The sequence below is a fragment of the Topomyia yanbarensis genome, chromosome 3, assembly GCF_030247195.1.
Source record: "Topomyia yanbarensis strain Yona2022 chromosome 3, ASM3024719v1, whole genome shotgun sequence".
NCBI lineage: Eukaryota > Metazoa > Arthropoda > Insecta > Diptera > Culicidae > Topomyia > Topomyia yanbarensis.
This window is the reverse complement of record NC_080672.1, coordinates 297,074,228-297,218,406: the sequence shown is the minus strand read 5'-3', so window position 1 is coordinate 297,218,406 and position 144,179 is coordinate 297,074,228. Positions and strand designations below refer to the sequence as shown.

The window sequence follows — 144,179 nt, the reverse complement described above, 5'->3', positions numbered from 1 at the left end:
CGAATGACCTTATGGTCAAAACCTCTATAATCGAAATAAAAGAGAAAAAAATCACAAACAAAATTTACGGAATTTTCAGGTGAATTTAATAACGTAAACAAATTTATCGTTCTTGTGTGATATTAAACATCGTTAACCCTTTCATGCCCAACTTTTTTCTAGTGCCTGTAGGGTTTCAATACTATTTTACCTTGAAAATGGTTGGACCAAGAAACACGAAAAGCCTATTTTAATAAAGATAGGTGCTTCCATGGCAGTGCTAGAAGCTGGTCAATTTTTACTTTCTAATGCTCAATACAATTCTCCTAGAATAATTACAATAGTCCAATTACGTTGAAAATGTAGCCAACGACAGTCTAAATTGATAAGTTTTATCAGTTTTCATTGCACCATAACGAAGATATATGAAAAAAATCATTTTCCGTCGTCAACGTAAACTGTTCCTGGCAGCACTGCTCCATCGGAATCCAATCAGACTAATTGCAATAACTTCAGTTCTAGAGCTGATCCTTGTTACTTGTCGTACTCAAATTAAAGGCAATAATCACATTAATGAGCCTAACTTGTTTTTGTGAACAAATCTCGCCTCATTCAAAAGTTATAGCTGGTTAAAAACGTTGTTCTCCACAAACAACATGGACATGAATGGGTTAAGAATGCATGCGAAGAATGAACCTTGCTGAAAGGCTTGCTGCAGCTGAGAACACACTGTAGAACCATTCAACGAAATGGATGAATAGAAATAATTTTTGTGGATGTTCCTACATTATCTTTTACGATCATTTTGGATTATTGAAGTTAGAATTTAGAAATTATAATTCAAACGAAACGTGTAAGTGGTTCTTACAATATAAACACAATAAAAATTTTCAGCAAGCGTTTTTTTGTTTATAAAAGTTTTCACCTCTTTTGGAAAAATCTCTAACCCTACGTGCGTGCGGGGCTGGGAATCGAGCCCAGGTGAGCTGCGTACAAGGCAATTGATTTACCAGCTACGCCATGCCCGTCCCCAGTATGCGTCGTTACTTATTTCGACAAGTAATAATTTTTTATATCGCCTCAAACGTCATTTTCTGCGCTGTTGTTTTTTTATCGCTCAAAAAGCTAACTTGCAATTTAAGGAAATAAAGCTGTTTCATTGACAATATGCCTAAGTGCTTTATATACACATAGAATGAACAAGGCATGCAGATCATGTTTTGATTCAATACTCCGCGAATAAAAACTAATTCCTCTCGTATTTTCAAAATAAACAATTACTGGTAAATGGATCTTTGATAATATGGAGCCTTCTATTTACCGATCACGTAATATTAATTCGCATTCAGAATACGACAAAGACATTCCAAAAAGTTCGAATATTGCGATAAGCAAATTGGCTATAGCTACAGTTGAACATTGCATGTCAATTCGCAGATAGATAAAAAAGTTATGAAATTCATAAAATAACTAGAATGATTATTTTAAGTCAAATTAATAAAATAAATAAAATAAATAAATCAAATTAGTTCAGCTCATTAAGTGAAAAATTAGAAAAAATCAAAAAGTTGCAAAATTAATAGAATAAATTAAATTGAGTCAAAATATAATATAATGAATATAATGTATGAACTTAAAAAAATAAACTGAATAAAATGAATGAAACAAGTAAAATAAATAAAAAATTTAAATGCATAAAATAAGTAAAATGCATAAAAAAATAAAATGAATTTTTCAAATAATTAACTAAATTAAATTAACTTAATTGATTTAACAAATTAAATCAATTAATTGAATTCATTTTGAATTAAATTATTTAATTGAATTAATCGAATTAGATAAATTTACGTACTTATATTAATTAACTTGATTAATCAAAAATAATCAAAATAAATAAATAAAATATGAAATGAAATGAAAAAAGTAAAAATTCAAAAATTTTAAAAAGGCAATTAAATGAACAATATGAATAAAATGCATAAAGTGAATAGAATGAACAAAATGAATGATGATGCTGATATAAGAACCCACCATCAGTGCATGGAGTACTCCGGTGGCTGCAGATGCTTTTAACTGCAAGGATAAAATCATGTTATCAAATGACATTTACATTTTCACTGTATAAAGGGCCAAAAGGGAGTGAAGGCATAAACAGAGACATTTATGTGCAATCTAAAGGGGCAGAGAATCTCCTTCCAATGATATGTTTTCTCCATTCGAATAACGCAATTTCCATTACATGTTAAGGCACTGCCTATTGTAGCAAGTTATTTATGATATACATTTTACTCTGCTGCTGAACCCCGCCTTTTGGCGGGTTACGGGAAATCCGTAGCGGAATATTCAAAGCACGATTGTATGTTGTCAATACTACGAAAATCTCTTCGCGACATCCTCACAATATACACTGTTTACTTGCTAAAATCACTACGTTGAATAATTTGGGCGTTGAAAATTGGAAAATTTGAGGAAATTTGATTCAGTCTGTAATGTAACTTCTATTGATAAAAGTCAAGGCAAAGGGATACAGTATGTTTTATTTCATCGTTACTATTATGCGTAGGACAATATGTAAATGTTTTGAAATAATTCATCTGAACATTCCAACTCGGCAACATTTCAGTTCGAATTTCTACATATTAAAGCCCCCCCCCCCCCCCCTCACCCCTCACTACGCCCTATTGCTCAACTATCTCATGAAATTGAGCTAAGGCTTTTGAATAATTCAACCAAACATACCAATGTGGTAATTCTAAAATATATAATGTTATTTTGGAATGCTATATGAATAACTATTGGTACACCCGCAGTGTTGGCTATAAAACTGATTTTTGGCATTTAATTCGATGTATCGAACTTTGAACAGCTATAACTTGGCTTAGAGACATTCTCACACCATACATCCTTCGGCAAAGTTGTTCAGCATATCATGGACTACACTTCTATTTATTTGTTAGCATACTACAGGGAGAATTGTAGTATGTAGATTTTAAAATGCAAAAATGTAGGTTTTCCCATACTAATCTCCATACAAATTTCAAACGCAATGCGCTACGCCGCGGCGCGCCGGGTCAACACCAATCGACCCCAAATTTTGCACAGTTGTTTGGGACCCCAAAAAGAATCAAAAAAGTGCTGTGCTGAAAAAACGATCATTTTGCCCCACCCTAATGCATATTACATAGTCAAAGATGAATCGCTGCACTCACAATGGCAGGTTGATGTATTGATTATAGTATTTAATATATATATATATATATATATATATATATATATATATATATATATATATATATATATATATATATATATATATATATATATATATATATATATATATATATATATATATATATATATATATATATATATATATATATATATATATATATATATATATATATATATATATATATATATATATATATATATATATATATATATATATATATATATATATATATAATATTTTGAATATAATTGAGAAATAATTGTCATAATAATGAAAATAATTTATGGAACACATAATGTCACATCACACATTATGTGTTCCATAAATTATTTTCATTATTAGGAGTGTTACTACCACCTATTGTAGCATGACCACCGCCCATAGCACTGAGCAGTCCCAATTCAACAATTTGATAAAGCATTACTCACTGACCCTAATCAGCAAACAAAATGAACAAAATGTATGATGTAAATAAAATGAAAGAAATGAATTAAATGAATAAAATGAATTAAATGCATTAAATGAATTCAATGAATCAAATGAATTAAACTAATTAAACTAATTAAATTAATTAAATTAATTAAATTAATTAAATTATTTAAATAATAAAATTAATTAAATTAATTAAATTAATTAAATTAATTAAATAATTAAATTAATTAAATTAATTAAATTAATTAAATTAATTAAATGAATTGAATGGATGAAATGAATGAAATGAATTAAATGAATTTAATGAATTAAACGAATGCAACGAATGAAACGAATGAGACGAATGAAATGAAGGGAATGAAAGGAAAGAAGGGAATGAAGGGAATGATGGGAATGAAGGGAATGAAGGGACTGAAGGAAATGAAGGAAATGAAGGGAATGAAGGGAATGAATGGAATGAAGGGAATGAAGGGAATGAGGGAAATGAAGGAAATGAAGGGAATGAAGGGCATGAAGGGAATGAATGAATCGAATGATATGAATGATATAAATGAAATGAAGGGAATGGATGGAATGAATGGAACAAATGGAATGAATGAAATGAATGGAATGAAGAGAATGAGGGGAATGAATGGAATGAACGGAATGAATGAAATGAATAAAATGAAAAAAAAACTGAATGAAGCGCCATAAGTTATTTAATAAAATAATTAGTAATAATAACATTAATTAAAATAATTAAATAAATTAAATGATCTAAATGAATTTAGCAAATTAAATTAATTAATTGAATCAAATGAATTAAATCATTGAATAAAAGGTAAAAAATGAATATATACGTCGACGCTCTTCGCATAGACAGCGGTGCTTCGAACATGGATGCGTACAAGCTGACGGAAACGTGAATGCCTAGGAAACTGGAGACAAATTTTTCCAACAATGTGACAAAAAACTGATTTTTTCGTTTTTAAAGATGGCCGCTTTTTGAGCTTCAAAAAGTTTTTTTTTCATTTGAACCTTAAAGCCATTCAAAGAAACAGAACCGAAACATAAAGAAAGGCACGAAATGTAATGTACCGTGTAATGAGAAACTCTCTCAAACGCGAGTAAAAGGTGAGCAAATCAGAGTGCTGGGGGATTCTTTTCAGACTAAGAGAATTCCTCACTATTAGACACTACCAGTAACTCCACATTGGGGACCTGTATATTTCCAGCGTTTTCTGCTTTCGATTCGCCGTCTTGGGTTGGTAGTGACCCCAAGGTGACAGAAAAATCTTGGTGTTCCCGTGCATGTTCAGGACGGTGATAACGAAATGGCCGGAAGAAGGCTGTTTCTCAAACAGGTGGTTATTCCAAAAACTGATGGTACTGTCCAAACCAGAGAAATCTCCAGGGGATGAAGCACCATACAACCCCATATGCCGGTTGTAAATCCTCGGGAAGATCTTGGAAAAGGTTATAATGAACAGGGTGACGAACTTCACGAAGTGCGTAAACAATCCAGACAGTATGATGATCCCGTATCGGTATTACTCTAGCCAAGGATATCGAATCTTATCAAAAGAGGGGTACGCGAGGTATGAGGATGATGGCAAGAATTAACTCGATGGCCCAGTAGCAACATGATTGGAATAACGCGGATGACGGAAGATGAATCCGCCGACTAATCCCGAATTTGTTTTTGTCGGCAAACAGCAAGCACGGAGAGATGACTTTTATTTATCGTAGTTCCTATCAGGTCACAGCTGCTTCAGGAAGTATCTTCATCGCTTTGGTCACGTGCCTTCACCCTATTGCCCGGGGGTGTAAATAAAGGATGTGCAATGCCGTCGTAGAATAGTCGAGTAGAAACTAATGGAGCTGCATAGAGAATGCAAAGAGATCAGCGAACTAGTGAGCACAGCTGACAGTTCGAATAAGTGCACTTTACCTGTCGGTGTTGAGTAGACTAGATTCAGCACCGGGGACTAGATCGAGTAAGTTGCTTCGAACAGCCGGGTTACCGAAGAGCCAGTAAATTGGAAACCACGTTCTACCCGGGCACATCGGACAAACCTCGGTATTTACCGATTGGCCCATTAAGTAGCCATGGCCCTTAGGGCCTCGGAAAAGGAACAAAAAGAGATCAACGATTTCCAAATGGCTTGTTTTTTATAATCCTTTGAAGCAAGAAAAATGCTCAAAATCTTGTGTAGTAGTCAATTAGATTTATTTAAAGAATGTATTTAAACACTCCATTCAAAAAAACTTTTTCAGAACATGTATTTTTTGAGACGAATATGAATTATTTCGCTTCCCATTTCTTCATCTTTTACTGTTTACTTTATCAGCCAGACTCATAGTAATGAAAGAGAGATGCTGAACAAATATTTCGATTTATTACATTAAGAAAGGCAATATTAAAAGAAACAGTAATCCGTTAATCGAACAAGAGTATTTCAGTCATCGATTTAAAAAATCATATGTTTCAACTTTCCTATCCTCCTCGGTCTATAGACATAAAGGTTCTAGTGGCGATAGAACAGGCAGATTTACTTCGTATTTCTTAGATACATAAACATTTATCTCTGAAACTGCAAATTATTATCAAATGGCATCGCTAATTGCTGTTAAACAATGTAGTTTTCTGAACGATGTCTGTTTTGAAAGGTGCCGGCCTATATTAATAAAACGTATAGAGAATATATTTCAACTGTATTGTGATCATGAAAATACTTATCTTTTTATGATTTCACAATTGACATCAATTTTTGTTTACAAAAATACTGAACAGACGCGCGAGAAAACACTGCTTGTACTGACTTGTCGCGTTCCGCGTTGAAAATCGCACATCGCATCGCGTCACCTCGCTCTCAGTCTGACGTATTCCCGCGGTTTACATAAAGGAGCGGCTGCAGAGGTACAACGCGCGTGCACGCGCGATTGCCCGCTTTCAGCATCGCTTCGCGTTCCGCTCGCACTCTGTCAGGGCCCTAAGCTGTTCCGTGCGAGAACGAGCGTCGTCGTCCGTCCGTTCGAAAGCGGGAAAAACGAAAGCAAAAGTCGTTTTGCTACATTTATTGCTCGGTTTACCGTTCTGTTCTGCTGAAAATTGTACATGTCATATTTCAATATGGGGAGAGCAACACCGTGGGAAAAATAATCTTCCTGCAAGCATCAGTTGTATTGCTAGATGAAGTGCGAAGAGCGATTTTTGCATTCGCTATATACGCGTGGGGTTAGATCGCAATTTGTGGGGCACGTTCAATTGAAATACTGGTGCATCTGGGTAAAATAATAATATTTACCGAAAGGTCTAACTCGCGATTTTTACTATTTTAACAAAAAGTACGCCTTTCTGCGCGGTTAGTTTGCAACAAACGACAAATTGGGAAAACTGATCTGAAAAGCAGAAGATGAAACTGATTAACTGTAAAACTCCTAAAGTTGTGAATTCTCGTTGCAGTTATGAATCGAAAAATCGTACTCGTACCCATTTTCACCTGTTCAGTGCGTGCGAATTATGCACACTAGTAGTGACGTCGCGAACAGAACCAAGAAGAAACGATGGTCGCCAGTGTTTCGTTTTCTAACTATAACGAGAATAGTATAATAAAATAAAACAAACAAATTCCATAGCACTTCAGCGAGCTTGGTTCTGTGTGACAGCTTGTGATTCAGCGCAACTGAGCCAGAAGATTACGTTCGCGCTCTCCCAGATCGTTGGCCAGAACGAGAGCGTCGATGAAAAGGAATTTGAATTTTTCAACAAAGTTATCATTCGTCACGGTCGGATGGTGTCAATAAAATTCCAACTGCTTGCCGGATTTGGGTTTTATCCAACTTGGCGAAAACACCTCTCGGGAATGTTTCGCGGGCGGTCTCAGTTTCCACAGTGTTTTTTGCCGGACTGCAGTCCAACGACCAACGGCTGTCGAACGAAACACACGACATTGGTCTTACTATCAAACGCCAGAATTAAAACACAGAACGATGCCAAACAAACCAATTCACGGAGGCGAATTTAGATTCCTCTTTTATATTGTAGTGTGTTGGGCCTATTTTAGCCATGTTTATAGTATTGGGGCTCTTGATTAGATTTCTCATTTCGCATATACACGAGTACCGTAAAACGAGGTCTCTTTGATGGTCCGGTTAACATAGATCATATGGACCATGTTTAGTAGATTGTACGACTCCTTCTACCAAAATTATTGAAACAAATTAATTCTCCCCTGTAGTTTGGGTGTTTTTAAGAGCAGAATAAATCTTCAAAACCCACTCAGGGAACGGTGTTGAGCAGCCACCCGACCCGCTAAAACAACTACTCTTACACTATAGTCCAACTTACTTAATTTAATCCCTTCTGTAGGGTTAGAAAACGTCTCCTAAACACACTACCAGTTTTCGACCATCCACACAAGGTGGCCATTTCTTTATAGCCGTACGAAAGCGTGGGTCGAGAATTAGTGCTCTTCCCCTATGAGGACAATCTCTTGTGCCATTCGGCACCACAACTTCATGAGCCCTTGGGATCCCCAACTCTTTTATGTTTTTTGGATCCCTTCTCGTGCCACTTAGCACCATTTTCTCAATGAGCCATTCAGCTCTTGACTTGTTCGTGAACTATTCGGTCTAGTCTCCTACGATTGTCCTCGCTAATTCCATAGAAAATTCCTCGGCGAGAGAAGCTCTCCTAAAACGCCAACCAGTCACATGTCAAGCTCAGTCCGGCGATTTCGGTGGAACAAGGTGTCTGGTGCCCCGACGACCCGCGACTGGTGGTGTCTAGTCGCGATATACTCAGTTTGGTCCCCGGCGATCAGTCTAGCGTACGCCAACGAAGTTCTCCCGATCCGATCCTTCTTTTGTTTTCGCTATGTTTCTCTCCTGCTAATCGGTAGGGTGCCATGCTTGGTCCAGCGATTCCGGGTGTAGCGTGGCGTCTGGTTCGCTGGAGTTATGACGACCTAAACCCGGCCCTCTGTAGTGGTCTAAGCGACTAGTCCCCGGCGGTGGATCTAGCATAGTGCAATGGAGAGTTTCCCGTCGGCAATTACTATCCCGAATAACGTTGATAACGTTCCACAAGTTTACGTCGCTTGTCGTTCCACATGTTTACGTCGCTTGTCATTCTGTTGACGACATTATCCGGGTTGAAGTCCGGCCCTCCCGTTGCAGGCATCACTCTGCATGTCGCTTCGAACCTCAGACATTTGAAGACTACATGCTCTGGTATATCCTCGACGTTCTCACACTCCGGGCACAATGGAGACGTTGCGTGTCCGCACCGATGGAGATACTTCCTGAAGCAGCTGTGGCCTGACAGAACATCAGGCATCCCTTCTCCATATTGTACCAGTCCTGCTGCTACCTCTACATCGAATCGATTCTCACTATATTCCTCACTTTTCGAGTGTTTCGGGTGATGCAGAGGGATATCATTTCGGCGATAACACATACTGCCTACAACGATATTGTTTTGTGATATTGCGCTCGCAACTCGCATGGCCATCAGTCGGAACGTCCTATTCAGTTTTTCGCGGTTCCGCTTGGTCTTTAAGCGACGCATCCAGGCTGAATCTCAGTATAGCAGTAACGATGACAAAACACCAGGTAGCAAAGGATTGGCATGATCCTCGCTATTACGCTCGCCGACTTTTCGCAGGCGTAGTCGACATGATTGTTGAAGCTCAACCGGTCGTCGACTATCACTCCCAATTGCTTCGGAGCACATTTCGATGCAATCACATGTTCACGAGGTTGGTGAGGATTATCGAAGTACTCTTCCCGTCTCGAGCCACAAGCCCCTGGCCACCTGCACCGCAAGACAGTGTGGGTGCGGCCGAAATGGTGGCTCCGGTGACGAATGAAGAACTACTCGCAGTGGCTAATTCCCTAGCAATGAACAAAGCTCCAGGGATGGCTGGAATTCCAAACAGCGCTCTCAAGGCAGCGATCATAGTGAACCCAAACATTTACAGGCTGGCTATGCAGAGATGCGTTGACGAGTGCCGCTTCCCCGATAGATGGAAAAGACAGAAATTGGTGCTGTTGTCGAAGCCAGGGAAGCCTCCAGGCGACCCATCGGCGTACAGACCAATCTGTCTGATCAACACGACTGGCAAATTGCAGGAGAGGATCATCCTCAACAGGCTAACCCCGTACTCAGAAGACACGGACGGCCTGTCAAGCAACCAGTTTGGTTTTAGAAAAGGGTAAGCCCACGGTGGTCGCTATCAACTCAGTTAAAAAGACTGCCGAGATAGCGATCCAACGGAAAAGGCGAGGCATTCGATCCTGAGTAGTTACTTCCAGAACCGCGTACTGCTATACGAGACCGATGCCGGTCAGAAAAGGGTTCATATTACCGCCGGAGTCCCGCAGGGCCCTAGGCCCGGTATTATGGAACCTCATGTATGACGGGGTTGTGAGACTAAAGTTCCTTCCTGGGATAAAGATCGTCGGCTTTGCCGATGTAACATTGGAGGTCTATGGGGAGTCAATCCCTGAGGTATAACTAACCGCAGAACACGCGATCAACACGGTGGCGGAATGGATGAGCGCGAGAGGCGTGGATCTCGCTCAGCATAAGACGGAGGCAGTTATCGTCAACAACCGCCAGTCGGCACAACATGCAGTTAGCCATGTGGGAGAAGTCGCGATCACTTCACAGCGGAGTCTGAAGTCTCTCGGAGTCATTATAGACGACGAGCTGACCTTAGGCAGCCATGTCGACTATACGTGCAAGAGAGCGTCGACTGCTGTTGCGGCACTATCGAGGATGATGTCCAACTGCTCAAAGGTGTGCGCCAGTAGACGTAGGCTACTGGCAGGCGTTGCCGTATCTATCCTCAGGTACGGCGGCCCGTCATGGTCAAGAGCACTAAGGGAAACCAGTTACCTACGGAAATTGGAGAGCACCTACCGCGTGATGTGCCTCAGAGTGATATCTGCCTATCGCACGGTATCACACGATGCATCCTGCGTGATAGCGAGCATGATGCCAGTCGGGCTAGTCATCCGGGAAGATGAGGAATGCTTCGAGCTGCGTGGCATTAGAGGAGTCCGCGAGCGCACCAGAGTGGCTTCGGTCGCCAGATGGCAGCGTGAGTGGGATAACTCCTCCAAAGGTAGGTGGACCCACCGGCTGATACCTAACACATCGAGCTGGGTGGGTAGACCCCATGGGGAAGTTCACTTCCATCTGACACAATTCCTGTCAGGCCATGGCTGCTTCCGACAGCACCTTCACAGGTTCGGGCACGCGGAGGTCCCCGTCTGCCCTGACTGCCCAGGTGTTAACGAAACTGCCGAGCACATACTGTTCGTATCTCCTCGTTTCGACGTCGAAAGGAGAGCATGCTTGTCGTCTGTGGCTGGGACACAACCCTTATTCAGCGGATGTGTCAATCGGTGGAGAAATGGAACGCAGTTTTGACTGCAACCACCCAGATTGCCTGCAGGATACAGAGAATCTGGCGCACCGAGTAACAGACGATGGGCACAACTAACTAGTGATTGGTTAGTTGGAGCGGAAAGGGCCGAGCGCGAAAAAGTGAGCGAATGGTCTGTTCATCCTGAGACTGGCAACCGCGTAAGGGGTAAACCCAGCCATCCCGAAGCAAGGCAGAAGAGTGAGTGTATAGGTGTATATGTGGATTGCCTCATGCCAAGATTGGATGATTGTAGCGTAGTATGTTAGGACTTCGCTATTGATACCTCGTGGCGTGGCAGAGGAATGAAGGGTGAGCATCCAAGTCAGCCTCACACGGTATGTTACGGGTGAGCACAAAAGTAAGCCTCACAAGGTACGAAAAAGGTGAGCATACAAATAAGCCTCGCATGGCGTGATAGAGTTGAGCACAAAAGCAAGCCTCATGTGGAGTGTTAGAGAGTGAATCAGGGTGTGACAGAGCGAGCACTCAAGTAAGCCTCATACAGGATGTATGAACGCGTGAGCGAGAGTGAGTGAGTACATCAAGTACAGCATTCCCCCCCAGAAGTAATTTCGAGAGGTAGTCCCTGGGGGGAACAATGGCGGTGCCCAATGAAATTTAGTCGGTATTACCTTGTCATGGTGTCCACCATGAGTGCCCGATACTCCAGTACACCCCGTGTGGTAGCTTGACATCTACTAAGCACGTGTACCCGGTTAGTGCGTAAATTGCATTCTCCATTGTAAAAAAACTTGTTCGTGAAGTGAATCCGCAGAGCCGCTTAGCAGCTGCTGATCTTTTGGTGAGCTACTCTGCAGCTTGGTCCGTTGATCTAGCTCTCGATCGCGTCTATTGACTGTGTCAGCGACCCCTCCACTTCTTCAAGTGTCTCATCCATCACCGTTAATGACACGTCATCCGCGAAACTCACCCATCACCGCTAAAAACTGTTCAACGCATTTTTCGCATCTATCGTGACCACAGCGCAGCATCGATTTTCTCTTCTTTTCTATTTAGATGCCTTCTCGGCATTCTCTAGCACTGTCCGAATTGCCGCTACCCTCGATACTTCTTTGCGAAATCCAAACTGCATTTTAGACAGTCCGCGCTCACCCTCCGTGTGTTAAGTCAGCCTGTTACCCTTCCCGCAGTCGCGCTAGTGCACTGAGTGCACGCTGCTCTGAAAATCTAGCGAAATTGTTTTAGGGTGCCAGCGGGTGCTCGTTCAGTGAGCCATTTGCGAGACTTCCGGAGGGTTAAGGATGATTCTTTCTAGGAGTTTTTCGAGTCTATTCAGCTGACATTTAGACCTATACGGTGGTTTCCTTTGCTTTAGCAGCAGGACCAGTTTCTGTACCTTCATATTTCGGGGAAGTTGCTTTCATCTAAACACTTCTGCAGCACCATTCTGAACATGTCCGGATATGTCAAAATCGCATAGCTTTTAGCGCCACGTTTCGTATTTCATCTTAACCGGGCCTTTTTTTGATTTCAAGCAGCGTCGACGCTTCTGCGAGCTCATCGTTTGTCACTTGCCGATCATCCGTGTTTGCTCCTTCTTCTTCGCCGGTGTCGGTGGCCAGGTAGTCGGATAGTGCTACGGGAAGAGACCCTCAACGATTATCTTCAGCTTACCCGGGCACATTTTGGCTGGCGTCGACGGGCCTCATTTTCGCCATCACGTAACGGTACGCGTCCCCTCACAGATTGGCGTCTACTTCTCGGCGCAGCTCCTTGTGGCAATGTGACTTGCATGCTTGATTTCCTGTTTTAAAACTTTTCGAAGCGTTGCCTTGTACTCTTTTCTATCTGGCTCCGATACTGTTCTCTAAGCCCACCTTTTGCGCGTACTGAGCATCTCGTTCCACAAGTAAGCTGGGCTTCGTTTACAGCATTGTTCCAGTTTTCGCGAATAAAGATGTTACAGACCGTCACCGTACTTCTTGCTAGGTCAGCCTGATCAATGTCCTCGGGCTCGCTGTCAGGCTGAAGTATCTGCACGAAGAGATCTGTGTTGAAGGTTTTTGCCTTCCACTTCCGCTCTCCGTTCATCCTCCTTCCTTCATTCCTCCCTCAAGGTTTCGTTAGCCGATACAGTAGCGAATCGCCTGGTGGTCGCTATGGGTATACTTCTTGCATACTCTCCAGTGCAGGATCGCCGTCTGTGAAGGACAGCAGAACGTGGGGTCGATAATAGACTCCCTCCTGTCTCTCCAAAATGTGCTTACTAAACCTTCATTGCACAAACGTACGCCTATCTTCGCTAGAGCTTCCTGCAGGATACACCCTCTTGTGTTGATTACTCTACTGCCCAACTCAACAGTCCGGAAATCGAAGGCACTACCAATATCAACCGGCTTTCATCCGATCAACTGCTCTACCATTAGGCTGACCTGCTCCATTCCTCACCTTGGAGGTGCATAATAGCTGCACACGGAGACGCCGTTGATTTTAGCTATCACGAAGCCTTCGTATGAACGTTCTACCACTTCGTACTATGCGGTGTCGCAGTTATTCAAATTTATCTGGGTTATCTACATTACCATTGGCCTGCAGGCACCTCTTGTAGGCAAGGCATTTAAAGCCATCCCTCTGATGGTCGTTTCCGTCCGCTGTAGTGCAAAGCAAGCACTTCGGCCTCTGTGTGCAGTCTCTCGCAAGATAGCCCGCCTTCCCGCATTTCCTGCACACCCCGGGTCTATCCGGGGCTTTGCAAGCCCCTGCCAAATGTCCAAAGCCCAAGCACTTGTTTTTTCATAGTAAGTTTTAAAAAGTTTCAAGAGCCTGGCTGTTAATGTACTGGCACTGTGTTGAACTCATGACTCACTTTCGCGCTTAGCCACTAAAAACTATCCGGTACCAGTGCTTATTGCTTTTGGTTCGTTCAAAGTGGTCGCTCAGCTCGTGTTAGGCTCTCGTGCTGTGCTTCATGTACTGCTACTGAGTGCAAACGTTTGAATCCAGTATTTTCACCAGCTGAAGTAAGAGGTTTCTGAAATAGCCGGTCCCGTACTCCAGCAGATTCTTGCACGTCAGACTCTCATCGTTTACAACACCTTGAATTTCGATATCCCTAACGGGTATATAGACATTATAGTCGTGCCTAAAGAGCGAGCCTAGAGCATTGTCATTTTCATGCTTGGAGTTGGCTTTCACGACTCTGAGTTTGTCTGGAAGGACCTTAGCTAGTTCGATTACAGCTGAGAAGCGTTCTGTCAGGTCCTTCGAAATTTTTATTACGACAGCTTTATGACACTCACACCCCATAGACCCTTATCGACTTCTGGTCCGAATTTATGTCGTAGACCAACCCACGGTCTTGAAAGTAGCTTTTCAGAATATTGTATTGGGGTATATCGGAACATCTTCGATCTTTGATATTTCACGCTACGTGCATTTCATTACCCTTTCAAAGAGCTTCCCCGAAGTATCCAGAAGGCATATGGTTGTCATCTGAGACGATAATGCGGGATCCTCTGGCGGTTTCCTTGGTTTGGGGATCAGAAAATAACCTTCTTCTCGGCATCATCAGTGGAAGTCGGGTCTACTATGGGCTCCAGAAGAAACTGCGGTCAAGAAAGATTCACCCCGCACCAAATTCACCATGTACAAAACGCTTATAAGACCGGTGGTTCTCTACGGGCACGAGACTTGGACCATGCTCGAGGAGGACCTGCAAGCGCTAGGAGTTTTCGAGCGACGGGTGCTAAGGACGATCTTTGGCGGTGTGCAGGAGAACGGTGTGTGGCGTGGCGGCGAAGGATGAACCACGAGCTCGCTGCACTCTATGGCGAACCCAGTATCCAAAAGGTGGCCAAAGCTGGAAGGAAGGATACGGTGGGCAGGGCATGTTTCAAGAATGCCGGACAACAATCCTGCAAAGATGGTGTTCGCTAATGATCCGGTTGGTACAAGAAGGCAAGGAGCGCAGAGAGCACGATGGGCGGACCAGGTGGAACGTGATTTGGCGAGTGTTGGGCGTAAACGACGTTAGAGAGCTGCTGCTACAAATCGAGTATTGTGGAGGCAAATTGTTGATTCAGTGTTATCAAGAAATTGATGTTGAACTAAATAAATCAATGAATGAAATGACCATTGCACAGTAGGCAAAAAGTGACTCCCAGGGACGCTTAATTAGTAGTCGCCGTATTTCTAACGAATTTCAGAATTCGATTAGAAATCAAGCGCAACTGGTTTGGTCCACTGCACCACTCATCTGTGGCCAGAGTTGCGGGGGTTTGAGTACCCGGAGTATTTCCAGTATTAGACAAAAAGCGATGCTGTTGCTCTTGTTATTGTTTTTTTATTAACGACACTTTACACCTGAGGTGCGTTCGTCTCATGAGAATCCGACAAAAACTTAGTGAAAGGACTAGGCTAGCGCCGGATCGAAGCTAGCTCCAAAACTCTGGGAATCGTTTTTTGCCTAATACCGGGAAAACTGCGGGATGCGTGACAAACCAGTTGCGTTTGATTTCTAATCGAATTCTGCAACTTTGATACATAAATTATGATGGGATAAAAATTATCACAGGAACCCGGCGCCGACTAATTAAGTGCCTCTGGGGATCGCTTTTTGCACACTGTGCACTAGACTGGTTCTATTTCTGACTATTAGCTCCACCAGGCTCTGCTGATTCCTTTTATGGTACTTAGTAATTGTGCAAATTTTGGTACCGATCGGTTGTGTCTTTTATGAGAAATCCATTTCCAATATACTGAGGACCTTTTTGTTTAGTTAGGTTTTAACCATAAGGTCATTCGCCTACACTGCAGAACTATATTCCTCGCTACTCTTTCTGCCATTCCACAACAAATCGCTTCAATATACATAGTTTAAATACTTCTAGAATCGATGGCGTTTTTATACACCCAAAACAAAAATCTCTTGCAATGATTGCAAGCGACAATCACTTGCAAATAATGTTAGCATCGCTTGCAATTTTGCAGTTAAAACCGCTTGCAATTATTGCATGCATATAAAATCACTTCATCTCTCGCTATACGTACATACGTTTCTTCAACACACTGTCAAAGGATTACCTCCACATTCACATGCCTATGCTGGTTGGTTTAGCAGCGCACGGCGAGTTTTTATTTTCCGTCTACTTTTTATTCATTCCTCACCAACATCATCAAACAGTTTTGTGGTTTATTCATTACACACGAGACGGCATCAAATTGCGGATGTGACAATTGTACGAGTTTTAACATCCTGTCCTTATGTGTAAGGACAGATCAGTGCTTATAGTTAGCGCTATGATGCGCAAGGGCCTGAGTTCAAATCTGGCTGCGGGTTTTACTTTTTTCATTAATCGTGAAACCATCTGTTTATATATGACTTTTATCCACTTATTACTATCTGGTAGTATGGTTGGGTGGATAAAGTATTGTTTAGCGATCTGTTTGTGCGGGGTTCATTTTTCAATGCCAACAGTCTTTTTTTCTAACGCATATTGGTCACCAATACACATACATCGCTAATACATAGGCAAAATTCGGTTTTTCTGTTTCTTGCATTGCATGCAAGGAAGCTTCTTGCAATTTTTGCACATTACCAGAACGCTTGCAATTTTCGCTCGTATTTATTGCATTAATGTAAGCGAATCTTACCGGGTACGTTTTGGGTGTATGATTGCTCAAAAGAGATTATAACTACTGGAGGTCGCCTGTCGCTGTTAACACTGAAAATTTATTATCTCGCTCTTACATATGCTAGGGCCATTAGTTTGACACATATTGCCCCGAATACACATATGTCAAAGTAATCGGATACAATATGCTAGAGCGAGACCCCATGTTTCAGTTTGTGAATACATGGAGACAGTAGCGGTTTGCTCCCTCTAGTAGTTATAATCTCTTTTGATTGCTCCATTGCAACTACACTACTCAACTTGCAATTTATCGATTACTGTTATTTTCTAAAACAGTCAAACTGGTACGCTAATAAAAATCTTCTTTGAATTAGTATCAAATCCCAAAATAAAAATAAATTTTTGATCATGTATACAGATTGTGTAATATAGGCTTAGGTAAAGCTTGGCGTAAAGTAGCCCCAATTTTAGATAAAATGGACACATAATCACCAATTACCAAACAATCTAAAATACGGACAAAAAATACAAACACAAATAAGTGTATTACATTACCAGGTTAATATCACGTAATCTACACTCAAAACAAATATCTCTTGCAATAATCAATGTCAATCAATCGAAAATCCTATTAATCTCTTGCTGTATCTACATACCTTTCTTTAACACAGTGTCAAAGTATTACCACCCCATTCACGTGCCTATGCACGGCGAGTTTTTATTTACCGTCTGCTTTTCATTCATTCCTCACCAATACCATCAAACGCAAAGTTGTGGCTTATTCATTACATACGAGAGAGCTTCGAATTGCGGATGTACTGATTGTACGAGTTTTAACATTCCGCTTTCATGTATAAGAATATAGCAGCGCTTATGGTTTGTGCTATGATGCGCAAGGGCGTGAGTTCAAATCTGGGTGCTTCCTTTACTGTTGTTTTCATTAATCGTTAAGTCATTCAAATGTTTATATATGGCCTGTGTTAAGCCAAAGAGGACCAAGCGCCATTTGGAAGTACCTTCCTAAAATTCGCTATCGCAGCTAATGTAGCACTATAAACACCTACATCAATTTATTTCTGAAAACTCAAAAAGTAATCGATAGCAAATATGTACCCCCTTAAACTTCCTATTGATTATGGTAAATAATTGAAAAATTATTTTTTTCATCAAAAATACCACGAAAAAATTATGGCGCTCAGTTCGCTTTGGCTTAACACAGGTCATATGTCTTTTATCTACTAATAGCTATCTGATGTCATGGTTGGATGGATAAAGTATTGGTTAGTGATCCGTGCGGGGCTCGTTTTTCAATACCACAGCAGTCTTTTTTATTCTACGCAGATTAATCACCTAATACATGGGAAAAATTAGTTTTTTCTGTTTCTTGAATTGCATGCAAGGAAGCTTCTTGCAATTTTTGCACATTACCAGAACGCTTGCAATTTTCGCTCGTATTTATTGGATTAATGTAAGCGAATCTTACCTGGTACGTTTTGGGTGTATGTCTTCTTATCTAATATTTTGATTAGTATATCACACTTTCCCAATTTAAGTTGCAATGCTTTTTGCGTATATATTATATTTCAGTTTCATCGCCTATTACGATTACTTGCAAAAAGTTTCTTAAACCTATATCCATTTTGTTTAATTTCTGTTAAGCCAGTGAATAATACTATGCTTTGCTTTTGTCAAATTATAACGTTAAATTTGAACTAGAAGCTCAAGTATCATTCTTTAATTTTGGCATAAAGTAGCAACCGTGGCGTAAAGTAACCCCCGATGACGATACGGTAAATGGGATTGTCATTCCAGAAAAGAATCTTGCTTAAGAAACATTTCAAACGACCATATACATTATATGCAGTTAACAAAAAATGTTTTCAAACATCAAATAGCAAAAAAATGTGCTTTTCAGCTATAATAAAGATTTCGCGATTTGAATTATTCTTTTAATTTATTTGCTAGTTAAGACAAAACCTCATGATGAATCACCCTGTATTTAAGATTTTTTCACAAATCTTGAGCGTTTTTTCAAAATGACATATCTGCAATGAGTTACTCTCTTTGTTTACTTTCTCTTCTGTTAATAATTCGGTCACTTTAACATTTATCCCTCAACTCTTTGCATAATATGCTAGTTAAAACCACCGTCTTTCTATCTGTACTGTAAAATAAGTGAAAAGTGTTATAGTGACGCCGTAAAAATCGAAAGAGAAAGTAAACAAAGAGAGTAACTCATTGCAGATATGACGTTTTGAAAAAACGCTCAAGAAATATGATTGTTTCAACTGTGTTTCTTGGAAATAAAAATAATTCTGTTTTTTTTTACCGGATAAACCCTACCTCGCAATCGATACATAATAGTCTACTCCCATTCACGACCATCTGCAACATGTGCTCGCGTTTGTCACGATATTCGGCCACCCTTTCCCGCTCATTCCGGTTGAATTGTAACCCGTTCAAAATACAATTCACCTGTTAAGCTACGTCATTCCAACGGAATGATAATCTCACTATGTTTATTAGAAAAGCCTCGTAAAGTTAACGTTTTGGATTAAGTTCGTGTCAACAGTGCATTTCGAGGGGGGCTCTAGTTTATGACTGCTGATGCTGATTTACTTTCGGCAGACTGCTAGCAGCCGGTTGTATTTACGCCAATCATAAAACCGCACGAATTTCGGTTCTCTCTGCTCCTATGGACCGATTCGACCCGCGAGTACAGTAATTGGGTATGGAAATGAGACGTCGTTTGAGATTGAAATGTTTCTGAATAATCGCTACACGCACAAAAGAAAATGCCGACAACTTTTTTCCTCAGATGGGTATTTTTATTGATCGGAAGTTGTAAATTATTTAAATGAATGTATTAATGTTACAGGGAAAGTACTGTTGAAGTTATAAGGTAGCAATCTTGCGTTCAAACGAATCAATATAGAATTTTAACCGAGTGGGTAGGTTCCAAGAAGAAATTGCGAAGAATAATTTCCAACGCGAAAAACTAGAAGTGGTTAATGTCAGGGACATAACCACGGGGTTGACGTAGGACTATTCGTTGAGGTACTATATCGTTGGTTTCGTGCAATAGGGGATTCATAATATTTGAAAATATATTTTCCTAAAACAGTAAAACTGTTTCATGGTTTAAATCATTTATACGGAGTGTTTCTTACATTATAATTGCAATTCACTAAATTAATGCCTATCTAATCTTAGGGTATATTAGTGACAATGGATTAACGTCATTCATTTCCATACGATAGAATCGTCGATTGGAATAAATTCCTTGCTAAAATGGCCAAATTTTATCCAAGACTAAGAATATATATTGAAAACATATTAATAATAAAAAGAACTCAAATGTTATGCAATAAAAAGTGTCATAAATATCAGTAGACTAAAAATTTATTTGATGGACGGTTACTCAATTAAATGTAGGGGAGAGAGGGTAACAATGAAACACATTTTTTCTACAATTTAATTTTGATGATAATACATGTTGTTTGTGTAATCAAAAGTGATACATAGTGCCACTATGTTGTTAACTAATACATATATTTTTTCCAGCTGGTAAAATTCACGGGAAATAACATTTTTTGGATAATAAACAGTCGGTGGTAAAATATATCAGTGTGCCCCATGGGTAGGAACTATGAATCACGATGTCGTCTATAGTGAAACATTCTACTTATAAATTTTATTCTTTTGTTTTGACGAAGAATGATCCTAACGCTTTGAATTAAAGTTATATTGAGGCGAAAATCGTTTGTTTACGAAAGAATCCACTATATCATCGCGTAACATCGAACCACCATATATGCATATTAGCTGCAATCATGAAATAAGAGACAATTTCAACAAAACTTGCCTAAATTTACCAATTTTGCACTATATGAGTAGTATTTACTATGGAAAATCGGAGCCCTTTGACATTTTGAGACAGACCACAAAAACAAAAAAAAATCACATCAATCATGAAATGTGAGAGAATGAGACGCTTCTGTTTAAGCATTATGATTTTATTTTTGATTGATTCCACATTTGGCGACCGTGGCAGGTTCATTGCAGAATTCAAAAAAAAGAGCCGCAAAATCAGAACCGCAGTGAATTTAAGGGAAATCACCTGTTGCGAAAAAAATAGGTAAGTGTGTATGATTGCAGTCACCGTTGAGAGTGTAAAGAAAAAAAATAGCGTCAAAATGTATGTTTTAGAAGCATCCATGAGGCTCGAAGTGCCTTAAGAGACTGCCAATTTCGTTATTTGGTCTCAGAAAAAAAACAAGACAATAAAAAAACTTTATTTTTTCCATTTGTGCTCCTAGGATAGTATACAAAAAATCGTACATCGTCGAAAACATGTCAACCGCGGGAAAGTATTTCCGTGTTCGAACAGCCGTTTCCTCCGACGACGACTCGGATGAAACTACATATGACGAAGTTAACCCCGGGAGGTATGTTCGCGTACCGCATATTCAGCAAACTGAACTGGAAGGAGAGTCGACTGAAGCTTCAGATAAACATCTCGTAGTTGAGCAAGATCCATCGAATCAGTTGCAAGCTAAAATTATTGGGCTAGAAGAGCTAATCAAAAAGTTACAAGGTCGCAGTAATTCTCCAGTGATAAATATTGCTACCAGCTAGGGTTCGTCGCGGTTGCGGTATTTACCGCAACCGCGCGGTATTTACCGCACCCGCACCGCAAAATCTGCGGTGCGGTAAGACACTTTTTCTTGCGGATGCGGTGCGGGAAATGAGCATTTACCGCGCGGTATTACCGCAACCGCACTTAAAAAAATAATTGATAAGTCTGCAGTCTGCATTAAAAAGTGAATTAAAACTTTGACTTTTACCATTTAAGAATGACGAAACTTATTACCTTACAATAGGGAAACATAATAAACATTTGATTGCTCTAATTTCCATGGACTTGACAATGATTGGAAAATATCGGACCTATCGCTACTTGATTTTTTACATTTTGTTTATTCTAATATGATAAAACAATCTGTTACTAAGAAATAAAATCTATAAGCTGTGTCCAATATAATTTGGCATCAGTATTTTTACGTCATATTTTGAACATTTTAAAAAAAAAAATTATATTGTAACGACATATAATTAGCAAGGGACTGGAAGGTAAAGTATTTTTCAAATATTAAGAGCCATAGTACTCAAGGGAGAGCAAGGATTTGAAGTAAGAAAGTTTAGAAAAGCGTGGAGTAGGGTCAATGAACAAGCTTAGAGTTTCCCGGTTACTTAGCTTTTTGTCTTCTGCAGCGCAGGAGTCAGGATCTTTTGGCATTAAATGCGAATCACCTGAGTCTGCGGCATGTCCGGACAAGCGTAAAGTCAATTTAATGACCTATGCTGTTGGAGCCGACTCCATAGGTCATTAAATTGACTTTACGCTTGTCCGGACATGCCGCAGACTCAGGTGATTCGCATTTAATGCCAAAAGATCCTGACTCCTGCGCTGCAGAAGACAAAAAGCTAAGTAACCGGGAAACTCTAAGCTTGTTCATTGACCCTACTCCACGCTTTTCTAAACTTTCTTACTTCAAATCCTTGCTCTTCCTTGAGTACTATGGCTCTTAATATTTGAAAAATACTTCACCTTCCAGTCCCTTGCTAATTATATGTCGTTACAATATAAAAAAGGAAAAAGATTGACTCACTATAAGTCGTTAATAAAAAAAGGACTTTTAAAAATTTACAAGCGAACCTTTTCAAATATATAAAATGCACAATACAATCATTGAAAAACAATTGAATTGCACTATCAAATCCAATTTAAAAATGCATCATTTCTCCCGATTCCTCTTGACAATCGTCGAATTATGAATCGTTTACGATGACATTTTCTCAACTGTGAATTTTGATTAAATTGGAGAACTTTTGATTAATTTGGAGAAGTTAAAAGTTTTCCTATTGATTGCTGCGGAAGAACGTTTTTGTATGTATAATGATGAAATACATGTAGGGTTCGCAGTACCGACCCTATTTGTCGAGAACCGGTACTACGGTACTGAAGCCCTTTTTTAAATTCGAAAAGAGCTTCAAAATGAAATTGAATGCTGAAACTGATGACCTTATTCTCAGATGATTGATTTGTGCTGATCAAAAAACATATTTATTGTTTTTAATTGATTCGGAATGGCATGACTCATTTCAGCAGAAAATATTTTTCGGCATGACTCATTTCAGCAGAAAATATTCCTTCTTTTATTTCGAAATCTAGGCCACTATGAAATCAATAACTGCTAAGCGGTGCGACTTTTATCGACTTTAATAGATGGTAAAAGTAAGAAACACTATTAATAACAGTAAATCAAAGCGAGAATGGCAGTTACTCCGAGCAGGTTGCTCGCTTTTCCTCTCTTGATTTGCTGTAAATTGGTTTCGACCTGCATACCAAGGCTCTTTGCTTTCCTGTAAACTATGGAGTTTTGCTGAATTTTCCTATCACTAATAATCACAAATCGCCCCATTTGGAGTAGCTCACCAAGTTTAAAATTGTTAGCTGCTAAATCGCTGTTCTTTATTTTATAAATAAAGGTTTAAGAGCAAACCAAAGACATGATTTAGACCATAGTCTTATTACGTGCCACCCAGTAAAAAATGGAAACCAATCAGAATGTCGCTAATAAAAAAAATCATAGCAAATTTTTACGTCTCTTACGCTAGATGTGAATATTATGAAATTTAGTACAAGATCGTTAAAATTTAATAATAACAATATAAAGAATTTAAACATTCCGTTCAGTACAACGGGAGCTAGTAATGTTTAACTTATAGAAGGTAATTAATATAATTAAAAGTCATCTTGCAGACCGATATTTTGAAACATGTCCCCCTAGAGAATCCACATATTTTTCATAAAAAAATTGTATGGAACCGAAAATATCGGTACTGGCTTTTCTTCAGTACCGGTATTACGGTACCAAAAATGGATCGGTATTCCCGGGATTTTCGGTACTGGTATTACCGGTACCACAACCCTAAGTACAGCTACATTTCATATGACTTCAGTGCTATGCTAAGATTTACCTTGTTTCGAAAGTATTTATCTCAAAATGTACGGAATTTTATTAATAAAACTTGCAAAGTGTCAACTTTTTTAATTTTTTAATAAATTTTACATTCTGAGGAGTCCGTCAAAGTTAATGTACGTGTAAATAAGAGTAATATTTTATTATATTTGGTTATTCAAAAAAAAATAATAATTTTTCAACATATTTTTCAAAAATACAGAATTTTACCGCATTTACCGCATTACCGCGCGGTGCGGTGCGGTAAATGCAGTGCGGTTGCGGTAAGCGGTGCGGTTTTATTATTTTTTTGCGGTTGCGGTGCGGACTATCCATTTACCGCCCACATCCGCACCGCGACGAACCCTACTACCAGCGATATCGGTAAATCTTCGCATCCCAACGAAGGTATAGTTCAATGGGATAGCATAAAATCTTTCCCAAAAAACGTATCAGCATCCAAGATGTGGGAGGCACGGTCTTGCTTTATCGAGGATTTCGAGATGGCTGCTTTGCTTTCGAACGTTAATAATTCCAAGCGTCGTATCGAACTGCTTGTTCTATCCATGGGTGATGAGCTTAAGAGTATAGTTCGAGCAGCTAAATTACGACCGAGTTCAGAGGATGACAATTGCTATAGAATCTTCGTAAACAACATCGACCAATCGATATCGATTTATGCAGAAGCGTAGAGCGGAAGATTATCACGAATCTGGAAATTCAAAGAAGAGGTTCAATATTGAGTGGGCACAAACAAGGGTGGCAAAAAATCAATACTGAGGCTCGTTTTCCGATTTCGATCAGCTCCAAGAGCAGATATAATCGACTGATTCCTTCAACCCTAAAGTGAGGCTCACTTACTGATGGACTTCCCGCCCATCACTGAACGATAGAAAATAACGATCATAGAGGGATAGAATTAATACATCGCACACGCATCGCTTGTCGTGCCATCAGTAGATGAGTTGTAAATGTATGGCTCAGTGATAGAAAAATGAGCGATGTTATAAGATACTATTTTTGAGCATCTGATGTAGATATGATTCTCATAATGATGGAATTTTATTATAGAATGAGATGTATGTACAATGGATGACGAAAAGAGAAGGGAAATAGATGTTTACCGCCATTTTCAAATTCAAGATGGCGACTTCCAGTTACGCAAAATCGCCAACAATCCTATTAATATGAATATTTTTGGAATGCGGTTGATGAGTACACGACGGAAATCGATGTTTGGTGTCGTTTTGAAATTCAAGATGGCGACTTCCGGTTACGCTAAATCCTTTATAATCCCATCAATATGGGTATTTTTGGAATGCGGTTGATGAGTAGACGACGGAAATCGAAGTTTGGTGTCGTTTTGAAATTGAAGATGGCGACTTCCGGTTACGTAAAATCCTCTATAATCCCATCAATATGGGTATTTTTGGAATGGGGTTGATGAGTACACGACGGAAATCGATGTTTGGTGTCGTTTTGAAATTCAAGATGGCGACTTCCGGTTACGCTAAATCCTCTATAATCCCATCAATATGGGTATTTTTGGAATGCGGTTGATGAGTACACGACGGAAATCGAAGTTTGGTGTCGTTTTGAAATTAAAGATGGCGACTTCCGGTTACGTAAAATCCTCTATAATCCCATCAATATGGGTATTTTTGGAATGGGGTTGATGAGTACACGACGGAAATCGATGTTTGGTGTCGTTTTGAAATTCAAGATGGCGACTTCCGGTTACGCTAAATCTTCTATAATCCCATCAATATGGGTATTTTTGGAATGGGGTTGATGAGTACACGACGGAAATCGAAGTTTGGTGTCGTTTTGAAATTGAAGATGGCGACTTCCGGTTACGTAAAATCCTCTATAATCTCATCAATATGGGTATTTTTGGAATGGGGTTGATGAGTACACGACGGAAATCGATGTTTGGTGTCGTTTTGAAATTCAAGATGGCGACTTCCGGTTACGTAAAATCCTCTATAATCCCATCAATATGGGTATTTTTGGAATGGGGTTGATGAGTACACGACGGAAATCGATGTTTGGTGTCGTTTTGAAATTCAAGATGGCGACTTCCGGTTACGCTAAATCCTCTATAATCCCATCAATATGGGTATTTTTGGAATGCGGTTGATGAGTACACGACGGAAATCGAAGTTTGGTGTCGTTTTGAAATTAAAGATGGCGACTTCCGGTTACGTAAAATCCTCTATAATCCCATCAATATGGGTATTTTTGGAATGGGGTTGATGAGTACACGACGGAAATCGATGTTTGGTGTCGTTTTGAAATTCAAGATGGCGACTTCCGGTTACGCTAAATCTTCTATAATCCCATCAATATGGGTATTTTTGGAATGGGGTTGATGAGTACACGACGGAAATCGAAGTTTGGTGTCGTTTTGAAATTGAAGATGGCGACTTCCGGTTACGTAAAATCCTCTATAATCTCATCAATATGGGTATTTTTGGAATGGGGTTGATGAGTACACGACGGAAATCGATGTTTGGTGTCGTTTTGAAATTCAAGATGGCGACTTCCGGTTACGCTAAATCCTCTATAATCCCATCAATATGGGTATTTTTGGAATGGGGTTGATGAGTACACGACGGAAATCGAAGTTTGGTGTCGTTTTGAAATTGAAGATGGTGACTTCCGGTTACGTAAAATCCTCTATAATCCCATCAATATGGGTATTTTTGGAATGGGGTTGATGAGTACACGACGGAAATCGATGTTTGGTGTCGTTTTGAAATTCAAGATGGCGACTTCCGGTTACGCTAAATCTTCTATAATCCCATCAATATGGGTATTTTTGGAATGGGGTTGATGAGTACACGACGGAAATCTAAGTTTGGTGTCGTTTTGAAATTGAAGATGGCGACTTCCGGTTACGTAAAATCCTCTATAATCCCATCAATATGGGTATTTTTGGAATGAGGTTGATGAGTACACGACGGAAATCGATGTTTGGTGTCGTTTTGAAATTCAAGATGGCGACTTCCGGTTACGTAAAATCGTCAACAACCCCTTCAATATGGGTATTTTCGGAATGCGGTTGAGGAGTACACGACGGAAATCGATGTTTGGTGTCGTTTTGAAATTGAAGATGGCGACTTCCGATTACGCAAAATCCTCTATAATCCCATCAATATGGGTATTTTTGGAATGGGGCTAGTGAGTACACGACGGAAATCGATGTTTGGTGTCGTTTAGAAATTCAAGATGGCGACTTCCGGTTAAGAAAAATGGTCTACAACTCTAAAACAATTTCTTTTGCATAAAAAACTTAAGAATAAAGTAATAAGAAATAATTATGAGACAAGGAACTAAAAGGAAATAAATAAAGAATATGATTTAAGCAAAACCGCAATCTTGAATTTCAAAATGGCGCCCGACAGCGATTTCTGTCGTACACTCATTGACTCCATTTCAAAAATGTTGAGCATTAAGAGTCACTACAGCGAATACTTGTTTTATCAGCCGCTGTGTTTATTTTAGACCGACGAAATGGGGACACAGTTAAACTTCGATATACATCTCGGTTTAAAAATTGTACGTTATATCGAAGCATGCAAAATTCTCACAGAATTGTTATCTATGGTACTTTATTTTGTAGAATTTTGATAACGAGTAACTAATTTTGAAAATCTTACCCACCTAGCAGTGTGAAACAGCTTTTCTCTTAAGAATATTATAGTGGTTCCATGAAAAAGATGTCACAATTACTTTTCTTACTTACAATATTTTTTTTTATTTTGATTATAGAGATTTTAACCTTAAGGTCATTCGCTTCTTCGGGTTTGAAAATTCTCATATTAGAAATTTCTAACCCTATGTGCGGAGTCGAGAATCGAACCCAGGTGCGCTGCTTACAAGACAATCGATTTACCAACTACGCTACGCCCACCCCCAGTTATAAGTTAATCTTTATTGAAAATTTTCTTATTTTGACTCATTTCCTAATAATTAAATCATTAGTCATTATTATTATGTCTGGGTTTGTAAAGTGCTTCTTAATATTCCCACCGCTTGCACCTCATCAAGTAAAAGCAATACATGAACTTATATCATTAGAATGGACTATAAAGATCCACTTGTATCCACGATTCAAAAAATTTTGAAAATATATTTCAGTCCGCTAACCGGTTTCTTAAATACCCCAAACCGGTCGTAAAACGTACACAGTAACTAAAATTATGATCTCTCACGCTTATTAATTTGAAGTGGCACATAATAGGATTCGAAAACACTTTTCGATTCTAGTAACCAGATTCAGGAGTTTCAAAAACCAGCAGTAAAATTTTGATAAAAATCGCTGGATTCCTAGGGTACGTCATTTCATGCGTCACATCATGGCAAAATCAATGCAAAACAGACAAAACAATCATGAGTCCAGCGAACTGAATTCAGGAATATCCGAAATCGGAGTTAAATGTGTCCGCATTACTTTCAATATGATTCGTAGATCATGTGGTTGAAGTAATTTGATGACCCAAATGTTGAGAATGATAAAGATTCTGTAGTCCGAAAAACCGAATTCGGGAGATTCAGGAAGCGATTGTATCTGATATTATTCATTTGAGTTTTCAGTTAGAGTTTACTGATCTTGTATTATTTATTGAGATACGTGGTTGGTTTTAATAAATTACGATCATACGCAAATGAAATTGGAAAAAATCGCTCTTTTAGCTTTCACTGAAGTAACCAATTGCGAACATGCTCATTAGAAGCCAAATTAATACGTTTTAAGATTGTGTGTAACATATTGAATTCTTAAAATATGGAATACATGCGTAATTGATGAGAAATTGGGACCTGAAAAATAAATTATAAAATAAGTACGTTATATCGAGTGACGCTATATCGAGGGTAACATACCCCGATATCGAAAATTACCTGTATTGGACAAATTGGGACACATTTTTTCTATCCTTTTCATTAACCATATAACCTATTCTGATTATTTGGTATACATTTCTCTAAAGGGGGTATTCCAGTGCAAAATTTAAAAAAATGATCTTTTTATTTTTGCATATTTTGCATCTTTAAAACAAGAAAAGAAAGATTCAGAAAAAGGTTTACTTGAATTTAATCTAGTTAGGCTCTTAGAGCTCATAATTTTTTCTATACAGTGTTGGGTAAAACATGTGCAAACATGTACTTTAATGTCATAACTATAATTATAATTAATATTATAACTATTTGTAGTTTTTAAGGAATTGTATGTGTTATTAGCGTCATGATGGCAGAATAACATTTGTTTAAAACTTTTTGTTGTGAAACATAATCTTTTCCGTATGTTTTTGTACTATTTCACAAAAAAACCCAAACGGAAAGGAAAAGTTACACTTGTTTTGTCCAAAGAAAAAATGCACTTCGCATAATTTTTTTCAGTGTGCCGTCGTTAACGAATTTTTTGCCCATATAACGATATGGAATCAAATTAGAACTCTGAAGCACCAATTGTGCAGCTTTACTTTGCTTCGGTTCGGTTCAAGAACGATTAAGTTAACTGACGCGATCTAATAAAGTTCGGTATTTGTTACACATGTTTTACCCAACACTGTATAAGGCTGACAATCGGGTCAGAACGCTGATAAAACCGGGGGTAGACAAAATTTGGGGCTGATAAAATCGGGCCTTCACTGCATCTTGAATTTCAAAATAAATCCGAATCTTAGGTTGCAAAACCGGAAGTCGCCATTTTGAATTTCAAAACGACACCAAACATCGATATCCGTCGTGTACTCATCAACCCCATTCCAAAAATACCCATATTGATGGGGTTGTTGACGATTTTACGTAACCGGAAGTCGCCATCTTGAATTTCAAAACGACACTAACCATTGATTTCCGTCGTGTACTCATCAACCCCATTCCAAAAATACCCATATTGATGGGGTTGTTGACGATTTTACGCAACCGGAAATCGCCATCTTGAATCTCAAAACGACACCAAACATCGATTTCCGTCGTGTACTCATCAACCCCATTCCAAAAATACCCATATTGATGGGGTTGTTGACGATTTTACGTAACCGGAAGTCACCATCTTGAATTTCAAAATGGCCACTAATCATCGATTTCCGTCGTGTACTCATCAACCGCATTCCAAAAATACCCATATTGATGGGGTTGTTGACGATTTTACGCAACCGGAAGTCGCCATCTTGAATTTCAAAACGACACCAAACATCGATTTCCGTCGTGTACTCATCAACCCCATTCCAAAAATACCCATATTGATGGGATTATAGAGGATTTAGCGTAACCGGAAGTCGCCATCTTCAATTTCAAAACGACACCAAACATCGATTTCCGTCGTGTACTCATCAACCGCATTCCAAAAATACCCATATTGATGGGATTATAGAGGATTTAGCGTAACCGGAAGTCGCCATCTTGAATTTCAAAACGACACCAAACATCGATTTCCGTCGTGTACTCATCAACCCCATTCCAAAAATATTCATATTAATAGGATTGTTGGCGATTTTGCGTAACTGGAAGTCGCCATCTTGAATTTGAAAATGGCGGTAAACATCTATTTCCCTTCTCTTTTCGTCATCCATTGTACATACATCTCATTCTCATAAAATTCCATCATTATGAGAATCAGATCTACATCAGATGCTCAAAAATAGTATCTTATAACATCGCTCATCTTTCTATCACTGAGCCATACATTTACAACTCATCTACTGATGGCACGACAAGCGATGCGTGTGCGATGTATTAATTCTATCCCTCTACTATCGTTATTTTCTATCGCTCAGTGATGGGCGTGAAGTCCATCAGTAAGTGAGCCTCATTTTTAGCGATGAGGGAAAAAACCGATTATTGCCACCCTTGGTCCACACATAAGGAACTTTGCGGATATCTCTAACCCTTTGTGGGCTATGGCTACAGCACGAATTTAGAGTTGGGGAGAAGCACAAGAAAAAGCGTTTGAACTTGTCAAAAATAGCATAATACATTCAACAGTTTCTCTAGGATATTTCTGTGAATCTGACAAAACCATTCTATACACAGATGCTTCTCCACACGCGCTAGGATCAGTGCTGGTTCAGGAGAATAAAGACGGCGTACCACGTATTATAAGCAGTGATGTACCAAATCGGGTTTTTATAATTTTGGGGAAAAAACCCAAGGTTTTTTCCCGGTTAAAACGGTTTTTTCGCGGGAAGATTGGGTTTTTTGCAATTTTGTGATATTTTAGTAATTGAACATTAATGTATTGTTATTCAAACATTTTTATTTTATTTATGAGCATTATTGTCATAAAGTTTTGCATGTATATGAATTCTGAATGGTTTTCCTCGATTAAATCATTGCTATAGAGGTGATCCAACATTTATTTACAAATATTGTGGTTAAATAAGTGATAACACTTTTCAACACGTTTTGGGCTAAGTCGATTGCGTTTCTTACTGTGAATCCACCTAAACGTACTAAACATTTTTTCTAGTGTTGCTGATGTAGTTGATGCCGAAAGAATTCGGATTGCGATTTGTGAGAGTTCTGATTACGGTTCATACTAATGACGAATGTCAAGGCCACTCGTTTTCTGCATATTACTCACTTTTACTCTTCACCGAACTAAATAGGTATTTTGTAAATTTTGTTGTGAATACCTACCTCATTTCGCTAAAAGTATACCAACCCCTAAAATGAGTAACAAGCAGAATAAAAGTAGTTTGGGCATCACACGATTATTCTAATTTTCACTAGTCAGAGTAACAATATCTATTGTTCCCACTATTATATGAAACAAGTTGGAATATGGAATGGACCCAAATTAAAGTTGCAGGAACAGAAAATGCTTCGTAAAACTCGTTATAAATATACTAGAATGTGAAAATTGGATTTAAACTTCAAGTTTAAAAATCGGACAGGAGCTTTTCGATTATGTCCTACAGAATTAAAACCGTAAAAAAGTAAATCCGGTTCTTACAAATGCCTTTTCCATATACAACTTTTAATCTTGAACGTAACGTCGTACGGAATTTCCCGTGAGCGAATTATACTGGATGTTCATCCTTGCCGACTTTTTCGGGTGAGAATATTCTAAGCGATTCTCATGCTCAAGGATCTCTATCCGATTTTTACGCTTGATGTTTATATTCGATTTTTATGTGCTAAGATATCTGGAGTGGGTTCTACAAAATATGTTTTATCCTTGCGACTTTTATTTTCGGTCTCTCAAAGGTAAATGCAAGATTCTTTAACCCTCCGGAAGTCGCGCAAATGGTCCACTGAGCGAGCAGCCGCTGGTGCTCTAAGACGATTTCGCTAGATTTTCAGAGCCGCGTGTACTCAGTGCATTAGCGCGACTGCCGAAAGGTTAAAAAAACATCAAATGAACATCATACATTCGATAAAACGAAAAAACCCGTATTTCGTCCGGGTTAAAACGATTTGGGAAAAAACCCGGTTAAAACCCAAAAATAAAAACCCGGGAAGATGGATTTTTTCCCATCGGTACATCACTGATTATAAGCTTTGCCTCTAAGTCTTTAACAGCAACGGAAAGGAAATACGCTCAGAACCAACAAGAAGCATTAAGCGCAGTGTAGGCAGTGGAGCATTTTGCCTACTTCTTGCTGGGATGACGATTCATTTTGCGTACAGATGCCCAAAGAATGTCGTTTATTCTTAGTAGATCTCGTGAAACGTCCAAAAGAGCATTGACAAGAGCGGACGGCTGGGCGTTGCGTCTTAGCCCTTATGACAACGATGTTCAATATATCCGAGGTTGCGAAAATATTGCGGACCATTCATCGAGGTTGTATTGCGGAGAGGATGAGGCTTTTAACGAGAACGTTAGTCCGTGGGAAATATGTAGCTTGGAGCCATATTCAGCCGAATTCTTAACTGAAGAGGAAATACGTGAATCCACCAAGAATTATGAAACACTCCTTCAGGTAATGTCAATACATAGATAATTTATTACTAATGAATAGGTATATATGTTGAAGCTAATCGTATTTAGGCAACCAGTTACCTAAAGTGCCAGTGCCGAGGATTGTAGTCCGCGTAATAGGTGATTTCCCCGGTAGGAATCCAGATTCCATACTAGGGGCATTGTTATATGGAAAATCGTAATCATAACCACATCAACCGAGCACAGCACTTTTTTGGTTCCATTTGGGGTCCCAAACAACTGTGCAAAATTTAGGGTCGATTGGTTTTGATCCGGCGTAGCGCATTGCGTTTGAAATTTGTATAGAAATTAGTATGGCAAAACCTACTTTTTTGCATTTTCAATTTTACAGACTACAATTCTTCCTGCAGTATGCCTAAAATTAGATAAAAGTGTAGTCCATGATATGCTGAACAACTTGGCCCAAGAATGCATGGTGTTAAAATGTCTCTAAAACAAGTTATAACTATTCAAAGTACGATAGATCGAATTAATTGCCAAAAATCATTTTTTTGCCAACACTGCGGGGGTAATCAATGTTATATCATATAGCATACCATAATAACATAATATATTTTAGATTTACCACATTGGTATGTTTGATCGAATTATTCGAAATCCTTAGCTCAATTTCATGGGCGTAGGTTATTGTAGAATAGGGCGTAGTGAGGGGGGGGGGGGGGGGGGTTCAACGTATAGAAATTCAAACTGAAATAACTGAAATATTGTCGAGTTGAAATGTTCAGATGAGTTATTTTAAAACATTTACCCAAATTCCTATGCATAATAGTAACGATGAAACGAAACGAAACGTAGCCTATTGACTTATATAAATGGAAGTAAACTTGCAGACTGAATCAACTGATGTCGAGTTGATATTTCAAAAGATTGCATTGATTATATTTCAGTTCAATACGCACTATGATTCCATAGGATGCTCTTTTCGATGCTGTTCGATCACCTGAAGTAAAAATTGTTGTTGAATTGGGGCTCTGGTGGATTGTTTAAATGTTTTAAAATAATTCATCTGAACATTCCAACTTGACAATATTTCAGTTATTTCAGCTCAAATTTCCATATATAAAAGCCCCCCACCTCTGCCCTCACTACGCCCTATTGCCAAACTACCTACGCCCATAAAATTAAGCTAAGGATTTTAAATAATTCATCCAAACATACCAATGTGGTAAATCTAAAATATATGATGTTATTCTAGTATGCTATATGATATATCATTGGTACCCCCGCAGTGTTGGCAAAACAATGATTTTTGGCAATTAATTCGATTTATAGTACTTTGAATAGTTATTACTTGTTTTAGAGACATTCTAACACCATGAATCTTTCGGCAAAGTTGTTCAGCATATCCTGGACTACACTTTTATCTAATTGTAGGCATACTGCAGAAAGAATTGTAGTCTGTAAAATTGAAAATGTAAAAAAGTAGGTTTTCCCATACTAATTTCCATACAAATTTCAAATGCGCTACGCCGGGTCAAAACCAATCGACCCCAAATTTAGCACAGTTGTTTGGTACCCCAAATGGAACCAAAAAAGTGATGTGCTGAAAAAATGATCATTTTGCCCCACCCTATTCCACACCTATATTAAAAGGTTTGATCAGCGATGAAATATGTGCCTCTGAAAGAGTAAAATTGTGCGGTGAACTTAGTTTCCAGTGCGTAACATTCAAGTTTTCAACTACATGCAAATATGCAACTAAGGCATCCATAGAAAGTCTGACAGCAAACATAACTAAACGAACACTTATCTGTTCGTTCATATACTTGTTGTTTCTCAAAGGCGAAGCAATTTTTACACTTCCGTACGTGAGTTCGTTATCCTTTCAAATTTGCGCTACAAAGACAATAAATTGCTTCCAAACTGCATGTTGCTAGCTACAAACACTTCTGGGTATGCTGAGTATTCTAGCTACAAACACTTCTGGGTATCCAGTGTGGATGGAAGAAACAGAAACAAATAACAGGTGTATTGTCACGATTTGTGATTACGTATACTGCGTATTCTACTGATGAGTGTGTCATTCAACTCCCGTCATTACCAAATGAATTTATGGAGATGAAAGCATTTTGATTTTCGTCCAGAATCAGCTCTAGATTAGCCCTAGAACGTTACACTTACTTTTCCACCCTAGAACGTTGCATTGGGGTACAAACGTTCCCCAACGTTCAATCGCAATTTTCCAGGTAGAAATGCAAACTAAAGAATTGTAAATTATATCATTTCTTTGTTTTTTAATTGCGAAAACAGCTGTGTAAGTGAAATTACGGTATTTATTGAATCAATGATACAAAAATTGGCTTGAACAAAAAAAGTGAAAAACGTGGTTTTGACATTTTTAAAATAATTATCATAGCCTTGCATATTTTCAACCGATTTGAAAAATATCAAATAATTCCAAAAGATGAAAAAATGGTCTAAAACCAGTATAAGAATTTTCCATGTTCAACAATTTATGAAAATTGATTGAAGAATAATTGAGATATATGCACGAGCAAATGATAAAATTAATATCAATGACAAAGGCTCTATAACTCCAACCTCTCTCCGAATACGAGAGGTTGGGGTTATAGAGCCTTTGTCATTGATATTAATTTTATCATTTGCTCGTGCATATATCTCAATTATTCTTCAATCAATTTTCATAAATTGTTGAACATGGAAAATTCTTATACTGGTTTTAGACCATTTTTGACCAGACCAGGTCAAGAAGGTTCAATTCTATTTATGAGACTTTTTCACATTAGAAAAACTGCAAAATATGTATGATTTGCATCACAGAGCAGAAAAATATTAAAAATAGGGGATTTTGGGGCCAAAATGACACAGTGCTCCACTTTTCCGTATTCTTCTAGACACGGAAATATCCCTATTCAAATACTAAGGTTATTTAAAAAGAGCTATAAATTGTAATTTTCTGATTGCTACTTCAAAAGTTATAATGTATTTTTCCTCCATATTTTCCCATAGTACCAATTTTGTAGAATTGTTCAAATGATGTGAAATTTGGCATCTGAGCTTACTTTGACATTTGTCACAATATGAGAGGGGGGCCTGTGATAATCCAAAAAAAAATTTTTGGGCAATGCCCTAATAAACACTATTCATAAATTTAGGAGCATTAGGAACATTAGCTTATAAAATCAAAGAAGTGTGGAAATTTTCTCGTGAACTACTTTACAAAACTCAGAGTATTATTCATGAATCCATTCAATCCTCGTGAATTAATTCTTGATTCCTATTAGTCATAATTCAATATCCATGCACGTGAAATGCTTGACGAAATCATAAAATATTATTCATGTATTCCCAAACTGGTTCATGATTCTTACTATAATAGTCACGACTTACCATTTGCTCGTGAAATAATTCACGAAATCACAAACTATTCATGTATTCGTGATCTGATTCATGATTCCTAGTACAATAGTTACGACAGACCATGTGTGCTCGTGAAATAGTAAACGAAATCATGAAATATTATTAATAAATTCGTGTACTAGTTCATGAACTAATTTGCGGGCTTGTAATATTATGAGGATATCACTTAAGTTGTCACGTGAACCATTTTACATGATTTTAAGTATCATTCGTAGAACCTTTTTTGTTCCATGCAATATTCCTTGAAATGTCATATATGTCAACCTGCTAACGACCAGTAAAAGGATATAAGAAAACTATAACCTAGACCAACATTATACATTTGATATGGTTCAGTGTAATATTTGGACAGAAAACAGAAAACTTCGCTAAGCACTAAAAATACATTATAGAGCAACAAATCGTGTTCGTGGTATAGTTCACAGAACAAGAAACCGCGAATTAGTCACACTTTTATGATCCTGTTCATATTGTCACGTTACTCCGATAAGGCTGATAAGGTGGGGAGAAATTACGAAGATCATAATAATACTTCTGATGTCATTAACATGAATCACATCACTCCACGTGTCAAATTCGAAAGTAAGTTCTAGAATAAAATATCGGGTTAACTTGAATAAAAATTGTGAAAATCGTGAATAAGATAGTGAAATCATGAACATAAATCACATTACTCGTGATTAAAATTTCGAAAATCATGGCTAAGATCCTGAATTCATTACCATAAATTACTCTACTCATCACTAAATTAACTCGATAACGTGAATAGAAATTACGTAAATCGATCATGCAATTACGAACATAAATTACTCTATTCTGACAGAAACAACCGATAGTAAACTCATGAATAAAATATCACGGTAACGTGACAAGAAATCACAAAAAATGTGTGTTCCCAAATTATGAACAAGGATCATAACACAGCTAAACATGTCCAGGAAACAACCACAATAACCTACCACACATTCGAAATTAACGCCATGTATATAGCGAATTACTTTTTGGGAAACACTAATAGAGTCATGACTACGCGGTTTATTATTCATAAGTTCAGAAACTTGGCAACGGTTATCGTGAATCGTTTAATTGACGAAATCGTGATCTTTTTTTCATAAATTCATGAACGTATTGTTTTCCGTATGTATATTCATTGTGCATTGTTATCTATAGTTTATTCTGAAATGTTTGTTAAAATGCCATCAGTTGAATTATTCTTGCAATTGATTATATAACATGTGACTGACCTGCAATAACACAACACTACAAAAATACAAAAAAACACAGCAAACACTGAAATACTGAATATTTTTAAAATATTTATTAGTTGATGACAAAAACCATTTCAGTGTATTTTAGATTCTTGTCGTAATTGATAGCAACTATTTCATTAAATAATGAATGGTTTACTTTGATTTTTAGAAACGTCTCTCCAGAAATCACCCTATAACAAAAATAGAAGTACCAAACATTATGTTCAAGAACTGATGAAACATGAAAACCTACATATTCCACAGAACTGCCGCATAGGGTTAACATTTTGGAAATGACCACAAAAAGAACCCAAAGGGAAGTCCCTTTGGATTCTTTTTGTTCTTGTCGAAAAATTGACAAGGCTTCAATCCATTGCTACATTCGAAGGCTTCAATTTACAAGAATGAAATTCTTGTTCTTCTGTTCTTCTGATCGAACACGTTTATAAATCAAACATTCAGCTTACAGTCAACGGAAACTCCAACCACTTCTAAACGATTTTTTCACGCCTCTTCCATTCAAACCGTTAAGCGCATCGCTCTGGCGCATTACCCGTAATTAAGAACCGAGAAACTGTATCATGGCGCAGCTAATAAAATTCCGCATCGATTGCCTCATTAAACTGCGACAACGATGGCGGCGACGTCGACGTCCAAGCGGTCGAACGCCAACGACACAGCCTACTTTGTGCAGCAGCGAGGTGATGACGCGCCCGAGGACGTTTCGCGCCAACGGTCATCGTTCGCGATCGTGAATTTGTGATTTCTTTCGAAATATTGGTGAAGCGGCTGGACAACAACAGGGTAGCATGGTGGGGGTGTGATGTGGTGATCGCAGTTTCCCGCGATTACTCTGCTCCAGCAGCAGCAAGCGGTGTGGGACATTCCGCTCTCCCATCTGCCGGCTTCCCAAGGGGCTCTTTGAAGTTGGGTATGTACGATCTGGGACAGTTGGCAGAAGAGCGCCAGAGTCGACATCGAGAAGAGAGCGTGTGTTTCGCGGTTTGGCCCGTACGCGGATCATCTCGCAGGATCGCGCCTGTTGCCGTTCTGCTGGCGATCGTCGTGAAATCAATTTCGCGGTACTTTTTAAGTCTACTGAAAAATATTCATAGTGTTTTCTTCCTTTTCTCGTCGGCGACCATGCTGGTGGCAAACTTTGCTACAAACGGATCGGGCGGTGTTCGGTTGGCTTAATTTCAGTGTTTGGATTGTTAGCCAGGAACCGGTGCATCGGCGGACATTACTTGTTTATTTTGCAGTGACACACGCTTAGTTCGTCTTAGTTTCCATTTTACTTCATGTGAAAAATCAGTGCGCTTTTTTCTTTAATTGGTTGCTCACCGAAGGAAGGACGGTTGCAGTTGCTCTAGTCAATAGTTGGCTAGTGGATCAGTACCAAGCAAGCCCAAAATAGACATTACAATTGATCACAAACGCGGCACGAGAGGTGCTGCGGCGAGAAACGGTGTGCGAAACCGTGTGTGGAAAATTGCCAAACAATTTTAGCAATCAATTGTAATCTAAGATTGAGCGGATCGAAACCGAGGAAAGTTCTTTTGGGTGACAAAAGGCACGATCGCATTGCGACAACAAGTTAATCGATTTCCCGCTGGCGTTAGTTCCGCAGCGCGTCTAAAGTGGAGGAAGCGATTGGATAAGTGAATCGGCCAGGAAAGGAAAAGTGATTGAAAGTTGTGATTTTGATTTGCTTGCCCGTTTCCTACGCCCATTGGAGAATCCACACCAAATTAGCTATTCATCATGGAGGCAAAAGCGATTGCTAAGGTTAGTTAGTGTATGGTTGGATATTTACAAACAATGCATTGAAATAGTTCGGTGGGAGTTGACCGTATTGAGTGCGTTTTATTTTGGTTTGATATTTCCCCAGTTATAGTTAAAAATCACATTGAATCTCGATTTGTTTGGTGTCATTTACCATGGATTTATATATCAAAAAGTGTTCTTGGTAAAAGATTGAAAGTTGAACCAAATTGTAAATCTCTGCGGTAATGTTTATGATGTGAAGATCAGAATTGAACAACTATTTTTCTTGTATTGTCGAATTGGATAGAAATCAACATAGATTTTTCAAAACGGCTTATAAATTTTCAAACGTTAAGCTTGCAATTGTAACTGCGTAGAGTGATTATGTGGATAAACGTATATTTGCAGTGAAATTTAACTCTGCCGTTGAATAATAAGCGAAATAAGTTTGTTTGCATTTTTTTTTTACCCTATTGAAGAATTAGCATTTAAATCAACTATTTTTATGATATTATGAAGCCTGTAATATTGGTGGTAACAGTTTCGCACTTTTCTATTTGATTCAATCTACCGATACTTAGAGAAAAATTCAAACTTAGGATTCGATTTGTTAAATTACAAATAAATAAACTGCTGTTCACATTTTTTCCAAAATTTGCTAATAAAAAACTCTGACACTTCTGTAAGAAACAGGGTGTTGTTTGTACTTTTAGTGAACAGTTATCCGATTCATGGCGAACATGAAAATTCTAGGCTAGTGCTTCGACGCTCCTGACGCTTCCTGGTTGGGGCTCGAATATACCACAACTGGCTTATGAAACCAGTTCCTTATCATCAGTATTACCACACCAGAGATATACACGCAACTTCTTTATTAAGCTTCAATAGATTTTAACCACAACACATTGCTTTACGATAAAATGTTACATAAGCGACAGTTAATTCAAACCCAGAAGAAAAGTTGCACTCTCACACGTTATATTTCACAAAACATTGACATTGAGGCTGATCGATCTGTGTTGTGGCTGTGTGTACAACGACTTTGGATAAAGATGCTAAACGTTGTCACTGATAACCTAAGTAACAGTTCAGGTTATATAGCTCTATAAGTACAATCAAAGATTTACGAGTGACTTCAATGATCGACATACACATGATTGCGGCGTAAAAGCCAGCTGTCAACATTCTCTGTGGAAGGAAATTCCGGACAAACCGTTAATGGCCAAACACAGTTCACAGGTGTTAATGAGAGAGAAAGCTTTTTACTTTTTTCACTACCAACATATGCGATTGGTGAGAAACAGTTTGTCTGGAATTTTCTTTCAAAGAGAATTTTTACAGTTAACGTTTACACTTATAGATTGGACCTAATGAAAAAACTTCAATTCCTCTACGACACGAACACACTTACCTTCTGTATCAATAGAAATACGCTATCGGTCTTACGACCCCTCGTTAGTGTGTGTATGTGTGACCGCAAAGGAAACTTGTTTATGTAAGCGTGCGTTACTTTTTCACAAGCAGTATTTAGCTTGGACTTTTACCGACATTTTTTCATAGTTTGAATAATGATTATTAGCAAATAATTCGAAACATTTTCTGCTTTAACAGCTTAATAAGGATTTTATATGAATTATTTGGGGACAAGCTGAGTATACTAACAAGAGATTTGTTCTTACACACGCCCAACAAAAATGTTTTATTGAATCTTCATCATAGAAAACCGAAATGGTATAAAGCATATTTCTCGGATCATATTTTTTTTACTCAATTATAGAAATATTAAATCACATGACTTAAATCGCACGACTTAAATCGTACGATTTAAATCGCACGATTTTGGTCGCACGTTTCACAATGCGATTTAAATATCTCCCGTGCAATTTTAAATCCTACGAATATACGATTCGATTCCACCGATATAAATCATACGATTTAAATCGCACGATTTAAATCGTACGATATAATTAGGAATCAGGAATCATAATATATTGGCTCAAATGGCACGTTCCCCGTATGTAGTCGGGGATTTGTGCCTTGCCCTGTGTTTTCATCATTTTCTGAGCGGAAGGAAAGAACAAGGAGGTGTGGGGAAGTAGAATTGGAAGGGTGGGAAAAATAACAGCACAAAAACAAAAATAAACAACAGGTAAGTTAAACTCACAAGTAGTTCAACTCGCCTGCGAGTAAGTCTAAATTGGATAAGAAACTTTAGTATGTCTCTGAGTTTCAGTCGTCCAAACATGTTTCGTCTATATAAGGACGGCCGAAAACTCGAAATCGCAATTGCGCTACCGCTGGACAGTTGCATATCAGATGATATGAGGTTCCGTAGTCGTATTCACAAAGATTACATGAAAAAGACTCAGCGCGCTGAATAGTTGCCATGTGATAATTCAGTTTGCAGTGGCCGGTTAAAGCCCTGGTCAGCATACCGCAGTGGAGCTTCGAAAAATGTAGGAGCTTTTTCGAAATCACTGGGCACTAGGCTGGCCCAAAATACCTTAAATCTCGAAATCAAAACCTTGCAACTGAATTTGATAGTTTGGGTGGCTAATAAGCTTCCCTGAAAATTTCAGCTCATTTGGTACACTGGATGTGGTTCCGCAAACGGCTCAAAGTTTGTATGGGAAAAATCGACCAAATGTATGGATAAACGCATCTTTTTCACATATTCAGATCTAGGTGGCGCTGTAATCGATCAATGTTTTTCGTGAGAAAAATGAAGAATCCTCTTGTAACAACAAATCGACTCGTGAAGACTGCAAGTCAATCCAACTAGAACTGACAAAGTTATAAGCGCGCAAAGTTGATGGTGTCATGGGTTGTAGTTGGGGTGGCTCTGTCGAAAGTGAAAAAAGCGGCTTAGGGGCCATGCATAAATGACGTAGCATTTTGGGGGGTAGGGAGGATATACCAAATTTGTGACGAAGTGTGACGAGGGGGAGGGTAGGGTTAAAAGTTGTGCGACGTAGCATTAAGTTTAAAATCCATTGTTTATAGAAAACAATTTAATGATCCTCCATTCCCAAGAGAAATAAATTTAAATTCAAACAAATTACTTTTGATGCGGTTTTTCATGAGCTAAATTTTACGATTCGCGGAATTACAAGTTTACAAAAATACGAAAAGATTTTGTGTGCGGATCCAACTTGCTACATTAGTTAGTTAGTTGCTAACTAGTAGACTTAATTTGGAAGCTGAATTAAATTTTCACTTCGGATTCAACCAAACTAAATTTAGCAATTTAGATGAACGTATGCTTCTTAGAGTCATTGGCAGCTGCAGAATTGTGAACTGAGAGAACTTCTCTTCATGCTCCCCTTGACATATAAAATTCAAAACAACACTATATTTGCAATCAAATGGACTTATTTTACTCGCAATTTGCTGTTACAATGAAAATATTGATCAAAGTCTTCAAACATTTTGAAAGGGCATGTATTTAAAATAATTGAAAAACATATTTAATCTTTTTTATCCAACGGCCGCTTTGCATGGGACGAGGGGGAGGGGGTAGGTAAATGCTACGTTATTTACGAGAGGGAGGTTTGAATTTTGTGACCAAATGCTACGAGGAGGGAGGGAGGGGTCAAAAATCGCCGAAAAAAGCTACGTCATTTGTGTACGGCCCCTTATGATGAACACACGATTTGCATGAGGTAACTACATGAATTTCAACTTTTAATAACACGAAATGCTGACCATTTGGAAGGGTAGTATCTTCGGCAAACTGGATCAGAATGGCTTTCCGATGAAGAACAGGCTAATGCAGTATTATCCCACTAGATGGCGCTAGGGAATATGCAAATGATCTATAGTTAACTTATACAGGGTGTTTGGTTCATGGTTAAGAACCTCTCGGGGGGGGGGGGGGGTGATAGACTGTCATATTTGGAGAAAAAAATTGTTCTACACATACCATCAAATCTCAACCGATACAGAGTTATTGAACTTTTTGTGTAAAAAACTTATTTATATTAAAATACCTCTAACTTTAAAATTATACATTGTATTTTAAATCTTTTTGTTTCATTCGAAAGGTGAATAAATTTCCTATTCAAGGGTGTTCTCATATCTTTTAGTTAATTGGCTTTAATTACCTTTCAGCTGTAAAGTAGTTAAAAGTTAGTGTTTTTGAGGAGGTTTTTGCTAATTTTCTCGAAATAATGAACTATGATTATTGCAATATCCATTATCCAAAAGTTGGGTTTTAGGATGATTCATATTTTTTTCTTGGACGACATATTCCTATCTCTTCTCATTTCTTTGTAATTTCATTACTATACTTTTCCTGTAACCGACTTGCAAGTGCTTAAAAGGCTCTAATCTGAAAAATATGCTTTATATCGTTATTTACAAGACTTTGTTGGAAAGCTGAGAAAATGTCCGATCAGTGTATGTACAAATATATTTTAGTTAAGTGTACTAAATGATTTTTTACTAACGAAATAACTCAAAATTTGTGTTTTTTGGAGAGTTTTTTAATTATTCTAATTATTAATCAACAAAATTTATCGTTACTATTGTTCATTTGATGCCCCTTAATGTTCTCTATAACTTTTTATTTGACACTTTGTCTATATCTCTTTTCATTTTGCTGCTATTTAATAGTTAACACAGCATGACCTCACCACAAATGTAGTGGGTTCGAAATCGTTATTTTTGCATATGAAACGATATGATAAAAACGTCGTGCGTCGAAACCAAAAGAGATAATTGAATGGAGTCAAAGAAAGAACTGTAGAACTTGCTGAGATGCATTATTTCCATGATAATAATGGTGATGTTTATTATTTACTATTTTAAGAAAATTAACGAAAATGCTAATAATAGCACTGACTTTAAACTAATTTACTACTAAAGGAATACTAAATACACTTAACTGAAAGGTATTAATACATTTTTCACTGTAAAATTTTCCTGGCTTTCGAATAAAAAGAAAAAAAAGTACAATAAGTGCCATACTTTTTCAATTAGAGCTATTAGTGAAAATGAGATAAAAATATCCAAGTTGAATAACCCAAACTCATGAAAATAAGAAAAGGTAAGTGTATCATGTCAAAGAACGAATTATGCAGCTCTTCAAGACTAACAATCTGGATTATTAAAATGATGAGGTTAACTATTAGGATTTTCAAGAAATGAACGAAAAATCGATCAAAATTGTTTAATTTTCACTAAATTACTTTGAAAAGGCTACTTAAACTCATTATCTGAAACATGTGAGGCCATCACTCAATGCGAAATTTTCTCACCTTCCCACTGGACTTAAAATATTTAAAATACAAAGTATACTTTTTGAGTTAGAGGTATTTTAAGACAAATAAGTTCTTTAAACATAAAGTTCAATAACTCTGTAACGGTTGAGATTTGATGGTATGTGTAGAACAATTTTTTCTCCAAATATGACTGTCTATCACCCCCCCGAGAGGTTCTTAACCATGAACCAAACACCCTGTATATTGGGTCATATCTCATGATCGGTAACACTTAGCGGGGTGGACGCTTCGACAAAGTAAATCATGAGATCCACGGCTTTCCGACCGAGCACATTTTAATTAAGAATTCTTCCATTGGGTGGCGCTAGAGTGCCTGAGAATTTCCTATACATTTAATATTGGGTCATATCTCGTTAGTAGAAACACTTGTTTCCATTCACGAGATATGATATATATATATATATATATATATATATATATATATATATATATATATATATATATATATATATATATATATATATATATATATATATATATATATATATATATATATATATATATATATATATATATATACAGGGTGTTTGGTTCATGAGTAAGAATCTCTTTAGGGGTGATTTACTGTCATATTTGGAGCAAAAAATCGTTCCACACATACCATCATATCTCAACCGTTACTAAGTTATTGAACTTTTTGTGTAAAAAACTTAGTTGTCTTAAAATAGCTCTAACTCAAAAAATATACTTTATATTTCAAATATTTTAGATCCATTGGATAGGTGAGAAAATTTTCCACTGAAAAGTGTCCTCAAATGTGTCGGCTAATTAGGTTAAGTAATCTTTTCACAGTAATTTATTTAAAATTTAACAATTTTGATCGATTTTTCGTTCACTTCGCGAAAATCTTAATAATTAACATCACTATTTTAATAATTCAAATTGTTAGTCTTGAAAAGTTGTATAATTTGTTCTTTGACATGATACACTTATCTTGTCTTGTTTTCATGTGTTTGGGTTATTGATTTTGGATATTTTTATCTCATGTTCACTAATACTAGCTTTTATTGAAAAAGTATGGCACTTATTGTCCTTTTCTTATTTTTATTCGAAAGCCAGGAAAATTTTGCAGAGAAAAATGTATTAATACCTTTCAGTTAAGTGAATTTAGTATTCTTTCAGAAGTTAATTAGTTTAAAGTTAGTGTTATTATTGGCATTTTCGTTATTTTCTTTAAATAGTAAATAATAAACTTCACCATCATTATCATGGAATTAATGCATCTCAGGAAGTTCTACAATTCTTCCTTTGACTCCATTCAATTATCTCTTTTAGTTTCGAAGCAAAATCAATTTTATCTTCTCGTTTCATATGCAAAAACAACGATTTCGAACCCACTGCATTTGTGATAAGGCCATGCTGTGTTAACTATTAAATTGCAGCGAAATGAAAAGCAATAGGGATTAAGTGTCAAATAACAAGTTATAGAGAATATTAAGGGGCACCAAATGAACAATAGTGACGATAATTACAAAAATCACCAAAATACGCAAATTTTGAGTTATTTTACTAGTAAAAAGTCATGTAGTACACTTAACTAAAAGATATCTATACATACATCGAATGGAAATTTTCTCAGCTTTCCAATGAAACCCTGATAATAGCGATATAAAGCATATTTTTTAAATTAGAATCTTTTAAGAACTTTCAAGTCAATTACAGGAAAGAGTTAGAAGTCAAATTACAAGGAAACGAGAAGAGATAGGAATATTATGTTGAAGAACAAATTATGAATCATCCTCAAACCCAACTTTTGGATAATAGATATTGCTATAGTCATAATTCATTATTTTGAGAAAATTAAAAAAACCTCATCCAAAACACTAACTTTTAACTACTTTACAACTAAAAGGCAATTTAAACTAATTACCTGAAAGGCATGAGAACATTATTCAATAGAAAATTTTCTCACCTTTCCAATGGCACTAAAAGATTTAGAATACGAGGTATACTTTTTGAGTTAGAGGTGTTTTAAGATAAACAAGTTCTTTACACAAAAAGTTCAATAACTCTGTAACGGTTGAGATTTGATGGTATGTGTAGAACGATTATTTGCTCCAAATATGACAGTAAATCACCCCGCGAGAGATTCTTACTCATGAACCAAACACCCTGTATATATATATATATATATATATATATATATATATATATATATATATATATATATATATATATATATATATATATATATATATATATATATATATATATATATATATATATATATATATATATATATATACATATATATATATATATATATATATATATATATATATATATATATATATATATATATATATATATATATATATATATATATATATATATATATATATATATATATATATATATATTATATTTGCGAGCCATTGTTTTGAAAAAATATACAAAATAAGCAATAAAACAATAAAAATCAGCAAAAATGAGAACGATTTTTTTTCTACTTCAAAATTAAATTAAATTAAATTAATTGAATAAATTATTAAAAACGATTTTATAATACTATTTGTTATGTACGTAGTAAAACAACCAGTATTCAAACTGGCATTGTCACCAGTCACATTTGCAGTGACAGCACGAAACCTGACGAAATGCTAACGGCAACCGTACATTGGGGTACAAATGTACCCCATGCCAATTTTGACACCTGCTTCCACGAAGGCTATAAGCAAACTGGCCATACCACCTTTTCCTGCTCTTACAAGGATTTTTAAATTGAATTATGGTTAGGGTATCAGGTCTGTAAATGCCGAATTCTCGTTTTCACATGGCTGCAAAGAAGGCTTTTGAAGACGTGCAACGTTCAACGTTGAATTAGGTGAAGCATTGTTTGCGAGTGTTATGTCTGTTGATCTGTGATTTCCATAAGCACCACGATGTCGGATCCAAGAGTATGCATTGATCAAGGATTTGTCACAAGCAGGCATTGTGATCTTGAAAAGATATTTTTATTTTAGCATATTTTTATTAAGTAATTTAGAGGAATGAAAAAAAAACTTGTTTAGATTTGGAAATATTTAAATGACATGGTAGTTAAAGGAGCAAAAGTGGTTTAACCTTCTGGTAGTAGCGCTAGTGCACTGAGTGCGAGCTGCTCTGAAAATCTAGCGAAATCGTCTTGGAGCAACTGCGGCTGCTCGTTCAGTGAGCCATTTGCGCGACTTCCGAAGAGTTAATTGAAATAGAAGATACTCGCATTGCAAAAAGTCCACCTGGCTTTTTTCTCCCATCGCGATGCATCGGTTCATTATACACTTTTTGATCTTTTGATGTTGAATTCAATTTACGGATGTCTTCGGTTAAGTTCACTAACAATTTTCTATCGTCCGACTTATAAGATGATGAAGCATTTTCAGACATTAACTGTGATACAGAAAGCAACTTCAAGTTATCTTTGAATTGAAGAGCGATTGAACGTTATTCAAAGCAGTGTTCTTGTAATAAATTTACACTAAAATTTCAAGTAACAATTAATTTAATTTTTCAACAAACAATAATATAGTAAATTAGCATTAAATGTTACGGTTTCTGCAAAAATGCGTGGAACAAAATGATTTGTTAAATAACATTAAAAAAAATAAAAATCAATACATTATCAATCCCCTTGGTGATTGTAAAAGTATTGTTTTGGTATTGTAGTATAACATTGGACTTCACTGCAAATGGTTCTTTTTGTTCTGTCACAGTGATATGGCTTTTTTACTGTTCTATTCGAGTGTCAAGTTCATCCGAGAAAAATCCGCTTAAAATAACATGAATCCTGCGTTGGCTCGAATTCTTTGAATAAATTTAAACACTTTATTCATTGATTAAATAGTTATTGAATGTTTTTCAATAATGTTTGAAATAGTTTTCTCTGGCATATTCCGTTTTCCTGAATAAAGTTGCTTAATTTTTCATTTAGTATGAATTTATTTTGTAATTTGATCAAAGTCACTCAAAGTTACAGCAACTATTCCGGTTGCCAGAAAAAAAATAAATAGTCTGTATTTTACGTAGTGTTGTGCATTCCTCTGTACGGGACTCTATATTGTATAGCGTTCATACTCGTCTGGATGTTAAATTTCGTTGGTAGATTTTAAGGTTTTTACCGAACAAAAGCTTTTCAAATCACCACATTTTTCAGTACCTATTATTATCGGCCTGTCCTATCATCAACTAGGTGTATTGAAGACGAGTTTGAGAAATTCAATATTTTTAATCGCTTTTATAAAAAAATGTGCGCTGTTGGGGTAAAACTGACACCCTGTGGTTTGGGTAAAACCGACAAGCTGTTAAAATGGTTGTGTATACTTGCGATTCATTTCAAAATACTGGGGATCTTTGTGACACTTCAATTAGCCTATTAGAACACTATAGTATTAGCAGAAATACACAGAAATACTTTTATTGTGTTTATTTCTTGTAAGTCTCTTTAAAAATCAAAAATTGGAATTTATGCTTATCTGATTCTATCGATGCTTTTGTTATTTCTGCAAAAAGCTCATCAAACCGAATTTCTAGTGTTCCATTGGTTTGTCATAGACGAACTTCATCACAATGAGACAATGATCTTATGTATACCCCAATAGATCGTTGATGATCAGAGTCCGAAAAATCAAATCTGAAAAAGATAGTTTTACTAAGAAGTGTGTGTGTCACTTATAAGTGAATGAATCCAATTAGCAGAACGTAGAACGCTTGCAAATCTTCTTTTACGAAATAAAATGACACTGGTGGTTGCAATGATGTGCGCAAGGATTATTTGGAAATACTCATATCAATAAATAATCCTATAGCATAAAATACTCTTATTTATAGTACTACGCTTTCGAACTTTCTTCCCCTCACTACACGATGAAGCAATAAAAAGCATATATTTGCATCATACATACTCACACTTTATTAATCACGCATATATCTCATTTTTAATAAAGATAAAGATTTTAATAAAGTGGAGAGAAAATAAATTAAAGGGGGTGTCGATCTTATCCCTATGGGGTGTCGATTTTACCCGCAGTGCTTTCCAAGTTTTACAACCAATAATTTTTAATGAAATTAATTTTTTGAAGAGCTGAAATCTTGTTAAGAATTTTCTGAAGAAGAATTCTGCATAAAAACTATAATTTTATTGGTTTTGTGGCAACTTAGAAAAATTGTTAAGCTTAAGGTGTCGGTTTTAACCATAATTCCCCTACAGACTCTAGACATGACTAGATGATTTTTCATAAAAAAAACAACTTAATCCACTTAGCATTGAGATGAGACATTTCTTACACATATCACTGTTGGATCATTTAGGGATCATCCATAAATGACGTAGCATTATATGGGGGAGGGGGGTGTTTTGTATTTTGTGATGATGTGCGACGACAGGGGGGTAGGGGGTCATGTCATGCTACGTAGCTTTTTTAAAGAGGAAAAACTAACATCGTTTTTTTAATTTCGCGGGGACAAGGGGGGGGGAGAGTTACCGTCAAGCTACGTAATTCCCAGGGGGTATTTAGAGGTTTGTGACGAAATGCTACGATGGGGGAGGGGGGTGTTGAAAATCACTTAAAAATGCTACATCATTTATGGATGGACCCTTATTAGTTTCCAGAACTCACAACAGCTTCTAATCCTGCACGAATAAAACCTCGAATAAAGCCTAGAAGCGGCTAGGCCCATCATATGTTGACTATACGGAAAAAAATTGTTCCCAAAATCGTGAATAAAGCGCCATGAATTCTGGTACAATCACGTTTTTACGTTACGAAAACAGGACCATGACCAAAAATCATGGCTTTTATAATTATGTTCAATTTCCCTTCAGTAACGCCCGTATAACGCTTACATTTGTGGAAATATTTGATTTTCTTTTGTGAACTTATCAACATTATTCATAAAACCAAAGGTTGACTCATAATTTTTTCATAGTTATAGGAACAATAGTTCACAACATCAAAATATTCCGGTTATTTTTCGTGAACTATTTCACGAAATTCGGAATTTCATTCATGAGCCCATTCAATTCTCGTGAACTAATTCATAATCCCTAATATATTAGTCCCAATCCAATATCCGTGCTCGTGAAATGGTTCACAAAATCATCAAATATTATTCATGCATTCGTGAACTGGTTCATGATTCCTAGTACATGATTTAAGAACTATCTAGTATCTATTTGCGTGCTTCTAAATATCACAGAAGATATCCCCAATCATTTACAATTTCATGCAACATGGTAATGAAATTTTTACGTGAACTCTATCACAAAAGTTGGAGTTTTAATCGTGCAATCATTTTTTTTTCCATAATGAAATACCCAGTTGCTAGCGACCAGTAATCAGGGCAGGAAAATTTCGAAAAATGAATTGATTGCTGTTCGAAGCTTCACGAAGCACCTTCTCAAGCATACCACATGCAATCGATGAGTTTGACACAATCGCTGCGAACATTTAGGGGTAAAACTTATCTCTGCTCGGACGAAGCGAGCTTCCATTCTAGTTCGCTCTTTACAATGTTCGAAAAAGTTCACATTAACCTTAGAAGCACACATCGTCGAACACGAGGTAAGCTCTTGGCTCGTGGTTTTTGCGTTTTTGGAACATTTCCACAGAGTTTCGAAGCGATATTCGGTGAACACATATAAAGCGAATGCCTCGTTTATTTGAGAATCGCGAACATCGAAGTTTTATATCGCTTCAAGCATCAGCATCATGAGGCCACCTCGAACATGTTCGCTACGTGACTATCTGTCTTAAAATCATAAACTGTAAATCTTATTTTGAGTATAAATAAAATGGATTATTTTAAGATTATAATTTAGGATTTAGGGATTAGGTGCGTCGCATACCTTACCAATTTATGAGCCACGAGTTTGAATGAGCGTAGTGGTAGTGAAATTCAAATTCTTTTTTTCGGAATACTTGTTACTAGCTACTTTGATTGCAAACTCGTCTTTTCTTCTTCAATCGGAATATATTTTCCCTGCCAAGGAGTTTAGGTGAAGATGTATAAAGTATGTTTAAGGGGGTAAGGGTTTCAGCGTGAAAAAATATTTTTTGGTGAAATTACTCTTTTGGATGAAATGATACATTATAATGTACAAAAGTTTTGATCAATTCGCTTCGCCCAAATTTCTAAAAAAATCGCAAATAGTGTTTTTTAACGCTAAAACCATCACCCCTCTCTTAATAATCTCCCTATCTAAAACAAATTTTTCCTAAAAAGAACAATTTTCGGATGGAATCTCACTGCTGACGTCTGAGTTCAGTTAGACGGCGAACTTCAGTTATTTGCATCCACTGAGGGGTAGTTAGGCGTAGTCCGTTGGCCTTTGTTTCTAACGTTCTTGCGCAACATTCCTAAATCGGCTAGTCATATTCACTCAATAATATGCGATGATTTGTGTGTTAAACGTTATTTTTAATTTTACCAAATGAATTTATTAACAAATACCTACATACTTGAATCCATTATTATTGTCATTAATTGAATTATAATTTCTTGGCATCTGTACCAAACCAAGAGGAAAGCTTCCAAATGATTTTTATAATATTGTTTTATAAGTTTATTGGTTGATTACCTAATGACAAGAGACAAAATATTTATTTTCAAACATTGTCGACAGAATCTGTTCACTTAATAAATGAAGTGTCAAACTTATTACATGTTCCACTTTTATGAAATTTATTTCCTGACTCCTGTACATGTGTTTTGTGATAAATAATGAGAAGGATATTCCAACTTGTTTGTATTGTATTTGTTAACTAATTACTGATGGAGAAACGCAAAGAACTTACAAACAATGTTCTAGTGATTTTTTTTGTTGGAAATCCAAAAACAATTCTGAAAAGGACAAAATTTGGTTTATCTTCTCCATGATGTAATCTTCCCTTATTTGACTTTTACTAATAAAAAATAAAAGAAAGAAATCTTTAGGGCCCCCCGTATTTTTTTTTTTGAATCAGTTATAGCCGAAATGCTTTATGTAAGGGAAATCTCGGAAAATGAGAAGCGAAATAAATAACTCCAAGTAGAATGAAAGTCGTTCTAAACTCGAACTTTTTCGAATACTGTCTTTCCATTATTATTCGCTTTTTGTCGCATTCCATATTTTGATATATTATTTTGAAGACCCATATTTAAGATCAATACAATAGTAATTCTTCAAAAGGGCTAATGAGACTTTTGTAAACAAACTTATTTCGCTCATTTTCCGCTACAGAGTTGAATTTTATGAAAAATACACATGAATCAACATCTTTGCCCTTGGTAGAATCGTTTTCAAATGTTTTCTGTGTTGAAATGATAACAAATTAAGAGAAATCAGCAAAACAAAAGTTTGTTCACAAATCTTATTAGCCCTGTTCAAATGTTGATATGGAATAATAAAATCAATCAAGATCAATTTCGATTTTTTTTTTTAATTTTGCGGTGGTGTAATCTCTTAAGTGGTTGATTTAACGGCTTCTTTCAAAATTTATCGAACCTACTCCCATTCGTTCATTCGTTAGAGTAGTTTATGTTAAAGAGAGTGTACTAAATTAATAGGAACACTTAAATTTAGGAAGTTATGACCCTCGCTCCACAATGCAGTTTGCGACAGAATTGCTCAACTGAAAATTATTAAATGAAATGAATGAAAACAAACATTAGACTATAGCATTTTTTACGCATGCACTTCAGAGGTCCAAGGGTTACAATTTCTGTTCTAGTTCTCGGATCGCCAACACATTTTTTTCGATTTTTTGGCCCAGTTCTCAAGGGAAATCCAGTTTTTAACTTTTTGCATACATATTGCATTGAATGAAGAACTTAGATAATGTATTCATAAAGTATTAGTAATAATTCGATTGTCCGTTCATTTCAAAAGGCTATTTTCTATAACTTTACAACTGATTTAATTTCACTTTCAAAATTTCTCGAAATATCATGTTCTAAAAGTTCTCAACCGATATAATATTCGAAAACAGTTATAAAAATGTCTCATCACACTGGTAGATGGATTCAAAGCGTTTTTTTAAATACGTGCACGAAAAAACATGCGCCCTTCTAAAACATACTTCTGAATCAAAATGGTTTTACTGTTAGTCGAAAACAAGATTCGAGTTTATTGACATTCCCTATTTATTTCTAGGATTCATCATACACATCATGACGTTATTTATTTAACTGATAATCGATTTTTTCCTTTGAATGGATATCGATATCTTTATCCTCAAGAAACTGACATAACTGGATCCTCAAGAAACTGACATAGGAACATGACTAAGATAAGCGAGCCACTCAATACGTTGTGTACATTGTGTTTAACTTCATTTTCTAGCCCTAATTTATTTCATTTGAAAATTTATCCCCGTCCTGTCACGAAATCTTGATTTTATCCCTACTGGTAATATATCAGTAGGGTATCTTAAATAAACTTGTTACGTCACTTTTCAGTTAACCCCAGCATCCATAAGCTACACATTGTCACAATTATTTTTCACCTATTCCACCCTTAATACAAGGCCTCTGTCTAGAATATACTTTTTTTGCATAACTAGTAGGTAGGTATTTGAATAAAGAAAACTAATATCGTCCGGCGAACATGTTAGCGATGGCCCTCGCGATGCTAAATTGATATAATCCTTCGGTGTTCGCGATTCTGAAATACTTCGAGATAATCTTTTTTCTGTGTTCGCGAACATCGCTTCGAAGCTCCGTGTAACTGTTTCAAAAATATCGATCACACGAACCAAGAGCTTAGCTCGTGTTCGTCGAAAACTACGCAAAAGCTTTTACTTTTACATCGCCGAAGAGCATGCTAAAGTATCGCCCAAATGTCCGCAATTACGATGGTAAGCGATTGTGATGCGAAGCTTGTGAATACGAACCAGTAACGCAAAGCTTCGCGCTTTGAAAGTATTCGAACATAGGTTCGGTTCGAATATTTCCTGCCCTGCCAGTAATAGGTACGAGCAGTAGATATAAAAAAAATTATTAGAACCTCGAACATCGTTATTCATTTGATAAGGTCCATTGTGATGTCCGGACAGAAAACGAAAACTGCACTGGGAACCTCAAATAGTGTGCGTGATTTAGTTCACTAAACCATATCGCGAATAAGTCTTATTTTAATGATCCAGTTCATATTGTCACATTATTTCAAGTGAAAAAAACATTAGTAACAAAAAATTATAGATCACGATAAGGCGAAGAGAATTTACGAATTCCATGATAAAACCGCTGTTATCATGAACATTAGTTACATTACTCTTTGAAAGTAAGCTCTAAAATAAAATATTGTTATAACATGAACAGAAATTACGAAAATCGTGACTAAGATCCTGAAATCATGAACACAAATCACACAACTAGTGACAAAAATATATAAAATCGTGACCAAGATCCTGAAATCATGAACATGAATTGCTCTATTCATGACTAAAATATCACGATAAGATGAACAGAAGTTACAAAAATCCTAAAATCATGAGCACAAATTACACAACTTGTGACAAAAATATTCAAAATCGTGACAAAGATCATGAACATGAATCACTCTACTTATTACTAAAATATCACGATAACGTGAATGAAAATTACGAACATCGCGACTAAGATCTTGAAATCATGAACTTTATTCCCGTTAACGTCATGAGAATTCTCAAGAATCGCAAATAAGCTCTTGAAATCATGAACAACGTTTGACTGCCGACTGTGTATTCCCAAATAATGAGCAAAAATCACAACAAAAACTAAACAACAACAGTAACCCAACCAAACATATTCGGGGCGAACTGGTTTTTAGAAAACACAAATAGTTTCATGAATACGAGGTTTATTATTCATAATTTCAGGAACTTTGTCACGGTTTTCGTAAATCGTCCAGTTCATGAAATCGTGACCTTTTGTTCATGAATTTATGAACGGTTTTTTTTCCGTGTACTGTGAAAGTCTGTATAGCTTCATAGCGGATGATAGCAGTGACACCCCCTGTGAAATTCTCATCAGCTTAATCAAAACTTTTATTACACATTACACAGGACTAAGGATTTGCTCATTAACACAAATAATGTTTTTGTGGCTAGTGTTAATTCGGTGCTAGCTTAGTCATGTCACTAAGTTAGTGACGGGTTCTGATAAGACGTAATTGAAACGCCAATTCCATAGCTAATTTCCATTCCAATCATTTTAAAGTAAAGAATCCTCTTTCGAAGTAGTGTGATCTATTACCCGTATGATTCAACGCTACCATTCCTGTTGAATGAAACTCGGAGCATTGATTCGATAGTCAACTTTTTCACATCGGGTTCGCCAAAAATGCGCCATCGAAGTTAAAAATCCTAAGAAGAGAACATGCTTAGCAAAACCACCTTAATTATATTATGTATTCTGCATCTTTTTAATTGTTTTTTTTTGTTGGAGACGAACCACTGCGACCATTATTTAGATATATTGTATGGTAAATTGTTTGAATAAATCTTGACTGAAACATCGTAATCGGGACTAGATGAAAATCAATCTGCAAGAACGACTTAAATATTAAGTGAAATCTAGATCAACATGGAAGATAGACATCGCTGAAAAACGTTATTTTGTTTCGATTTAAGAACGATAAAGATCATTGACAGTTTGATGAAAACATTCAACAAGAATTGAACTTTGAAATGACAATAAATTTCAAACTTAGAACTTTTCTCGAAATATCCAATCATTTATCCATTCACACTTCAACCTTGCATCATCTCACCTAAATGGCTCCGCGCAGATTTTCGAACCACCGACGACTTGTTCGGTGGTTCGAAAATCTGTCATGTTCCATTCTTAACGACCTCCTAAATCTCGTTTTAATTGCTGTTTCCGCTGTGATAAACAATTTCTCTAACCATTGTTATTTTTTTCCCCTCTTTCTCCTTCTACACCTCCCACAGGCAGAACTGAGCAAAGACCAGCTGAAAGGTATATTTACGAACGTCAAGTATTCATCCAAAAAGTACCAGATTTCCACCCTCCGGCTCTTCGTCAACCGTTTTGCCATTGCCAGCCAGAACCCTCGCGGAGGAATAACAATACCAGCAACGGGTGAACCAGCATGTGTGTGACAAAAAATATTAATTGGAAAGGCAAAAAATATGCGACTCGTGGATTCGCACTTGGCACATGCCGACCGGAGCGACTAAAATTCTTCGGAAAAGCGAGAAAAATCCCAGTGTAAATGTAGGATAAAAATAAAACACACTGCTGAAAAATAAGATGGAATAAAATTCCCGACAAGAAGTGAGCCGCTTATGATAAAGTGCCGTGATCTGGTGCTGCGATGAGAATATCTAGCGGGGCAGGGGGCGGCTTTTGGGGTGTGTTGTGATCTGATGGAAAACAAGAAGAAGGAAAAATCTCCACGATCTGGGAGGAGGTGATATGTGATGTGAAAAACGAATAGTATTTTCAATGTTGGCCGCAGCTGTGAATTTCAGTTATAAGTAATAGTTGAACGTGTTCCTTTGTGTGTGTGTGTGTGTTTGACCTTAGAAGGTTCATCGGCGTAGGGTTCTGGCTGGTTGGTTGGCTGGAGGTGGATAAGACCGAAATAGAGTGATTCATCAAGACTATTTATCAAGCTCTGACTAGTGCGACGGTGCTGGATATGTTGTAGGAATTGAGTGTTGTTTAATTTTCCTCACAAATTTGAAAACGAAATTCTTTGGGCGGCCTTTTCTCTGTGTGTATCAATTTACGCGTGTGGTTTATGGGGATGTTAAATGGAGTGGGAGACATTTGTTGTTGACAGTTCATAATATTAGCGAACGCCTCTCGTACATGTTGACCTTGGATGATATTGTTAACTAAACTCGCTTTCTAGTAAATTATTTAATTTTTGTCTGTTTCGCAACACCGTTCAAGAAAATTTAACAACACTCAAATTCGTTTCATAACACATTCGAATCTCGTTTTTCTCAATCTTTTCACTTTCCGTCCGTGTTATTCGGAATTACAATCCACGTCGTGTGTGCAGTACTGAAAGACGCCTTCGATGCATTCGACAAGGACAAGACGGGCAGCATTCCAACGGATGTGGTCGGCACCATTCTGGAGCTGCTCGGGCACCAACTGAACGAGGAAGAGCTGGAGGATGTGATCGATGAGTACGATGAGGACGAGTCCGGCCAGCTGGAGTTCAACGAATTCGTGCAGCTGGCATCGAACTATGTGGAACCGGAGGAAGACTACGATGCACTGCGGAAAGAGCTTCGAGAGGTCTTCATGATGTATGACAAAGAAGGTTAGTGATGGAATGCTTCGTGTGTGGCAATAATTGAAATAATTTAATTTTTATAGCAGTTTCATAGTTACCTCATCGTTGAAACTGTTTCATTTTTATTGTTGCTATAAAAATGAACGATATTACTTTATCGAACTCTGGATAAAGTATATTTGCGTTTATGCAGAAATTGTAGCTAGTTAGAAATATGTAATGCTGCATTTTATTGGATGCGGTATTCAATGTTTGTACATAATTTGTAAATAATATTCGTTAAAATGAATGAATCCTACGATATTATTCGAAAATCGCTTCGACCAATGCAGCTCGGTTAAGATTTTTGAATCTTAACATAATTCTGAAAGCCCTATTTGGAGTTCATATTTTATGCTCCAATAAAGCACCAGCCAGAAGCTGGATCTGGGACGATTTCATTTTCTGCCGCTGGTGACAAATTTTGCGGTATGGCGTCTAGTTCTTCTGCGAAACTAGGGTCAAATTTTGACATTTGTTTTTAATGGGGGTCTCCGTAGATAGTGCCTTAAACTCGCCTTAAGCTTCTTTCGCTGAGATGCTATATGCGATTTGTTTCTTCGTATTTCCTCTATATGTAATTCCATGAGGTCCATTTGGGACTCCAGATTCAAAAGAGCTTTTTCGAAGCGTTGTTCAACATTTTGCGCGAATTGCGGATTCGCCTAGTTAAATAGCAAAATTGCATATCGTAATATCTGAGTCTTTTATGCTAGCAAGCAGAGGAGACTGGGCTAGTTGGCGGTGTTTTCAGTTATCATTTTTTATCTGTTTGCTTTAGGTAGATCGTGCAAAATAGAACACGTTACATGAAAGAGCTGACTGTCGGCAACATCTTTTAAATTTTATCGATGTGTTCATTGCACTGTCTTTGTTTTTATACTGAGGATGTTATCGGCTGAATTAATCGAAATAAAACGACAGAAATGAAGTATAGGCGGTGGTCAGCTATTTTCGTCCGCGTCTCTTATCACCTATTTTATAAGGTGGTTCATCAACAGTGCCATCTTTGAAAATGAGCCACCTTGGTTATGCAACTAATATTTCCGACCTTATTTTATTGCAAGTAATTAGGTAGTTTTTATTTTATTATATTCAGAATTGCACATATTCTGCCGTATGTAATTTTAAATGTTCTTTGATTTGATGGCATTGTAAGGGAACTCGTATCCGCCGGTTGATGCCAATCGAGCTGACATTTCTTCGGACTGATCAAACTAATTTCATTGTTTGTTCAGTGTTTATTTGTCCAACCAGGAAACAAATCCACTGGGCATTGTGCGTGAGGAATACACATGATCTTGCCTGAGTGAAATGATGACTGTTGAATCATATATGAGGGTTGGGAATTGACAGTCAATCAGAAGCCAGTTACGCATTTGCAGCAGTCATATCAGCACGAAGAACATATGCTTCATTGTCATATTCATTACTTTTAGTCCATTAAATTAATTGTTCTCATTATATTGAATAGTTTCATTTGCTTTGAAACAGTACATGCACTATATTATTGATTGTCATGATAACCATATTTCTAAATGAGCATAAAAATATTCTAGCTTGATTATTGACCTTTTACTGACAGGTTAGTTTCTTTTCGTTTTTATTGTTTCCAATCTTGCTCTAATATTTATTGTAAAAATTAGCGTCTACAATTATATATTCGACATAGAAAGCTGGTCGTTTCAGGTATTTCGGTAGTGCTTATTTTATACCGTCTTTAAGCACTAGCGGCCGTTAGTGCAGTGAGCTGTTTACGCGATCTCCGGAGGAGAAACAACGCGCGCGAATAACACTCGGTACCTTTTTTAATTATTCGTGGAGAAATAAATTGTCATTTTATTTGCTATATAAATACCAAATTTTATATACGATAAATAGTGCTTGTATTGTGAAATCTTCAATTACATAGGTATTACCGCATCTATTTCGACAGATCTCTTGAGACGCTGAAGGTTATCGCTTTTCATAATATTGAATTCTTTTTGGAATATCGTGTTTCGCCGGAATATTGAAATAAGGAATAATAACATTGTTCACATACCGTCTGATTCTATTAAACAAAAGCAACATTTCCGACTGTCGGCAGTCCGGAGTTTAAGTTGCTTTTTTACAAACCGGGCGTTTCCAAATTAATTCAACAAATGATAACTCTAAAAAATGTTCGGCAGCCGGCTGCCCAGAGCAATAAACACATGATAACACTTCTGAGAGTTGCATAGATCGTATCACTTATCAAGGTGAACCCAGGTTTATGTAACTCTTTACCCCATTCTACCAACAAAAACTCCTTCCCTTGGCAAACGTGGAGATGCAGAGGTATACACGGTCTCCTTAACAACGTTTGCTACACTAATATTCCTTTCCTTTCCCGATGACTATAAGGACGTGACCGGCGCCGTTATTGACATTTGAACGTATAGAACTCTCGAAACGTGCACATTGATGATGGATAGCTGCTCCCAGGCCCCATTCGTTGATTCTCTGTGCAATTTCGCTTGTTCTGGTCAATCACTGAGTAGCACCTACGAATTTGCGTTACTGTTGTCTGTTTGTCTATGGTTTTTTGTACTCACTGAAATGGTTCGTGTTTAGCGTGTTCGTGTTTTAGCATGTTTGACATCATTCCTATATAGCATGAGCTGCACTGTTTGCATGAAATACTCCCTAGTAACAATTGAGGTTTTATGGTAGTCTTACAGCCACTCATAAAACTTAGATTGCACTTCTATCGTGCTATAAAACTTCAATTGTTATTTGGGCTGTAAATGACGTTACTGTGGTGTTCGGCTGAGAAGGGATCTTTAATTTGTGTGTAGAATTTCCCGATTGTTTTGATGTTTCTGTGTACAAGTTGCTTGTGATTGTAGTCGTTTTTCAGCTGTTTGCCAATTTGGTTTGATAAATATGGGCATTGTCAACACTATCTTCCTTGTCTGGGTGCCCGGAAATAAATGGGCTGACGAATTGGCCAGGGCAGCGATTGATTTCATGGAGCCCGCCGTACCAATTTCGATTAGTTGGATAAGAGAAAAAATACGGTCCTGGGCTTCGTCGGAGCACTGAATTTATTGGAGACATCTACAAAGATGTCGCCAAAGAAAGGCATTTCTAGAACAACCGTGCCCAGGGATTTCGAAAAATCTCCTATATTTTCCGAAGCTTCACTGCGGCATACTGACCAGGGTTTTAAACGGCTACTGCAAATTCAATTATCACATGGCAAGTATTCAGCGCGCTGAGTCTTTTTCATGTGATCTTTGTGAATCCGACTAAGGAACCTCATATCATCTGATATACAACTGCTCAGCAGTAGCGCAATTGCGATTTCGCCCGTCTTTACATAGACGATACCATGTTTGGATGACTGAAACTCAGAGACATATTCAAGTTTCTTATCCAATGTGGTAAAGAGCTTTAGGCTTACTCTCAGACGAGTTGAACTACTTGTGAGTTTAACTTACCTGCTGTTTATTTTTGTGCTGTTATTTTTCCCACCCTTCCAATTCTATTTCCTCCCTCCTCCTTCTCCTTTCCTTCCTCTCAGGTAATAATGAAAAGAAATGGCAAGGCACAAAGTCCCGACTGCATACGGGGGACGTGCCATTTGAGCCAGTTAAAAAAATAAAAAAAAATTATGACATGCAATTAGCTAGGGACTGGAAGACATGAAGTCAGTTCCGACATCATAAAGTGCTAAGTCACTTTACGTTTGTCCAGGCATGCCACATACTATGATGACATGGTGATTCACATTCGATAAAACCTGTTTTAATCCACCTAGCTGTGCAATTGTGCCTTTCTCATTTGTCCAAACTACAATTCCATGACTAGTTATGTTCGATATACTGGTGAAAATGTCTATTACATATTCAATACGATTTGCACATACATATGTGCTAAAGACCAAAAAAGCAAATTTCCTTAAAAAATTTATTCGAGATTACATGAAATCTCAACGTTTTATGCATTTTAAAGATATTTAGTATCAAGAAAACAAATTCGATTTTGAAATTTCCCTTTACTCCCCCCTTTGAGTATCAGCTCCTGCTTATATGGAATCAAAAACCATCGTGGTGGCCAATGAGGTCAAAACGACTATTATTAGTCATTATTAGTCTAGACTGGTAAACCAAAGTAATCTATTTGAATCCACTTTAGTAAGTTTTGCATCATTTTGATAGTATGGTGCAACCAGTGTATATGGGAATTGGCTTTGTGGCCGCACTCTTCAATCCGTAACTCCGCAACCGGAAGTCCAATCAATAAAAAAAATCAATGGCAGTCGATGAGAAGGTTGTACATTTCATTTGAGACTAAGTGTGTGCAAATCAGTCCAGCCATCTCTGAGAAACAGAGGTGAAATTTTTCCACACATAGGGGAACATGGGGATACTTGACCAGGATTTCAGCTAAACCTGCATAAATCTTTATAAAAGGATTCAATCATTAAAAAGTGATTGAGATATTATGTGCAAAGGTATTGTGCGTGTTCATGATTTTTTCGCAGTTTTTACATTTCTTACAAAAGAAATGTATAGGACACGCTCAAACTTTGAATTTTTTTTCCGAGGCCCGGAGGTCTCATATACCAATCGACTCAGCTCGACAAAATGGGACAATGTATGTATGTGTGTGGGTATGTATGTATGTGCACTAATGTCATGTAATTATCTCAGCAACCGCTGAACCGAAAAAAAATCTATTTTTGTCTTCTGTTTCCCTATAAATTTAGTGTAGAACAGAGTCACTCGCGGAAACAAACTAAATTTTACATGCTACTTGAAAAAGAAAATATTTGTGGTCCTTGCAAAATGTGGAAAATATTTGTAATATGAGAAAACTATAACAAATTTATGTTCAAACCCTGCTTTCCTCTGAAGATGAGGGGCTATTCCTTCGAAACGTTGCACTAAGAAGAGTCATATGACCAAAAACTGAAAACTATATCAACTCTGATTTAATTCAATTCTATCCCGATCAGAACATCATAACAGAAAGCTATCAAATGTATATCTCATGTTGATATAAATTACTCTCTGTGTTATCTTTATGATATACCAAATGGAATGAATGCAAGAAAGCTTATATCAAGATTATATTTTCTGGTGCTATCATTGGATTAATAATATGATATTAATGTACGCATACAACGATGATGTTACAGTATGTTATATATTCTTTCACAATTATCTTTAAACGCTAACGGTTACACAAATGACAGTATATTTGCTTATACACTGAGGTCTCTTTTTATGCGTCGTAATTCAACTTTTTAAAGCGAATTTTCTAAGTTTTTGATTTTTTTGAAATTTCGCGTATTGAGTATGGATAAGTTTTAGATGCAATTGGTCGGCGACAGCGGCGGATCCAGGGGGAGGGTCTTGGGGGTCCGGACCCCCCCCCCCGAAAATTTTTAACATCTTGATAATTGTCAAAAAAGTTCTTTTTTAAATTCATTCTAAGTTCAAAATCTTTGCAAACCAGATTCGATTACCAAAACTGATATTAATTAAATGAGGATATTACATATTACGTATTGTACAATGAACATTTTAAATTCGGAATTTTGGACTCCTTCGAAATTTTTTTCTGGATCCTCTCCTGGTCGGAAAACGTGTCAGTGAGGTGTTTGATTGACTTACTTGGTTACAGTTGGATTAAGAGATGACATTGCCTATTTTCTGAGACACTCGTCTGACATATAACTTCTAGTAGGAGGCGTATGATTTAAATGTTAAAGCCATTATCATAACAAGCTTTGGAATCGTGAAGTTATCAAAGAACTTTTCTAAAGATTATAATTTTCCTATAAAACTTATTTCGAAGAATATGCAGGAAGTATCAAGCAGTCCAGATGAAATAAAGATACGCGAATTGAAATCAAAAAGCATTTTAAAACTAGTTTTCATGGCTTAGTCTAATGAGTATATAATTAATTTTCCTCTAATCTATGCTGCATATTACGAAAACGAATTTTCGGGTCACCCAAAATTTTCGTAGTGTATTTTGAGGATCGGTAAGACTTTCAGTGCGATTTCTCCAATTTATGCAGGTTTTTATGAACACTTAAACCTTATCCAGTTTGTGGCTTTCTAGTTAGTGCGTAGATATAACTTCTGTGAAAGATTTACATTTCTAGCAATTTATTGGGTGCGAGATAATTGTACTGGTTTGTTTAGTCTTCCCCATATCAAAAATGCCAATAACAAATCCCCAAAAGAGACTTATTTTGAAACCTGAAAACACATTTGTTGCTTTGAATCTATGCGGAATCCTAAATAAGATTTCTCGTATTCTCCGTAAAATAATGTACGTAAAATATCCGCTCAATGTTACCATGTCGCATCGACATTATTTCTAAAAACCACGTAAAACACGTTAACGTACAAGAGAAGCGCCAAAGCGCACTATTTAGAATCTAAAAATAGCCCCTCTTTCCTAATTTGAAAAGATATTATAAAGCTATTCAGTCTATCGTCATATAGACAGCTGTATTGGTGAGTAAAACTGAATAAAAACAAAGCGTATGACACCAGGAAAACAAAGAGCACTTAGGCTTGGGCAAAGTTCAATGTGTGCGTTCTGGAAACGTCTTCTACATCTATAATCGTTTTGCCCTTGACGGAAGCGTGGAATATTATGCTAACTTTAAACATCAGTCGAAAACAACGTCGTTGGTTCATGCAGGAAACTTCCCCATCAAACTCAGAATACCCAAGTTCAAAGCGGCAATATCGACAAATAATAATCTGCGTGTCATATATTCACAATAACAATCAGCCAGCAGGTATGCAATCATTTGGCAATGCTTATAAAAGCTTTTGATGCATGGAAGCTTTTTGCTCCCAAAGCAAAAAGCGCCTTAATGTATGCTTTATTTTTCTCGTATTCTATTTTTAGACGTGCACGCTAAAATCGTTGATATTATACAATAAGTAATACAAGCTATGTTGAGGTCAATTATGCTATCTCATGTTGTTATGATCGTGTTATATTGCTATCAACGTTTGTTATAAATGTGATATTCGTAGAGAATTTTTTGTTAGAATTTTTGTTATTTTAACACCTAACGGTTTCTGCTTTATAACAAAATTTGATAGGAAATTTTTCGTAACAAAATATCAGCATGAGTTATAATTGTGTTATTTCCTCCTGGTCGGGTTGTCATGGTATTGTTTTGTGTAGGACTCATAAACCTATATCTCCAGAACGAGAATTCCGAACGAAACAATTCTCAAGTGATAAGGATGGGTGGAAAGAGACTGCATTGTAATCGACTGAATGTACGGCTTCTGTGCCATCGACAATAATATAATTGCCAACATAACCTAGACACTTGACACTCTTTTCTATATACTTCAATGCAAATGAATACTATTTACAGGCACGGTGTTCCTAAAACCGTTATTAACAAAAAATGACCATATATTTATCATACGGCATTCGAAAGATACAGTATCCAAGCATAGTCTCAGTGAATTTCAAAATGATCCATCGAGAGAAATTGCAATTTGAAATTTTATGAAACGTTTCGTAAGGCTACCAGCAAACACCCACGGGTTTGGTCCTATCTCTATAAACAAAAAAATAGTTGTCTACTTATTTAGTACATATCACTCGAAAGATATACTAATCAAGTATATCCCCTGCAAATTTGAAAATATTTCATTGACGGAATCGAAATTTATAACGGTTCGGATGTGGTATGCGGTCATAGATGGGTTTTCTACCAGACTTCAGGCGTGAATCCATGTTTGTTCATTGACTATTTAGAACGTTTATACGTGTCGCGGTTTTTAAAGGAAAACCTTACCATTTAATTACATAAATATAATGGACAAAAGGTGTTATTTATATGGTGTACTGAAAAAATATAATAGGCAAATTTAAAAAAATGGATGAAAGTCGGAATGTTTACTTCAAAAGGCCTTATCTCAATGGTTTGTTGACCGATTCTAATTTTTTTTTCATTATTGCACAGGTAGACGTTTTTTCGTTAATTTTCATTAAGAAGAATATAAAATAGAGTTGCCTACTTCAAACAATAGACAACATAATTATCCTCAACTATATGTATTATCACTATTTAGTGAATATTTTTATATTCAAAACGACGACCTATCAATTTCTATACATTAGTTGAATGCAACGAACACAAACTACAAATCATGGAAAAATAAAACCATAAATTTAAAAAATATGAAGGTATTTGCTGATTCAGATCGATTTATGTTATGATACGGTTTTTGTTGGAAATTTTGTACAATCGTGATTCGCTGGTTGGGTTGACAGATGTTAAAACTGGTCAAAGGGGATGTTATTAGTACAAGTTCATCTGCTCATATCTCTAACTATTGTCAGTTTTATTGTCGAATTGAACTTATCATGAGAATTTGACATTCAGATATTCACTAAATAATGATAATACATATAGTTGACATCAATTATATTGTCTATTTATTGATGTAGATGACTATTTTATATTCTTCTTAATGAAAATTGACGATAAAACGTCTACCTGTTCAATAATGAAAAAAATAATTAGAATCGGTCAACAAACCATAGAGATAAGGCCTTTTGAAGTAAACATTCCAACTTTTATCCATTTTTTTAATTTGCACATTATACATTTTAACGACATTCAATTAGCTAGAGATTACTGGGTAGGGAAAGTTATGAAAGTTATGAGCCATAGTACTCAAGTGAGAGCAAGGATGTGAAGTAAACAGATCGGAAAGCTAGACATTATATTTAACGTTTGGTAGACAACCCTATTTTCATATTTTTTCAGTGCGCCATATAAATAACACTTTTTGTCCATTATATTTGTGTAATTAAATGGTAAGGTTTTCCTTTAAAAACCGCGACACGTATAAACGATCTAAATAGTCAATGGCCAAACATGGATTCATAGTTGAAGTCTGGTAAAAAAAACCCATCTATGACCGCATACCGCATCCAAACCGTTATAAATTTCGATTCCGTCAATGAAATATTTTCAAACTTGCAGGAGATATACTTGATTACTATATCTTTCGAATGACATGTATTAAATAAGTAGACAAAAATTATTTGTTTATAGAAATAGGACCAAACCCGTGGGTGTTTGCTGGTAGCCTTATGAAACGTGTCATAAAACTTCAAATTGCAATTTCTCTCGAATCTCTCGATGGATCATTTTGAAATTCACTGAGAAGATGCTTGGATACTGTATCATTCGGATGTCATATGACAAATTAATGGTCATTTTTTTGTTAATAACGGTTTTAGGAACACCGTGCAGGTGGCCTTATCTCAGTTTACTATTTACAATTACGCGTTAAAATACTGGACTGGACCTGAAAATTCTATTCTGTACAAAAATCATTTTTTAGATAGCTGTGACCAAAAAGACATCTTTTAATTCCAAGACAAATTCCTAATTTCTAGATTTCTTGATGACTGATTAAGGCCAGCAATAAAGTAGAAACACCAGATAATCTTCAAGCGCTGTTAATAAAAGAAGAACGAAAACGCGCTCTTTGCAATGGGATTTTTACAAACACTTCACAATATTTCGATACAATGGTTTTGGAATTCATGAAATTCATTTTATTCATTTACTTCATTTAACTAACTTCTTTAAATTGTATTCTATACACTGAAACCTCCATTTACGAACTCTTTTTACATTTCTTATAAAAGAAATGTATAGAATTCGCTCAAACTTTCAAGATTTTTTCCGAGGCCCGGAGGGCCGAGTCTTATATACCAATCGACTCAGCTCGACGATTTGGGACAATGTCTGTGTGTGTGTGTGTCTGTGTGTGTGTGTATGTAACGGACAAATTCTCATTCGTGTTTCTCAGCAATGGCTGAACCGATCTTATCCAAACCAATTTTAAATGAAAGAACTAAAAAACAGTATGAACGCTATTAATTTGTTTTTGATTCTGATGTTTAGTTTCCAAGATATGAATGTTTGAATGCGTAAAAATGGCATTTTTTGCAGTTTTTTAGAATTATCTGCCGAAATTGACAATATAGATTAACAATTTATATGTTTTTAGACAGCTTTAACGAATACCTTTCGAACAAGCTATAGATTGTTGAAATCGGACTATTATCAAAAGATATATTTAACATTAAATGCGAATGAAAGATTTTTATCATTTCCCATTGCCAGAAATATGACCAAAAACATGTAATCTATTATTAACGCCAAAACGGCTTATTTTAGGTCAATAGTATCTTCTGAGAATTTAATGGAGGAAATATGCCCTTTCTTTTGGTATTGTGCTTTTGCTGATTAATCCCCCTATGAGTGAGATATTTTCACAAATTTTCTTGGAAGTGATTATATCGAAATGATGCCTTCAGCAAATTTGTAGCTCTTACTTTTGCGAATAACTTTACTGAAGGTTTCGAATATCTATTTTGAATACTTTAAAAGTTATGACTTGTTGTTTGTGGATTACTCTTTGTCGCCTATTTATTGTTCAATATAGTAATAATCCATTGAAATAAGCTAAACATTATTTCGATAAATCGAATTTTGTATGTCATTTTACTATCTACAACCGCTTGAAATAATCACCGAACAATTCCAAGTTGTCTGGAAGGAACTTGATAACTTATCAGTGCAAAAATGTTCATTTGTGCGAACCTTCTGACTGCAATTTTTCTAACTTATGACCATCGGATCGATCTGAAACATATCGGAAAATGAAAAGCGAAATAAATAACTCCAAGCAACAACCCACCCCCCCCCCCACCACAACACCAAAAAAATATTGGATTAAAGTTGAAAATTTATTGATGCAGACTGATTTAATTCAATATTACAATAACAATTATCTGATCCGTAGATTGATAACCTGTTGTTGTAAACATCATGAGGACTTTTGATAAATTGTCGAAATGGGGTCCTGATATGTAACTGATCTATTGGTCTTGATTTCACAGTTGTCTAATAGCATCAATATCAAATTCCTGCCTGAAAACATTCCAATAGGAAATTCCAGAGTTCTGTAATCAATCATAGTCCTCAGATTTATTTTCAAATTGATCTCGTTTTTGTAGAGATGTACTGTAATAAGGGTCTTTATTTAATAGGAAGAGAAGTTAAAATTGATTTAATGTCTATGAAACATAGAACTGCTTACCAACAAAATGCATAACTTTCAACATTTGCTAAAAATGTTCTTGCCTTTCTCATTCACTCTAAAATTCGTCAATCTAATCCCGACCCGGAGGGCCGAGTGTCATATGCCAATCGACTGAGTTCGTCGAGATCGGAAAATGTCTGTGTGTGTATGTATGTGTGTATGTGGAAAAAATGTGACCTCTGTTTCTCAGAGATGGCTGGACCGATTTGCACAAAGTTAGTCTCAAATGAAAGGTACAACCTTCCCATCGGCTGCTATTGAATTTTTTATTGATTGGACTTCCGGTTCCGGAGTTACGAGTTGAAGAGTGCAATCACACAGCAAATTCCCATATAAACTGAAATGAAAAATTTTCAAAATCAAATTTGTATTTTTGATGCCAAATGACTTTAAAATGCATGAAACATTGAGATGTTTGACAAAAATTGACTTTTTTTGGACTTTGGTACATTTTTGTCTTTCTCATATAGAAAGGTTATGCAATCACTCTAAAAATCGTCAATCACACCGGCATGGAGGGAGTATGCAGTGAGGGGTTGCTACTTTAAAATCAAAACTAGTTTAAAATTTCTTAACAAGTTGAAAATTTTCGGCCGGATCTGGACCTCCCGGACCTTTCTCCATGATCCGCCGCTGGTTTCAACCGATGTTTCAGTATCACATAGTATCTCAAGATCGTGGCTGTCGATCCATTGTATGTATGTGCAAATCGTACTGAACATGTAATATTCATTTCCACCATTGTATTGAACATAACCAGCCATGGAATCGTAGTCTGGACAAATGAGACAAGCACAATTGCACCACTAGATGGATTAAGACAGGTTTTTTTGGGAATGCGTCGAGTTGAGACGAAAACGTAATATGATTAATAACGAGGATAACACTTTCCGAATGTAGAGAGAAATTTATGAAAAATAACGATTTCCATTCGATTCTAGAAGGTTCTGATCGATTTTGATGAGCATTTGATTTTTGTTGTATGACCAATTATATGTGTAGGTCAAATGTTTAAAATCAGTAATTTAAGCTCAAGATAGCATCATTTTGAAACCGCCAACTTCGGAGGTTTAGTATCTTCGATGAGTTTTACAAACGTTAAACAGCGCATCATTTGATAAAATAATTTGGATGGTATATCGTCCAAGAAGTATTTATGGTGATTTTTCTCAGGTTAATATTCATGACTACAATAAATTCTCAACAAATTCGCTAGACACGAACTCTGTTACTATTTTCTGAAAAATTAATTCTGCATAATTTTAAAACTTCAAAAATTACGGTTTCGGAATTATGCCGTTTGGACAGTATGATCGATTTTCACCAAACCCCCACCAAACCGAATTTCTGGCTACGCCGCTGACTTCAAGTAAGTAGAAACAAAGTCCTTCTACACTCGTTCACAAGAAACTTCTTCGAATGCTGAATATCTATTATAATACATTGAAACCCTGATTTTATCAGCCAAATATGAACATATGTTTGATGGGCTCTAGCAGACGAACAAGACTGAATTCGAGTAAATCCTTTCTTGAGCATGTTTTCCTTATCATGAAGATGGAAATATGCAAAAATAAAAAGTTCATCATAATCAGAAATAGTTATCAGACTACATCAAGGGACGGGAAGAATATTTTAACAGCTTCAGTTTATTATAAAGAAAAAAAATTGCTCGATTTAGTCAATGTCCCCATTTTGTCAGCCTAAAATACACCATGAGACTGATAAAAATGGGTCTTTATTGTATGTATTATTCACTGTGTTTCACATTAATAGGTACATTTCATTTTTGGGGATTTTTTATTGTATCGAACTACAACAATTTTTAGGTAATTTTCAAGGGATTTTTTTTATAGACTTCTTCCAAAATTTGGCGAACCTATTCCAGTTCGTATACCAATTAATTGGTATACTTAAGGGTTAATATGTTACAGATAGAGAAAATACTGAAATTTTCAGCTTTTTTCTTACACAATATTACGAAAGATTATTAAACAATTTTTCTTAATAAGTTTGTGAAAATTATAAACTATTTGAAATTTTTTAATAGTATAATTTTTTTTTTATTTAACCGTGATTTTTTAATAAATAGTGACCATCGCTTCACAACGTAGACTATTTTTCATGGCTTGCGGTGAGCACGATCTCTCGAATTGCTGAACTGAAAATTATGGAATAGAAATTAATTTTTAGTTTTCTTTAAAGATTAAACTCGCCTCGCAGATAGCTCTGAATTAGACCCGCTGGTGCCCTAAGACGATTTCGCTAGATTTTCAGAGCACTGTACACCCAGTGCATTAACGCAAGTGACGGAAGGTTATCGAAAAGTTTCGTGAAAATGAAAATTCCAGTAATGATGATGATTTTCCCAAACGGTTAGTTTTCGTGAGGTTTTTATTTGTTCTTTGGCATTAGGATTAGCGATAATAATTCAAATCAAGGATACTACTGGGAAGTCACCTTTGCAAAGAAGAAGAAAAAGTCGATGTCGAAGTAAAATTTGGAACTATGCACGCATGCACTTCAGAGATAGCGTGATATCAGGAGCTGCGATTTCATTGCAACCCTTTTTTGTGAAAATGGCGATACTTACAAATGTAAACATAAGGCTTTTTTCATACATGCGAATGAGGGCTTTGAAACGCAACCAATTAACCTAAAAATTTTGATTCTACGATATTGCTTTCTTAAACTACAGCAAAAAATACAACGGGCGAAACTGTATTTTTGTTTGTTTATTTAAAGTTTCGCCCTCCACGCTCCATGCAAAAAAACAGGGCGATACTTTTTTTGCCAGCAGTTTAGAAGCGAAACAGTCATTTTCGTATTTTTTTGAGGATTATCAAGCTGATACCAGCTGTAAATAGTAACAATGATCGCTATTGAAAAAAACCCGGACGAAATCGGTGGTGTAGAACGGTTGTTATTGTAAAAAAACGTAAGAACGATACTTCAATGCTGATAGGTGGGACCGAAAAAGTAAACAATCGCTAAAGGGGCGATACTATCATTTTGTAAATTTCAATAGCAAAAACAAATTTTAATTTAATAATTTCAAATACTTTATGAAGTTTTGGGTTTCGATCACTGAATCATGCAATCTAGGATATAAAAAACACAATAGTTCTTAAATAGGAAATAAAAGTCTGGAAATATTCACTGTTGATTTTCTTTGAATGGTATCACTGCTAGTATCACCCTTTTCAAGAAAAAGCGTTGATTTCTCAGTCGTGTTGGAAATTTGAGTAAAGTATAAACTTCAAATCGATTAAAAAAAAATCGATTTTTTTGGCTCAGTACAATATATAACCCCTTTAGGAAAATTCAGTTTTCCCACCACAATATAGATATTTTATTAACAGAGCATTAACAACATTTCGTTGGTATGTCTATTTTATGGGCCATTTTTTCGCTTTCCCATTGATTTGGTTTGAGATTTCTAGCACTGATGTTGTCCTATGCTGATTTGAGCGATTCTCTGAGTCCTGCCACTATCCCATGTAGTATGTGTTATCAAAAACATCGCGAAGCATAAAGTTCTAAATGTTCTCAAACGATATAATATCCGAAGAGTGATAAGAGTTATAAGAAATGTCTCATCACACTGTTAGGTGGATTAAACACGTTTTTTACGTAATATTCGATTTACGTAACTTTTTTTACGAACTAAATTCGAAATAACGAACTCTTTTTTTACGAACTAAATTCGAAATAACGAACTCTTTTTTTACGAACTAAATTCTAAATAACAAATTCTTTTTGGAAAGTTTGAGTTCGTATATTATAGCATGAAGTTATACACTTATGTATTCTTAGTTAATTGTTACCAATATAAGTTGGGTATTTTCGGAATGGGGTTGACGAGTGCATGACGGAAATCGATGTCTTGAGCCATTTTGGAATCCAAGATGGCGACTTCCGGTTTAGATAAACTCTCTATAACCTCAACAATATGGGTATTTTAGGAATGGGGTTGACGAGTGCATGACGGAAATCGATGTATTGAACTATTTTGAAATCCAATTCTCTTAACCTCAACAATATGGGTATTAGGGTGGGGCATTGTTATATGGAAAAACGTAATCATAGCCACATCAACCGAGCACAGCACTTTTTCGGTTCCTTTTGGGGTCCCAAACAACTGTGCAAAATTTGGGGTCGATTGGTGTTGACCCGGCGTAGCGCATTGCGTTTGAAATTTGTATGGAGATTAGTATGGGAAAACCTACATTTTTGCATTTTTAATTCTACAAACTACAATTCTTCCTTTAGTATGCAAACAAGTAGATAGAAGTGTAGTCCAGGATATGCTGAACAACTTTGCCGAAGGATGTATGGTGTTAGAATGTCTCTAAGCCAAGTTATAGCTGTTCAAAGTTCGATACATCGAATTAAATGCCAAAAATAATTTTTATTGCCAACACTGCCGGTGTACCAATAGTATTTCATATAACATTCCAAAATAAAATTATATATTTTAGTTTTAACACATTGGTATGTTTGGATGAATTATTCAAAAGCCTTAGCTCAATTTCATGAGCGTAGGTAGTGGAGCAATAGGGCGAAGTGAGGAGTGAGGGGGGATGGGGGGGGGGACTTTAATATGTAGAAATTCGAACTGAAATGTTGTCGAGTTGGAATGTTCAAATGAATTAGTTCAACACAATTACACAATGTCCTACGCATAATAGTAACGATGAAATAAAACATACTGTATCCCTTTGCCTTGACTTTTATCAATAGAAGTTACGTTACAGACTGAATCACCTGATGTCAAGTTGATATGTCAGAGAATTGCATTGATTATATTTCAGTTTAATACGCACTATGATTTGATGGGAGGCTCATTTCGATGCTGTTCGATCACCTGAAGCAAAAATTGTTGTAGGGTCTGGTGGATTTCATGTTGAAATCCAGAAATTAGCTTCACGCTTCGTGATCGAACAGCATAGAAATGAGCCTCCCATCAAATCATAGTGCGTATTAAACTGAAATATAATCAATGCAATTCTCTGACATATCAACTTGACATCAGGTGATTCAGTCTGTAACGTAACTTCTATTGATAAAAGTCAAGGCAAAGGGATACAGTATGTTTTATTTCATCGTTATTGTTATGCGTAGGACATTGTGTAATTGTTTTGAAATAATTCATTTGAACATTCCAACTCGACAACATTTCAGTTCGAATTTCTACATATTAAAGCCCCCCCCCCATCCCCCCCTCACTCCTCACTGCGCCCCATTGCTCCACTACCTACGCTCATGAAATTGAGCTAAGGCTTTTGAATAATTCATCCAAACATACCAATGTGGTAAATCTAAAATAAATAATGTTATTTTGGAATTCTATATGAAATTCCATTGGTACACCCGCAGTGTTGGCAATAAAAATGATTTTTGGCATTTAATTCGATGTATTGAACTTTGAACAGCTATAACTCGGCTTAGAGACATTCTAGCACCATACATCCTTCGGCAAAATTGTTCAGCATATCCTGTACTACACTTCTATCTATTTGTTGGCATACTACAGGAAGAATTGTAGTCTGTAGAATTGAAAATGCAAAAATGTAGGTTTTCCCATACTAATCTCCATACAAATTTCAAACGCAATGCGCTACGCCGGGTCAACACCAATCGACCCCAAATTTTGCACAGTTGTTTGGGACCCCAAAAGGAACCGAAAAAGTGCTGTGCTGAAAAAACGATCATTTTGCCCCACCCTAATGGGTATTTTCTGGATAGGGTTGACGAGTGCATGACGGAAATAGAACCCATATTGTTCGTTATCAAGAATAATGCTCAACCGGCAATCGTCATATTGAACTTGGAAAAGTTTCCAATTATCCATTTTCAGCATCTAATTGGCAAACCCATTCCAAAGATACCCATATTGTTAGGGTTATCGAGAATATTGCTCAACCGGAAGTCGCCATCTTGGATTTCGAAAAGGTTCCAATTGTCCATTTTCAGTATCTACTTGTCAAGCCCGTTCCAAAAATACCCATATTGTCAGGGTTATCGAGAATATTGCTCAACCAACGAATATTAATAAGAATGTGAAGCAAACTTTTTTTACGAACTAAATCCCAAATAACGAACACTTTTTTTACGAACTAATTCAATTTACGAACCCCCGGTTTGGTTCGTAAATGGAGGTTTCAGTGTATACTCATTTTTTCCAGATCATTCATTTCATGGATTATATTCGTTTTGTTTATTTTTTTCATTTTAAAAATTTGACTTATTTAAAATATATGATCATTTCATTTTAAAGATTTTTTTATTTAGCATTTTTTTGATTCATTTTGTTTATTTGATCTCATTTTATCTATTGTATTCATTTCATTCTTTGAATGCATTCCGATCAGTTTATTATCTCATAATTCTTATTCGTATCATTCATTTAATTTATTTTATTCACTTTTTTCGTGTTATACCATTTTATATCATTTTTCGGGTTCACACATTTTATTTATTTTAATACTCTGACTAATTTTGTTCAGTCACACAATTTAATTTATTCTATTAATTCTAACTTTTAATATCGCTAATTTTTTTATTTATTTTTATTTATTTGATTTATATAAATACTTCTATTTTATAAATTCCTTTTTATTTGTTTACTTTATAATTATTTTAAATTTTTATTTGTTTTATTATTTATTCACTTTATTCGAAGTGTTATTCGTGCAGGACTCGAAACGGTGCTTATCTCACATTTAGCTACTAGCCAACTTTGCGTTTGTTCGACAAACTAATGAATAATACAACAGTGATGTGTGTAAGAAATGTCTCATCTCACTAATAGGTGGATTAAATCGGTTTTTAAATTTACTTTCTCAAAAGCTAAAAAAGCTTATCTGATCGTTTTTTTTTTGGTCAAGTCTTCCCACTGCGGGGAGACTTGACCAAGGCCTGGGAGGACTTGACCAAGAGAATCTTTAACAATCAGAACAAAAAATAATGACGTAAAACATACTGCAATCCCTTTTCTTTTATTGTCGAGATTTTCAGGTAGCAATAAAAATATAAAAAGGTTGCATTTCATAAATTTCGACTGTTTTTAATGCATTTCCTTTTAAAGATTAACTGAACTGCTTACATTGCATGTTCACACGTCACAAAATCAGCCGTATCAGTGCTAACTTTGTTTACTAGTACTAAAAAATATAGACTGATGATTGTTTGTGACGCGATTATCATTAACAGTAAATACCACAGCACAGAAAATATAAGAAATTTTTTATCTTTCTTCAGCTTATTGCCACTTGGTCAAGTTTCCCAACATTAGTTATTGCGTTCAAGGTCGTGAACATTTTAGTAAAAATTATTTCAATATTCCGATTTATGTAAAATTGTTTCACTAGTTCATAAAAAATAGCTGATTTTTTTACTACGTAACAGGCCGACGTGGGTGCCTGGGTACCCACAAAACTGAAACTGGTGTTTTGGATTCGGAAACTCATCCACTTTTAGACTTGGTAGAAATGAATCGGGTTACTTCATTCGGTTCCCGGGAATCCGGATTTCCGGAAGCATGTTCTAGCAATATGGGTATCAAAATTTTTGGAATTGCATCAGTAGGCTATATCTTGTGGTTTTGGAACCATTTGGTAATTTGACCCCGGAAGGGACATTCCGGGGCAGGTTCCCGTGGGGCCGTGAGTAGCCATTTCATTCCAATTCCATTTTCAAACTGCCATAGGGTCTCGTAACAACAAATAACAGACTTCCGAGACAATTTGAAGAGTTTTGACAACGACACGACCTGAAACTTAATGAAACATCGTGAAATAAAAGTGTCGCGAGTAATTTGCCGCCAGTTACCCGCACATTGACTCACCCCTCGGTATTGATGAAATATTAATTATTCGAGCAACACTGGTTTGTTTTCTTCGATTGCGATTGCCAGGATACCACGATAATAAACAATCAAATGAAAAAACTTGCAGAGGCTGTTCTTCGAAACGACTAAATTCGTAAATTTATTCCTGTGCTTTATATTTTTTCCGTTGCTAGCAGTCTATTTCGTTATTGAAAGTGTTATTTTGCTGGTTGGCTGGTCACTGAGTGCTACGTCGGATTCGCTATTACAGTATTCAATTCCGGTATTTTTGGCGTGCCGAGCAAGGCCAACTTGCAGCAGCATGATCTGTCGTGGTATCCCAAACGGAACTTACAGTTCACGAGATATCGTCGGCTGGACCGTGACCTATCTGGTGCTGGTAATCGAACTGATAAAGTAGGGTGAGTGTGTATGATGTGAGAAAAATACACCGGTAAAGTCCAAGCGTCCTGATAATTGAAACTCTTTCAGAATACGAAGGAAACTGAACATTGAAGCAATCGAATATTGATTTTTTTTGGTCAAATATCAGTTTTAAAAATGGGCGATAATTGCATATGATTTTGAATTACATTTGGATTTGGAATCAGTTCTATTGAGGTTCGAACCTATCTAATGGCCGCTGTACTAAGTCAAATGACAATATCATGCACACGACGGTGTTGATGTACTACGCTGGTAATAATGGGTTTGTTCCAGAGAAACTGGAAGTATTCTGGAGAAAATCGTTCCTGTACTCTCTTTTTCTCTTTTTTCTTCTTCTGGTAGCAAGCCGGAGTAAAAAGGAGTAAGTATTTTTGCTCCTATTTACTCCGGAGTGAGTTCCGTGTACTGGAACAAACCTAATGACGAGAATGCGTATGATAGAGAAAATTTTGGTCCCGAAATGTGCATCGAAGGTCGGTGATTTCGCTGTGTATTCTGATGAAATGGGTGATAAGCAAAAATGTGCATTGCACATTGCAAAACCAAAAATTGTTCAAATGTATATCGCACCAAGAATTTAGCATCAATAAACAAAATATTTTCTAAAATTTATTTACATTTAAACTAGCTGTTATCGACTCTTACTGTTCACAACGAAATCGAGTAATTTTCCACTTTTTAGACTACTGGAAAAGTTCCTTCCCGTATCAGTCCCCAGCGAGAAACCGACCAACAAGAGAAAAAGTATCCAAACAGTAACTTAAATATAGTTGCCATTGTTGTGCGAAATAAAATATACTCGTCGACTTCATTGAATTGGGTGATGAGTTAACACTTAAAAACGTGTTTCAGTATCCGCCCAGAAATATTTTTCATCGTTTGTTGAATTGTAAAAAATATTGCCCACTAACCAATGAGGGGTTTGTCCCCTCTGCGAACCTTGATATCACATCCCATGTAACAATTGATGTTTTATAGCACGCTACAAGTGCAATCTAAGTTTTATCAGTTGCTACAAAACTATCATAAAACCACAATTGTTATTAGGGATAGCATTCCAGGGTTGTTACGGAGGGTGACAAAATAAAAACACGTCAAATCAGCGCGAGATTTGGCACGGACCTCAAACCAAATAAAGATGGCAGATACATCATCAAAAAATGGCAATGATTTTTATTTCAAAATTCTGGGAAGGTTCTCATTTATTGTCCACCTGATTTCCCCGGAAGCTGTTCAAAATTCAATTTGACACACGTTTCATCGTCCATTAGGATGCACCTTATTGATTTGGCCAGCACCTGATCATACAGATCCTGGAATCAAATTTTTGGCCGTATTGTTTGTTACGATCCAGTTCTGAAACCTTTCCGAATGGGTATATATCGAACTGTACAGCACAGAGTTTGTTGACCATAATCACATCCAACACCTTAATTACATCTTCCGGGAAACAGACAAACGTTCCTTGAAATGGTTCAGAACTGCACAGACGGTGGCTTGGGATATTTACAATACCTTTGCGATCCTCGTACTCGACCATGTTGTGATTTCATTACTGATGGACAGAAAGAACTCGCTCCTTTTTCCATTGCATGGCAATTCGAGAGAACACCGACTATGCTAGAAGTTTGCACAGGGTTTCAAGATAAAATCTTTGTGAACGGATTGCCATTCATATTTCAATATTTGTGAATAAATTTGACTTCAGAAAACATATCCGGAACCTTGTTCATATTCGTGATTACCTTAAGTAGTTCCAAATCAGCACAACGGGGTCTCAGATTAATTTTCATAACCATAAGGGATTATTATTAGCATTTGTAAAAAACAAGAATTCCAAAGAATTGAAAATTCCAGCCAGTTTATTTATGGTCACAATATTGTCCTCTGCGTAACCATGGGTTACCGTTATTAGAAAAAAATATTGCAACAGATTCGTCAGAGCTGCTAGTTTCATGAATTTTTAAGCAAACATCAAATTTGACATTTCCAGTTACCTGAGTCACTGAGGGGTAGTCAGATTTGAGATACAGTTTCGGAAGGCAAGTGTCTAGTCGTGTCGTTGGTTTTGATATGCATACTGCTACGACATTATAAAAATTTACAAATCATACCCTAGTACTGGCACATTGCTCCGGAAAATCCGGATTACCAAGAACCAGATCCGGTCATCCGGTTCAATTTTACAAAATCAAAAAGTGGATGAGTTTCTGAATCCAAAACATCTAAATGTGTCCAAATCGGTTGAAGGAAGCCATAGTTATAAGCATTTCAATTTGTGGGTACCCGTGTACACTCGTTGACCTGTTAAAAGTGTTTTTTTTTGTTGGACACATAACGGTTAAAAATAATTATTAGTCGAGAAGATATGTCCATACAAAGTTTGATAAAAATTACATCATTTAACACAAATTTATTAATTACGGAATATTTTCTTTAAGAAAAGGATTCTCCTTTCCAAACTTTTAAAATTATCTTAAGGGACCGAAACAAGTAGGGGAACTCGGGGCTTTTCGAACCTACCTAAGCAAATCGCCCTTTTAGGTGGATAGATGCGAAAAAAATAATCGGTCAAAGGTACTAATTGTTAGTTTGAAACCTGAGCTACATTTTGGTACTCTCCTATATTTTTCACTTTTATTTGTTGTTTTGATCACGGTTTCCCCATTATAGTGACATCGGTCGTCGGAGATACCTTCCCATTAGCCAACTTTATCACGCGAGCTTCAGTACCCGCGAAAAGAAGCTTTTATCGAGGGGACCGGAAAATTAATGCAACGAAATTCAAAGGAATGAAGTTACACGCCATGTCTGAACTTTAGTCACTTCGGGTAGAAATCACTCCGAATCTTACTACCTACTCGGAAAAAAGTGTTTCGCCAGCCCTGACGATCTAATTAGTCTAATTTGCTTCAATGAATTTTTCAGTCTTTCATATCTGGCGACACTCGAGAGTCGATAAATTTCTTGGAGCAACGAAGAACTTGAACGATGGATACATTTTATTGTCCCGAAGGTATCGACGAAGCCTTGACTCCTAAAGATCCGTCTAATTTTATTTTCCGTTCTTATACGTCCACTGTACTGCCTTTGATTAGCCAACCCAATCAGAGCGCCACTGTAAGAAAATTTACAGTCTTACTACTGTGCCAGCCACTACTGAATTTGATGTGAGGGTAACCTGAAGGTCTAACTTATTTTGAAGGAACTCATATTGTACCGATCAGAACCGTCCGTCGACGTTGTTCACGGTGTCTTCGCAGTCAGATACTGTAATTTATGCGTATGATCTTCCTTTTGCGATAACGTTGCATGTTATTATTTTTCTTTCTCTATCGTCATATTCCGTCTTCAGTTCCTACTACCCCGATGTTGGAATGTCTTTCCCAAAAATACGCCCCTCTTATAAAAGAAAATTAAGTTCTCCTGTCTCAATTTCTAAATTCAATAATATTTCTTGTTAAAATTACTAGTCCGAAATGATACTTCCTCTGGATTGACGCCCGCCTCGAGTTCCACTGCATTTAGTAAACTTGACAAATGCAAACTATATTAAAGGTGGCAGACCCTAAAAAGCAAGATTTTTGAGAAGGTTCCCATGACTTTGAAAATAATATAAATATTTCTATGCTGGCAAGCTCCCGAAACTCAGATATCGAACAAGTTTTCTAACCTTTAAACAAACATTGTGAATCAGCAGTAGGGAATAATACGAGCAATCGTACAACAGGCCCACTTCACCTTCCCTGAAGTCAATAGGAGACTGACTGCAAGCAACTGTAGATAAAATATAAATAAAATTTATTTTCGGAACTGTGCCAACAATTTCGCGTGATCAACTCTTTTTGACCCAGGCCGATAGAATCTTATCCCATCCCAGCAGTAGTCAGTTGGTAGGCGACTAATTAAATTAAGATATGATGGGCTTAGTGCAGGAGCAGCTCCTAGCGTCAAATACGAGAATGTTGGCTTACGTCTAACAATTATTGCACCTTACATCGGTTCTCAGTTTCACTTCCACTTTAATGACCAGAAAAATGATGTTGCCAGGTGTGCTGGGTGGCATCTGTGTGCTACGGTCGCTAGATAAGATGGGTGACATGGTTGTGTGTAGTTGATGCTGAAAGGAGAAGGTTGATGCTAGAATGAAATGGATGCATCAGATGTGGTGCATGTGTCTCTTTCGCTATTGTTGCTATCCGACAACATGAATATATCTCCTTCATCTAGTTCGGGCATAAATTGTACCCTTTTATGCTTTAAATGTATTCTTTATCTTTATGGGTTAACCAGGTGTCAGCCAAATTTTTAATGAAGTGTGCATTAATTGAGTGTACATTTACTCAAAAAATAAACTTAATATTGGCAATAACATCTGGAACGATTTATATATTAACAATATCAAAACATTTTGCTTTTCGATAGTTGACATTACACAGTGATTTTATACTTTTCAAGTGCTCTAGTATAGGTTATAGATCTCGCCAAATGAAACACAAGACAACGTTTGAAAAATGTTGTATACCCTCAAAATCTTGATTTATGTCAAAAAAATTATATTTCAGGACTATCGACATTAAAATAATTTCTCCGCGATTATTTTTCAACTGATTTTAACTTTTTTTGAGTGTTCTGGAAAGAAGAAGAAATCAGAGGAATTCTACGAAGGTCCGCCCGAAAATCTCTAAAATAGTGACCGACCATCTTCAATTCCGATAAAACTTTACAGGGTCAACCGGCATGGAAGACTAAACATTTTCCACAGTTAATAAGATTATTTTGACTCAAGCGTAATTTTTTAAAAGGACCTAATCGTTTCTACGTGCAAAAATTCCATTTTTTTGTTCGATTACACTATTTTATACTGTAAAACTATCTGAGAACGAGTAATGAATATTTCTACACAAAAAAATGTTATCATTTTTAACAAAAAGAAAAATTTATGATAAAAATTTAAATTACAAAAAACCCATTTTTTTCTAATTTTTTTAATATTTGATCAACAAAAATCTAAAGAGAAAGGAGACATTTTGAATGTGATTTCATGATGGAGAAATTATCAGCAAAAAAGTTTTTCTAACCATACATGTTTTTAAATTTCATACTAATTGACATACAAAACTGTTATTTTATTACAGAATATAATTCTAAGTATCATTTTAAATCAAAATGCATTTAACAAATATCTTCCAAAATGCGACAGTTTTCGAGATATTTGAAATTTCGCTCCTACAAAAACAATTAATTCATGTAATTATGTCCTTTTTAAAAGATATTCGCGTTACCCCATCATAAATTGTCAAAATTCTAATGTTCTAATTCTAATTCTAATCGTTTAACAGACATAAAAAAAACTTTTTCAGTGTATTTGGATCATGGAGAAGCTTTTAATAAAAAAGTTTTCCTAACACCATTTCCTATTTGCAGTCAAAAGTACAATTTTAGTTTTGAATATGATTCTAAACGCCATTTTAAATCAAAATACTCATAACAAAAATTTTGTGAAATGTGGTAGTTCTCGAGATATTTTAAATTTAGTTTTAACAACACAATTATTTTGTTTTATTACGACCTTTTCACAAGTTATCCGCATTTCTCCATCGACAACAATTAGTTTTTCGTAAGGCCCATAACATTTCCTATAACTTTCCCATTGACATCAAGGCGATATTGTAAACCATTTGAAAGCTATATTCTGCGTGACTGAAAATATTTTTTTTCATTGTTACATTTCCTTCAAAATAGTAAATCAAAATAAGCTGCGGTTTGAGCACATTACACCAAACGCCCCCCTTAAGACCAATTGCAGCGGTTCGTGATTCTGAATGTAATGTTCATTGTACGGTTCAATATGTGCGAAGTGCCCGAGTTTATATGTCAACGTATTCAATCGCATGGGCGTTTGTATGTTTCGTGTGCTAGCGTGTATAAAACTTCGCATGTGTAAATTCAATTTTATAACCGTGTGTCCATTTGCATATTCGCGGTCTTGGACGATCGCGCGCAGACCCTGAATATGATACTTAATTTTCGGTATACAGTTCAGACACTGGAAGAGAGTGAGTTCTTCCATATCACTAGAGTTCCCGGTCATGTCCCCATGGAACGTGTTGTCTAGTGGATATGAGCATCATTCTCTTTATTGATCCAAGATTAGGGACTTCCTGACGTAAACGATTCATGATCGCGTGTACACGGGCGTTTGTAGGCTCACTGTTGAGACAGCATTTGTAAATTTGTGAGTGCTAAAACGTTCACTTGGTCCCCAGGGTGTTATCCTGTTTGTTAAATGGCGGGTGCAGATGCGCGTGGGTGATAGCGAAGGGCTCGAGCGTTTGTATGTTAACGTGTATGTTGCTTGCGCTAGCTTGTATAAAACTTCGAGTACTTATTTTTTTTATAATCGTGTGGCCATTCACATATTCGCGGGTATTCTTTTATGATCACGCGCGGACCGTGAACCTGATGCTTAATTTTTAGAGTGTAGTACACATACTAGAAGAAAGAAAGTTTCTCCATAACAAGAGAATTCCCGGTCATGTCGCCATGCAACATGTTGTCTAGTGATAGGAGCGTCATTTTTTTATTTGTCCAACCGAAGACATGAGTCTAGGCTGCTAGAACCGAGGTAGAGACTTCCGGACGTGACCGATTCATGATCGTCGGAGCGGCGGGTTAATGCTTGAGACCGCATTTGTAAATTTATAGGTGCTAACAGGTTAATTACCGGGGTGTTTTGATGTTAGCGAGATCACGTGCGTAAGTATGTGTGGATGATTTCAATTTGTGATCTGGTTTTATTATCGCGAAGGCCACGAGCATTTGTACGTTTGGATCGAGAGAGGTTGTGAGTTTATATGAGAGCATATGCCATTGATCGTGTTAGTGAGTGTTAGTATGAATCTAATTTAAGATATGGCAATAAAAGTAAAAATAACATGCCGAGTAAAGAAAAAACGGAAAAGTGATAATTAGAAGTGTATAAATAGACCGATATTATTTTTGGTGTACATAGCTAATGGAAAATGGAACTAATAGAAGTACAACAAAAACAGACTATTGAAGTGGAAGAAAAGAACACATGTAACATGCAATCAGACAACTTCAACTCGTCTAAACGCCACTAAATAATATTAATTTACCATTGACGACAATGGCATTCTGTTAGAATTTTATCATGCTATGCTGACCGGGAATGGAAAATTCTCATGCGTCGGTAAATTAATTTATCCTATCCGATCGTCCCGAATGAATCGAAACGACTGTACAAATTGAATACCGAAAAAAGTAACCAACGAATCCTAGAAAGAATTACCCACAGTTCTATCATATACTCCAGTTCTGCATCTATTCCCTGACTCAGCTGTCACAAATACTCAGACTAATACATACACAGATAGACATTCAAAAACCATATAAAAATGTACACTAGTACTAAAAACTATAATTATTTCTACTCTAACACTAATAGGCTTCTACTTTTCCTGTGCATGATGACGAAGCCGACTGATAAATCGACACACAATGACCCCCACTGCGAGCCGTGTTCACCAACACCGCCATTAAGGGGGAGTAAGGGTTTCAACAAGAAAAAACAAATACATTTTTTGCAATTTATTTTTACAAATTTGTCGAATCGAATTAATCAAAAATTTTGTGCATTGTAATTTTTTCATGCAAAAATATGGACAAGCAACTCGGTGACGAAGCTTTTTGTAGAATGTCTCTGGAAAAAAACACGGTCTTAACTGCCCTTCAAAAACTACTTAACCGATTTATTTCAAATTTTGCATACACGCAGAAAAATTAAGCATATCTAAACCAAAAATATGTGTTATTTCCTATCATTTATTGTTTATTACTTCAAATAACAAACTTATTGGTCTGGAAATATTTCTTTATTGCAATTAAAATAAATTTGTGCTTTCAATAACAAAATTTTAATTTCTGTAATTTTGTTTTAATTTCAATAAAATAATTATTAAAAAATGGAACAATAACTTTTTATTATTGAAACAATAAATAAATTTTATTGAATTCAACGAATAAATTTATTATCTCCCGACCACTAATTTTATTTGTTGAATTTAATCCATATTTTTATTGACCTACAAATCTTTTTTCTGCGTGTACACATTCTATGTAAAAAGTACCTAACCTAAGTTGCTGAGATAATTTTTCGATTAAAAGGGTTTTTACTCATAAAATTGGAAATTTTTCGTGAAAGAGAGCAATTTTTATTTCAAACGAGTAAAAGGCCCCCTTAGTTAACAAAAATATCTCAAAACTCAACGTAGGGGTTAGGTGTTTTTACATAGAATGTGAATGCAAAATTTGAGATAAATCGGTTTAGTAGTTTTTGAATGCCAGTTAACACTGCAAATCGTACAGAGACGATTACATACACCGAGTTGCTCGTCGATATTTTTGCATGGAAAAATTACAGAATGTTATTGAGATGATACATTATAATGCACAAAAGTTTTGATTCGGTTCGGTTCGCCCAAATTTGAATAAAAAAATCGCCAAAAAAGTATTTTTTTCTTGCTGAAACCCTTATCCCCCCGCCAGCTGTGGAATAATGATTGCAAACACGGCCCACAGCAGAAGTCAATCCACGTTGACCCGCCAGTCGGCCATGCCAGCGTGCACAGACTAGTGGTTGATTGTTAGTTAGGACTGGCGCAGAGTATGAAACAACACAAAACATAAAAAATAACCATAAACCCTCTCGGTCTCTTTGATGCACCACTATCAAGGGGTAATGCAATAACCATCTTAAAGCAATTGTCTGTCAGAGGTTCTTTAAAGCTGAGACATGAAATAAACTTGATGATGTTTGCAATACCGTCAAACCCATCAACCTAGGGGAGGATGCACGGAAAAAATGTTCCCAAATTCGTGATTAAAGTGCCACGAATACTGGAACAATCACGTTTTTACGTTGTGAAAAAAGAGCCATGAATAATCATGTGTTTTATAACGGTTTCCGCTCTGCTATTGCCAAATCGATTTTCTGTACGTAAAAAGATTTAGGTTTTATTCATACACCCAGGAACATTAGTACACAAAATCAAAACAATCTGGATATTTTCTCGTTGACTATTTCACGAAACTCAGAATTTTTTCATGAATCCATTCAATCATCGGTTCCTAATTCATTATTCATAACATATTATTCACAATTCAATATTCATAGTCGTGAAATAGTTCACAAAGTAATCAATTATCGTTCATGTATTCGTGAACTAGTCTGTGATTCCTAGTACAATTGGTCGGTGTTAACTCAGACCGGACCAAGTCGCAAAACCTAAAAAAATGAGATAATGATAGTACTGGATAAAGAATATCGTCAGCTATATTCGACTTTTGCCAGATTTGAAATATGTAACAATAAAAAAGAATTATGGCAAAAATTAATTTCCAATCATAATGTAAAGAATGCTGCGATTCAAACTTTAAACTCGTTTTTCTCGAAATCAATATTTTGTCACTTAGTCCGGTCTGACTTAACACCGACCAATTGTCACGAATGATCATTGTTCTCGTGGAAAAGCTCCCAAAATCAGGAGATTATTCTTGGATTCATGAACTAGTTCATGATCCCTAGTGATCCATAATTTACGATCTATATAGCGTGCTTGTGACATTTAGAAGATATCTCTAATCATTTACAATTCCATGCAACATTTGAAATTGAAAACTAAATGGAGTCATTTTTGTTCTATGCATTATTTCATAAAATGTCATTTATGTCCAGCTGCTAGCGAGCAGTAATAGGTACGAGCAGTAGATATAAGGAAACTTTTAGCACCTCGAACATCGATATTTATTTGATAAGTTTCAGTGTGAAGTCTGTACAGAAAACGAAAACTGCGCTGAGCGCCAAAAATACATCATAAAGCAGGGATGCCAAGTGTTTTTCCAGAAAATCTGCAATTTTTTTTTTAAATCTGGAATTGTCTGGATGGCCTAAATTTTGTTGGGAGAGTTATAAATGTTGCAATTTATTAATGAAACATATTTGTTTGTTAACAAATATATTACGGTTTACTGAAAATTCGCCAATTGCGCTGCCAATCTTACCATCTAAAACGCTTAATTTTCAGGATAGAGCATATGGATTAAAATTACATCTCTGAGCTTTCAGCATCTTGCATTGCTGGACTTCTAACTGATGAAAATTTGACAACATTTGTTCACTTTTTGCGAAAAAACTTGGGTATGGTGTGCTTCCAGCTTTTCTAAAAAGTTTTGCTTTGAAAAGTTGTAGCTCAAAAGGTGATTTGAAAATCAACTATGCATTCTTGTAACTTATTTTTTCATTTTTAAAATTATCTGGATAAATCTGGACAACTTTTTTGAAATCTGAATCAGACAAACATAAATCTGTATGTCTGGACGACGCTTGAAAATCTGGAAGAATCCAAATAAATCTGGAAGGTTGGCACCCCTGTCATAAAATTATAACTGGTGTTCGTGATATAGAACAAGAGAACAGAACAAGATACCGCGAATCAATCGCATCTAAGTAACCAAAATTAATATATATGGCGCATAGTAATTTAACATTTGAATAAATGATAAAACTGGCGATACCACGAATATGAGTCAAAACATTCCTCACAAAAATATCAAGTTCAATTGAATATACACATAAATCACTCTACTCGTTACTAAAACATCACGATGACGTAAATAGAAATTACGAAAATCGTGACAAAGCTCCTGAAATCGTGCACATAACTCACGATAATCTGACAGAAAAATCCAAACGTAACCTCAAAACGGTAACGTAAAAAGAAATTACGAAAATCGTATACTAATTCCTGTACAAACCTTGTTTCAATGGTTGCTGTGTGCTCCTAAATTATGAATCATGATCAAAATACAAACTAAGTATGGCCAGGTAACAATCACAGTAACTTAAGAAAACTTTTTAATGTAACGCCATGTATATATTCGGAGCGAAGCAGTTTTCTTACAAACACTAATAGTTTAATGAATAAGAGGTTTATTATTCATAATTTCAGAAACTTGATCACGATTTTCGTGAATCGTTCGTGATCTCTTTTCATGAAATTAGGAACGGATTTTTTCCGTTTGGGCGGTAGCTTTGTCAATTCAAATTATTTACACATAATTTTTAATCGCAAAAGCGAGATATTTTTGTAAGGTATACTATCTAGCTGGTTTGTGTGAGATTTTAAAGATTTATTTATTAAAAATCATGCAAAAAGCTGAATTCTATCGAGTTCAATAGCATACATCCCATTTATAAGTTCTTATATCGTTTATTATAGCTATGTGAATTTGGAGGGATGATTGACGAAATTTCACCAGTTTAGAAATAAAAACAAATTCTACTATTGTCGATGAATTAAAATACTTTTCTTTTACAGCTAAAGGCTTCATTCCAGTAGACGCATTCAAACAAATTCTCCGGGAATTAGACGGCGCGGTGCCCGAAGAAGAACTGGACGATATTGTGGATGAGATCGATGCTGACGGCTCAGGAACGGTAGATTTTGAAGGTAAAGTATCTGGTGGCAATCTCAACACAAATGGTTTGGGTATAATTAATATGGTCTCTTTCCCTTTCAGAATTCATGGAAGTCATGACAGGTGAATAGCCTATAGTATTTGTTATCTGCTTCTTGCCGAGCTTTTGCGCCTGCTAACGTTGTTGGCGACCGTCGAGTAGTTTTTGAAATCCTGAAATGTGGTAATTAGATACACTCGGCAGAAAAAAATATTTTTGAGCTAGTCGTCGTCATTGTCAGTAGTGCTCTGTAGATGTTCTGCGTTACCACATTATAGGTGTTGACGAAATTATGTATACTTCAACAATCATCCATTAACAACATTAGCGCTAACTTCCAAGCATCACAAAGCCATTTACAATTGAGTCTACGCCATATGATTCTAAAGGGATAAAGAAAATCACTGTTTGAAACACTACATCAACCATTTCCATTATCCTAGCTTATTATTCATGAAGCGCTGTCATATGCTAAACATGTCCTGGAGCTGCTCTGGGACGATATGTCCCGGTCTAGTTAGTTTTCTGCTTTTTGCGACCGTGCTTTTGCCCTGTGCTGTAGTCCAGATTGTGACGCTTCACTAAACATAAGTAGTGGTTTGTCCCTTTGTTGCTTTTTACAGATTCAAATGCCTCGCTTTTGTAGTTTTGTTATTTAGTACAAACTAATCGCTTCTATGCTTCGGTTTAATTTGACAGCTATATCTTTTCTTGGTTTAAAAGATTCTAGCACTTTCTCTTCACCATCTTTTGTAATCTTTACGGTTTATAGGTTAGACAAGGTCTAATGGTCTGCAATTGCGTTACGTTAAGCAAAAAAGCAATCGTGATTGTTATACAATGATAGGGTGCATCAGCGGATTAACAGAAATTACGTTCTCAAAGTTTCTGGGGAAAAAACACACCATTCGATATCACAATTTTTTTTTAATTTAACATCGTAATAAAGATAAGCTTGTTACAAGTTTGCTATACTTTTACTTCTTCATTTCACAAACTCCACAATTGTGCCGTCCTGTGAGCTTCTGTATTGTGCCGTCATGTAAGCTTCTGTTACTTTATACTTTCTACCACATACTTAATGCCACTTATATTGTTCTTAATTAACGATACAGGAGATGATTCATGATTTGAGCAACGACGATTTCACTGCTGCTTCTACTGCTTGTTCTTTTTTCTGGGCACTTTTGCTTAAGGGCAATTAATAATCGATGATCGAAATAAAGACTGCAAGCGAAAATAAATTGATGTATGGTTTTGAGTTGTTTTAGTTTTTGTCTTTCACAATCCCTAACACAGGCTTGAATGGTGCAAAAAATAGCGAAATGAATTGAAAGAACATAAATGCTATGGTTGTTATAGATAACAACCGATGAAAAATTCTCAACATTTTGCGGATTTTAGATACGGTGCTATCATACGGTTTGTATTGAGCTAAACTTTTTTAACAGAAAAAATACATCCACTAGGATGACACGCATACTCGAAGTCATATTGTGGTAATTCAATAATTATAGTCACTTACACTGTACAGGATTTTGTTCTTTTCTTATTTAAACAACTATTTGCTAATTCTAGAACTGGATTCATAAATTACAGCGTATAAAAGCAAACCACTTTTCGAGAACTAGGTTTAATTTGTCATATCTTTCTAAACCTAATTCATAATGTACACTATTTAAAGTTCTAAGAATAGGGTCGTAGCAAGTAAGTAATGAAGAATTCCATGAAGAACCGCTCGAAAATCATTACAATCGTGACCGACTACCTTCGACTCCGATGAAACTATACACGTTTTATCGACATGGAATACTAAACATTTTTCAACAATCACAGAGACTCATTTTGACACAAAGGCAATTTTTTGGAAGTGTGTTGAGGTTTTCGCATGCTATATATCCCAAAAAAAAGTTCGATTACTATGTCTTATACAGCAAAACTGTTTAAGAAAAAGTTACAGGGAATGAAAACTACAGCACGAAAAAAATATGGGAAATATGGGAATGTGGTCCAATTACATAATATGGGGACATAAGCATATCAATGGAAAGCTAGAGGCCTTAGCTAATAATTGGTGAAGGAATTTAATTTATTTCGTCAATATGAAAAATATTACTGACAATTTAGTGAAATGATAATTTTATGCCATTTAGAAAAAATGTGGTCAGTTCTCGGCACCCTAACAAAATTAAGGGAAAATGCCACGATAAAAATCTTTCACATTCAAAGAGAAAATAAAATTTACTTTACTTTTAACATCATTCCTCATCAGAAGCACAATGTGTGTATGTAGGGTTTCCAAATGGACTGAGAGCAAAATAAGGACATCTTGAATCTTGATCGAGACTAACAAATTTTATTCATCTATGAGTGAAATGGCATTTATTGAGTTTTCAGAAAACATTCGTATATATTGTTTATTTCTTCAGAACAGTGATTTTTTGTTCTTCTGGAGCCCAAAAGAACTCCGCAAAATATAAAGTAGATTCGTTATAGCGTGGCATCCCGCATTACATTTGAAATTTGTATTAGTACGAAGAAACATATCTTTCACATTTCCATTTTCAAAAACTAAAATCGGCAAATGGCATGAGTCGTTTAAGTAGAGCAAAAATATGAATGGTCCAAGATGACTACCCTGAGGACTAGAACCCTGTGTTAGAAAATGATAGCAAATTGGAACATTTGTATGGTTCGAATTAGAGGAATAAATCGTTTTTATAAGCCAACACTCAACATGATAAGATTTATGAAACAAATTTTAGTTTGAAACATTACTTCAACCAATGAACTTAATCAATGCTTTTGATTCATATATAAGAACATAACAAATCAAAAGTCCTGTAAGAAAGTGACCAACGTAAATGGCGAATAAAATGTTTCATTCGATTGAAGGAGCTTACTCTGATTGATTTCAAATATACCATGGACTAAAACTAAAGACATTTGAAGTAAAATTAAGGACGCTTTCCAAAATCATCGAAATTAAGGACATGTCCTTTAAAATAAGGACGGTTGGTAACCCTAGTGCATGTGAAAAGTTGGTACACATAGTACGCACCACTAACGCACTGGCGGATCGCATTCATGCTTACAGGGTGATCAACATATGCCATACAGAGTTGAATTAGATTATTCATTAATAGTCAATATGTTACCCAAGTAACCAATAGGCATGGGAAATGCTTATTAAAAACCATTTTTGGCAAAATAGACCGCTCATGACAATATTTTTTACGGCTTTTCTTCCTTCAAAATGCTGATTAATGACAAGAAGTTTTTAAATAGTTTATTGAAAGCAAGTTTACAATAGCTATGCATGAAAATGCTAATATGCTGCAAGAAGCATCTGAAATCCAAATAAAATGCTGCTTTACTGCATATACTAGTACAGTGATTCTTAACCTGGGGTCCGCGGACCCTTAGTGGGCCGTGAAGTCGTTTCTAGGGGTCCGCGAAAAAATATATGATTTTTTTAAATTCGTTTATTTGGCACGGCTCAAGGCGTTAGCTTCACGGAGCCGTGGGTCTTATATATTTACATGATGTAAACAATAAAAATAATAAACAATTAATGCTAAGATCGATCCCGTACGCGCGACTTGCCGTTGCGCGCGGAGATCCGTTTTCGTGTCGGGGAAATATTTGCATCCACGTCAACTGTATTATGTGGGTCATTCATATCTCTGTCGTCGTCGCACATGTCCGGGTCATCATGGGGATTACTGCCTTGATGTTCGCGATCAGGTGTTGTTCCTAGCTTCTTTCCCTTTCGGGTCACAAGCGTGTACCCTCCGTCATTGCTCGTAGCTCCCTCATTGCTGGCAATAGCTGTTGAGTTTGTGGTACTTGACGCGGCTTTCGCAGTTGTCTTTATTGCTTCAACAGCAGTCACAAATTTGGCAACAGTTTGTGGCTCAGGGAATGATATTGGAGACTGAGTGTTGGTATTTTTTTGTAGATGAGGGTTTCTTAGCGGTTTCTGAGCAGGGTTGTCCGTAATGTGCCGTTTGTTCACAGAACTGGCACGTGTTAGTTTGTCCTTGATATGTACATAGAGTTCGCTGTATAATGGTATCACCCCCTTCTGTTGTGTACTGCAGGGTAAGGTAGGAGGGAATGGGTTGGTCCACCCGCATTCTCACCACAAAAACACGATTTGAAATACCTGGAAAGTAGTTCCTCCACGTATCCTCCGTAATGGATTCCACTTCTCCGAAATACGACATGAATCTTTTAATGGCCACTTTGCAAGTACGTGGTGCCAAATCATATAATTTAACTTCCACGTTTCCGTTATCCATATACACAGGGATCTTGATTTTTGCGGTGTCACAATCCAGAACGTGTTTCAAGTTGTTTTGCGAAATGAATCTTTTTGCCTGGGTGAATTTGTTGAACGATATCAGCGTGTTTGACGTGCTCCAACTGGATGAAACTGACGCTTGAAAAGCGAAGCTGCATTTTCTCCTTCAGCAAATGTTCCACATCACCAATACTCGGTCTTATGCGGAAAGACCGAAAGTCAATGGCCACCGTGTTAGCCCGAAGAATCACATTTTGTTGTCGAGACTCAGTCATCTTGATACAATAATAGTAACGGTTCCCTTTGTTCTTCAGACAAAGCACGCAAGAAAAAAGCATTTATTCAATTAATTTAATTAAATTTTGAAGAAGAAAAAAATAGTTCCGATTATTGCTGATTTTTTTTTGTTGCATTTTTTATTTTTTATAGTTTTCTTAAACAATGGCTCGCAAGTATAATTTGCGCGCAGTAACTGCTGTAACAGTAATGTATTACTGGTCAGAAACAAATAGTTTTATTTCAATTTCCACCCCATTTCGTGGCATTTCCAATCCCGATTTTTAAACTTTCACTCTTCCAAATAAATGCACTTTTTCATAAATATCGAAATTAAATTTTATACCGTTTTTAGACAATTCTTTCAACGTTTAGAAATATTTGATTTTCTTGGAATCGGTTGAAAATTCGCAAAGTTATAGTATTTTTTGTGAAAAAGTCAAAGCCGCGATTTTTTCCCTCTTTTTTGTTCAAACCAATTTATGTATGATTGATTCAATAAATTCCGTACTTTGATTTACACAGCTGTTTTCGCAATTAAAAAACGAAGAAAATGACGTACTACACATTTCTTTTGTTTGTATTTTTACCTGCGAAAATTGCGATCAAAACGTGGGGTACATTTATACCCCAGTGCAACGTTCTAGGGTGAAAAACGCAAGTGCAACGTTCTAGGGTTAATGAGCCCTCGCGCTATGTGTCCTGGGTTTGATCTCGAATGCAAGCAAACGATAGCATGATAATTTTTGGGGACTTCAGTGGCATCACATGGCAATCCCATTCCTCTGGCCACTATTATCCTGATGGTAGTCGGTCAAATATTGAACCTTCAGTCACCCAGTTGCTGGATGACTATTGCACTGCCGATTTAGTTCAATTGAGCGGAATTGAGTACGGAAACAACCACATCATAGACCTCTGCTTCTCAAGCAACGAGATCTCTGTCTTGAAAGCTCCCGATCCTTTGGTGAAGAACTGTATCCACCATCCACCGTTGCTTGTTTGTTAGCGATTGAGCCAACCCATCATTTTAAACCAACCAGCTGAAACAATATCATACAACTTCAGTAGGGCTGATTTTACCTCTCTGAACCAGTTCCTCGGGAATACCAACTGGGACGACGTGCTTGCCAATTGCGACGCAAATCAGGCTGCTGAAAAATTAACCCACGTCTTGCTTTACGCTATCGACCAATTCGTCCCTAAACAAATCAACTCGCTTTCACAACAACCTAAATGGTCATGCAACCGGCTAAAACGCCTGAAAGCGGCAAAAAGATCGGCATTAAAAAAAATTCTAAACATTGAACTGAGCTCCTCCAAGCTCGTTATGTGGCAATTAACAACTCTTACAAAAGGCTAAACAAACAATTATTCTTAGGTTATCAGCAAAGACTTCAGGAGAGCCTGAAATCCAATCCCAAGAGTTTCTGGAAGTACGTGCATGAAAAGAGGGAAGAAAGCGGACTTCCTAATACTATGGACAAAGGCGATGAAGAAGCAACCTCCACAGAAGGGACTTGTAGTCTTTCCCATTTCCCATTCATTGCTGAAGACACTTCAGCAGTGTCTTCAGCAATGATAATCTTGACTGCAACTCTATCATAAATGCGGCGAACAATGTTCCTTACTTTCCATCTGTTGGATACCCGTCCCTTGTATCCAATGCTGATGTCTTAGAAGCATGCTCACGGCTCAAATGCTCATCAAATCCTGGCCCAGATGGCATTCCGTCAATAGTTTTAAAAAATTGTGCAGCTAACGTAGTATCTCCATTGTCATTTATATTTAACCGCTGGTTATCTTCAGGAACATTCCCAGACGGCCGGAAAAAGTCATTCTTATTCCCGGTGCACAAGAAGGGTAGCAAGTGTATCGTCTCGAACTATCGTGGTATTGCAGCTTTAAGTGCAGCATCTAAGCTGTTCGAGTTGCTAATTGTGGATTTCATTTCTCGCTGCACCTCACATTACATCTCCGTTGATCAACACGGGTTTTTTTTCCTAAGCGCTCAATAAATACCAATCTAGTAAGTTATACTTCCTTTATCATCCAGGAGATAAGAAAAGCCCCTCAAACGGACACGATCTATACCGATCTGTCTGCTACATTTGATAAAATCAACCCCGACATTGTCATAGCGAAACTTAAGCGTCTTGGTTTCCACGGAAAATTTCTGGACTGGTTACAGTCTTACCTAGTAGGTCGCGAAATGTCAGTGAAAATAGGTGACACCGTCTCTGAAACATTCACCACTCCCTCAGGCGTACCCCAAGGAAGCCACCTTGGGCCTCTCTTATTCCTGATATATAACAATGATGTTAATCTCTCCTTGAAGTGTTTGAAGTTTTCCTACGCGGATGACTTCAACTTGTACTCATAGCTGGAAAATGTCATGGTTATGACCAGTCATCTGGTGACTGGTCGCATGTTTGCTCGTGACATGTACAAGTTGCGGATTCTAGCGACATGTGACACAAGCGCGTGTACTATGACACGATACATTTTCCCCGTGACATGTCATAAAATTTGTACATGTTTCAAAACAAAACTGGTTTGTCAAGCGGCTGTACATTTACTGAACTGTGACATGTATGTTCGTTTGCGAACGGTCGCGACAATAGAAAAACAGGTTTGCTTGTTATGTGACATGTCGACAATGAACCGGTATTGAAAATGGGTAAAATATTGGATACCGTACTTTGGCGAATAATTGGAAATATAGAAAATGAGATAATTGTATTTCTTTCAACATTTCACAAATAAATATTGTTTGTTATTGCGGTTTAGAGGTGTTGAAAATCAATAGTTTTAGACATTTTAAACGCACACTGGGAAGTAAATGCGTCAAAATCGAAAAAAATTCAACTTTTCACAGATAAACATTGTTTGTTATTGAGAGGTGTTGAAAATCCATAGTTTTAGACATTTTAAACGCACACTGGGAAGTAAATGCGTCAAAATAGAAAAATTTTCAACTTTTCACAAATAAACATTGCTTGTTATTGCGAGTTAAGAGGTGTTTAAAATCAATTGTTTTAGGCATTTTAAACGCACATTAGGAAGTAAATGCGTCAAAATCGAAAAAAAATTCAACTTTTCACAGATAAACATTGTTTGTTATTGCGAGTTAAGACTTGTTGAAAATCAATAGTTTTAGACAATTTAAACGCACACTGGGAAGTAAATGCGTCAAAATCGAAAAAAAATTCAACTTTTCACAGATAAACATTGTTTGTTATTGCGAGTTAAGACTTGTTGAAAATCAATAGTTTTAGACAATTTAAACGCACACTGGGAAGTAAATGCGTCAAAATCGAAAAATTTTCAACTTTTCACAGATAAACATTGTTTGTTATTGCGAGTTAAGAGGTGTTGAAAATCAATAGTTTTAGACATTTTAAACGCACATTAGGAAGTAAATGCGTCAAAATCGAAAAAATTCAACTGTTCACAGATAAACATTGTTTGTTATTGCGAGTTAAGAGGTGTTGAAAATCAATAGTTTTAGACATTTTAAACGCACATTAGGAAGTAAATGCGTCAAAATCGAAAAAAATCAACTTTTCACAGATAAACATTGTTTGTTATTGCGAGTTAAGAGGTGTTGAAAATCAATAGTTTTAGGCATTTTAAACGCACATTAGGAAGTAAATGCGTCAAAATCGAAAAAATTCAACTGTTCACAGATAAACATTGTTTGTTATTGCGAGTTAAGACGTGTTGAAAATCAATAGTTTTAGACATTTTAAACGCACATTAGGAAGTAAATGCGTCAAAATCGAAAAAAAATCAACTTTTCACAGATAAACATTGTTTGTTATTGCGAGTTAAGAGGTGTTGAAAATCAATAGTTTTAGACATTTTAAACGCACATTAGGAAGTAAATGCGTCAAAATTGAAAAAAAAATCAACTTTTCACAGATAAACATTGTTTGTTATTGCGAGTTAAGAGATGTTGAAAATCAATAGTTTTAGACATTTTAAACGCACATTAGGAAGTAAATGCGTCAAAATCAAAAATTTTTCAACTTTTCACAGATAAACATGGTTTGTTATTGCGAGTTACGAGGCGTTGAAAATCAATAGTTTTAGACATTTTAAACGCACATTAGGAAGTAAATGCGTCAAAATCGAAAAAAAATCAACTTTTCACAGATAAACATTGTTTGTTATTGCGAGTTAAGAGGTGTTGAAAATCAATAGTTTTAGACATTTTAAACGCACATTAGGAAGTAAATGCGTCAAAATCGAAAAAATTCAACTGTTCACAGATAAACATTGTTTGTTATTGCGAGTTAAGACGTGTTGAAAATCAATAGTTTTAGACATTTTAAACGCACATTAGGAAGTAAATGCGTCAAAATCGAAAAAAAATCAACTTTTCACAGATAAACATTGTTTGTTATTGCGAGTTAAGAGGTGTTGAAAATCAATAGTTTTAGACATTTTAAACGCACATTAGGAAGTAAATGCGTCAAAATCGAAAAAATTCAACTGTTCACAGATAGACATTGTTTGTTATTGCGAGTTAAGACGTGTTGAAAATCAATAGTTTTAGACATTTTAAACGCACATTAGGAAGTAAATGCGTCAAAATCGAAAAAAATCAACTTTTCACAGATAAACATTGTTTGTTATTGCGAGTTAAGAGATGTTGAAAATCAATAGTTTTAGACATTTTAAACGCACATTAGGAAGTAAATGCGTCAAAATCAAAAAAATTTTCACAGATAAACATGGTTTGTTATTGCGAGTTACGAGGCGTTGAAAATCAATAGTTTTAGACATTTTAAACGCACATTGGGAAGTAATAACTAATAACTCGGAAAAACAAGCAACATTCATCTGTAAAAAGTGAATTTTGCGATTTTGACGCATTTACTTCCCCATGTGCGTTTAAAATGTTCAAAACTAGTGATTTTCATATCCTAGTACAGTAGGATTCCGTTTTTGGCAACAATTTTATTTTTTGGTGTTGCCAAAACCGGAACTGTGCCAAAAATTGAACCTTATTTTTAAAGTTTGGATTTTCAATTTACGACTTCAAAAATGTTTCAAGGATTTTTAACCATGTGTGAAATGGAATTAGATGAAAGGAAAAAATAAGAAAATTTAATTTTATTCATGTTTATCAAATTCAGTCTTCGCACAGTGATCACCTTCCATAAAAAAAGTAGACCTGTGCGCCGCCGCGCCACGCCGCCGCCGCCGGTAATTTTTAACGTACGCCGACGCCGAACGGTAGATCGGCGGCGCGCCGCCGATGCATTTTTCCCGCGCCGACAATTCTCGAACTCTAAAATTGTTGATTCATAATTTTATCCACAAATCTAAGAACATTGTCCATGGGCCGAATATACGACGTTAACTGATTGATGATTTATCACATCTTGATCATTATTTGGTATTAGTGGTCGTCAATTGGATTACAAAATTAAAATAATCTTGATATTTTCTCGAAAACCATTACACGACACTCGTTATATAATTCAAAGATCCATTCTTGCTTCGTCAACTGGTTATGATTGTGAGCATATAAGTTTCAATTCACCATTCGTGTGCGTGAAATGGTCCACAAATTAAAAAAAAACTTCCACTTTCAAGATATATGTGCCTGAAATTTACGATTATGTGCCTGATCCTAATCTTTGCACGTAATCAATTTCACTGGAACGCAGTGTATTATTCATTGATTTTTTAACCGATTCTTAATTCCTAATATGCTACACACGATTCACCAGTCGAGTTCGTGAAACTGTTCATGATGTAATTCATGAAGTAATTAATTTTCCACATAATCTTATTATACTTACGTAAACAATTACAAGGAACTCAGACTATCATTCATGGATTATTCGCTCTGCTTTTTGGTTTTGAAATTTCTATGTGAGCTATTGTGTACAACTGCTAGCAACCAGTCTCATAGGCACGAGCATTAGATACAAAGCCATTACTAGGACCTGTAACCCTGTTATTCCTTTGTAAAAATTCAGAGAAATGTTCGGAATTAAATGAAACTGCGCTGAGCAAAATACATTACCTAGCCACAATTCATGTCCGTGAAATAATTTAGAACGGTAAGCTCAAGACTAAAATATCACGATAACACGACGAGAATTTACGAAAATCGTTGCACGTCGTTCAATTCTTGACTGTTTTAGTCAATAAAGTTAATACAAATCAATGTTTCATCGAGTTATAAATTAGAATCATAAAAATATTAAACATATTCAGACACAACCACCTACTAAACATTTCAGTATAATGTCTTTTTTACGTGAACTAGTTTTGTGAAAACATAAAATTTATTTTCAATACGAGGTTTATTTATAATTGATTGAATCGTCACCTATTTTAATTTTTTTTCCCGAAGAATAGTTGAGCACAGTGATCTTGAAACAACTAGAACTAGAGAACGCTCAGACCATTTTCAATCAGACTTGTTTGGTGATCAGATTCAACATAACAGGAGGTAACACGTCAAGTCGTGGAATGATTATGATTGATAGTAACTGTATATTTAGGTACCGTCAGGGTGTAGATCTGTATTATTCCAGCAAATCGAGCATACTTTGTACTCAAGATAGAAGCAGACCGTACGTTGTAAGAAAATGTAGTGCCAGGGAATCGTATTCCTTATCATTGGCGATTTTGTACTTACAAGAAGTAAAAGTAAACACCAGCCTGAAAAATGAAGTAATGTGTCTCCCTTGAAAGGTGACCTTACACGATCATTAAAAGTGACATTTCTGCGCAGTAATGCCAATAATAACGCCTCGTGTTAGGGTTCCTGATATCTGCGGGATTCTAAAAGAGCGACGGTAAACAACCCAGGGACAACTTGACAGATAGTTCTTGTTTCATATATGCACCACCGATTTGATGGTGGCGCTAGTATGCCTTCTCTGTATGAGTACCACGAACAACGAAACGAAAAAGTTTCAAGAGAAAAGCGTGTTTCGTTACGTGTGTTATGAACGCCGCCAATGCGGCTAGAACAACATTTAGAAAAAGCTTATTCCAAAATGTGAATAAAGAAAACTATTATTAGAGAATAAATTTATCCCTAACTGAAAACCGTCAGCAAAGATACATAAATCTTATTATATATTTAGCTGGAAGTCGTTGTTTTTAACAACCGGCTCTCTTCCCTCCTAAACATGTTTGGTTTTCTTGTTGTGTGAAGTTTGAAACCGTTAAATTATTGGTGTACATCACCACCAAGCTTAACCATTCGTTTTGAATAGAATTTGTGTTTTTATTAGAATTCTAGCAGCAAAAAAAATGGTAGAAATGCTTAAATTGATTATTTTCCACAGATATGGAAAATAATAAATGGGATGCGCCCTTTTCAAATTTTGCTCCATTCGAGCCGCCATGACATCACCAAATCACCCCAAAATTTGCTTATGAATTCAATATATGGGAGCTGTCAATTGTCCCCGGGCTTACGGTAAAGATGACTAAATAGAAACAAAAAACAATGAAACGACAACAACAATTAATTTCCTCAAACAAAACAAAAACTGTTTTACCGTTGCTTAATTTCCCAAATATAGAACAATAAATAATTATTATGGGTCATTGAAATACAGTCGTTACTCTGCATTCTTCAAATTTGTCCATTGCAATCATTATTTCATGCGAAGTCGTAGTATGCGACATCGACAATTTTTCTATTTTGTTCTTCAAATTTTACAACTGTAAAAATAGTTCCACTTTTCATTTATTATCTTGCATTTGGCAAGCAGGGTGGTCACTATTGGAGCATCAGTTGAAAAAAATAATTTATATGGTTGCGAGAATTACATTTTGTGCAATGTGTTCAACAGATGTCGCTAGTACATCGTGAGCGATGATTTTTTAGATTTTCTTCAAACTATAACGTTTGTTTGTATGTGCTGTGAAGTCTGTTACAATAGCAACCGAAAATTTGGGAAAGGAATTGTAGTGTTAAGATTTTTTTTAGTTACCTAGGCGTCAATATTCGTCCATAGGGTCCAACGGCGTGACGCCGCCAACGCCGCCGCCGCCGGCCAAAAATGTCGCTTACGCCGCCGCCGATTAAAAATGCATCGGCGCACACCTCTAAAAAAAAGTCGGTCAAAACCTCAAAAGGGATCCGAATTTGATAAAAACTTCAAATTGGGGTAATTTTACGTCGCTGAATTCATGTTTGGTGTTAATTTATTATTTCTTTTTACCAGAAAATTTTGGCACCTAGGGAGGTTTGCAAAATCAACATTTACGAATATAAAGTGCACTATATCTAAAAATGCATTTTCAAAAAGACATCGTAAACTATTTGGGAGCTATCAGTTTTGTATTCCTAAATACGGGCTTTCGATATGTATTGCAAATTTAGTGCCAAGTTTTGTAGTGACGTTGTATTATGCGGTGTAGCGCATTCATCTGCATTCGACTATAAAAAATTGATTCCGTCTAACGCTAGTACCACTGCAACCACTTGTACTATACATAAACAATACATTTCTATACTTATTGTAATCATTAAATACGACACATATAGTGTAAAACATAGTTAAGGACATTATACATGCGAGCCACAACATAGCTGCTGCGCCACACACACCCCTCTCCCCTGCCTATCCATGTATCTGACATGAGCAAATATAAAAATACGTACTATGTTGCGTTTCGGCTTCGCCTCATCAGAAACCGACACTAACACATTGTCGGAATAGATTAGCGCCGGCTTGACGCAAATCCCTTAAAACTAAAACACACTATGTGTTTCAATCAAACGACTGATCAAACGTGATGTCCCGTTCGAGCAGAAGTTCTGTTTATGCCGATGAGACACAAGTGAAGCCGAAACTTGTCTTGGCTTAGCAGGCCTATGCGAAAGCACTATGCTATATTTCACCCTAAGGAGGAAAATTTGGTAAAAACCAAAATTTCTCACTAGGGTGAAAATTTGTTGGTAAAAACCAGTCTTTGTACAGGAGGGCACAAATCCTTATTTCATACTATGTTGCGTTTCGGCTTCGCCTCTTCAGAAACCGACACTAACGTATTGTCGGAATAGATTAGCGCCGGCTTGACGCAAATCCCTTAAAACTAAAACACACTATGTGTTTCAATCAAACGACTGATCAAACGTGATGTCCCGTTCGAGCAGAAGTTCTGTTTATGCCGATGAGACACAAGTGAAGCCGAAACTTGTCTTGGCTTAGCAGGCCTATGCGAAAGCACTATGCTATATTTCACCCTAAGGAGGAAAATTTGGTAAAAACCAAAATTTCTCACTAGGGTGAAAATTTGTTGGTAAAAACCAGTCTTTGTACAGGAGGGCACAAATCCTTATTTCATACTATGTTGCGTTTCGACTTCGCCTCATCAGAAACCGACACTAACACATATACACAACACATAAGGGATTTGCGTCAAGCCGGCGCTAATCTATTCCGACAATGTGTTAGTGTCGGTTTCTGATGAGGCGAAGCCGAAACGCAACATAGTATGAAATAAGGATTTGTGTCCTCCTGTTCAAAGACTGGTTTTTACCAACAAATTTTCACCCTAGTGAGAAATTTTGGTTTTTACCAAATTTTCCTCCTTAGGGTGAAATATAGCATAATAAAAATACGTTTTTCAACACACTAACCTTGCTGGTGTGCCACGAAACTGCTACTTAAGGAAGCTAGAATATTTTCCTATACAATCAATCCGAGTTTTTGCCGGAATGCCATCTGTAGCTCCTATTTTCTGCGAAAATATCGCCCCTCTTCACTTGGGGTTTCTTTTCGAAACACTTCTTCTCGTTTTCATTGCACTTTTTCAAATGCACTTTTTTCACACACCACTGCAAAAACACTCGCGAAACTTTAATCGTTTACTAACAAAACTTCAAATTTTCTGCCAATGTGCAGATGACCAAAGGAAAATGTTCGGAAACTCTCATTTGTGCGTTTGAATTTTCACTTCAGATTTCAGTTTTTCCTAATGTAAACAAGCGAGTCGGTGCCTAGCAACGTGGCTTCCGCATATCTTCACCTTAACCTTTAAATGCATAACGCTTTTTTAATACAACATTGCGAAAAACATCACAAAATTATCACAGTAAAGTATTGAAACTGTAAGACAATTTTAACAAAATTAAAAAAAAAATGATTTGGGCTTTTGAGGATTAATATGACTCCCATGTTTGGAAATAAAGTCAAATGCAATGTCAATTGATACAAAAAATATCTATTGCACATTTTTAAAAGATTTATTATGTACAACAAGAATGTTGACAAAAACGGAACCCAGTTGTTGCCAAAATCGGAGTGTGCCAAAATGGGAGCATGCCAAAAACGGAACGTGCCAAAACGAAATCTTACTGTAACACGAAAAACAAAAGAAAAAAGGGAAAGTTGAAAAATTTTCCATTTTGACGCATTTACTTACTAATGTGTGTCTAAAAAGTCCAAAACTATCGTATTTAACCTTCACGTAACTATAGCAATAACAAAAAAAAATTGTGTGAAAGTAGATTTTTTTCCATTATGACGCATTTACTTTCAAGTGTGCGTTTAAAATGTCTAAAACTATTGATTTTCAACACCTCGTAACTCGCAATAACAAACAATATTTATCTGTGAAAAGTTGAAAATCTTTCGATTTTGACGCATTTACTTTCAAGTGTGCGTTTAAAATGTCTAAAACTATTGATTTTCAACACCTCGTAACTCGCAATAACAAGCAATATTTATCTGTGAAAAGTTGAAAATTTTTCGATTTTGACGCATTTATTTCCCAGTGTGCGTTTAAAATGTCTAAAACAATTGATTTTCAACTCCTCGTAGCTTGCACTAACGAACAATATTTATCTGTGAAAAGATGAAAAAATTTCAATTTTGACGCATTTACTTCCCAGTGTGCGTTTAAAATGTCTAAAACGATTGATTTTCAACACGTCTTAACTCGCAATAACAAACAATATTTATCTGTGAAGAGATGAAAATTTTCAAATTTTGACGCATTTACTTCCCAGTGTGCGTTTGAAATGTCTAAAACTATTTTCAACTCCTAGTAACTCGCAATGACGAAAAATATTTGTCTGTGAAAACTTGAAAATTTTTCAATTTTGACGCATTTACTTCCCAGTGTGCGTTTAAAATGTCTAAAACGGTAATTGTTCCGAATCGCGGCTTTTTCGAAAAGAGCGTTAATTTCTTTTGGAAATGGTTCTAAATGGCCTATTTTACAACAAGCAATGAAAAAATTGGGGGGAAAGCTTTAAAGTAGTTTAAACTGGAAAAAAAAGTTGTTCCCAGTTATCTTACTAACAGTGGCATTGCTCATGAGAAAGTGACGTTAAGGGTGAATGTAGTGTGATGCGGCTTTGCCGCATAGTCGAGTCCGAGGGTTCGAAGCGGCGCAAAGCCGCTGAGAAACCGACGGACGAGGTGGTTTTGATCTTGCTATCGAAAGGTGCAATCAAACCTGTAATCCACTCGTTTGCCCGGTATACTCAAACATAGGGGCTATCCCTAGTTTAAGTCCGACTGAGCGGCAGCGAAGTCGGACAGCATGACAAAAAGCGATGTGGCGTAGCTACATTAGGCATTAACAATGTTTTATTTAGTAACAATAGGATAGTATTCATTTACAACAATAAAATTTTGTTAGTGCCGAATGTGGCTACGCCACATCGCTTCATTCAAGTGCTAGGGATAGGGTTTAAGTATACCGGGCAAACGAGTGGATTACAGGTTTGATTGCACCCTTCGATAGCAAGATGAAAACTATCTCGTCCGTCGGTTTCTCAGCGGCTTTGCGCCGCTTCGAATCCTTGGACTCGACTATGCGGCAAAGCCGCATCACACTACCTCCACCCTTAACGTCACTTTCTCATGAGCAATGTCATTGTTAGTAAGGTAAGTGGGAACAACTTATTTTTCCAGTTTAAACTACTTTAAAGCTTTCCCCCCAATTTTTTTTCATTGCTTGTTATAAAATAGGCCATTTAGAACCATTTCCAAAAGAAATTAACCCTCTTTTCGAAAAAGCCGCGATTCGGAACAATTACCTCTAAAACTATTGATTTTCAACACCTCTTAACTCGCAATAACAAACCATGTTTATCTGCGAAAAGTTGAAAATTTTACGATTTTGACGCATTTACTTCCCAGTGTGCGTTTAAAATGTCTAAAACTATTGATTTTCAAAACCTCGTAACTCGCACTAACAAAAAATATTGACCTGTGAAAAGTTGAAAAAATTTCGATTTTGCGTTTAAAATGTTTGAAACTATTGATTTTCAACTCCTTGTAGCTTGCAATAACGAACAATATTTATCTGTGAAAAGATGAAAAAATTTCAATTTTGACGCATTTACTTCCCCTTGTGCGTTTAAAATGTCTAAAACTATTGATTTTCAATATCTCTTAACTCGCAATAGCAAACAATATTTATCTGTGAAGAGATGAAAATTTTTCAATTTTGACGCATTTACCTCCCAGTGTGCGTTTAAAATGTCTAAAACTATTGATTTTCAAAACCTCGTAACTCGCAATAACAAAAAATATTGATCTGTGAAAAGTTGAAAAATTTTCGATTTTGATGCATTTACTTCCTAATGTGCGTTTAAAATGTCTAAAACAATTGATTTTCAACTACTCGTAGCTTGCAATAACGAACAATATTTATCTGTGAAGAGATGAAAATTTTCAAATTTCGACGCATTTACTTCCCAGTGTGCGTTTGAAATGTCTAAAACTATGGATTTTCAACACCTCTTAACTCGCAATAACAAACAATGTTTATCTGTGAAAAGTTGAAATTTTTTCGATTTTGACGCATTTACTTCCCAGTGTGCGTTTAAAATGTCTAAAACTATTGATTTTCAACTCCTCGTAGCTTGCAATAACGAACAATATTTATCTGTGAAAAGATGAAAAATTTTCAATTTTGACGCATTTACTTCCCAGTGTGCGTTTAAAATGTCTAAAACTATTGATTTTTAACTCCTCGTAACTCGCTACATTTACTATCAAAAAGTTGAAAAAGATCAAAATAATTCAATTTATATAGCGTCTACCATTCCGTTTATCTGCCACTGCACGGTACTTAAACGATCAAGAATAAGATACAGGTCAAACAAGCAAACCATAACAAAATGTTCATCTTTGTACAGGTTCGTAAACTGTGTGACTGGTATCGCCTTACGCGCGACAGGTAAATTATCCTCATGACCAGTCTCAAGACCGATGACGCATTTAAATTCCATGACATGTCACGAGACCAACCATCGAGGCTTGGAAGCTAACCTGTTTGAGACATGAGACGTTTTCAGCAGAGCGTGAATGCACGGGTGGCTTGACATGTCGCGAAAAATGTACACAGGTTCCAACTATGCTTGTACTTCAAAATTTGTAGCCAAACTGGTGTCCGATTTCTGCAACAGCAGCTTGATATTTTCGCAAATTGGTATCAACTAAACAGTATGGTGCAAAATGCATCCAAGTGCTCTATAATTACCCTCACTTGTAAACATTTAACTATTCGCTGCAAGGAATCAACTTGAGACGAGAAACCTGTATTAAAGATCTTGGTGTCATGCTTGATAGCAAATTGTCCCTCTGTGACCATATTTCATATATCGTTTACAAAGCATCCAAGCAACTTGGTTTTATATCTCGAATGACCAATACATTTGAAAACATTCATTGCCTGATGTTTGCCGTCATTCTAAAAACGAAAATGGCGGAGACTTCAAAATTAAAACAGGTGACTTTTCTCTGGCGCGTTATCATGTGAAACCGTACAAGGTCATAATTGATATGACGGATTTTTTACTATAGACAAATCTGAAAACCTTCAATCGGGGTGCTTTTAGAATAAAGATGTCGCCATCTTCAATTTCAAAATGGCATCAGACATCGATTTTTGGCATCGATTCATAAAAACCGTGTCGAAAATATCCGTTTTGATTGGGATATAGAGAATTCCGCTTAACCGGATTTCGTCATATTGGTTTTCAAAATGGTGTCAAAAATCAATCTCTGTCATCTACTCGTGAAGCACGTTCCGAAAATACTCATATTGATTGGGTTATAGAGAATTCAGAATTTGCCGCAAAAAATGGGGTGACGAAAACGGCGAACATTTCGTCGCCATTCAACGTTGAATCACAATATAGAATAAATTCACTTCGTAAATATTATGCGTATATTTGTTCGATCGATTTACTTCTTTCTATAACTGTGTTTGGTTATTGGCTTTCTCAGTCTAGTATATGTATATGTATCAACCGGCTTAATTTTTGATTGTCAAAATTAAGTCGTTTGATACATATATACTAGACTGAGAAAGCCAATAACCAAACATAAAACACCCCCAGTCGTTCAAAAAAGTTACAAACTTTCTATAACACTAAGCAAATGTTCAAAAAACTTCAGAGTAGATTTCGATTTGATCAAAAAATGTTTTTGTTATAGAATACAACATACGAAACTATTTGCTTCAACTATCAGCACAAAAATAACGTGCGAATATAACACACACACACAAATTTGTCAGTATGACCATATCTGCTTTCTGTCAAAAGTTACATAGGGGTGCTGACAACCGACCGCTTTCCCTTACATGTTTTAGAAAAACCAAAAGTTATGTTGAACTCATTTTTTAAACCTTTTACTCCTTGTTAATAAAAATTTAAAGAGATGTTTCTTTTCTTTGCCATTCGACTCAGTTCGTCGAGATCGGAAAATATCTGAGTGTATGTATGTGAGTTAGACCTCTCCACATTTTGAAAAAGTTTTGATATATACATGGGTCAGCCCAAATTTTTGTTCCAGATGTGAATTTAAGAACTTTCGCCAAAAATGGCTTAATTTGAACATGATTTCAAGGTGTCTCCAATCAAAAATCGTGTTTTTGCTATGTTTCCATAGGAAGATCACTTACACTCTGATTTTATAGGTCCTACATGCCCACATATCATCAAAGGTTGTTCCTTAGACATATCTTAACATGTTTTAACAGGTGATCATGGCTCTAATCGTAATAGAAAATTTGTTAACTGGATTTTTATATAGAAAAGAATACCAAAACCAAGAAAAAATACTACAAATTTTCCTTAGTTTTGATATACTTCTCTATTTCAAAATCCCGTTAACAAATTTTCTGTTGCTATTAGAGACATGTTCACCTGTTAAAACATGTTGAGATATGTCTAAGAAACGACCTTTGATGATATGTGCGCATGTGGAATGTGTGTATGTGGAAAAAAAAATGTCACCTTTTTCTCAGAGATGGCTGGACAGATTTGCACAAACTTAGTCTCAAATGAAAGGTACAATCTTCACATTGGCTGCTATTGAATTTTTTTATTGATTGGACTTCCGGTTCTGGAGTTACGGGTTGAAGAGTGCGGCCACACAGCAAATTTCCATTTAGACTGAAATGATAAATTCTCAAAGGGGTGAGTAAAGGAACATTTCAAAATCGAATTTGTATTTTTGATGCCAAATGACTTTAAAATGCATGAAAAGTCGAGATTTGATGTAAAAAAATCTGATGAAAATTTACTTTTTTGGACCTTCGTAAATAGATTATGCAATCACTCTGAAAATCGTCAACCAAATTTTTATGACTTATATAGGTTTTCTGTATTTTAACAGGAGCGTAGCTAGGAGTATGCAGTGAGGGGCTTCCCCCTCTTCACCACATTACACACCACCCTTCGCGAAACTTCATCACTCCCTTCAAGTCACCCTCCACCAAGCCACACCCCCCTTAAGCCACCTTCCCTCAAAGCCACTCAGCAGATCCCCCTTAAACGACCAGCTCATGCACCCGCTCCAGACTCACCCCTTTCCCATCACAATCACCTTCACCTAGTAGGCATACCAAGAGAAGCTGTGGGGGTGGTTCGGTTGTGGGTTATTCATCCACTTCACGCACACACCTCCGCATGATAAAATAAGTTTGCCGAAAGACAACATTGAGTTAATGCTAATTGAACAAATTCAATATTATACGGGCCCCTCGGACCCTGCTCCTGCATCCGCCGCTGGTTTCAAGTGTTTCAGCGTGGATTTAAACTGGTTTTCTATTAGCATTTCAGCCAAATGGAAAGAGTCAGATTTGGTAGAATTATTTCGAGCAACTTATTAGAATATATAAATTCCTATTTAAGTTTTTGAAATGGTTTGAAACACTTCTGCCGAATCGCGAATATTTGGTCCGTGGTGGCGCGGGAACCCATGAATCCCACTTGGTAGTGAACTATGAACTCCCTTGCAAATCGGCGGCAAAAAATTTGGGAGAGGACATTATAGGCTGCGCTAAGTAGTGTGATCGCGCAGTAGTTGCAGCAATCCAAAGTGTCACCCTTTTTGTAGATTGGGCAAACGACACCCTCCATCCACTCCTCCGAAAGAATCTCCTCCTCCCAAATTTTGGCGATTACTTAGTGCAGCACTCTAGCCAGTGTTTCACCACCGTATTCTAATAGCTCGATGGGTAGTTGATCTACACCGGCAGCTTTGTTGTTTTTTAGCCGACCGGTCGCCTCCTTGACTTCTTGGAGAACAGGGCCGGCAGCCTATCGTCTTCTGCGCGTGCTCCAAGATCCGCTGCCATACCGTCTTCGTCCTCTGCTGCTACACCGTTGAGGTGCTCGTCATAGTACTGCTTCTACCTCTCAATCACCAAACACTCGTTCGTAAGAAGGTTGCCGTCTAAGTCTCTGCACATATCGGCTTGCGGAACGTAGCCTTTGCGCGAACTGTTCAGCTTCTCGTAGAACTTCCGTGTGTCGTTTACGCGGTGCACGGTGTATTCCGTGCTTGTTTGTACCGCTCCACATTCTGTCTCGTTCCGTGCTGTAGAATCCTCGCCCGTGCTGCGTTCTTCTCCTGCGTTAACTGCTTACATTCGTCATCGAACCAGTCGTTTCCTGGATTCGGAATCGCTGTACCTAGTGCCGCTATAGCAGTATTTCCTATGGCGGAACGGATCTCCCTCCAGCTATCTTCAAGAGTAGCTGCGCTCAGCTGTTCTTCTGTGGGTAGTGCTACTTCCAGCCGCTATGCGTAGTCTTGGGATACCCCGGCGTTCCGAAGTTGTGTGATGTTGGGCTCGTCGAGAGTTTTGAGCGCAAGCATACTGCAACTAAGTAATGGTCCGAATCTATATTCGCTCTGGGGTAGGTATGAACGTTGGTGATATCAGAGATGAATCTCTCGTCGATTAGAACGTGATCGACTTGGTTTTCGGTGCGTTGGTTAGGTGATCTCCAGGTGGCTTTGTGGATATTTTTGCGAGGGAAGAAGGTACCTCGGACTACCTCGGGCTCCGAATTGGTCTGATTGCTGCCGCGCTTTTTTGTTTATAATTTTCTCGCTTCTGTTCCTCCGTTTATCGGTTCGATGACAGTTCTCGATCGGGGAGCGATCGGAACTCACGTCACGGATCGTTTGTTCATAGGGGTTTTTAACAAGAGTTTTAATATTATTAAGGTCAACTAGAGCATTTAATGAGCTGTAGTACAGTTGGGCATTTCTTTACGACGTTATGGGGGGAGGGAGAAATTCCTACATCTGGGAATCGGTGATAGAGTAGAGAAGGAGGACAAAGATGACAGGGCCGGGCATAGCGTATACGTTTCAAGCATTGGGTTACATATTCGGGCGGCCTTCATCAGGAAAAATCATGTACTGGGATGCCAGGGATGTCCTCCTCGATACGATTTGGTAGTACGGCTCAGATGCAGATCGGCAACACACAGAGTTCCTCGTGTGATGTTTGTGCTGTCGTCCCGTGTTTGTCGGCCCATTTGATAGGAATGTTTCGTGTCGTCTTGAAATTGCATCAAACCATCGTTGGTGTACGGTACAGGTGAAAAAGGAAAGGTGATCCATTGTTGGCACTTCTGTTTCAGATACCTATTGCGACATTCCCAGGTACCTTTAGAGTCGAACCAAACCCCAAAATATTTGAATGTTAAAACCTGAGCAATAGATTGATCCATTAATTGAAGCTGTAGTTGCGACCCTTCACACTTCCTTGAAAATGCGAATAGCTCAGTTTTCTTCGTGGTGAATTCGATACCCAGCTGGAGGGCCCAAGCAGACAAATTGTCCAAGGTATCTTGCAAAACGACAGTTTTGGAACCTGTAATAGAGACCACACCGTCATCTGCAAGCTGCTTTAGCGTGTAGGAATTGACAAGACATTCGTCAATGTCATTTACATAAAAATTGTAGAGAAGTGAGTTAAGATATCGATAAACCACCATTAGAAAAATGCATGTGTTTTTTCAAACAACAAGTTTAACAAGGAGTTGTTTATAATCGGTGAAAAATTATGCTGGTGTAGCATCGCTGAAAGAATATTGATAGAAACTTAATAAAAGCCCCCTTAATATCCAAGGAAACTGATGCGATCTGCTATGCTTGCTAGCATAGGCCATTTAAATTTCTGTTGAGAGCAACGCAAGGTAATCGTTCGTACCTTTGTTTTTGCGGATGCCAAACTGTGTATCTGACAGTAACCCATTTGCTTCGACCCAATTGTCAAGGCGAACCAAGATCATTTTCTCGAACAACTTCCGTATACAGGAAAGCATTGCAACCGTTCGATAAAAGTTGTGATCGGAGGCTGATTTTTTGGTTTTTGGATGGCGATGACGTTCACTTGCTTCCAGTCATGAGGAGTAATGTTAGCCTCAATAAACTTATAAAATAAATTCGATAAACGTCTTTTGATAGTCTAGTAGATTCTTTTACAAGTTCAGTTTGATTCTGTCAACCCCTAGGACGCGGTGCGGCGGATTTTCTGATCCGGGGAGGAATTCGGATAAACCATCATAGCGAAATCGAAAAACCAACTTTTTGAATGTTCCACGCTCTCGTTAGTACTGTTTCAGTTTTGCATACACCGGGACGTATCCATAAAATGGTTAATGCCTTAAATCTGTCACGAGCACTCTTTGCCCCACCGTGGGTTGGGAGACTGTCGGCGAAATTTCACGTCTGGTACTCGTTTAGTCTGAGATTGATTCGCTGTGTCGAGAATCAAGCCACCCAGGAGCCCGTACTCTTCCTCCGGATGAAGCTTTTGTGTGGGCTCGATTTTGTCGCGGATGCGTAGCTCTTCCAATCAACATTTTGTGAGAGGTCATACAAAACATTGATTGTAGTCGGTGATCTTGAGCAAAAGGACAAGTCTTAGGCAGTCGGGCTCGCTGCGGGAGCCGGAATCAGTGTCATTTCACCCCATGCCGTACCGTGGGAGTTAAAATCATCTAAAAACAGCCTTAGTGCAGGAAGGAGTTCCGCAATATCACAAAGCCATCGTTGGCCAAAAGGCAAAGGTGTCGAGGGGAGGTCGATTCGATTAAAAGAATAGCACTTTTTGATTCCCAAAATTCCTCCTCCGAACGAGTTTTCTCAATATAAGAGATTAATATAAAAATCGTGAAAGTTGAGATATATTTCTGAAGTAAGCCATGTTTCGTATAATGCAAATGCATCGCATACAAAACTATTTATAAAAATTTTAAAAGGATCGATTTTTTGGATAATCCTTTTGCCATTCCTTTGTAGAAGCTTGATCAGATCCATGATCTCGTTCGATAAATAGTGTTCGACACCTCTTCCACAGGAATCATCCCCATGATTCCCGCCGCAATTCCCACAACAAACCTTATTGCTTCAATGGAAGGCTGCGTGTCCCAGTTCTTTGTAATTAGTACAGCCCATGACGCGGGACACAAAAAGGCGAACAGGTAGACGAACCTTGTCAACGAGGAGATAGTTGAGTAGAGCAGACCCGGCGAAGGTCACCCGATAAGAATTTGAATTTATTATTCGCCTGGATCGAGACACCCCCTATGGAGGAGTGCTTTTGGGGATCAAAAAGTGCTATTCCTTCTACAGAATTAACCTTCCCTCGATAACAGGTATTGAAGTTGTCGCTTGTCAAGTAACAACCAAAGGCAAAAGCCTTTGCATAGCTTCCATATATATTCCCCCCAACACCGCGGTTGGGCACCGACGGCTACAAGACATCTTAGAATCCCTGCCAGCACCGCGACTAGTTTTAGGAGACTTTAACTCTCACGGTACAGCATGGGGTTGCCTCTATGATGATAACCGGTCTTCCTTAATTCAGGATCTTTGCGATAACTTCAATTTGACAATTTTAAACACGGGTGAAATGACACGGATTCCTGCTCCTCCAGCGCGCCCGAGCGCCTTCGACTTGTCCCTTTGCTCAACATCGCTGCGGTTAAATTGCACGTGGAAGGTAATTCCTGATCCCCACGGTAGCGACCATCTGCCGATTGTAGTCTCAATCAATAACGGTTCAAGGCCATTGAAATCAATCAATATTTCGTATGACCTCACACGAAATATCGATTGGAAGAGCTATGCTGCCGCGATATCCGACAACATCGAATCTACCCAAGAACTTCCTCCGGAGGAAGAGTACAGCTTTTTGGCTGGCTTGATTCTCGACAGCGCGAATCAAGCTCAGACTAGGCCAGTACCCGGCGCGAACATACAAAAACGTTCTCCCAATCCCTGGTGGGATAAAGAGTGCTCAGACGTGTACGCAGAGAAGGCCGCCGCGTTTAAGACCTTCCGGAACGACGGGTTACCCGCCAGTTTTCGACAGTACGCGACGTTAGACAAGCGAATGAAGAGTTTGATGAAAGCCAAAAAACGCGATTATTGGCGCCGGTTCGTCGACGGATTAACGAGAGAAACATCGATGAGCACTCTTTGGGGAATAGCCCGACGTATGCGAAATCGAAACAGTACTAATGAGAGCGTGGAATATTCAAACCGTTGGATATTCGATTTCGCCAAGAAGGTTTGTCCGGATTCCGCCCCGGCACAGAAGATTTACCGCGCCGCGTCTCCTCACGATAGCGCGAACGAAACACCTTTTTCGATGGTGGAGTTCTCACTTGCTCTCTTGTCGTGTAACAATAAAGCTCCGGGGCCAGACAGAATCAAATTCAACTTGTTGAAGAATCTGCCTGACTCTGCCAAGAGACGCTTGTTGAACTTATTTAATAAGTTTCTCGAGGCTAACATTGTCCCACTCGATTGGAGACAAGTGAAGGTCATCGCCATCCAAAAACCAGGAAAACCAGCCTCCGACCACAATTCGTACCGTCCGATCGCAATGCTATCCTGTATCCGGAAGTTGTTCGAGAAAATGATCCTATCCCGCCTCGACAATTGGGTCGAAGCAAATGGCTTACTGTCAGATACACAATTTGGCTTTCGCAAAGGCAAAGAGACGAACGATTGTCTTGCGTTGCTCTCAACTGAAATTCAAATGGCCTATGCTAGCAAAGAGCAGATGGCATCAGTGTTCCTAGATATTAAGGGGGCTTTTGATTCAGTTTCGATCAACATTCTTTCAGAGAAGCTGCACCAGCATGGTCTTTCAGCGACTTTAAACAACTTTTTACTAAACTTGTTGTCGGAAAACCACATGCATTTTCCGCATGGTGACTTATCGACATCACGATTTAGCTACATGGGCCTTCCCCAGGGCTCATGTCTAAGCCCCCTTTTATACAATTTCTATGTCAACGACATTGATGAATGTCTTGACAATTCCTGCACGTTAAGGCAACTTGCAGACGATGGCGTGGTGTCTGTTACGGGACCCAAAGCTGTCGATCTACAAGGACCATTACAGAATACCTTGGACAATTTGTCTGCTTGGGCTATTAAGCTGGGTATCGAATTCTCCACGGAGAAAACTGAGCTAGTTGTATTTTCAAGGAAGCGTGAACCAGCACAACTACAGCTTCTATTAATGGGTCAAACTATCGCTCAGGTCTTCACAGTAAAATATCTAGGGGTCTGGTTCGACTCGAAAGGTACTTGGGGATGCCATATTCGGTATCTGAAACAGAAATGCCAACAAAGGATCAACTTTCTTCATACAATAACCGGAACATGGTGGGGTGCCCACCCAGGAGACCTAATTAGGTTGTATCAAACAACGATACTGTCGGTAATGGAATACGGATGCTTCTGCTTTCGCTCCGCCGCGAACATACATTTCATCAAACTCGAAAGAATTCAGTATCGTTGTTTGCGTATCGCCTTAGGGTGCATGCAGTCGACCCATACGATGAGTATCGAAGTGCTGTCGGGCGTTCTCCCGTTGAAAAATCGATTTTGGGAACTCTCATATCGATTGCTCATTCGATGCGATATCTTGAACCCGGTCGTGATTGAAAATTTCGAAAGGCTTGTTAAGCTCAATTCTCAGACCCGTTTCATGTCCCTGTACTTTGACTACATGGCGCAGAATATTAACCCTTCTTCTTACAATCCCAACCGTGTGCATTTCATAAATACTTCTGAATCTACTGTTTTCTTCGACACATCCATGAAAGACGAGATTAGTGGAATTCCGGACCACATACGCCCACAAGTGGTTCCAAACATTTTTTATAATAAATTCCGAGAAGTCGACTGTTCTAAGATGTTTTATACTGACGGATCAAACCTCGAAGGATCCACTGGCTTCGGTATTTTCAATCAAAAGTTCACCGCCTCCTACAAACTCAGTGACCCTGCTTCAGTTTACGCCGCAGAACTAGCTGCCATTCAGTATACCCTTGGAGTCATTGAAACATTACCCGCAGACCATTACTTCATCGTTTTGGATAGCCTCAGTTCCATTGACGCTATTCGCTCGATGAAACAAGGCAAGCACTCCTCGTATTTTTTGGGGAAAATACGGGAGCTACTGAGTGCTTTATCTGACAACTCTTTCCAGATTACCTTGGTATGGGTCCCTTCTCATTGCTCCATTCCGGGCAATGAGAAGGCAGACTCCTTAGCTAAGGTGGGTGCCTTAGAAGGAGACGTTTACGAAAGACCAATTTGCTTCAGCGAATTTTTCAGTATTACTCATCAGAGAACCCTCGAAAGTTGGCAAACTTCGTGGAGCAGTGGAGAGCTGGCAAGGTGGCTACATTCGATAATCCCTAAGGTATCGACGAAACCTTGGTTCAAGGGGATGGATGTGGGTCGTGACTTCATTCGTGTGATGTCCCGACTCATGGCAAACCATTACACGCTGGATGCACATCTCCGGCGTATTGGGCTCGTGGATAGTGGTATCTGCGCTTGTGGCGACGGCTATCACGACATCGAGCACATTGTCTGGGCGTGCACCGAGTACAGTTCCGCTAGGTCTCGGCTAATGGATACCCTGCGGGCCCGAGGAAGACCAACCAACGTCCCGGTTCGAGATGTGCTGGCAAGCCGCGATGTTCTCTATGTGTCCCTTATATACACCTTTGTGAAAACCATCAATATACAAGTCTAACTGCCCCTTGTTATCTCCTTATCATTCTCAGAACGCTCTTCCACCTGTATCAAACCATCTGTATCGAATGAGCCAACAAACACGGGACCTACGGCACGAACATAACACGCTTAACTCGAAATGTAGCCGATCCACATCTGAGCCGTACTACGAAATCGTCTGGAAAAACCCCTGCCATCTTGAGGAGGACCACTCGGCGTCCCAGTACATGATTCCCCTGATGAAGGCCACTCGAGTTTGTAATCCATCCGTTGATCTCACGATGCCTGAAACTGAAATAATTTTCTCTCCCTGCCATCTTTGTCTACCCCCCCTCCCCTGACTCTTATACCCAGAAGTAACACCCCTACCCCCCCCCCCCCCCCCCCCAATATCATCACGAAGCATTTAGCTCTTCTTGTCTCTTCTAGTTTTAACTATTATATTATATAATCTCGTTGAAATTGCCCAACTCTACTACCCACAAAAATAACTATAATTACGAATCTTTACAAAATTCAATCATGCCCTCTAGTTATGCCTAGTTTTAAGTTAGTCGTAAAAAATTGTCCCCCTTAATTAAACATTATTTGCTCCAATAATCTCACTGATAAAAATGTCAAACCATATTGCCACAAAAACTAAATGACCCCCCTAATCTTACGAAAACAATATTATCCCCTTGTGTAGATATATAAGATAGCTATAAAATCGCATTAGTTTCATTTTAAAAAAATCAATATGTAATCCCCTAGTTTTAAGCAATTTAAAATGTAAAACAAGACAAAATTGGCACCTTTAAGCTAACGCAACGTGCCTTATCAAATAAACGATTTGAATAAAAAAAAAAAAGAATTTGAATTGAGTCCTTAAAAATATCCAACCACATGTGGCAGCAGATCCGCGAATGGAAGGCGACTCTACAAACTTCAACCCGATTTGATGGTATTTATACTCTGAACTCGTCCGTAAAAGGTCCGTTGTCAGCAATATCATTTCCCTGATTAATACTAGGTTATCAGAGCCTATTTTAGATATTTTTGTCACGGCTGATTATCGTTCCGTCAGAACTCGAGAATACATTCAAATACTTTTGGTCTTTGGCCCGGAAGAAGATCACATAAGGCCCGGTGAACGGACATGGATAAGCCTTAAGCTAGGGAGCCGATTTTGTTTCGACATCCATCTCACCTTGAGGTGAATCATTGCTGGGGGAAGTCATTTTAGCACGAACCTATTGCCCAGTGCACGCTAGTAGAAGAACCAAGAAAGGGGAACGTAATATAATATCGGAAGTTATATTGGATAACGGTATCCAGTCAGCTCACAAGGGACGAAACACTGCTACTGCTCCACTGGTCAACTAACGGTTAACGCGCGCACACAAAAGGAGAAATAGTCCAGAGCCTCGAAGAGACGGAGAAAATAAAAGACAACCTTGAAAGCGGATTAGCACCATTCTTTATCGCTATATACTTCACGAACTGGAAAGATCGACCTCTCGTTCTGGAAGGCACCATACGAATGAGTCAAGTGCTGTTATAAATTTATCTTCGTCAATTAAGCCTGTCGACTGTTTTGATGTATTTTTCAATGGATTTTCGGCTATTTCAGTCACGTACTGCAGCACAAACGATGTATGTTTATGTTTTCCGACGTTTCGACAATTTATAGTTTTCTTCACAGGAATAATAATCTACGTTTGTTTGTCTTCTATGTGTTTGTGTAAACAGCGTAAATGTCCAGTTTTGTATGCGGAAAGTATCGTCAGCATTAGCAGAGCAAATTTTAATTTGTCTTGTATTAGGAGCGTCTTTGTGTCACGGTTGATTCAAATATACTGTCCTCTGTTATCTTCGTCGGTATTAGATTCTTTATTGGTGAAACTGGGGGTTGGTTTGGATGCGCTTGTGATTTATCTGGAAGTGTCGGTGATCTGGTTATGTTTGACCTAAAATGATATAGCATCGCATCGATAAGTTGTGGGTGCCGAATATGCGGTTTTCGAAGAATTGATAGGAATGCAAATTCCTTAAAAAACAGCGTTCAAAGCGATTTTGGTTGAAAAATCGCATTTAAATTGTTCAGTGAAAACCGGTTTTCAAGCAGTTAAGGAATTGGCAGTTAGAAAACTTCATTAGTAGGTAACGGGCAAAGTGTAGTGGTTAAGTCGATTGCCCAGTACGCAATTCACCTAGGTTCGAGTGTCAATCTCGCACATAGGGTTGGGTATTTTTCCAACCCGCAAAACAGGAGAATAACTCAAAGGTTTTATTATAATAACAACAACATTTAGATTTTACCTAACAATATAACATAACATAAGTGTGCACTCCAGATTACATTTTACATATTTTATATATTTTTTGGATATTTGTTTCTTTTGCGGATAATTGTGAATATGCTAACAGTAATGATGTTCGAACCTAAATGCTCACATATGCTTGCAGTTATGAGGCTTAGACGCGCTTATCCATTTAATAAGCTTTGCAAATATATTCTACTGGGTAAGACTTCTTTTTATTCTTCTTGACCGATATTGCCATTTACAATTTTTAATTCTACCTAGATCGAGATCCAGATAAGGATTAGATGCAAGTCAACCATTACACGCAAGAGAGACATCAAATCACATGAGAGAGGATTGAATATGGTTAGTGACTGTTAATGAACCTGTTTCAAATAACTCACCTCATCTTCTATTGTTTTTAGGTGACTGATTGCTGTTTCATGCCAGGAACAAAACATACACAGACACACATACACACTGATCACGTAAAACGAAAACAGTACTTTCGATTTGACAGATAAAGAGACAAAGATGAAAAAAAAATATGAATAATAGGTGTTACATTTTCCAATTTCAAACCAGCTAAACACCTCACAGCTTGGTGGTTCTGTTCATTCTATACCTTTTACCGTTACCTACTTTTCTTGTACACGTTCTTCATTTCCTACTCCGAAAAGCTAGCTGAGCAGCTAAATGCACTTGAAACGTGGTAATGACCAATCAGCAGAAGGAAATCAGTGTGTTGTTTAGGTTAAATAAAATTTTCTAATGAACAAAAAATAAAAATAAATGGTTACGCAAAAGATATTATCATTGTGAGAAAAAAATGAAATAGGGGAGCCCGGGGCTAGTTGACGGTTGGGGTAAGTGGGCGGAATCCCATTTTCTCCGTTTCTATTAGACATATAGCACTGCCTCTCGTTATGTACCTCAAGTTATGTGAAACCCATTATCCAATGTGTTTTGGTTCCAAAACATTTTGTATTGTGGAAGTTGTGAACGATATTGTGTTTTCGAGCATAACAAGTAAATTTCCCAAATTTTAAACACATTGTGTTATTTAAGGTGATTTTCAATCTATTTTGCGAATGAATATATTTTTCGATAGTGCGTGAAATGAGCTTTCAGTGTCCGTATAGATATTACATCTATCCACAAACAAAAATTATTTTTAAATAGTTTTTTTTATAAACTATCCGGTTGGGGTAAGTTGGCGGTGCTGCTCGCAGGGCAAGTGGCAAAAATGGGTATTAAAAATTTTCTGGAATTCACTCCAAAGTAAGAAAATCTTTTTCTTGTGTTTCTCATCTATGTAGGAAATATTTATTTCGGCCAATCACCTGAAGAACTTCGAAAATTGGCTATTGAATATGGAGAACGCGTCAAAGTCAGTATTCCGGGGTATAGAGACTGAAACATAATAGCAAATGTCGATCAATATACAGTTTTCTTGAAAAGATATTCAGCACGTTCCAAAAGTACCCATGAAGTATTTGATTCTCCATTTGATTGCTTATTTTATGGTGTATTAACACATACCGCCAACTTACCCCGGGGCCGGGGCAAGTTGGCTGATTTTCCGCGTCACATATTTTTGTCTCTAAAAATGGAGACATTTTAATTAAATTCAGATATGTTGCCAACAGTCTGCCCTTCCATGCTAAGTGTTCATTTTTTGCAAAATCTAGCTACATCAAAGCGGTAAAAAATGAAAACTGAAAACACCGCCAACTAGCCTCGGTCTCCCCTATTTTCTAATGATTCGTTTCAATAGATTTGAACAGACAAGCTAAGATTGGTTCATCAAATCGATCGGATATTGTGTAAATCGACGCGTCACGATGGCATGTTGTTGTCGTCTGTCTACGCTGATGAACGGTTTTCGTGATCCGTGAAATTGGTTCGCGACTAATGGAGAAGCTCAAAATTGGCAATTTTTAAAATTGTCCCCTGTGGCTGTGATTTACCAATTGTCTGAACGAAAGCGAACGATATTTGACAATGGTTATGCATCAGTTAAACAATTGGAGTAAATTGCGCTGGAATGACGCAACGGAGATGTTTCCGAATACTTCTGTACATAGATGAATGTATCTATCTAACGCCGCACTATTTCGGTAACTTACGTGCCTATAAGGCATTTTAGAGCCAGTTTTTCTAAATTTTGTCACTGGTCGTATTGATATTCTCCGATTTTGATGAAAATTTCAGAAAAGCTGATCCGAAATCTTAAAATCTCTCTAACTCTGGTTTAATTTGATAAAATTTAATTCTGTTTAGTTTTACTGAAAGGGCTTAGGCCGGGGTTTGAAAAAAAGAAACTTTTTCGATTTGTAATCGATACATTGGAAAGCATTCCTTGAAAAAATAACAATTTTATGAACAGCAATCTATTTCAGGGTAGGTTTGTATGGATTAATTTTAGAATAAACTTAGGACTATAAGCTTGTGCTAATAACTTTGTGGGATGCTTTCAAAAAAATTACATTTTTTCAGAACTTCATATTTTTAAAGTTATATATTTACTCGGGGTTCCTTTCCAACAATTTTTCATTCCAAATTTTATCATTTTCAGATTTCTAACACAATTCTACCCCAATTTGATTTGTAATAGTCAGGGATGCCAACGGTACCGGTAAACTACATTTTTTTTCGGTATATTTACATTTGTACAAGCCGTACAGCCCGCTACAGCGACGCATCACTAGAGCTCTTGCCAGAACGGTAGCCAAACCGAGTACAATTTTCCCGTACAGCAGTAGAATACGTTTTTGTTTTGCTACTCTACTCCGACTGCTCGGTGAGAGTGTGGCGTAGTAAAGTTTGTTCTCTCGCTTTGTACACTTTTCTCTGCATAGTCAAAGAGAGAGGCCCGCACACGAAAGCGTTAATGCCGGTCGTGGCGTGAACGAACCGCATTCATTGTCGTCGTTTGTGATTAAAAATAATGAATAGATTAAAAATATTAAAAAGTGTAAAATAAGGAAAGAGAAGTTGTACCGCTCGCGGCTAGTGGCTGTACTGGGGGCAGTATTTTTTGTCATGTTACTGCTTTGCTTACAGACTACCGTACAGTGCTGGGCGTCCTGCACTAGCGAACGATAGCAGCGTCAAAAGAGAAGTGAGAATGTAGGCAGAACAATTACAGCCGCAGAAAAGGTAGGCATTTTGCATCCTTGGTTATAGTCATACTTTTTATGGAACAATCTGGTGGTTAGAACAATCGAAAGACTTCCCTTTGAAAGCAGAGTGGTCCAGAGTGATTTTAATTCAACTTTTTTTTTTCGAAATATGTATATATTTGTGTTTATAATTTCTGAAGCTATTGTTATATGAAAAAACAGTTACGGAAACTATAGACAAAATATAATGTAAAGAAAACTTTATTGTTTCAATATCGCTCTAGCTCACGTATACTGATACTTTCGATCGTGCTACAACCTAGATTTTTCCAAAAAATATATGTCTAGTACATTAAATTAGGGCAGCATGCAATGCAAAATTGCTTGGAAGGTAACTCTGAGTAAAAGTATTATAGAGTTGAAAATATGACATTTCTGGAAAAAATTATATTTCATGAGTTTTGAGACACCCAAAAAGTTATTACCATAAGCTTATAGTCCTAACATTACTCTAAAATTCATCTATACAAACCTGCTCTCTGTTTTGTTGTTACAATAACGTTTCCAAAATTGTCATTTTTCTAAGATTATAAATGAATGCTTTTCAATGTATGCATAGCAAATCGAATAGATACATATAGGGAAGACGTGCCCTTATTCATCTCACTAGTCATGCTAGAGATTACTGGTTGGGAAAGTTATGAAAATTTCGAGCCATAGTACTCAAGCGAGAGTAAGGATGTGAAGTATACAGATCGGAAAACTAGAAGTGGCAGGGTCATTAGGACAGGCTTAATACCTTGCGGGTCGTCTGCTGATGGGGCTCGAGCTTAGGAAGCATAACTACGAATCACTCAATCACTTCTAATTTTCCGATCTGTATACTTTATATCCTTGCTCTCATTTGACTACTATGGCTCTAAATTTTCATAACTTTCCCTACCCAGTAATCTCCAGCTAATTGAATGTCGTTAAAATGTAAAAAAGAAAATGTGACTACATAGTCGAACTAAATAAGGAAAAAAATAGTAAAATAGAGATCAAATCCGCTTTTTGATTTTTTTTTGTTTTGCTGTTTTTATCGTTCGGTAACTTCCAGCTTTTGAAAACATTCGTTTTTTCAGCTGTTAATGCGAAAATCGACAAAGCAATAATAAGTATAGGCAATTTCTATTTAAAAGAACTATGACTAAAAACAATTTTGAAATTTATGATGTATAGAGTTTTTCCGGAACAGCATTGGCGTTAGGTGGAAAAGCAAAGGTTGATATTCACATTTACGCCAAAGCTCCAACGTGGTTGTTTGTAGTTGTTTCAAAATTGTTCAGAAAAACATGTAGTTTACTCTCGGAAACCAGCTGACCACAGTTTAAGTATTCCAAAATTTAAATCAGATCGATAAATGATCTTCCTCAGCTTTAAGCATGGAAATTCAGCCTACCGTCTTTACACATGGGCACACTAGAGTAGAGTTGGAACTCTGGGGCCACGAACTTAGGAAGGATATAACCATTCGATATGATTTCAATCCTTGTTTGGCAAGCGATCCGCGGATGTGGTAAAATGGATCTGCTCTTCGTCATCTCTGGAACCGCTGACAAACTAAAAACTATAAGGACGAATGCTTCCAAAAGTGAATTCTACGCATTTCTCAAAACGATTCAAAACTGTCTTGATGATGATATGGTACTACCATCTATTGCAGCAGAACCACCGTTCATGCAATGGACTGATCTCCCAATACAACTTGATCAAACATTATTCACTGGTCCCTTTCAACTAACCACTGTATAAAGGGCCAAAAAGTAGTAGATTGGTCGGTCAGCAAAGTCGCCGACACGTACCACAGGGGAGTTGAGAGTCTCCTTCCAGAGTCTAGATCATGGGAGCCAATCATAATGTAAGCCGTCGTAGTGGTGAACAGCCCCAATAGATGGGGAGAAGAGCCCTCCCTCTGTCCACCGCATGTTACCAACCAGGAGTTGGCATTTCCACTCTCCTAGTCCATGCAGCTTCGATCGGGTGCCCTGATGGTCCCGCCCAGCTCCCAAATAAATTCAAAAATGAAATAAAATAGTAAATATAAAACAAGAAGATAACTGCATGTAAAATAAATATGTGTATACGTAGGAAAATAACTAAATAAATAAATAGTTCACCAATATGTTGACTAGAAATCCTTTGCCGTAAGTGTACTGCAATCTAAAGCTGCAAAACTTGAGAATGGTATCAGGAAAATTTTTCAATTACAAAAAATATAGTTAACTTATGTATGTAATATATGGTCACTACGAACGAGTTTTATTCATATCCTCATTATCGCCGAAAATGTCCATCCCCTCTCTATTATACCTATAATCTCTAATTTAAATTTTATATTACAAGAAGTTTATAGATATTCTATAAGGTTTATAAATATACTATACTATATAATGAATAATAAGAAAAAAATATATTTAGCAGTGAAATCGTAAAACATTTTGAGCGAACATTTGAACACAGTCCCTCTTTGGAAAGCTAGACAAAACCAGAAAATAAAATCAAAAGAGAAAAAACGCTCATACCGCGTATGTACCGAAAGTGAATTTTCCGAATCGACTGGCACAGCTTTTCATGTTCAAACGATCGCCTTTCTCGTAATCCACAATTGCACTTCTACACGCATAAATACGCCCATAATTTTTGGAAGGACTAGAGTTGTTGATATGGCTAAAAACACATTTTAATAATTAATATTTGACGCAGTTTCCTGGTAATGATATTCTTCTATTATACATGAAATAAATTTACATATAAAATCAGTGTGTCTAATATAGTATCTATAATGAATATTGTGTCAATCAAATATATATATTGGATTTGTGTATAAAATGTACACGTCAGCATTAGCATAAATGAATTACTATTTAATTATTATATTGAATTTTATTATTTGTATTATCTGAATTCAAATTTCAACTGAATATACGAAATTTCTATTGAAATTATAATCCACTATGATATACATATGTATGCTTAAACGCTTACACATACATACACTCATGCACTCATATATACACGTATTTAAACACTCGCACACACATACAAACTTATATATACATATACATACACACACATATAAAAATAAATACCAGATCGGCAACCCCCCCCCCCGGACCCCCTCGGATCACTCCCAAATCAATCGGTAACTAGCCCTACACACCATCTGCCAAACATGAGATTTTTCCTACAGCTCCAGTGCACTCACAAGAGTTTAGAAGCTTCCATGGTGAAATATATGGAAAATCAGAAATTAAAAATCGAATTCCAATAAAAAAAAACTCCACAGTAATTCTGCATTCCTCAAAACTTACGGTGGCGTAGCTTATTCTATAACGAACAGCCCCGTCGAAGAATGCATATTGATTGGAGGTTCCCTGACAAAGTTATTTAATTTGAAGACAAACGGAATTTTTTGAAATTTCCTATTCTAAGCATGTGCGAGAAAGAGAGGCACACATAACTTTATATGAGAATGTATTTTTACTGCAAAATAGGATCAATTGGCAGTCCTCGACAATGCTGATCCCTACACCTTAAGCCACATATTTACAGATTTTGGAATGCACAAGATGATACTGTCATTCTTTACTGAACTCATAGCTTCCACCGCCAACCCTTCACATATTTCCACATACAAACCTGAAAACTCCCGCGAGTAAACCAGAGCTATCGGAAAAAAGCTCATACTCGACAAATGGTGTGCGAAGCCAATCACCGTCCGATTCAACAGTGTTCCGGAAAAAGTCAAAACTGTTGCCGGTCCAATATATACACAAACATACACATATACATTTACATACAAATACACACATATACACATACACATACATATATACATATATATATATATATATATATATATATATATATATATATATATATATATATATATATATATATATATATATATATATATATATATATATATATATATATATATATATATATATATATATATATATATATATATATATATATATATATATATATATATATATATATATATATATATATAAATGTACATTTGATCTTAATACTAATTTATATAGTGAATAATAAGAAAAAAATATATTTAGCAGTGAAATCGTAAAACATTTTGAGCGAACATTTCGAACACAGTCCCTCTTTGGAGAGCAAGACAAAAACAGAAAATAAAATCAAAAAAATCGTTCATGTCTGGATATCTGTCTAAGTCTTGCTTCAGTGAGTCTCTCCATGTTAAACTTGGTCTACCTTCCTTTTTGTTTCTAAATTTCAGTTTCATAGCCTTGCGTAGTGGATGGTCTTCTTCTCTGCGAAGAATGTGACCATAATAATTAATCCTTCCTACTCTAACTCTTCTATTTATAGTTCTACCGTCTAGAAGCTTTCTTGTATTGAACTTGAGTCCAACGGGTTTTCTGCAGTGATTGTATATATTTCTTAATATTAATTTCTCGTATTCTCCTAATGCAATTCTACTCTTTTTTGTAAGAACCGCTACTTTAGTACCATAAAGCATAGAAGGAGCAATCACTGAAAAAAAACGATTCAAAACTGTCTTTTCGATAAAACTGTTTATTAACCGAATTTTTTCATTATATTTTAGTCTCAATACTAGATATTTTGACCTCGGAGCGTATCAAAAAACAAGTTTTCGACATTTTTTATTTTGATTATAGAGGTTTTAAACTTAGTGTCATTTGCCTCTTTCCGGGTTAGAGAAATCTCTTTTGGAAAAATCTCTAGCCCTATGTGCGGGGCTGGGAATCAGAACCAGCTGAGCTACGTACAAGGCAATCGATTTACCAACTACGCTATGCCCGGACAAAGTTTTCGACATTCTTCAGGCGACTGGCCGAAATAAATATACCCTGTATTGAAGAGATACACAAGAAAAAGATTGTCTTTCTTTAGGGAGAATTTCAGATATACAAATTTTCGACGACTATTTTTGCAAATAGTACCACCAACTTGCGCCGCGTGCGTCACCGCCAACTTAACCCCTAAACGCATATTTTATTAAAAAGTATTCGTCTACAATGATATTAACACTGTGACTCAACTATTGACCACGAATTCTACGTGAAAATCATTCGAACGATCTGGAACATCCGTATAATTGGTTAATTCATGAATCTAGTTCTAGAGCTCTGAAGTTTTTTCGAAAATATTTGTTGGGTTGGCATAAATTCGTAGTTATACAGCTCTGAGATATTTTCGAAAACATATAAGGGTATATCATTCGCAAATAGAGTCTTTGTTCCGGTCACAAATACAATTTCTTTGCAATGATAATTCTGAAAAAAAAGCTTTCGAGGAAACCATAGACTTCCAGAGCCAGCTATGGATCTTCCGGAACGATACGATACGGGACTATATCCCAGTCACAAGTACAAATTTATGCGAATGATATTCCCGAATTAATGAGAATGATATTCTAAAAAATCTTAGAACTCTAGGACAAGTTTCATGAATTCGTCAGTTCCACGGCTGTTCCAGATCTTCCGGAAGTTCAATATGCAACTAAAAAGAGCAATTGACGAATTTCGCGCCAAATCGTATTCAGAGTTGACAGCACCCTCTCAGATTTTAATGAAACTTTCTGCACATGAAGACTTTGTCACAAAAAGCCACTCTGCATACTTTGTTTTTCCAAAAATGATCTAGACTGTCTTTTGAAAAGGGCCAAATTTTTTTAACCAATTATTATCAAATGATTATAGTCTGAAAATGGCAAATCCTACGAAAAATGTTGTAGGAGAGATTTTCACAAAATTAATCAAAATTTTTAATAAAAATATTGAAAAATATTTTCATTGATTTCTACACTGAAAAAAAAATCGAGTCAATCTGCAAAAAAACCCATTTTTGATTTGGATTAAATTTTGTTCCAAGATAGGTAATTATGTTCCCTACCTACCGTCAAAATTTCAAGTTTTGTACTTTCAAGGAAAAAAAAGTTATTTGAAAAAACTTGTCCTTGTCCAAACTGAATTTTTTTCTTCAGTGTATTTTTATCTAAAACTAAACCAATGAAAGTCATAATCATCTCAGAATGCAATAAAACTTAGTTTGTGAGAAGATATTGTCTAATTTAGCAACTAAGTATATTTTTATTAAGGGAATACATACCTCATTTTCCATAAATTCGAAATATATTTTATCCGAAAGTACAACTCTACTTTTCTCAACTTTTTATAGACATCCGAGAAATAGATCTAAAGTTACAGCGCTTCCGGTTACGCAGTTTTTTACGCGGATTTTCCAATTAACGCGGTTTTTTTACGCGATACGTATCCTCCGCGTAAAAAAACCAGGGTGTATGTACAATTGCCATTTGGATTGCGGAACGCCCCGTTCCGCAATCCAAATGGCATTTTTACATATTCATATTGCCCACACTGATAGAATATATTCGTAAATCGCTGCGAATTAGATTCGTACAGACAATTTTCATAAAATATATGAATTTTTTCGTACATATGATGAATCATTTGTAGTTCAATTGAAACACTTTTATTTTTTATTACGAGTTTTTCGTGAAAACCACGAAACGACTTTCTTTGGCTTATTACGAAACGGCTTCATTAGGCAAACGAATTGTTCACTGCTATATACGAAACTCTTCGTCATATTTACGAGCATCATTCGTCAAACCGTCAACGTCAAAAGAGAGGTAGAATATGGGTCAATAATTGTTGATCATCACGACGATCTCGGTCTGACTATTTAGTAACCGTATCCATGTCCTCCGGTTTCAGGAAGATTTCCTGAACCTCTTTCGCTTCCAGTTGATCTATAATCCGGAGCAGTACGGATCCAGTTAAGCCATCGCGAACTGCTCGTTGGTTTTGTATGAAGAAGTTTGAGTTTTTCTCTGCTGGAGCAATGTAAAAATAATATGCTATTAAATACGAAAACTTTTCTAAGATGAACGAAATGAATTCGTGCGACCAACAAAATCGTTCGTAATATACACAACCGTTTATTAAAATAAACGAAACATTTCGTTTCATTCCGGAAAAATATTGCCGTTTTCAACAATAACGTTCGTGCAATGTACACTAAATATGTAAAATTTACGAAAACTTTCGTACAACAAGTGGCCATTACTTAACACCACAATCTTTCTAGTCCTGAATAGAGGTGAGCAGGTTGAAATAAAATCGATATCGCCAGTTAAAAAAATTAAAAAAATCGTTGTTGTCATGGATCATTGTTGTGATCCTAAAAGAACGATTGAAAAAAATATGGTAATAAATGCGAAAACTTTTCTAAGATAAACGAAATGAATTCGTGCAACCAACAAAATCGTCCGTATTATACACAAACATTTATTAAAATAAACGAATCATTTCGTTTCATTTAGCAAAATGATGTCGTTACCAACGACAACAATCGTGCAATGTACACTAAATAAGTAAATATTACGAAAACTTTCGTTCATCAAGCCGTCATTTCTTCATACCACAATAAAATCGATTTTGCCAGATCGGTTTTTTAAATAAGAAAATCGGTCTTGTCAAACATCGATCCCAAAAGATCGAATGAAAAAAATATGCTAATGAATACGAAAACTTTTCTAAGACGAACGAAATGAATTCGTAAGACAAGCGAAATCGTTCGTAATATACACAAACGTTTATTAAAATAACCGAAACATTTCGTTTCATTCCCGAAAAATAACATCGTTTTCAACAATAACATTCGTGCAACGTACACTAAATATGTAAAATTTACGAAAACTTTCGTTCATCAAGCGGCCATTACTTCAGACCACAAACTTTCTAGTCTATAGAGGCGAGCAGTTTGAAATAAAATCGATTTTGCCAGATCGATCCTTTTAGTTTAAAAAATCGTTGTCAAATCACATATCTATATAATATTCCAACAAATACGAAAACTTTTCTAAGATGAACAAAATGAATTCGTGTGACCAACGAAATCGTTCGTAATATACATAAACGAAATTATTCGCTTCATTCACAAAAAATAATGTCGCTATCAACGATAACATTCGTTCAATGTACACTAAATAAGTAGCATACACGAAAACTTTCGTTCATCAAACGACCATTTCTTCATACCACCATAAAAAAAAATCGGTGTTGTCAAACATCGATCCCAAAAGATCGTATGACAAAAATAATACTTTTCTATAATGAACGAAATGAATTCGTGAAACCAACGAAATCGGTCGTAATATACACAAACGTTTATTAAAATAAACAAAACATTTCGTTTCATTCACGAAAAATAAAGTCGATATCAACAATAACATTCGTGCAGTGTATACCAAATATGTAAAATTTACGAAAGCTTTCGTTCACCAAGCGGCCATTCTTGTTCATAAAATGACCGAAACCTACTATTTACAATGCACGAAAATACTTCGTTGCAGAAAACGACGAATGAATTCGTGTATTTCAGGTTCAATTTCATAACATTTACGAATTTATATTATCAGTGCACCAGGCGTTACAAAAGCCGTATACGGAATAGTATCTACATTCACGTTGACTTGGTCGAATTCATTCTCAAAGTCTAACACTGTGAAATATTGTTTTCCTTCTACGCGTTGCAAACAATCATCAATCAACGGTATAGAAAAGCTGTCCCGTACAGTCATTTTGTTCAATGAACGATAATCCATACACATCCGCTTTTCACCGGTCTTCTTAGTCCGTAATACAATCGGAAATGCGTAAGGAGATTCGCTTGCTCTAATAATTCCAGCATCTAACAGTTCTTCGACGATGCGATCAACTTCAATTTTATCGGAATACGAAAGTCTCCTCGGAGCAAAATTAATTAGAATGTCGGAAGTAAGCTTCAATCTCATTTCGTAACTGTGCTCTCGATTAGGGATGTTCGGAAGGTTCAGGTAATCTTCTTTAATGATTTGTAACATTGTTGATAGTGGAACAATACTCAGACCCAAATTGATTTCGTAACTATGATCATTGTAATTCATATCAATGCAGAATACGTCAGGAACGGAACAATCCAGCTTCACAATTGAACTACTATTATCAATCGGAGCGTCGTTTACCACAGCGGAATCAGTAGACTCAATAATGAAGAGGTGAGTGGGACTATACTTAACGGAAGACGGAACATTCGAAAGGGGATGCTGTGAGAGTTTCGGAATCACGGTATCGGACACTGAAGGTAGACTAAACTTCACGGAAGACGAAACACTTGGAAGAAACTGCTTCAAGACATTCGGAATCACGGAATCGGAAGCGAACTTCACTTAACGGAAGACACAACACACGGAAGATGTGGGTGGCCATATTGATGACGTGTTCTGACCGGTTCTGAAGGTGCATCACCTGATTAATCAAATATACAATACAATACTTTTCCTGATTTTTTTTATTTGGTGTGAGACCAAACGATTTTCTAATTCATTGTTAGCTTAATTATCGATTAAACAAAAGAAATTCGTTTCATGCAGAGCAATACCAAATTCAGTCAAAAAGTCCCTTCTTAAAATTAGAGGGACACATATGTAATTGTCTTGTACTATATGAAACCTTAAACAAATTTTACGGTTTCGGAATGTCACTGATGCTTCGATTATTCCGTAAGTACGTATAGGGTACAGTACGGTAAAATATCAATTTCAAACGAAAATATTCGTTTCAAGTGAAACTGCGAGTCTTTCACTGTAAGCATACCACCACTATATCAATTGAGTTCTGCTGCCGTCTTCGTTTGAGTCACTCAGAGTTCACTGTCAATTGAATAACAGGTTCTGGTCATTTGACGTTTTTGCCTGTTTAGTTTCTACCACCAGAAAACCAGAGGAGGATCAAACGAAGGAGGTTGAATATGAATTGCAACTCATTTGAAAGCATCGATGAGTGAAGTGCCACGAACTGAGCTTCAGATCAACAGCAACTGATGCGTTAAATGAATATGAATGCTACCGTAGACGACTGATTGACTGCGTTCATTCAGTTTCGATTGAATGAAATGAAATTTTACTGCACTGATGGGGTGGTTGCCTATACTTTTGTCTCCGGAATCCACCCTATCTCTCGGGCCCATGGAGGATGGAACCAATGTTCGCTGAACAAAGCTAATTGGACTGCCCGTATCGAACATGGATAATATTAGATAAGTGTTTATGGTCGCGAATTGAGAAAGCAATACTTACAATATTCAACTCAGACAGTGTCGCTCCTGTTACATTAATGGAAGAGCGCTCTTCTCGACGAAATTCGTCCGTCAAAGCCACCTGGTCGCTATTACGTGTGGTTTGCTTCGGACACTCCTTGAGCTGATGTTGAGCCGAGCCGCAGCGGAAACACGATCCCTTTGCTCGACGTGGTTCTTTACACGCTGCCGACAAGTGGCTAATTCCGGAACAATTGTAGCATCGAGGCAAGGTTTCTTTTGTCGTCATCGGCTTCGCTTTTTGTCGTACTGGCAGCAACTGAGTAGGGTACATTTTCCGCAATTGTGCGTACCGGCGCAAAAGTCGCCTCAGAGTTACCAAGTCCTTTGCCGGATATAGCACAGCTACATTTGCCGAGCAGTCTTGAAACCGGTTGAGTTGGGCAATTGAGTCTTCCTCGATATCCACTCTGGAGGCGATCTCTTGCATCTTTAATATGTATGCAGCGATCGACATCTTAGAGGCGTCGAAAGTAGTTTTCCGTAATATGTCAATTATCTCGGCAACACTGTAAGTGTGACCAAAACTGTTCAAAATGCTGGATCCGAAATCGTAGTAGTCTGCAGATTTATCGACTCGAAGGAACCATTCCGCTTCTGTTCCTTGTTCCATTAATCGTCTAACACATTTAAATTTTCGTCACCACCCAACGCTCGCATACAGGCTAATAATACATAAATAAGTAAATTACTGAAGGTTTTCCCTGTCTCTCGCTGTCCTCTACCTCACGACACAAATCTGTAATCAACTTACGTTTCTGCAACATCCGTAACTCTGCATCCAACTGTTCCTCTTGTTCGTCGAACGGTGCTGGGGTTATGTCGTCGTTTGGCGCTCCGCCCAGCGCCCCACTTTCGTACAGCGATCGCAAGTTCCGTACCGTCGCCAATAACGGAAAGTATATGTGGTTTTCTCACAGCCTGCTCACTCCTCGAAATCTTCCTTGGTCATACGGCTCATTATTGCAAGTTTTCGGGTTGTCGGATCCCACTTCTGATGATGTAAAGGATCTTCCGGAAGAAATCACACACGCGGTTTTAATAAAACTTTTTATTACGTGCTGTCTTTGAAGATGATGACAGGAAGAATATTCAGGAAGTTGTAAAGTCCATATAGGTATGGTTTGGCGGTTTTCGACGAACGCTTAATACAACAACCGGAACGGATAAAGCGGAACGGAAAAAGAATACACTCTAAAACAATATTACTAAAGCTAACAATACACACAATACAAAATACACTGAACGGAATATACACTGCAATTATATTACAATATCTTCTAACTAAAATACTAACTTAAGTTTTGAAATATGGTGCCTTTTTGAAAACATAATCTGTAAGTAAAATTATTAACTTAAACATGCTCTATCTCGAAACATACAGGACCTATAAAGTTTGCATCATCAGAATATATATTCTAAATAGTACGACCTAAAACTTTCTCGAAGACACCACATTTCTATCTAGCTTTATTAAAATTCTGGTAACAGCACTGCCCTAGCAAGTGAACTAGTATGATTCAACAAAGTAAAGCGCTAGGAGCCATACAGCAATTAAAGTAGAAACATTTATATCAGCTGCCAGCCAATACACGATTTAATGATTATTAGTCATGAGATTCAGAGATCAAAGAACCAGCACGCGCTCGGATCTCCCACTTTTATCCACCACCCAAGAGTACGCGCCCTTAGGCTCATCACCGAAGCTCAGGGATAGTGCAGTAAAACATTTTCAATGTCAAATATATAGATTACTCTCAGAAACCAGCAGACCTTAGTTTAAATACCCAAACATGAAATCAATTAATTGAATTGAGTATAGCATAACATGCACACCAAAAAAATCTGAATTTTATCGTTGACGTAATTGCAAACTTGGCACTATTCAACAAACCGTAATTTACGAAATGACGGAGTATTACCGTGTGCCGTTTAATTTTACATGAAACATATACTTTACATGCGCAATGACATAAAATTACACTTCCTACCATTCAGAACAAACGCTGTATGTGGAGTAAAATTACATGATTTACGAAATTAAACGTCATGTAAAATTAAAATCAAACGTAAAACTAAGTCATTTTTGATGCTCGTATATGTCAGGGTCAGGAGACGTAAATTTACACTATTTTTTCTAGGTGTGTAGCTATCTGAACTGATTGATAATACACTATGCTGTTATGGTCACATTGTATGCTTGTGGCGAACCCAGCATTCTAACTGTCTTCTGTACGTCGATGGGTTAGTGGATTTCCGTTAGGTAAGTACATTTCTACGTCTTTTTATGTTTATTGGTGCAGATAATCATTGTTCATGGCTGACCATTAGACCGGCAACAATTTTGACTTTTTTTCGGAACACTGTTAAGTCCCATGGTAATTGGGTTCACATACCATTTATTAAATATGAGCTTTTGCTGTAAACTCTAGTTTATTAAATTGAAATCACAGGCATTTGAACTGATATGAGCGAAAGTGTAGCCTAAAGCCGAATTCACACCTTTCCGATGCGATTCGGTGATGGTTCAGTACCGTTACATGGATACCGATTCTCTTTCAAACATTTTATATGTGAGCATTCAAACGTGTCCGGCGCAGACATCATGTCTGAGTTAAACAGTAGGACATAATAAACATGTCTAGGTGTTTGTGAAACTCAAAGATATTGCAGCTGGAGTCGCAAATGCCCCGGGGGTGATCCAGTTCAGCGCCAAAGTTTAGAAGGGAAAGGCGGAATACATTTATTCGCCCGACCGTTCAAAACCGAACTAATCGACTTGCGATTATTGTTTTTTTTTGCATCAGCGAAAAATGATCACTGCAATTTGTTGTGAATAAAAAAAAAGAATAATCGAACGACAATTTGATTAGGGCGCTATCGCTACGGTTTGGTTTTTAGGGGTACAATTAATGACACGAGCCAACACCCATACCATAAACGTGAACAATCAACGAGGTTGAAAAGTCTGTTGACCAGTTGGGCGTTATAAGAACGATACTCGGTTTTCGATTCAAATATATCAAATTACCATGTCGTACTAATAATTGCCACCGGAACGAATTCCACCTCACGATGTCATTCGCTCCTTTAGCAGCCGTAAGGAGCACAAGAACGTGACACTAATCAAACTTCAAGCTGATCTAGATTTTCGCTGTTTTGCAGCGCACGTTCGAAATTACTTCTGCCTAATTTGCATTTACACTGAATGCGTGACGAACGTAGGGTGCATTTTTTCTGTGCGTAGAGGGCAACTATCGACAGAATCAATGGTCGGTCATCAGACGTCGAATGATTTATCGTCATTCTATGATATATTTTGTTATTATAGATTACACTAATTCTCATCACCCCAAGCCTACCTCGAGGTTCCTTGATGGTGGATTAGAGTTGGTGCATGAAAACCACCCACCCGCCGGCCGGAGAATAAGTTTCGCTTCGCTACGATGACAGCCATTAGTCAATTAAACGATTTTAGTGTAATCGGTTGAAATTATGCTAGGCGCTGTGGAATGTTCAGATGAATGCAGCGCGATTTTCAAGTTCTTTGAATTGCGAGATCGAGTGTCTGAGTTTAAAAATCAAACGAATTGAAAATTTAGTGCCTGTCAATTGGTCGAGGATAGTAACGCAAAGATCTGCGACACTCGCTGCTATTAAAACTGTGCAATTAGCGTTGATGGACTTGTCAATAGCAGGTCTCAAAGCAATGCAGAATTTTAATATCGGGCATTTCATTGAGAATTCAACCTTTCTTGTAATAGTGAGGTAAAGAAAGAGTTTTAATTTTTTTAGAAATACGAAATTTAGTGCTCAAGCACGTTGCAAGAAAAAAAAATTCAGGAGGTGCCCAAAAGTTTTGAAGTTAAATACCGGTTTTTAGAATATCAGACAGAAGCGATGTTGCAATATACAATGATACATATTTTATGCGATTTTTTATGTAACTTGTCTGTCACTTAAGAGTTACATTATCAAAATAAAAGAAGAAATCCGCAAAAAATTGAAGGTGCACTACTGAACATCAATGTTTGTACATAAATTGTACCCGTGAAGTAGTATTCAAGGCCTTCATAATTCTAGGTTATCCATAATAATAGAGTACACATACAAATTATATTAATTTAAAAAAAAATAGCCCAAAATAGCCATGTATCCGTCTTACCCATAGTTCCCTTAAGGTTGGATAGAGAAAGGGTAAAATTTGCAAACGAAAAAAGCAGTTTTTTTCCACACCGTATGTCAGATCTTCCTAAAAATCAATCAGCAGTACTGTAACAACATTCTACATACGCTGATTCATTTTTATGAAGATCTGACACACGGTGTAGAAAAAACTGCTTTTTTCGTTTGCGAATTTTGCGCATTCTCTGTCCAACCTTCAAATCAGAGCACAGCTCACAATACTGACTTCCCAATATTTCCAATACAACTTCGGAATAAAAGCATCAGAGTGCATTCAAATAGATAGCTTAAAAACGCACACATCTTGGAAAATCAGCACATTACAGTCACTTGACTTATATTATTTATCATTTATTTTGTTCACGATGAAAAAAATATTTCGATCCGAACGATGTACCGTTACGGAAAGGCTCCATAGTGGCTGCTATTGTGTGCGCCATGTCAAATTTAATACAACTTAGAATCTTCACCAATAGAGTGACAAAAAAATTATAATGGGAACAAAAAATCATTAACCGCAATACCGACTTACGATCACCTACCCGTTAGCGGATGGTCTACTAAAACTTCCAACCATGTCGTCGGATTCGGTGTTTGCCTTCAGCAGTCCACTGGGAAAACAGCGACCTAAACACTAAAGATCACAACGAAGAATTAAAATTTTGATATAAAAAGATTAGGATTTGTGTCCATACCAAAATTTTCGCCGAAATTTTGGTGTTTACCCAATTTTTCTACTTAGGGTGAAATATACCATAAGACTGCTAAGCCAAGACAAGTTTCGGCTTCACTGTGTTTTATCGGCATAAACAGAACTTCTGCTCGGACGGGACGTCACGTTTGATCAGACGTTCGATTGAAACATAAAGTGTGTTTTAGGTTTAGGAATTTAGCATCAAGCCGCTTATCAATTCCGATAAAAAGTTGCTGTCGGTTTCTGAAGAGACGAAAGCGAAACGCACCCATGACTGCAAAAATGGTTTTGTTTTAAATTAAACTAAAAAACGAATAATTTTTTTTTATTTTTGTAAAATTTTATATAATATAAAGTTCAGTGAAAAACTGGCACCACTTCCGCTACTGAACGGTCCTTCACTTCCGTATGGAGAAAAATGACGCGACGCTAAAATTAAAATTGGCTTTGCACACCACCAAGAACTAATTAGCGTCACTGTGAACTAAAAGGCACAAAGGCATTTAACTATTTCTTTTGTTCTATTCTTAGTTACTTACATTTTTTCTACGCTTCAATGGCCACGATATAAAAACGGCACTTCTAAATATCCGGATGACCGGGAATCCGTTCTGAATATCGTCGCTTGGTCGTGTTCCGGGTTGTTCTCGTCGCCAGTTGTATAATCTGTTCGGGAGATGGACCAGCGAAGGCGCAGCTTCCGAAATGCTTCTACACACTGTGACTAGCGGAAGAATCGAGAAAGGGAAATCTTTTTTTCTTGTTAAAAAAGACACTTGTTATCACTTTGTTCACGTACTGAAAGAGACTGATGTCTCAAATTCAGTTGTTTTAATTTTGATTTCTGTAAATTCACGCTAAAATAATGTAACACTATTTTGGGTATAATTTATTGCTGTACTAAATCATTCCCGATATTGGGTACACAACAATTGTAACAAATTCATCGCCTACTACGATTACTTGCAAGCATTCTCTTGAACCTACATCCACTTTTAATATTTGTGTTGAACCAATGAATAATACTATGTTTTGCTTTTGTCAAAATATAACATTAAATTTGAACTCGGAGCTGGGAGTGGGCGTAGCGTAGTTGGTAAATCGATTGCCTTGTACGCAGCGCACCTGGGTTCTTTTTTTTTTTTTTCAATTATAGAGGTTTTAACCTTAAGGTCATTCGCCTCTTCGGGTTAGAAAAATCTCTTAGGAAAAATTTCTAGCCCTATGTGCGGGGTCGGGACTTGAACCCAGGTGCGCTACGTACAAGGCAATCGATTTACCAATACGCTACGCCCACTCCCCAAAGCACCTGGGTTCGATTCCCGACCCTGCACATAGGGTTAGGAATTTTTCATGAGAGATTTTTTTAAACCGAAGAATGACATTAAACCTTTAAAAAAACTAGAAGCTCAAGTAATATTCTTTAATTTTCGCGTAAGGTAGCCCCCGTGGCGTAAAGTAACCCCCGATAACGGTATATTACAAAACCTGCCGTAATATTTACAAAAAAGAAATTATTTGAAATAGTTAATTTGTGTTGCCTGACAAATGTACCGCCACCATAATAACCTCAATGCATTTTTAAAGATCTTGTAATCCATTTGCCCACATACTGTTTTTAAATTTATCTGTGCTATATGGCACAGTAAAAGTGCAACTAGAGAATCGCGAGAACGACAGTGGCCAATTGCAAACAGTAGCGTATAAAAGCATACAAATCATCCCGCACGAGTAGTCACACATGATTTATCGGTAACGGTAGGTATGATGTAATAAATCCATACATTCATGTTTAGGTTTTATGTGTTGTTTTATTGCGCAAACGGCACCAGAGGAAAATAATTCGCCATAAAACGAGTGGTGGACGACCGACAGTCGGAAAATCATGTACATAGACCAAAGACACCGATGTTCGTTTTCCGAGTAACATGTTTCTTCCATTTTATTTAGCACATGTAGAAACAATTCGTGTGCTTGGTTTATAAAGGGTGATTCGAATGTATTTTAATCGATGGTTGTCATAGAATGACATGATGATGATGATTATGATAAGATCACACTATAGTTACCAGCTTGTTACAGAACACTCCAAAAAGAATTCGCGTAAATTCTGCGTAAAGTCAAATTAGGAAACGTATCAGAAGGATGCGATATTCAAATGACGCTAACAAATCCAAATATCGAATATCTGTGTTTTGTTAAAAATGAGGCTATTTAGTTGTGACAAAAAGTTTTACTGAACTATTTTCGGCCGCGTGTCGTTTTAAAATCTATCAATGTCACGTTTTTGTGTCATGATTATGGATGCTCATGGCTCTGTTATAAATGGATGGATTTTCTTCGTTTTACCACCACGTCATCACTATAACACCTTAAATTAAGATTTATAGCTACATTATTTTTGTACTTTAATTGCTTAGACACAGAGCCGTGGCATGCGGTTGCCCCCAACCAAGGGCGCCAAGCTGTGGGTGGTGCGCTGAAATCTGGGTGGGGCGCTGAAATATTTTATAAAATAAGTGAGGATAAATCATAAGATAAGTCATGAGAGGAGTGCCATTTCCTAGCACACACTAAATTATTATTCGAAAATTGAACTAAAAAAGAAAGTCAATGTAAACACTAAAGTACCGCACAACTGAGACCCCCCAAAGGCGCTAAATAAAGTCTTTTCGATACCAGGAAGCATCAGCATCAGCTTCTCGATTCCGTTCGGCTACGCTGAATTCTACTCTATCCCAGGAAGAGTTCCGTAATATCACAAAGTAGTCAGTGATCAACGAGTTTTGCACTAAGTTGAATCGCTGGTTGAAATGACATGGGACTTTTGGAGTTCCTAGAAGCGTTTGAAATTACTTGTTTTTATCTCCAATTACTAAGACTTTGTATTCAGAGCTTATATATTTAACGGCCGCTCAGGAGAAAATTTGAAACCTTTATAAATAATCTCACCTGTCTATAGTTTTCGGTGCAGTAAAAGATGCAGCCACATGGAGATAATCAGAGTCACGCTCATCCCAAGTAGCATGTAAAGTTTTATAGCATGCTACAAGTGGTCAGTTTTAAACCAGACTGGACTAAGTCGCAAAACATAAAAAAAATAGATAATGATAGCACTGGATAAAGAATTTCTTCAGCTTCATTCGACTTTTGCCATATTTGAAATTTGTAACAATAAACAAGAATTATGGCAAAAGTAAAATTCCAATTATATTGTAAAGGATGCTGCGATTCAAACTTTAAACTCGTTTTTCTCGAAATCAATATATTGTCACTTAGTTCAGCCTATCCTAGCACCGACCAAGTGCATTCTAAGTTTTAAGAAGCTCTTTAAGAGTTCCTTAAAACCGCAATTAATGCTTGGGCTGAGTCAAGTGAGCATAATGATTTGTAGTGGTGAGTGGCTCTTTTTAGTATTTATGTAAAAGAATACTAAGAGGAATGTTTTACATTCGTCGGACGCTTTTTGTACGCGGAGAATGGTTATGTGCACTCTCCTGCCAAAGGATACATCAGACAAATTTTGAGAGGTCACACCATTTTGTCCCGTCCAGTACGATTGCCATTCAAAATCTTTGCTCACCGGAGTAAGGGGTCCTTGAAACAACCAACACCGTACTTCAGTAGATCAACACATGACAAACTCGAATTGGTGGCTACACTGGCGATTTCAACTTTGTGAGCGGGCATGTTGATGTAGTAGTCCTTCAAAAAAGACACAATTCTGAGCTTATCTGGGCAAAATCTTTGTTACCGCTGAATAAGTCGTACCTTTGTTTTACTTGCATGTACAAAAAGATGGGTGAACAATGCCTGGGATGTAACCGGAATGTCGTGATGGCACTTGGACTAAAGATTCGAATGTAATGATATCTCAGGTAACCATAAGCATTAAACCATTGCACTATATTGTCTATACATTTGTACTAATGTTGCATTTAGAGTCCATTATGCCATTAACAATGCAGTAAAGTTCAATATTAGCTTCATTAATGCATAGGGGAGAGTGAGAATTACAATTTACAAATTTTTTGAACGGTTGTATGAGATCGTCGAACTAACTATTTATGAATATTTTTAAGTACGATTACTTTCTAAAGGCTTTTGTCTAGAAAAACACGTTTTTCGAATAAAAATTTTCACAACGCATGCAAAAAAATTTAAATTTTGTTCACCTCATACAACAGATATCTTTGATCCTTGTAATACTGGGTAGTCTTGATCCCTATCATTAAATCTCTCAAACACTTTCAACCTGTATAGGAAGAGAAACACATCATTTTCGTAAAGTGCCTGGCATTATTACCCGATCTAAAATGTTTTTTTTCCGTGAACAAATCATGGTATAAGTTATTAAAGATTGGAAAATCCAATTAAACAGCACTGATTTACCGCAAATACTTGTCTTGACTTTCTACTGTGGTTAAAGTTTGTCGTGTATCTAAAGAGCTAGTCTTATTTTTTAATTTGTCAGGATAGTTGGTTAGCTAAACTTTCGTGTATATAGGTCATAGTGTGCTTTGTTTCTTTAGCCGTACTAGGGGGGGGGGGATCATGTTACCACACGTTTTTACAAAAAGCTCCTTTTGGCATGATTTTCAAAACTGTTCATATTACTGATAGGACATAGTATTCGGATTTACACAATAATCATACATTACATACATTTTATTCCTGTGCATCCTGGGCGATTGCCCGCCATCGCCTTGATCTACTGCCAGGTCAAATTTTCGTCGACTTCTTTTATTTCCTTGTTGAGGCTGCGCCGCCATGAGCCTCTGGGTCTGCCTCTGCTGCGATGTCCTGCTGGGTTCTAGTCTAACGCTTGCTTGCAGATTTTGTTTCCGCCCCTGCGCAGAGTATGGCCGACCCACATCCACTTTCGTTCTCGAATTTCTGTCGCTATCGGCTTCTGGTGACATCGACGATGGAGCTCAGCATTAGAGATCCAGTTGTGAGGCCACCATGCACGAATTATGTACCGCAGCCATCTATTGATGAAAACCTGCAACCGTTGCGTGTTCTACTCTGATACGCACCAGGTTTCACTGGCATATATAGTAGTACAGATTTCACGTTCGGGTTGAATATTGGGGAGGGTTGACCGTATTTATATCCAACGATTTGGTCTTGTTGACGTTGATTTTGAGACCTGCCGCTAACGAGCGATCGGCAAGATCATCAAGCTTACTCTGCATGTCAGAGCGCCAGAGCAACGTCATCAGCCAATTTGAAGTCATTCAGATGCTCCATAGTAATAGGTTGCCACAGTAACCCACGATTTGGTTCACGGTCAATCGCTCCTACCAGGATCTCGTCGATTACGATGAGGAACAGTAGCGGTGATAGAATACATCCTTGCCTAACCCTAACCACTACCCGGATGGGGTCAGACAAGACACCATCGTGCAGTATTCTGCACGAAAATGCCTCGTACTGCGCTTCAATTAGACCGATGATTTTCTCATTCTCTCCTTTCGTCTCCTTTCGTCTCAAGGCTCCCCACATATTTTCGTGATTGAGACGGTCGAAAGCTTTTTCGTAGTCGATGAACACTAAGTAGAGAGACTCTTGGAATTCATTGACTTGCTCCAGGATGATACGGAGCATGACAATAAGGTCCGCACAGGATCGTCCGGCACGGAATCCTGCCTGCTGCCATCGGAGAGTTGCGTCAATCTTCTCCTGTATCCGCTTCAGGATCACTTTGCAAGAAAACTTTGAGAACGATACACAGTAACATGATGCTCAGCCAATTATCGCATACAGTCAGGTCACCCTTTTTGGGTACCTTCACTAAGACGCCTTGCATCTAGTCGGTCGGAAAAGTCGCGGTGTCCCAGATATTGTAGAATAATTGATTCATCAGTTGTGCAGATACTACGGGGTCAGCTTTGAGCATCTCTGCTGGGGCTCTGTTTGATTTCATGCTCCGGATGGCTGTTTCTATCTCTTGCAATGATGGAGCTTCGGTGTTGACGCGGGTAATACGTCGAACCCTTGGCGGATCATGCCGAGTTGTTGGTGGCGTGGCCGACACTTGAAAAAGGTTTTCAAAGTGTTCGAATCAGCGTTTTAGCCGGTCAGCGCGGTCGGTTAACAACTGTCCAGACGTGTTTTTCGCGGGCATCGTAGCATTAATCTTTGTCCCACTAAGACGGCGTGAGATATCGTAGATGAGACGGATGTCGCCAGTGTTTGCGGCTTTCTCACCTTAGTCGGCTAGGGAGTCTGCCCACGCTCTTTTGTCCCGTCTACATGAGCATTTCATTTCCTTCTCTAGAGCCGAAGAGCGCTGACGGGCTGCGGCTTTGGCTCCTCGTGTTTTAGCTCGCTCAATGCGGCTTTGGCGTCCCTTCATTCCTCTATCTTCTTCAAGGTGTCATATGTGATCCACTGTTTTCTCTGGGTATGTAGCTCACCCAGATTATTCTCGCCGGTGGCGATGAAGGCGTTCTTGATGGCGGTCCATTGATCTTCTACGCTTCCACCTTCTGGAATATCTGCAGCATGGTACTCCAGCACCTCGACGAAGAACCTTCGTCCAGACGACGTCTGTTAAACCGACGCCCGAACTTCTCCTCCTGGTGATGAATCCTTGCAATACGCAGCCGGATCTCGCCGATTAGGAGATAGTGGTCGGACGCTATATCGGCGCTACGCTTGTTACGCACATCAAGGAGGCTCCTTCTCCATTTTCGGCTGATGCAGATGTGGTCGATTCGATTCTCCGTGAAGCCATCACAGGAAACCCATGTCACTTTGTGTACTGCCCGATGGGGGAAGAGCGATCCCCCGATCACCATGTCATTGTTGCCACAAAACTGCAAGCGACTCTCCGTTTTCGCTCATTTCTCCGAGGCCATGACGTCCCATGACGTGCTCATAGTCCGAGTTATCGGAGTCCACCTTCGCGTTGAAGGCGCCCATGTAGGTCTTGATATCACCTTTCGGAATTTTATCCACGACAGTATTCAGTTGACTGTAAAAGTTCTCTTATTCTTGCATTTCGGAAGCATCAGTTGGCGCGTAACATTGGATCATGGTAAGGTTTCGAACCCGTGTTCTGAATCTGGCAACGATTATTATCTCATTAATAGGCTCCCACTTCATTAGCGCAGTGTAGGCGTGCACCCTGGGCAGGAAGCCAACTCCACTCCACAATATTCATAGCTCTTACAATTGAAATTGACTACAAAATGGCGAATTTTTAAATTAAAATTTATATTTCATAGAAAAGTTATTAGAAAAAACA

The 144,179-nt window shown here is 37.1% G+C and overlaps 1 protein-coding gene across 5 annotated transcripts; it reads left to right on the top strand.

Annotated features, from left to right (window-relative positions):
* Positions 1 to 38,226: 38,226 nt before the first annotated feature.
* On the top strand, positions 38,227 to 119,517 carry LOC131693443 (troponin C, isoallergen Bla g 6.0101-like). Of its 5 annotated transcripts, none has more exons than XM_058981248.1 (7): positions 38,228 to 39,052; positions 56,202 to 56,229; positions 57,284 to 57,550; positions 88,393 to 88,524; positions 88,595 to 88,615; positions 118,994 to 119,077; positions 119,137 to 119,517. In XM_058981248.1, the coding sequence occupies exons 1-6, from the start codon at positions 39,029 to 39,031 to the stop codon at positions 119,014 to 119,016; spliced, it is 495 nt and encodes a 164-aa protein (XP_058837231.1). In that variant the 5' UTR covers positions 38,228 to 39,028; the 3' UTR covers positions 119,017 to 119,077; positions 119,137 to 119,517. The 5 variants fall into 5 exon arrangements, with proteins under 5 accessions (XP_058837232.1, XP_058837231.1, XP_058837235.1 ...); XM_058981252.1 differs by lacking the exons at positions 118,994 to 119,077; positions 119,137 to 119,517 and adding exons at positions 89,305 to 89,574; positions 89,648 to 89,780; XM_058981249.1 differs by lacking the exons at positions 118,994 to 119,077; positions 119,137 to 119,517 and adding an exon at positions 89,648 to 89,780 and having other exon boundaries at positions 38,227 to 39,052.
* Positions 119,518 to 144,179: the final 24,662 nt, after the last annotated feature.

What these genes read in the sequence shown, in the direction of transcription:
- LOC131693443 (XM_058981248.1), top strand. Translation starts at nt 39,029, where the DNA reads ATGGAGGCAAAAGCGATTGCTAAG. An exon ending in GAGCAAAGACCAGCTGAAAG is followed by an intron (nt 56,230 to 57,283) that starts GTATATTTACGA and finishes TCGTGTGTGCAG; the next exon opens with TACTGAAAGACGCCTTCGAT. An exon ending in AGGAACGGTAGATTTTGAAG is followed by an intron (nt 88,525 to 88,594) that starts GTAAAGTATCTG and finishes TTTCCCTTTCAG; the next exon opens with AATTCATGGAAGTCATGACA.